Source organism: Adelges cooleyi, unplaced genomic scaffold (genome assembly GCF_023614345.1).
Source record: "Adelges cooleyi isolate 19-005CV unplaced genomic scaffold, UGA_ACOO_1.1 ACOO_flye_CR_arks_rails_tigmint_CR_PRNA_651, whole genome shotgun sequence".
Lineage (NCBI taxonomy): Eukaryota > Metazoa > Arthropoda > Insecta > Hemiptera > Adelgidae > Adelges > Adelges cooleyi.
This window is the reverse complement of record NW_026096352.1, coordinates 84,990-229,168: the sequence shown is the minus strand read 5'-3', so window position 1 is coordinate 229,168 and position 144,179 is coordinate 84,990. Positions and strand designations below refer to the sequence as shown.

Sequence of the window (144,179 nt, the reverse complement as noted above, 5' to 3'; positions counted from 1 at the left end):
ATTTATAAATAATTTTCTGAAAATGTTCACTGATCTACAACCAGTTTTAAATGATTACTTTTAAAGTTAGTATGAAGTTTAAGTCGGTGTACGAGAAGATAAAAATAATACTACATTCCACATTCAGTAACATAATTATTCAGAATTTGGTTATCGACCCGACTGATTTTTTTATTAAATTGTTCTATTCTTAAAAAGTTATTATTGCATTGTATTACATGACCACACATATACACATTACATTACCACTAAAAAAAAGTGCATCAACAGTTGATACAGCTCTAGAAATTACCAAAAAAGATTTTCAAAATTGAATATTGTTTAATATTGTAAAATAAAATACACTTAAATGTCTGCAAAAAGAAGAATTACAAAATTGCAATCATCTTAAGAGTTATTGAGTGCCTTGCGTATAGAACATAAGACAACAAAAAATAGCTAAGCCGTCAGCTACAATTATTTTTAAGTAAAAATATTATTTAAAATAAGCTTTTACTGGTTAAGTATACCTGACTGCGCATTTATAATAAGCTTCTAGAATAAATATAATTATAAAAATAATATTTAATTTTTAACAAAATTCATAGCGTCGAATTTTTTTTAAAATCATTTTCATTTAATTATAATTAATTTTGATTATATGTACTTTGCATAGCATGAGTAAATATTTTGTTTGCGTTACCTTTACCGAACGGCTAAGCTATTTTTATAATCATATTATAATATACGTTACAATATTATACTTTATTGTTTTTACAAATTATGTTCAGTGCCTAAAAGATCATAACTACAAATCACGAAAATGTATAACAGACGAATAATATTAATAAATGCACAACGCCGCGCCATCTATGACTCCACAATAGAACTAATACTTTGTTAAGACCACTCGATGTCATGACACAAACATTATTTTATAAAAAATATATAAAACTCTTTTGAGTTTTAACTTAATAAAAAATGTCCAACTATGCGAAGGGTTGTTTAGCGTTTTGCATTGTAAAAATGAGCTGAAAAGAAGGTTGATTTTGTATTAATTTAAAGGTACCTATATAAAAGAGAGACAATAATACTTTGTCTATAAATAATATAAAATATTGCAAATTCTAGTGAAGGTGGTAATTTATAATTAAGCTGTATTAAGTATCAGAGGAATCGATTTCTTCATACTTGTGATTTAATAACTGCTCTGACCTAACTTTGTTAACTTCTTCTGTACTGGATTAGCTTGTGTTTGGTTTTTTTTTTAATGTCATTTGTGCTGTGTGTACAATTCCACTTTACCCCTTTAAAAATAGCACAATTTATTCGGTTTAAAATTTTTTTTGTTTTTTATTTATCTCACATCACGGCCGTGATTGACTATAGCTAATATGTAGTTTATACCATAGATTTTTTTTATTGTTCAGACTTTATAGGTTACTATTATTATTATAAGTACACTTGGGGTATATCTTCAGTATATACCGAGTTCTGTCACATCGAATTTTTTGGCTGTGATTTAAAAAGAAAAAAAAAATCTATGAATTATAAATTTCGTGTCCTTCCCTTTCCAAAAAATAATACAATCTGTTACTATCAGATTTTGCATAATAATTTTTAAAACTCTACCCACTGAATGTGTTATGGTCATAACTATTGTTGCTGTTGGCATTGGAGTTTCTATACCATTGCTGATTTTATCTATTCTAATTAGTATTCTCCCTATTATGATTAGGTATAAGGCCTATATTTATTTTGTACAGTGTTGTTCATATTACCTCTGTTGTTATTGTTATTTCTATTATCCCAATCATTATTATTATTATTATTGCTACGACTCGCTTTAGTTAGATACCTCGTGCGCTTTTGTATTTTTGATATTGTCTTTGAATATCCACTCCAGCGTTGGATGCTTATCGCCAGAGCTGATTGTCATCAGGGGGGAATTTAGAAGATCATAATATCCAATTTTTTTAAAGAAACGAAAATATAATTTTCATACATTGTCGCTAAAATCAACCAAACCCTTTAGCTAAATAGGCGAAAAGTAGGCAACCGCACGTACACCAATACCATGGCGCCGTATTCGGGAATGACAAGGCAACCAACTATACACACCTACAATTGTGCCGTATGTTGCCATGGTGGGCAACCGAACAGGGCGAAATTACTAATAATTTTTTACTGTAAAATTCATCTATTAAGCCACGAATGACAATAATCTAAGATTCACTACAATTCGTATTCACAAACAACCCAAAATCATTACATCGAGCATGATAAAACGTTCAAGAAAAACCTTAATAATTAGGCAAAAAGCAAAAGTTAACTATTAGGTATAGGGTATTTAATGTGATTAAATTAGCCATAAGGTAATGTATGTATATTATAGGTTATAGATTTTAAAATAAATAATTATTAATACAGCATCATACTTGATTTTGAACGACAATAGATTCGGAAACAGCATATTTTACAGCAGCGTTAGTGTTATCACTTATCACTCACATCATTATTGACATTATCGTTATTGTTAGGTGTAGTACACTTTACAAAGTACCTATTTTGTTATAACATTTTTCGTATCCAAATTTATTTTAATTTTTCTGTCAATATTGGCACAATTCACAATACATAAGTAGTCATGGATCTAATAGTAACATCATCATGGACCACGGTAGAATAGGATTTTTATTTTCTATGTTAAAAGATTATAGTATTTTTTATATTGATAACTAATATGTGATAACAATTAAAACAACTAACGCTAATATAAAATTGATGTATTAAGCTAAAAAATATGTAAGGGGGAGGGGTTAAACTCCACATCGAAGCTAAAATACAAAAACTTAAATTAAAAAAATATAACCCTCACAAATTGTTTTATTTTTTTATTTTCCTTATTTACTTAATATGTATTGTTAATAACAGCTATTTACGGCGTTAATATCTAAAACAAAAACCGGATCCAGAATTTAGGCAAATTAAACAAATAATAGTTCATATAATGAAACAAAATATATAATTTTCATATGTCATGAATAAAATTTATAACTATATTATAATGTTTAGCTCTCCCAGGGTCTTAAAATATCTAAAACTAACACAGAACACCCAAGTTTTTCCCCGTTACTACTGCGAGTAAACGTAATCACCATTTTATATTCTCCGTAAAAAAATTGCTTGGGAAAATTGGTACTCAGCAACTTGGCAAGGTCGATTCCAGATGACACATAAACACCCTAAAATTATGCCAAAAAAAATGTATAAAATATTTTATTATAATAAAATGTAAAAGATACATTAAAAACAAATTACTCAGAATATAAATTAATTAAAAATTCAGAATGAATAACATTTTGGGCGATTTCGATCAAGAGGTAATAATAATTATCAACGATATTATAAAATTTTTTACCGGCTTTATCGGACAGTTGGGGCTAGCAAAATGAAATCCTTCTATATAAGTCTGCCAATCATTTCCAAACAAATATTTGAATTTCGAACAAGCTTTAGTCGAGGTGTAGACATGTGCATTATCTATCCATCCACCGATTGATCCTTTTGTAGCCATATTGATATTAAGCTACAAACAACATAATGTATACTTTTGTGCAAAATATTAATACAATTTTGTGAATTTTATTTTGCAGAACATTACATTTTTTCCCAAAAAATAAATGTAAAAAACTTGTATAACTTATGTAAAACATAAATGTAAAAAAACAATGTGATAAATATATGAAATAGTTTTATTTTTCGGTTAACTGGTAAGACTATTGGAATCAGATCCAAGAGGAGGGAGATTCATGGGGTTAAATGAATTTTTTTTTCGATTTTTTTGGCCATAGTTATATAAAGTATTTTAAAATTTTTCTTTACTCTTCTTTTTTATTGTATCTTTAACCATAATGAAAATAATCTCAGCTTTCTGAAAAAAATTTATTTGTTTTTTTGTTTAACAGAAAGTCATTTAAATTATGTTGCTCAAAGTTTGAGAATTTTTAAAAAAATTGGGATAGTTTTACAGAAAAATTGTAAATTTTAAACTGGGTTTATATAAACGCTAAGAAAAAGGAAAAAAAAAGAGAAATTTCATAGAAAAGTAAAAGAAGCGAAAAATAATCTTAATTTTAGCTTGACATCTTCTCTATAGGGGCTAAGAGAAACCATTTTTTAATTTTATGTTTTTAAAATTGTATTATAACTTACAATTTTGAAGTGTTTATATTTTTACTTCACTATAGTTTTTTTCAAATAAAACTAACTTATTATCTTATAGCTCAATCAAAATCGGCCTTTAAGAGTCCATAGAGAAAGTAGTAGATACACCAAAAATGTACTTCTACGAAAGTAAATTTTACTTATTAATAATATACTATAATTATTTGATTTTTAAAAAAAAAATTATTCTTTTGCTCTGAGCAACTTAACCCCCCCCCCCCCAAAAAAAAATAAAGATTTCTAGTTCCACACCTGCTTGGAATTACTATTATTATATTTTTTATGTATCATATAAAATCACATCTAAATAAACGCTTCAAAGAGCAACTTTAACAATTATAAACAATTAAAATAGATAAATAATAATAAAGACAATTTATTTCATTAGTATTGTATACAAATATTATTGAGGTTTGCATCATAACAAATAGGGTGGCTACATACTTTTGGATTTTACTATGATTTATAAATCCTAAATAAGTATATATGAAAATTATATTGCTGCAGCTACGAGTAAATGCTATTATTATTATGGGAATAAAACAATTACTCACGCTAATTGAATCGTCGAATGGAATAAGAAAGGTCATATTGCCTCTTAATTCAAAATCAGTGGCACTTTTTTTACTTAAATACGTGTTATATTGTAACTTGTGTTTTTCAGTAGATTCACATGGATATACAAGTTTAAGTTTTATTTTATACTCTCCCTGAAATCATAGATTGAAAATTAGGTACTATTAATTCAATCATGTCAATTGTTTTAAAATTTGTGTACTTTACCATTGGTAAATTCGGAAAGAATGTAGGTGGCTTGCCTCCTGTTGTATTTAAAACACAACATGCTATCAGTATAATAGTAAGCAGAAACATTATTACGGCAAATAGCTTCAAGCAAATTAAATTCCAGTACAAGTTCTGCTTTCAATAGCGGCATACGTGAGTTAATAGCTATAGTAGGCCTCTCGATGGTAGATATATTGTTACAATTGTAATATATGTTTAATTTAGTTAGGTATAATCAACGATCAGCATCATTAAATTATTATTTAATGCAACGTTTGTGACATTGAACAATGAAAAAACGTTATAGTGATATTGATGATAAGTATTATGTAAAATAAATTTTATGTTTATTTGGTGTACTCATTAATAAAATAATAATAACAAAAGAAACTTGTAATTTGGCCTACCTAACTAATTTAAAAATGCAGTGCTCATAGATCTATATGAATTTTATACTGTCAAAAATTTTCCCGTTTTTTGGTTTTTCCTTAAAAAAACAAGTTTGATTATTGATTTTTGTGTAAGCTGTATAAATGTAAGAAATGTTAAAATATATTTATTTGTAAAAAAGTTATCGCTATCCATTCCCCTTTAAGTAGTTTTGGGGCTCTTTTTTGAGAATGTGTAAAAATTTCGAACATTGTAAGGGTAGTTTAACGCACATTTAACCACGTAGGAACTCCAAATAAACTTATGGAACTTTTTACCCATTCAATTGAATTTATTTACGGTTGAGTGGCAAACATCACATTAAATAATAACTAGATGACGGTGCCTGCTGATTATAAGTTAATTACACGTTATAATTGGCAAGAGAACTACTATTTACAATTAAATGGTTTTCGTTTTACAGAATCCCAACAAAAAATCTTACTTAACTTAATGGTCGCTAAGAAAAAAAAAAAAAAAGTGTTTCAACATAAGGCTTAAAATACATGATATAATATAGGAACTAAGTAAATATACTAAGTAAAATGTAATTTATGTATTATATGTCGTTGTCAACAAATAAAAATCTGTCTTCATATTAACCAAGTCATAAAATAATCAAAATTTAGTTTACTTGGACGAAAGTCGAAGTTTATTTTTCTGCTATAATTTTCCTACTATAACAAGACGTGCTATGTTTACAAGGTCGGAAATTTGGGCCAAGTAATAGGAATATAGTAGAAAACTATTTGTTATTATTATTTTATTCATGAGTACACCATATAAGCATGATTTTTTTTTCCATAGTACTTATCATTAATACGATGATAAAGTTTGTTCAAGGTTCAATGTCACAAACGTCGCATTAAATAATACATTAATGATGATGATTGTTAATTACACCTACCTAAATTGAACATATTGTACAATATTGTAACAAGATATCTACTGTAGAGAGACCTACCATAGCTATTATTACATGTATGCCGCAATTGAAAGTAGAACTAGTACTGGAATTTAATTTGCTTGAAGCTATTTGCCGTAATAATGTTCCTGCTTACTGGTATACTGATTGCATGCTGTGTTTTAAATACAACAGGAGTAAAGCCACCTACATATTTTCCAAATTTGCCAATGGTAAAGTATACAAATTGAAAATAAAACTAATCGACTTGATTGAATTATTAGTACCTAATTTTTAATTTATGATTTTAGGGAGAGTATAAAATAAAATTTAAAGCTGTATTTCCATGTGAATCTACTGAAAAACACAAGTTACAGTATAACACGTATTTAAGTAAAAAAAGTGCTACTGAATTTGAATTAAAGGGTAATTTAACCTATTTAATTCCATACGACGATTCACTTATCGTGAGTTATTTTTTTATTCCCTTAATAGTTATAGGATTTAGCGGCAGAAATATATTTTTATGTATACTTACGTTTATTTGAATGTGTTTTTATATGATTCTTAATAATAATAATAATAATAATAATTCCAAAATAATTTTCAGTCCACAGAAAACTGCAATTATTTTTATAATTACTTTTTTAGGAATGAGTATTAAAAGTATGATTATTTTACAGTTATTTTTTGGACAGATATGTAATGTTCTACAAAATATTATTTACAAAATTGTATTAATATTTTGCACAATAATATACATTGTTTAGTAAATTACTTATGTATGTTTTATATGGTACCATAAAAAGTTTCAAAATTCCATAAAGCTCTAGCCAATACTAAAAAAGAATATACATTTGAATACTATCTAATTTTTTACCATTTGTACAACATAAATACAAATGTTTTCAAAGAGAAACATTACAGAATCACAATTATTTTTAAAGTAATCTGGTGTAGGACGTTAAGGCCCCTGGATACCGACCATTTTTAAGGAGTTTTGTATAGGCAATATTTAAGAAAAAAGTGGTTTTATTAAATTTCGACCTATGTTAATTAATTTATCGGTTAATTTATATGAGTCAACATTTTGTTTGGCCATTTTGGTCTAAAACGTCAAACAAACACCTCACATTCAACAGACCACATTCAATCTCTTTTTAAAAATAACCTGGTGTAAAAACGATAAGTAAATAGACATATTATTTTCAAACAATTGCAATAATTTGTCATAGTAATTAAATTTATGGTTTACAACATTAATATTTTTTACAACATTAGGTTTAATTGTGTATATTGTGTTCTTTTGTAGCTTAACATCAATATGGCCAAAAGAGGATCAATCGGTGGTTGGGTAGATAACGCCCATGTATATACCACGACTAATGGTTGTTCAAAAATAAAGAGTTTATTTGGAAATTCGTGGCAGTATTATGTCCAAGGATTTCATTTTTCTGATCCCAATTGTCCAATGAAGCCGGTAAAAATTATTATAATATCGTTGACAATTATTATTACCTTTTGATCGAAATCGCCAATAATATAATTCATTCTGAATTTTCAATTAATTTATATTCTGAATAGCTTGTTTTTAATGTATCTCATACAAAATATTTTATACATTTTTTTGTCTTTGTTATAGGGCGTTTATGTGTCATCTGGAATCGACACTAACCAGTTGCTGGATACTAATTTCCCCAAGGTTTTTTTTTACGGGGAGTATAAAATGGTGATAACGTTCACAAGCAGTAGTAACGGGGAAAAGCTTGGCTGTACTGTGTTAGTTTTAGATATTTTACGACCCTGGGAGAATTAAACATAATTATTTGTTTAATTTCTTTAAACTCTGGGTCCGGTTTTATTTTAGATATTAACACTGTCAATAGCTATTATTAACAATACATATTAATTAAATAAAGAAAATGAAAAAAAAAACATTTTGTGTGTGATGAAAATAGATAAATGAAATTATTTCGATAGTATAAATAAATGATTTATATAAATAAAATATGCTATACCTAATCGCACAAGGTGGCGTAGTTATGATTTTGTTCTGGGGGGTGAAGTTCGGTAGAACTATTTTTGAGTATACATAAAGTGGAGGCAACGCCCCCTACACCCCTCATTCAAGTTTACTTTTTTTTTTAATATACTCCTGTACACAGCTATATATTTTATAATATAATATACATTGAAAATTTGAAATAAATTAACTTTATTGACTTAGACAACTCAATAATAGTTTATAAATCAAGATCTATTTTCGAGTTTCTTTCGCTAGTTCATTAATTACTGCCTCAGTGTCAAGTTTTATATTTTTACGAACTGCCAACATACTAGCTAATTCATTTAATTTATCCTGTTTTAAGAGAAATAATAGTTAATTATTATTAAAATGTATTGACAATTATTAAATCACAATACATAAAATGTTAGCATTTTCTGTTCTTACTTCACACATGGTATTTCTTAAATACGTCTTTACTCTTTTTAGAGTGGAAAACATTCGCTTAGGTGTGGTGGTAGATACAGGCAATGTGCACAAAATTTAAAATATATTAGGAAAACATTTTAGAATCACACTCAGTAAGAGCTTGAAGAGCCTATTTTAGAACTGTTTTAGTTTTGCTAATTTTGCGTCTCCACAACTTTAGCTTAACAAGTGAAATATCAACATTTTGTATTCCTGGAGAGTACTTTGTTATTTTAATAAAAGTATCAGTGTTGTCGCTTTACACACGTCACGTGGGTAGTATGGGCATAGAATAAATAAAAATATAATATGAGTGCACATGGTTCATGGCCATAAGTAGTGCGTCAGTAGTTACCACTTATCATCACAATTAAATATTGAAACTGGTGTTCCGCCTGGCTTATTGCGTAAAATAGGTAAAATTTGAAAACTAATATAAGGACTGGGTAGGTTAAAGGTATTATGTTTTTACTTTACACATATGATATGTCATAAATCTAACTTAAAAAAGGCTCAGGGGGGATCTATCCCCATCCCCCCCCCATAACTACACCACTGATCGCACACTTAGATCAAAACTGTAACAACTCTGAAAATTTTTTCTACAAAATGTCGACGGACATATTGCCATGTCGATTATCGCCCTATGAATTTACATATTATTATTTAGTATGAATTGTACAATCTATACTCGATAATATCATAAAAGCATATAGTAGAGATTGTTCGCGTTTGAATGTATATTTTTTTTTAATTTAAAAATTTATGTTGTTGGAAATAACTAGTTTTTTTTCCTGTTGAGTCAAACATGATTTAGAGCGAGGCGCTACAATTTTTTCTATTTCGGTTATGTTAGGTCGACGGCCGCGTACACTTCCCCGACCAAAAGGAATTGGTATATCATCTCAAGGTAAGATCCATTTAACTTAAACATTTAACGAAGATATTATCCCACGCTATATAGATTATTTCAAGTTACAGTGGATTCAACATAAGCAATAAAATTGACCCATTACAGGTTATAAAATAATAATTGTATAGCAAAGTTTTGCTGTTTTAGACAAAATTAAAATATTAAGAAGTACTCTTTTAAAAAAAAGACATATTTTGCCTGATTTTTAAATAAACTAATTTAAAATATTGAGCTTTTTAGGAGAAAGACCAGAAAACTTTAGTGTTTATGGTTTAGTGTTTATTTTCCACAAACTACTAAATTCACAAATGAATGGTCCAAAGCCAGGAATATGGCACTTTACCAGTAAGTGTATTTTACAGTTTATCATCTTTAGCTATGAATATTGAATAATCTTATAATGCGAATTTAATATAAATAAAAATACACAAAATGTATGCTTACAGAAGTCCTTAGGAAGGTTGATAAACTATTTTCGACAAGATATGAACGGCGGCAAGAGCAAATTTATTAATTGAAACTATACAACGTAATATAACCTGAATAATTGTTTAATTCAGAGACAAGACAACAAATCCACATACAGCTCTAAACGCTGATATACCTGTTCTTCTTCCACCTGCAGTTATGAACGGTGCTCTTCGTCCTGCAGTTAGTAAGGAAAACGCCTAAATCAATAATATGCTGTAATTTATATTACTATTTATATTTATTCACTAGAAATGCTTTCATAAATAGATAGCCAATTCCCAGCTCCATATGCTGACATACCTGTAAGAAATTATCAATATGGGGTCTAGTATCTACAGAATTAGTATAGAAGCATTTCATCTATGATAAAAAAAATGCTATAGATTTCACAACAGCTAGGTTGAGGATGTATTATTTTTAGCAGTGGCGTTTCCTTAAAATTTACACAGCCTAGAGATACAGTTCGATAATATAAGAATAAGTCAATAATTCGTTTTTATACTTAATTTCGTACCTCTTTGATTAACTCTGACTTCAAATCTTATATTTTAGGAATGTTTGGTAATAATATTAATTTTATCAATACAAAATTAACAGAACAAATATTCTCAACAAATGTCTTATTTTATTTTAACGAAGTATATAATTATGACATACAGATAGTATATAGATGTAATAGTAATTTTACAATTTATATACATTTAAACTCAATTGCAATATTTGCTAAAGTTATGTAATTAAAGTCAAATGTATCGCGATGACTATTTTCCAATCTACCAATATCATGGATTTATTTCATTGATACACTCTATGAGTAATCTAATGATGTTAAAGTTGAGAGATTTGAACAACCGCCTGAGAAAGTGCATGAATATTCTAGTGTCACAAATTCTTTACCGTTTAGCTTAAATTCTTCGGTAGTCACACATCCGAGAGGCAGACAAAGAGTTACTAACAAAAAAAATAGTTACAAATTTGTTTTTAATTAAACTGCCTGCCATTTTCTGCTTGGTGAGAGGGTAGGGGAGGTACGGTCGTCGGTCCGAAATTCATAAGACATCAAGAACGCGGAGATAATTGCCCAGCCACACGAATCACGGATCCGACAATGAAAAAATATTTCAATGTTCGGATAATATTATTATAGGTACGATTTTTATCGATAGACTAGCATAAAAAAATCAACTGCAAAATGTCAATAATTCAAGCATTGGTTCTACGAGTGATTTTGAAACCGTAATATGAGATACACGTAGTTTAAACTCCAATCGAGTGTGATGTATATATGAAATCACATTAAAAAAACAGCTTTGTCAATAACTCTACGTAGGCGACCAAGTCAAATGTATTTTATTGTTTTACTCGTAATGTACCGTCAAGCCGCATGAAAATCACTTTTAAACAGTATAGCAAGCTGATCGATAGAACATTGTCTTAAAAGTTCTATATAATTTGAAGAAATATTCATACCAAACGTCAGAGATTGTAAGAAAACTTTAAATATATATTTATTTTTGTTTGATATTTATTACCTGTAGATCTGCGATATTTTTTAAACCGTTAAACACAATATTTCAATTAATAGCAAGTAAACAAAATATACTCGTAAGGGCCAAATAAAAAAATTAGGCTCGCAAAAACTTCTTGAAATATGGTCAATTTACTTTCAAACTTGTGTATAATCGTTTCTTTTGACTATTTTTTCAACAGTTTATAATTTAAAAAAATTTTAAATAGAAAAACATGCAAACTCTTATGACGTTTACTCGATTTTTGAAAAGGATAGAATAAATTAGTTTGAATTTGGTCCCATAAGTACTTTTTAGATACTATTCCTGATTTGTAGACTTTTCACTTAAAGATATCGATTTCAGCGGTTCAGAAGATATCGTACTCCAGATACAAAAACAAAATATAAACCATTATAATTGTAAGAACGATACCTTATATCGGAAAAAATAATTAATTGTCGTAGTGTGTCGTTTTGATGTTATTGACTTTTATGTTATTATTATTTGCAGCTAAAAATGAAACTTTACTGTGTTTTATTTTCCTTTGCCTTTGCAAATATATTGGCAGAAACTATAGGTGATTGTTTCTTTTTTACACGTTCCTAAACGAGTAAATTTAAAATCTAATTAAATATTTAACTTTTATTGGTAGATAATTATAAGATGGAAGTTGTCATTACTAGTCAGTAACACATTCCTTTAATACGAAATTACTAACTAAAGCTTTTTAACTAATTACATTTATTTTTGTACATATGTTTTAAATAACAAATTACAGACGAACTTATCAGGCAAGCTAATGAAGCAAATGGTAAAGTATATATAAATAAATATTCTGATAAATATACATATATTTGTTATATTCAAATGTAATTCATAAATTAAAAATTACTGTTCATCAATCTCAATAGTGTGGGCGAGAGGATCGGTGTCGATCCGAGTCGGTCCTCCATAAACTTTTTTGTTAGCTGCAAATTTAAGTTTACAAATACACGTGTATTATACCGGGTGTTCAATCACACCTGGTGTTAGAGGATGTAGCATAAGTCCGTTCTCGAAATTGTTCGTCGTTACCCCACTCCCCGGAGGACTAAGACCGTCCTAGAGTATTCGTCTTGAACCTAGAGACCCTGGACTTGCGGCCACCTCTTAGGGGCACTTAAGCACCTACATACTAAAAGTAAAAGTGACCTTCCCCCCCCCCAATTTTTGTTTTTTTTGTAAACGTCATAACTCTGTGGCAAATGGACTTAGAGACTTGATTAAGACGTTGACAATTTCGGTTACGAGTACCCTAACTGGTACGTCATCATTCTAGGAGTCTACGGTCCCTTCCAAGGGACCCCCCTAAGTTTTGGGCCTAGAGCCCTCAAACTCTATAACCACCTAACCAATCGTAGGCGATTCCTTCGGGGTGAACCACAAAAGCCAGGGCACACATTAAGAGTGCGTGACATGTATATAATACTATACATGTCATGTTTGTAACAGTAATAGGTAATAGTACGAAACTTATGAAGATTAAATTATTTATACATATATAGGTGGATTTTAAGTTATTGAAGTTCAAGGTTTACGGAAAAATGAAAAGTGTTGTAAATTATTCTACTGTACTACACCACACGACCTTAATTTTAAACTTTAATAACTTAAAAAGCAATAATTTAAACTGGTTATAGAATAATTCTATTTTTTGGTGAAGAGATCATAGATTGTGCACAACTGTGATCATATTGCATAAAAACTATACAGAATAAACCTATTAGTAGTTTAACCCTATGAGACGTCTCAAAGTGAAATTTTCTATGCTTTACTTGGAACATACTTTTTATAGGTAGTAACAAATAATAATGTAACCAACAGAGTGATTAAAGTTCAGGTTAATCCTAGCCTAATACTTCATATACTCTTTTCGATTTCTGTTAAGATTTTATTTGAAAATTTTTTTATAGCTCAAACTATTATGTATTCATTCTAGGTCTTCCGAATGTAATAAGAAGAATTTTCGAAGAAAATAGACAATATTCTCTAGGTAAATCATAATTATATAATAAAAAAATAATAGTCAAACTTAGCTAATTATTGTATTTTATTTTACTCGACACATCTGCTTCAGTGCATCTATTTTATTATAAAATCTGCACTCGGCTGGTTTTGCTTATCGAACGAAAGCAGTCTTGAGTGCCTCGAATTTATGTATTGCGTTTAATAAATATTATAGCATGAAACATGTTTTGGCTAATAACAAAAAGTGTTAATTTTTAAACATAAATTAACTAGATCATACTACACAAGCGGCGGCTTGTACGACATTTTGCAATTGATATATTATATATATATATATAAATATTTACTCGGATTTACGAGTGTGATTTGTATTTATCAAGATTTTTTAAATGTTCTAATAAAATGCCTTTGAGCGATAAAAAAAATCTGCACTCTTATTTATACAGTGTAGAAACAAGCACATTTCTTCGGATTTAGATATTTACTTAATTTCCATTTTGACTTAATTTCTCCATTTCTTAATTTATAGTTAAAATATAAAATAATCCAGTTTTAGTTTATAATCTACGTATATTTTAATAATTTCAGAGGATTTAGTTTATTTGTGGACTGTGCCGGGTAATCTTTTTTATTGACAATTAAAGAAGTCTTTCTATTATATTAATTGATATTTATTAAGTTATTTTTTTTTTAATTTCAGATCAAGCAGCCATTAAGGCCGAAAAATTATCTAGTAATATATTATTCCATTATCATATTTATTATAGTTTACGCAAAAGCATATTAAACAAATTTATACATACATATTAAGGTGGCGCAAAAAAAAGCTATCTTCGAAATTTTAATGGGCTAACATTTAAATTTGTTCTATACGTTAAAAAAGAGACTTGGTGAAAATTTGAAGTTAAACATTTTTTTTTTATTCACAATTAAAGAAGTCTTTCTATTATATTAATTGATATTTATTAAGTTTTTTTTTTTTTAATTTCAGATCAAGCAGCCATTAAGGCCGAAAAATTATCTAGTAATATATTATTCCATTATCATATTTATTATAGTTTACGCAAAAGCATATTAAACAAATTTATACATACATATTAAGGTGGCGCAAAAAAAATCTATCTTCGAAATTTTAATGGGCTAACATTTAAATTTGTTCTATACGTTAAAAAAGAGACTTGGTGAAAATTTGAAGTTAAACATTTTTTTTTACTGGTCGAGCTAAGAGAACCCACTAAAGTACCTTTACTGACAAGCAATTCAAAAATATAACTTCTTCTTGTGATTTCGAAGAGGTCTGCGAATTTCTTCTTAATAGTATTTACTTTAAAAACAAATAACAGCTATACGTTACACATCTCTACCAATGTTGCTAAGGGTTTAAGTCATTTTTTTAAAAATAAATATGAAATTTTATTGACTGTATTGTTATTCAAAAATGTATTGCAGGTTCTAGTCAAATTCCAGATTTAAATCTTAAGCCACCCCAAATAGGTAATCATACATTTATTTTAACTATATATATCTTAGGATATAGCGATGTATAAGAATATATAAGGATAAAATATTTTCGTTAGGTTCTTTAGTAACGCTGTCGATTTTTCCGGTTGTGTGCCAGAGTAAATACATAAAATGTCAAAATCAAATACTTGACATAATTATATATAATATAATAAATTTTCGATATTCAATATTAGATTCTACTCTGATTTCTATAAATATTCAATAAAAACGTTTTTCGCTTTGCTAAGAATTACTCTAGTGATACACTAAATTAAAAACTTAATGTAAACATTTTTTTTTTAATTTCAGCGGCCGAAAATATAGAAAGTAATATATAGATCATTATTGTATTAATTAAAGGCATTATATCAATATGATTTATACATATTATGGGGTATTCCACGCAAAGTGTTCCCACCTAAAAAATGTTTGGTCTCCGATTCCGATGAAACTTAGTAAAATTAATATACTATCCTAGGAAATTCTCAATGTGAAATGAGGAGTGGTAAATATGACTGGTTGCTGAGGATTTTCAAATGTTGGACTTTTTTATGTCCGCCCGTTTTCTTTTAATTTTTACACATATAAAAAGTGGCCGCTTGGGGTTAAAAAAATAACGCGTTTTTTAACATTTTTTCCGTAATTTACGATAAAAATATTTGAAATTTCGACAATCCAATTTTTACCACAAAAATATCATTTTTAAAAATATTTTTGCAAATTTCGGCTCTTGCCGAAATATGTTTGCACTTAAAACTTATAGAAATACATACAAATTTACACAACTTCTTAAATGATCTTACTACCAGTAGTCTAATGCAGAACTTAATACTATAATCTTATCGAATATTCAATATTAGATTCGTCTGTGTTTCTTGCTAAGAATTATCCTAATCGTACTCTTAACTAAAAACATGATGTGCAAACACAAAGTCTTATGGGATGTTAAAAAATTTGGAAAAATTAGGAAAATATCTATAAACATATTGATTTCTATCGTAACAATTAATGTAATTAACATGACGTATTTTGTTTTTAATTATAGAATGCATAGAATATGAGCATACTTTGCAAAACGCAATAATCGAGAGCATTGCTTGTAAATATAAAATTAACAATATTTTAACCGGTCAATTCATGAAATTGATAATAATTATAATGTAATTAACACAAAGTTCTAATGTAAATAAAAACATTGTAAAATAAACATTGAATTTAAGTTCGAAGTAATAAAGTTGTATATTTTTTGCTTAAAGTTTTGACGGTCGTTTGTGACATAACTCAAATCGTTAATGCAAACAATACTACTAGATCAGTTTAAAGTTCATGCAACATTTTACAATTATTTATTTTGGTCTAAGTAGTCTTATTTTGAAGTGACTTCTATAGATAAAAAGAAACTTATAAATTATGCATTAACTGTATGATAAATTAACATTTTTATTACAGGTATCGAGTCGAAGCCTGCTGCTGAAAGCCTAGGTACTGAAGCATTTATCGATAGTCGTTAGTAGCCTTAAGATTAAAATTAGGATCGCGTTTTTTACAAACAACCTAAATGGCAATTAATTTTTTTAAATTTGTTAGCTATACCGCGTTTTAATTATTTTTACAGAGAATGAAATCAGCAAAGCTGATTTGCAGATTGATAGTCATAGAAGAAGACTTATGGTTAAAAAACATCTTAAATGTTTAATGGATGCTACAGGTAAATATAATATGTAAAAAGTGGGTTAAAGTATTTTATATATCAGGTGTATCTAAAGTCCCACTGAGAAGAAAATATTATTTATATGTTTTTTGTTTAATTATGCATAGCTACAAACATCCCATGTATTTATTGGCTGAGCTACTTGTCGAAGTTTAAACATAGTTATAATCAATCTTGATGATCTTTGCATAAGCTTCGTTGGTAGTTTCTAACGTCTCAAAAGTTTGCAAATTTATGCGTAATTAAAAAAAAAAACATAGAAAATCTTTTTTGTTGTTTAAATGAAAAATAAAGAATGCCAATAGTACAAATTTGATCGGACAGAAGTACCAAATAGCTAGCACAATCGCATGTTAAAATATTTAGATTTTGTATTTTAATTTACCCTTTGTTCCTTTTAAAACCTATAGAATCATTTTTTACAAGTATTTCTTAATAGGTTTTATTTCACAATAATATTATAAACCAGGCTGTCATTCATACATTTAATAAAGTATGACTATTAGAATACTAATGACATTTTTCACAGTAAGACAAAACAGCTTCCAAAAACAATGTTTTGTTTTTTTGATATTTTTCTTTTATAAGTATGATAAATCAATGAATTTGAATTTAAAAAATGTATTGATTTTGAGTAACATTGCTGTAAAAATTACAATATGGACACCATGTGTATGGTATTTTTTTTTTTATTAAAAATGTAATTGGTATGCCTTGTTTAAAGAAAACTAGTTACTAATAAGCTAAAATAATTAATACGCCCTTTACCACAAAAATAATACTTTATAGCGTATACGTATTTCGGCAGCAATGTTATCGTCATCAGCCCATACAATCGACTGAGTTGCTCAGTAGCTACATTTAATATTTAATGTTTTATTTTTAGATACTCGTCATAAACCCAGTCTTATTGTAAAATGTTATTTAACTGGATTATTCAGAACTTCATTGCTTGAAATCAACGAATCAGATAACTTTATCAAATCTGCAAATATTGACCCTGAAGATAATTGTTGCACACTTACTTCTGCAAAAAATGATTTTAGTTTCTACCCAATGAAAATGACTGACGTACAACAATATTTGCCGGACAGTAATGATATGATAAGATTTGAAATGATAGAACCTTAATTTCTGTAAGCTCAGCATTATACTTGTTATTATAATTAAATTAACTATTTTTATGAATAATAAATACATATAGGTACAGAATGCAGAATGCTATTTTCATTATATTTTATTTTATTTTCATATCACACTAATATACAAGTACTAATATACAAGTATACAACTAATAAACTACGACAGTGTTAATTATTTTAATGTACCTATTTCATAACAAACAGTTTTGATCACCATTTTTTGGGTATTTGGATTTTTTACGACTTTTATATTATTTCAATTTTTTTACTTTTATTACTGTTTTATATGTATTTTAAAAAATCCGAAATTACCTCGATGTTTGACCTTCATTTTTGTTGTGTATAACGAATTGATGATTCATATTTTACAATGGCGACATGACATTTTTTGTATCCATATGGAAAAAAATACTTTAATTAAGTGTTGTAAATCTTCGAAGATAATGACTTGGTCATAGTTAAGTTAACCTTGTAGTATCGATAATACTCATTGTATTATGGATTGGATGGTGGAAAATCTAAAATCGATTGGTTAATGAGATTTTTTGAAAAAAATTAAATTTAAAACATTTTTATCATCGATGTAGTCTTGTTTTGTATCTGTGTACACTGTAATTTTTTTTAATACTAAACTTCATTTACACTGAACCAGATGTGAGAAACGAAAGAGTTACTAGCATTTTCTGTAGACATCATCGTCCACCCGAATGTCGTGTGAAATGAAATCATGTAATACAATGGGTGGTTTGATACAATAATTTACTATGTATTATATCTATTAATCACACGTTCAAAACACTTGTTTTTATTCTGGTTGTATTACAGAGTAAAATCATTGCCTAAACATACTAAATAGCTCTGCGCTATAGAAAATAATATGCTGCGCGATATTCTACGGTCGGTAAAGTGCGATAAGAGAAATTAAATTATGAAAATTGTACATTACTATTACTTTGGTTTCTACTTTGGAGAACGTCGTCGACGAGCGATAACTGAATGCCACGGGAGTTGTGTGAAATAACCAGGTTTTCCGTCAAGTTTAAAAAAAAGCAATATTAAGCTGAATAATAACAAATGATAAATAATTATTATAAGAAATGTGTGCTCTTTATTTTATTGTTTTGATTTATGAAAATATCAACTTTTAATTTCAATTTTCCTCGTACATTTTAATACAACTTTGAAAAACAAATAATGTACTAAAAAAACATACTATTTATAATATTTCAAATGTTTAGTATAATTTTGTATTTTGCATATTTATGAGTTTAATTAAAGTACTTTTTTATCGTTATTATTATAGAGATTACATGCTAAAAAGTAAATTGTATTAATACATTTTAAAGTATTGTAAAATTCTTAATATTTTTATAGGTATTCTGGTAAGTTTTTTTTTTTTGTATTTTATTTGTTGAGGACCATTTATATATTTTTTTTAAATTTTAACAATAAAAAAGCCAAATCAATTTCAAGTAAACGCATCGATGCGAATCAGTAATTCGTATTTTCAAACCATTAAAGTCCAAACCAAGTACAGTATAAACTAGCATAGTAAGAAAGTATTAAAGCGAGGTGGATTGTTGAAAAATGAATATCAAAGCGTTTTCATTTTTAACTGATTTTTCCAGATAAGCCAGTACAGTGGGGTCGAGGCATAATGAGATCAAAGCATAGTGGCATAATATAATATGATTAATTTCTTTTTTAAATAAGAATTTTATTTCTCTGAGCAACTTACCCTCCCACCACCCCCTCAAATTTGATTTCTTGTTCCACACCTGCTTGGAATCATATATTATTATTATTATTAAGAATTATATAAAATCACATCTAAATAAACTCTTTAAAGAGAAACTTTAACATTTATAAAATATTAAAATATATAAATCATAATACAGATAATATATTTTAATAGTATTGTATAAAAATATTTTTGAGGTTTCCGTCATAACAAATAGTGTGGATACATATTTTTGGATTTTACTATGATTTATTGATCCTAAATAAATGTAAGTATATCATATAAAATATATATTTCTGCAGCTAAAGGATTTATTTTTATGGAAACATAAAAACTAACTCACGCTAATTGAATCGTCGAATGGAATAAGAAAGGTCATATTGCCTCTTAATTCAAAATTAGTGGCACTTTTTTTACTTAAATACGTGTTATACTGTAGCTTGTGTTTTTCAGTAGATTCACATGGATATACAGCTTTAAGTTTTATTTTATACTCTCCCTGAAATCGTAGATTTAAAATTAGGTACCAATAATTCAATCCGGTCAATTAGGTTTATTTTTCAATTTGTTTTAATTTCAATTTGTGTACTTTACCATTGGAAAATTCAGAAAGTATGTAGGTGGCTTTATTCCTGTTGTATTTAAAACACAGCATGCAATCAGTTTAACAATAAGCAGAAACATTATTACGGCAAATAGCTTCAAGCAAATTAAATTCCAGTACTAGTTCTGCTTTCAATTCTACTACAGTAGATATCTTGTTACAATATTGTACAATATGTTTAATTTAGTTAGGTATAATCAACGATCAGCATCATTACATTATTATTTAATGCAACGTTTGTGACATTGAACAGTGAAAAAACGTTATTGTAATATTAATAATAAGTATTATGTAAAAAGATTGTATTTTTATTTGGTGTACTTATTAATAAAATAATAATAACAAAAGAAACTTGTAATTTGGCCTAACTAAACTAAAAATGTAGTTCTCATAGATCTATATGAATTACATACCATCAAAATTTTTCCCGTTTTTTGGTTTTTCCTTAAAAAAACAATTTCGATTACTGATTTTTGTGTAAGCTGTATAAATGTAAAAATTGTTATAGATGTATTTATTTGTAAAAAAAATTAACGCTATCCATTCCCCTTTAAGTAGTTTGGGGCTCTTTTTTTAAGTGCGTAAAAATTTCGAACATCTTTATACCGGTTATCAAATTGTTACTATTGGACATCGGTAAGGGTAGTTTAAAGCACATTTAACCACGTAGAACTCCAAATAAACTTATAGAAATTTTTACCCATTCAATTGAATTTATTTACGGTTGAGTGGCAAAACATCGCCTTTAATAATAACTAGATGACGGTGACTGCTGATAATAAATTAATTGCACGTTATAATTGGCGAGAGAACTAATTAAATGCCATAATGTAATTTATGTATTATACGTCGTTGCCAACAAATAAAAATCTGTCTTCATATTATAGAAGTCATGAAATAATGTAAATTGAGTTTACTTGGACGGAAGTCGAAGTTTATTACATGATTTTCTTTAGCTCGCTAACACGTACGTACCTACGTTTGTACGGGTATTTTCAAATCTTGCAAAATCAATTAAACCCACTTCCCGATGTCGTAGAGGGCTGAAATTTAACACAGACACTCATTTTGGATGACAAACAATGTTCTGTCAAAATATTGGGACCCAGACATCTAGGTGGCAAATGCCGGGGGGTCAAATGTGGGGTCATTTCACTTAAACTTCATTTTCATTTTCAAAATGCATTTTTTTTTTTTAATCTTCTAAAATGAACTTGGTTGTCTATTCAACAATTATTAAGTACCTTTGATAGGACTAAAAAGTAAAAAAATAAATAAATAAATTTAAAAAAACTTTTTTAAAAAATAGTAAAAAGTGAGCTAAAAAGTAAAAAATAATTTTATTACAAGAACAATTTACCAATCATTTGTAGAACATTTAATTTAAAATGTCAATTGCTTTGAAAACAACCGAAAATTAACTACAATTTTAAATAATGTTAAAATCTTTAATTTTTGACTAAAGAGAAAAGCGTGAGCCCTATTCAACAACGTCCAAATTCATTGTGTTAAGTATTATAAAACTTATGTATCATACACTAATAATAAACCAATTTTAAATTACAAAAAAACTTACAATATAATATATTATCTGATAAATTTATGAGGAACTTTTTTGAATAGGGCCCACGCTTTTCTCTTTAGTCAAAAATTAAAGATGTTTTAAATTATATAAAATTGTAGTTAATTTTCGGTTGTTTTAAAAGTAATTGACATTTTAAATTAAATGTTCTACAATTGATTAGTAAATTGTTCTTGTAATACAATTTTTTTAAACTTTTCAGTTCACTTTTTACTATTTTTTAGAAAAGCATGTTTTTTCTGCTATAGTTCTCATACTATAACAATTTGGGCCAAGTAATAGGAATATAGTAGAAAAACTATATTTGTTATTATTATTTTATTAATGCGTACACCAAATAAACGTACATTTTTTTTACATCATACTTATCATTAATATCATCATAACGATTGTTCACGGTTCAATGTCACAAACGTAGCATTAAATAGTAGTTTAATGATGCTGATTGCTAAGTAAATTATACAGTTAAGCATTAAGCATTAAGTAATAAAAACAATAAGTGTGGCCAAGTAATAGGAATATAGTAGGAAAACTATACAAGGTGTTCAACTTATCTTGAAACTCTCAATCTCTTACTGGGGGTTTAATAAGAAATTTAATTCTTTAATTAATTAAATTTTTTTAAATTATTTTACATAGTATTTTTATGCACTCAAATAGAGAATAATGTACTAAAAATGTTGACTGGTCGATAACCATTTTTGAAGTTATTGAAGTTTCAAGTTCAGGGCAGGAGGAAAGGTGGATTGTAGTATTATCTTTATCTGTGCGCATTTCCCAACCGCTTTCCCCTCCTATCATAACTTTTAAACTCAAATATAACATTAAAAATAGTAATCCAAAACTGGTTATCGACCAGTCAACATTTTTGGTACCTACATATTATTATCAATTAAAAAAGTTAAAGACATTTTAGAGCAAAGTTAGAAAGTATTAAATTGAGGTGCTGTTTTTACAAATAAGCATCAGCGTTAACTTGAAAGTGATTTCATCCGAGAGGACTAGTACAGTAGAGTATAGGCATAATGAAATCAAAGCAACGAAGGACGGAGAGGTCACAGGTCTACAGGAATTATTATAAATAAAAGTGATAAAATTGAATAAAATCACTTTCAAATAAACGCTTTGATGCTCATTTGTAAATACAGAACCTTAATTTAAAACTTTCTAATTTTGCTGGTTTATACTGTGCTTGGTTTGGACTGTACTGGCTTGAAAATACTAACTACTGACTTGCATCGAAGCGTTTTATCACTTTAAAATTTAAAAATTCCTGTAAATCTGTGACCTCCCCGTCCCCTCTATGCCCCGACCCCACTGTACTGTTTTTTTTTTGCAAAAACATAGTGGCCAAAACAACACATAATCAATGTCTTGTTAAATTTAGTTGGATTGGTCGATGATTCATGTTTCAATCGTTTGTACTCCATCATTTAAATTATAATCGCTTATTCTAAATAAACATAATATTTATTTATTATAAACTTCCATTAAAACATCTCACACTAACTATGTATACTCTTTCATAGATTCTATTTTACTAGATTGACAATGTACAAAACAAAATGCAACTAAAAAAACCTTTTCAAAGATCCTTAAATTGGATCTAAAGAAAAATGTGTTGTGTTCTTTCGAAAAAAATTGTGTTATACGAAATGAATTTTGAGACGCTAGACTGCATAAAAAACCAACACTTAATCTGGACCCAATAGATAACATTCCTCATTATACCTTAATAGTATCATTCAGCACTAATCTATATAAATTTGTTGTAAGGATTTGACACAATTTTTTTAAGATTTAAGGTGTTAAAATATCTGAAATCAGCGAAAAACGCAGTTTTCCGGCCGTTAGAGGTAAACTGTAGTGCCGAATTTTTTCTTTATTAAAAATATTTCAAATACATATGAGTTCTTACTACTGACAAATTTTCAACTTAAACATCTTAAAACCCCAAAAAACGAAATAACTTGTACCCCCCTAGGGGGATGGGAAATGGGTATAATTTAAATTTGATACAAATGACGTATGCGGGCATACCAAATAAAAATTCTTTATAAGTTTAACTCGATCAGACTTTTTTTCTTGAAATTATAGCCAGTAAAAAATCTAACACAAAAACTCGTATATTTTTTCAAATTTTAACTGTGAAAAAGTAAACTTTTTCAACTTTACCCCTCCACCACTCCTAATTACCAACTAGATGAAATTTGTGTTTAATAGAGTTGCTACTTGAAGGAATTGGTCCAATATTAAAAAAGTTACAGTGTATATAGACGCAAAAAAACCCTACATCATAGTAAAACCAATACCTTCTTGTGCTTTGCATCAAAGCTAAAAGTTAAAGAAATATATGCGTTACCATTTAAGTTCCAAAGTTGCTATAAAAAAAAACTAGATTAGGAGGGGGGTAAAAAAGAAAAAAAATTGGTAGAAATTGAGATCACATTGTAAAAAAACATTATGGAAAAAAAAATTCAATTTCTTATTAAACCCAGTGAGATATTGAGTGGTTCAAGATAAGTTGATCACCTTGTATTTATAATTATTATTTTATTAACGAGTACACCATGAAAAAAGTAGATTAAAAAATTAATTTAAAAATAACATTTTTATGCGCTTTAAAAAGTATGAATTGATTGTTTATTGTTAGTTATTTTTAGATTCATTTTTTAATCTTCTTTAGTTATTTTGTTCTTTTTCGTATGTACGTATCTATATATTTAAATGTACAATGTTATTGCTGCATGGTCAGAAGGATTATCATAAGAATTAGTTATCAATTTAAAAGCTTATAATTTTAGATTTATTACTGTATAAATTATCATAAAAGTTGAAATTAAGTTGTAATTACTATATAAATTATCATAAAAGTTGTAAGAAAATACAAAAAAGTTTAATGATGGGAACGGGTTTGAACCTGGTACCGCTCATATCTGAGCACCGTTCACGCCAAAACGCACCACTCATAATTTTTGCTGGCGGGTGAGAAATAAGTCTTTTTGAATTGCAAGATTCCACCCGGAACGACGGACAAGAAATCGACCCCATTTTAACCGCCTTAGGGGTGGAATTTTCTACCTATTGTGGATAAATAATGCATTGTCATCGAATTGTGAGCTACCCTGAAAGTTTCAGCCGGATAGCTAATCGGGAAGTGCTCGAAATTTGAGTTGCAAGATTCCACCCGGAACGACAAACAAGGTTGTGAGTTCATAAAAACGTTATAAAAATGATTTTTTTTTACATAGTACTAGATATATGAGTACTACATTTTTAGTTAGACCAAATTACAAGTTTCTTTTGTTATTATTATTTTATTACACCAAATAAACATAGGTTTTTTAAAAAAAATACTTATCATTAATACCATAATAAAGTTTGGTCAAGGTTCAATGTCACAAATGTCGCATTAAATAATACATTAATGATGATGATTGTTGATTATACCTAACCAAAATTAAACATATTGTACAATATTGTAACAAGATATCTACTGTAGTAGAACTGAAAGCAGAACTAGTACTGGAATTTAATTTGCTTAAAGCTATTTGCCGTAATAATGTTTCTGCTTATTGTTATACTGATTGCATGCTGTGTTTTAAATACAACAGGAGGCAAGCCACCTACATTCTTTCCGAATTTACCAATGGTAAAGTACACAAATTTTAAAACAATGACATGATTGAATTATTAGTACCTAATTTTAAATTAATTATTTCAGGGAGAGTATAAACTAAAATTTAAAGCTGTATTTCCATGCGAATCTACTGAAAAACACAAGTTACAATATAACACGTATTTTAGTAAAAAAAGTGCCACTGATTTTGAATTAAGAGGCAATATGACCTTTCTTATTCCATTCGACGATTCAATTAGCGTGAGTTAGTTTTTATGTTTCCATAAAAATGAATCATTTAGCTGCAGAAATATATATTTTATATGATATATTTACATTTATTTAGGATCAATAAATCATAGCAAAATCCAAAAATATCTAGCCACCCTATGTGTTATGATGGAAACCTCAAAAATATTTTTATACAATACTAATGAAATATTTCATCTGTATTATGATTTATATATTTTAATAGTTTATAAATGTTAAAGTTGCTCTTTGAAGCGTTTATTTGAATGTGATTTTATATGATTCTTAATAATAATAATAATTCCAAAATACTTTATAGTCCAAAGAAAACTACAATTGTTTTTATAATTAGTTTTTTAGAAATGAGTATTAAAAGTATGATTATTTTACAGTTATTTTTTGTGCAGATATGTAATGTTCTACAAAATATTATTTACATAATTTTATTAATATTTTGCTCAATAATATACATTGTTCAGTAAATTACATAAAAAAATTCAAAACTCGATAAAGCTCTACCCAATACTAAAAAAGAGAAACATTGGAATATTATCTAATTTTTAACCATTTGTATAACATAAATACAAACGTTTTTAAAGAGAAACATTACAGAATCACAATTATTTTTAAAGTAAACTAGTGTAGGACATTAAGGAGATTGTGTGCGGTATGTTTTCAGAAGTTTTGTATAGGCAATATTTAAGAAAAAATTGGTTTTAATAAATTTAGACTATGTTAATTGAGTATCCTGTTAATTTGTGTGAGCTTCAATGTATTATTTTTAGTTAAAATAATTTGTTTAATGGGCGAATGCCAGAATGTACTATTTTATGTAGTAAAAGTATTTTATAGTTATTTTTTAGGTAAAAATATAATGTTCTGCAAAATATTATTCACAAAATTGTATTAATATTTTGCACATAAGTATATATTGTGTTCTTTTGTAGCTTAACATTAATATGGCCAAAAGAGGATCAATCGGTGGTTGGATAGATAATGCACATGTCTACACCTCGACTAATGCTTGTTCAAAAATCAAGTATTTATTTGGAAATTCGTGGCAGACTTATATAGAAGGATTTCATTTTGCTAGTCCAAACTGTCCGGTACAGCCGGTAAAAACTATTATAATATCGTTGATAATTATTATTACCTCTTGATCGAAATCTCCCAAAATGTTATTCTTTCTGAATTTTTAAATTAATTTATATTCTGAGTAATTTGATTTTAATGTCTCTTTTGTAAAATATTTTATACATTCTTGTGTCTTTGTTATAGGGCGTTTATGTGTCATCTGGAATTGACCTTGTCAAGTTGCTGAGTACCAATTTCCCTAGGAAATTTTTTTACGGGGAGTATAAAATGGTGTATACGTTCATAGGTAGTAATAACAAGGAAAAACTTGGGTGTTCTGTGTTAGTTTTAGATGTTGCACGACCCTGGGAGAGTTTAGCCTAACAATAATTATCAATTATATTCATGAAATATTAAATTGTATGTATTTTTTTTTATATAAACTATTATTTGGTTCATTTCTTTAAACTCTGGGTCCGGTTTTATTTAAGATATTAACACTGTCAATAGCTATTATTAACAATACATATTATTTAAATAAATAAAATTAAAAAAAAACCTTTTGTGTGTGATGAAAATAGACAAATGGAATTATATCAAAGCAGTTATTCTATAGAAATAAAATGTACTATACCTAATCGCACACTTATATCAAATATGTAACACTCTGAAAATTGTTTTTTTATAAAATGTCGACTTATTGCCATGTCGATTACCGCCCTATGAATTTACATATTATTATTGTGTATAAAATGTACAATCTATACTCAATGATGTTGTGAAAGCATACAGTAGAGAGTGTACGCGTTTAAATATATATTTTGTTTTAATTTAAAAATTTAAGTAGTGGAAAATAACAAGGCTTTTTTTCCTGTTGAGTCAAAGACGATTCAGAGCGAGGCAGTACAATTTTTTCTATTTCAGTTATGTTAGGCGACGGCTACGTACACTTCCCTGACCAAAAGGAATTGGTATATTTTTAAGTCCTCGAACCTCGAGCACAGCACTTGAACATGCAATTTTATATCAACAAAAAAAAACAGCAGTTGTAGGTTTTTACATAGAAATCGAAGCATGATAATAATGATAGTGGAGAGCATCAAAGACCTTTGGTTGTGCTCTCGTGCCATCGCGTTGTAACCACTAATAACTAATAAACAATAATAATTTATTATATTTTATGCTTTTCTTTCTAAAAACATTTAAATAAGAAAAAAATTGTTTATAACTGCAAAAATCACGTGTTAGAATACGAATAAAAACAATCTAAGATGTATGTACATCTTCTATTGACATACGAATTTCCTCCTGTTTCAAGAGGAGGTGGTGACTCTCGAAGATTGCGTTCATTTTGTTTAATGTTGATCACGCTTTTCCTATGCGATATTTTATTTTTATATGATTTGGTAATATTTAATATAATTATTAAATCCATACTTCAAAACTAATTAATGTAGACCACAAAGTTACTTATTAAGAAATAATAATAAGTAGAACTTTTTGATCAAGTATTTTATACTACTCCATACTCAGAGGCGTAGTCAGGAATTTTTTATGGGGAGGGAGTGGAGGGTTCCTGGTTGGAAAAAAACTAATTACATGTATTTCACTTATAACAAAATATCTAGTTTTCTTGGCTTACTTAATAATTCATCCAATACTTTTTCAGGCATTGAAAAAAACACATTAAGTTTATTAAATTTGCAGACCAACTTATATAAATAGCTATAAATAACCTGTATTTATGTATAGAATAGTTGTAAGTTATTTTGTAAATAAAGTTCCTCGAGGCCTAATGTTCTTATTGTTATAGGACCCTCACTCCAGCAGAGGTGTGTTAGATTTTAAGACACCAGGCTGGTCCCTTCCCCCTCCGGGTTTCTATGGATGCATTTGTAAGAAAAAGGGTTGGAAATGAATAACTAATAGGTGAAACACATTCAAATAAATTAGTTTTGAAGTAAAATAATTTGCTTAAACCTTCTTTGCACAGCATTGTACAAAATATTTTATAATATTTTAAATTTGAACTAAATACCTATAGTTCTATCTTACGAACATTTTTCTGTCCATTAATTGAACTACAATTCATATTCACAAACAACCCAACATCATTACATCAAGTATCAAAAACTTTTAAGAAAAAGCTTAATAATCAGGCAAAAAGCAAAAGTTAACTATTAGGTATATAATATTTAATGTGATTAAATAAGCCATAAGGTAATGTATGTATATCATAGGTTATAGGTTTTAAAAAAAATAATTATTAATACAACATCATACTTGATTTTGAACGTCAGTAGATTCGGAAACAGCATTTACAGCTGCGTGAGTGTTATCGCACTTACATAATTATTGACATTATCGTTAGGCGTAGTACATTTTACAAAGTATTTTGTTTTTACATTTTTCGTATTCAAATTTATTTTAATTTTTCTGTAAATATTAACACAATTCACAATACATAAGTGAAGTCATGAATCTAAAAGTTACATCACGGACCACGCAGGGCCGGTGCTAAGAAATATGCAAGGGGGGGGGTTGTCAAAATGAAGATGCCGACTTTAAAATTTTAATTGCCGACTAAAATATTTGGGTACTTTCGTAAATATTTTATGACATTTTGTGACTTGATTTTTTTGATTTTTAAAATGTTTTTGGAGCATAGAAATATTTTAGGCAGCTAACAAATTTATTTACTACTACATTTTCAATTCTCAGTCACCAATACTAAAACAATTTGAGCCCTACTTTAAAAGCATTATTTTAAAAATGTTTGAATTTATTTAACATAATTATAACGTATTGCAGTTGAAACTGCAATTTAACCGAGATATAATTCAAATGGCCTTATTTTAAATAATTTTATAAAAAATAATGAAATTGTATTCAAAATTATTATTAAAATCTTTGAAATAAAAACAAAAGTGTATTTTTTTATGAGTTATTATCTAAATACAATTTATTTTATTTTAGTTAGGTACACTATTTAAAAATAATGCTCATGTCTGCTCCCTGCTCGCTATATATATATATATATATATATATATATATATAGTATAGTAGGATATTATAGTAGGTAATATCCCACCGCAACGATAGTAATAAAGAAGAAACAAGACATAGTGAAGTAGTACCAAGGAACTCTCATAGGCCTTAAAAATCTGGCTTAATGATTTATTCTAAATACGTATCCATCTCATACCTTTTGTTCAAAATTTACTCGGGCAGGCTCAAAAGGATTGTTAGCAGCTCCTTGGTGTTTCATATTCATTCTCTAACCATATATATATATATATATATATATATTAGATTATACACATTTATAACCAATACTTATTATCTTACACGCGCACACGGGACAAGCAAAAATAAACCCGCTAACTCTTTGCCCGCAGACTTAATACTATGGGTTATGTGATGTGTCTAAAACAGAAGAGTAGGTTTTTTTTTATAGTAGGGAATTTTTTAGAATTTTAAAACTAAAATAAAAATATATACTTATAGAGGGATAGAATGTTTGTTTACAATAGACCAATAGGTCCCATGACCGAACATCGTTTGATATAATAATATACACCACAGTTATTATAAGCAAATAATAATACTTCTGCTAAAATCGGGAATAACCGAAAATGCATTGTTTTTTTTTTTACTAAAAACTAAAATTATATTTTCGTATGGTCGTCCGTATGCCGACTATTCACTATTCAGTCGCTAGATTCCAATAAAAATTATGTACCTACCTACTTTTATAAAATAAAAATAATAAATATGTTATTTGTATAATTTTATGGGGGATATAATATTTACCGACTTTTTGTTCGGAATGTGCCGACTAGGTATACTTGAGTTTTCCGAGTGGGGGGGTGTCAACCCCCCCCCCACCCCCTCTAAGTCCGGCCCTGGGACCACGGTAGGTTAGGTTTTTTATTATCTATGTTAAACGATTATATCACAGAAAACTACAATTTTATAATGATAACTAACATGTGATAGCAATTAAAACAAATAACGATATAAAACAATATAAAATTGAAGTATAAAATTAAAAAAAGTGTAAGGGGAGGAGACAATGAAACAAAATACAGGGAGATTTTTTTATCATGAGCCACTCAATATCTCATAGGGTTTAATAAGAAATTACATTTTTTTTTTCATACTATTTTTATGCAATGTTATCTCAATTTTTCGGTTTTTTTTTTGTTTTTCCACTCTTCTATCTTAGTTTTTTTGATAGCAACTTTAGAAACCTAAATAGTAACGTATATATTTTATTAAATTTTTAAATTGAGAATAATGTCCTAAAAATGTTGACTGGTCGATAACCAGTTTTGTATAACTATTTGTAAAGTTATAAGAGTTTAAAAGTAAGGATGGGAGAGGAAGTGCGGTTGGGAGATGCGCGCAGATAAAAATAATACTACACTCCACCTTTCCTCCTGCCCTAAACTTGAAACTTCAATGGCTTCAAAAATAGTTATCCGAAACTGGTTAACGACCAGTCAACAATTTTAGTACATTATACTCATTTTAAATAGTTAATAAAATATATACGTTACCATTTAAGTTTCTAAAGTTGCTATCAAAACCACTAAGATGGAAGGAGGGTAAAACGAAAAAAATTCTGAAAAATTGAGATCACATTGTATAAAAAAAATATGAAAATAAAAATAATAATTACTTATTAAAACCTATGAAATATTAAGTGGCTCATGATAAAAAAAATCACCCTGTATGAAATTTTTATTTTTTATAAATAAAATTGATAACTATATTATAATGTTTAACTCTCCCAGGGTCTTAAAATATCTAAAACTAACACAGAACACCCAAGCTTTTCTCTATTACTACTGCGCGTAAACGTCATCACCATTTTATACTCCCCGTAAAAAAATGTCTTGGGGAAATTGGTACTCAGCAACTTGACAAGGTCAATTCCAGATGACACATAAACGCCCTATAACAAAGACACAAGAATGTATAAAATATTTTATATAAGAGACATTAAAATCAAATTACTCAGAATATAAATTAATTAAAAATTCAGAATGAATTGTATTATGGGCGATTTCGATCAAGAGGTAATAATACTTTTTACCGGCTTTATCGGACAGTTTGGACTAGCAAAATGAAATCCTTCTATATAAGTCTGCCACGAATTTCCAAATAAATATTTGAATTTCGAACAAGCATTAGTCGTGGTGTAGACATGTGCATTATCTATCCAACCACCGATTGATCCTTTTTTCGCCATATTGATATTAAGCTACAAAACAACAAAGTGTATACTTTTTTGCAAAATATTAATAGGTACAATTTTGTAATTAATATTTTGCAGAACATTACATTTTTGCCTAAAAAATAACTGTAAAATACTTTTAATGTGTAAAAAAAAAAAGTGATATTTGTATAAAATAGTTTTATTTTTCTGCTAACTGGAAAGTCTATTGGAATCAGATCCAGGAGGAGGAGGGAGGGTCATGGGGTTTAATGATCTTTTTTCGATTATTTTGGCCATGGTCATATAAAGTGTTTTAAAATTTTTTTTACTCTTCTTCCCATAAAAAGGGAATGATTAAAAAAAAATGTATAATAATCTCAGCTTTTTGAAAAAAAATTAATTTGTATTTTTGTTTAACAAAAAGTCGTTATAATTTATTTTGAGTTTGAGAATTTTACAGAAAAATCGTATACAGGGTGGCCCACGAAGATTTGACATTAACAAAGGATTTATGAAATAGTTTTATCTTCTATTCGCATAAATGTCGATAAAGAATTTCAAAGTTTATTTTTAGTCGAAAAAATATAATTTTTGAAAAATGTATAGACTGTTATAAACATATTTTACCCAGCTACAAAACATTTGAACCAGAATTAAAAGTATGGATAGAAAAATGAAAAAAGTTTCTCAGAATGAGTGTCCAAATTCTGCTATTGATACTTTGAATAAAGTATCCGTTGATTTTTTTTCCAAATATATGGTTTGCCCTGGATTGCAACACTGAAAAACTAATTAATAATTTTGCGAATCTGTCTCGAAAAGTAGATTTTATTCTTTAATTTAAGAAACATACTAAGGCATTAAAATTATCAAAACTATAAATAAATTATTCAAATAAAGTTAATTTATAATATTAAATAAATCTATTTTAATTTTATAATCCTCCCCCCCCCCCGAAAATATATCCTAAATACGCCACTGAGCACATTTACACGCGTAAGTATGACATATTACCCGAAATATGGTAGTTTTCGCTTGTGTGGTATCGACCACGTGGGAACTCCAAAAATACTTATGTAATTTTTCACACATCAATTGAATTTATTGACGGTTGAGTGACAAACATCGCATTAAATAATAACTGGATTTCGGCGACTGCCGATTATAAGGTTATTGCACGTTAAAATTATTGAGAGAACTAATATTTACAATTATTTTTTTTTTCGAAGTACTGAATCCCAACTTGACCATTTTGTTAACTTAGTGTAAATGGTCGCTAAGTAAAAAAAAAAAAGTGTTTCAACAAAAGCCTTAGAATACATGATATAATATAGGAACTAAGTATATACCATAATGTAATATAATATGTATTATACGTCGTTGCCAACAAATAAAAATCTGTCTTCGAATTATACAAGTCATGAAATAATGTAAATTGAGATTACTTGGCTGGCAGTCGAAGTTTGTTTATGTGCTATATTTTTCCTACTATATTCCTACTATTATAACAAGTGCTATGTTTACTGGGTTGGAAATTCCGACCAAGTAATAGGAATATAGTACGAAAACTATGTATTTTGTTACTATTATTTTATTAATGAGTACAACCCACACTAATAAACGTACATTTTTTTTACATAATACTATGATAATAACGATTGTTCACTGTTCAATGTCACAAACGTAGCATTAAATAATAGTTTAATGATGCTGATTGTTGATTATAAGTAAATTTTACATTTACAATTTTGTAACAAAAGAACTACAATATACAATTATTTTATTTTATTTTGTATATTCAAAACAAATGAGGAGAGACCTACTATAGCTATTAATACTCGTATGCCACGTATTGACAGCAGAACTTGTACTGGAATATAATAATTTTCTAGAAGCTATTTGCCGTAATAATGTTTCTGCTTAATATTATACTGATTGCATGTTATGTTTTAAATACATCAGGAAACAGGCCACCTACATTCTTTCCGAATTTGCCAATGGTAAAGTACACAAATTGAAAAAAAACCTAATTGACTTGGTTGAATTATTAGTACCTTATTTTAATCTATGATTTCAGGGAGAGTATAAAATAAAACTTAAACTTGTATATCCATGTGAATCTACTGAAAAACACAAATTACAATATAACACGTATTTAAGTAAAAAAAGTGCCACTGATTTTGAATTAAAGGGGAATATAACCTATTTAATTCCATTCGACGATTCAATTAGCGTGAGTTAATTTTAAATTCCCATAATAATTATACCTTTTAGCTGAAGAAATATACATATTCTATATACTTAATGTAATGTTCTATATTTTTACAAAATTTTATTAATATTTAGTATTTTATACAAAAGTATACATTGTTCAGTAAATTACATATGTATCTTAAATAAATATGGTACCAGAAAAAGTATCGAAGTTCGATATAGCCAATACTAAAAAAGAGAAACATTGAAATATTATCTAATTTTTTACTATTTGTATAACATAAATACAAATATTTTTAAAGAGAAACATTACAGAATCACAATTATTTTTTAAGTAAGCTAGTGTAGTACACTAAGGGGATTGTGTGCGGTATGTTTTCAGAAGTTTTGTATAGGCAATATTTAAAAAAAAAATGGTTTTAATAAATTTCGACTATGTTAATTGAGTATCCCTTTATTTTTATGAGCTTCAATGTATTATTCTTAGTTAAAATAATTGGTTTTATGGGCGAATGCTAGAATGTACTATTTTATGTAGTAAAAGTATTTTGTAGTTATTTTTGAGGAAGAAATGTAATGTTCTGCAAAATATTATTTACAAAAATGTATTAATATTTTACACAAAAGTATACATTGTTTCTTTTGTAGCTTAATATCAATATGGCCATAAAAGGATCAATCGGTGGTTGGATAGATAATGCACATGTCTACACCACGACTAATGCTTGTTCGAAAATCAAGAGTTTATTTGGAAATTCGTGGCAGACTTATATAGAAGGATTTCATTTTGCTAGTCCAAACTGTCCGGTACAGCCGGTAAAAATTATTATAATATCGTTGATAATTATTATTACCTCTTGATCGAAATCGCCCAAAATGTTATTCATTCTGAATTTTTAATTAATTTATATTCTGAGTAATTTGATTTTAATGTCTCTTATATAAAATATTTTATACATTCTTGTGTCTTTGTTATAGGGCGTTTATGTGTCATCTGGAATTGACCTTGTCAAGTTGCTGAGTACCAATTTCCCCAAGACATTTTTTTACGGGGAATATAAAATGGTGCTCACGTTCACAAGCAGTAATAACAAGGAAAAACTTGGGTGTTCTGTAATAATTTTAGATGTTATACGACCCTGGGAGAGTTTGGCCTAACAATAGTTATCAATTATATTCATGAAATATTGAATTGTATGTAATTTTTATGAACTATTATTTGATTCATTTCTGTAAACTCTGGGTCCGATTTTATTATTAGCTATTAACACCGTCAATAGATGTTGTTAAAAATACATATGAATTAAATATAAAAAAAACATTTTGTATTTGATTAAAATTGAAAAATGAAATTATTCGGATGCAGTTATTTTATATAAATAAAACATACTATACCTTATCACACATCTAGATCAAAATTGTAATAACTCTGAACATTTTTTTTTTTTACAAAATGTCGACGTACTTATTGCCATGTCGATTATGAATTTAGATATTTTTATTGAGTTTAAATTGTACAATCTATACTCAATGGTATTATAAAAGAATATGGTAGAGATTGTACGGGTTTGAATAGAATTTTTTTTTAATTTTAAAATTTAAGTCATTGTTTAAAATAACTAGGGTTTTTTACCTATCGAAGTCAAATACTAAACAGGGCGAAGCGCAACAATTTTTTTATTTTGGTTATGTTAGGTCGACGGCCGCGTACACTTCCCCGACCAAGAGGTATTGGTATATCGTCTATACTATATAGGTAAGTTCCATTTAACTTTTACATTTAACGAAGATAGTCCATAAGTCAATAAATTATCTTACTAAAGAAAACTATAGTAGACAAAATAATTCAGTTAGAGACAGTGGCGCCGAAACAGGGGCACTTCTATGATACATGTCATAGATGATTTAGGATTTTTCTCGTGTAGGGCACTGATGAGGTGGGTGGTATGTTTTTGTTTTACCCAGAATGTCATTAATATTTCAGAGAAGATCGGCGCCACTCTAACGGTCATAAGTTGTCTCCTCCTTGGTATAAGTAATCAACAGCTTTTCGAAGGTCATTGTTCAGTCATCTGAATATGTAAATTAAGGACTAAGCAGTTTGAATAGTATAAGTTTATTCACCCAATATACTATTGTTTTTTTATTCAGACATATTATTGTTGCGTAATGCAAAATTATATAAATTAGAATTTTAATAATCAAAATATTTTTCCAAATTTAGTGGTACCGTTGAAATTGTTTTATTGTACTTCTGGTCCAGTTTGGTTGTTTTGTCTTTAATCTATACTGTGTCACCTATTTGAAACTAAACAAATAGGTAGTCAATTATGTTGGTAATAATAATTATTAGTATAATCTTTAGTAACAATTTGAATATAATGCTATTATAATTAAACCTTAACGTTAGTTATCGATATATTAAATTTTAGCTTTAATAGTTTATAAAAAAACTTGTCAATGCAATTTTGTTTATGTTATTTTATACATTTTAGTCATACATTATCTATTGCACTCAAGCAAGTAAGAACGCGGTATAATTATTTTTTTCAAACGTAAACATTCAAATTATTTCTATAAAAAACTAAAAAAATGACGTCATAGTTATTTTAAGTTAAATTTCTCAAGATTGTCGCTCTCAATACTTATTAATTTCCTACAATTCACATATAATTTTATGTAAGACATTTTAGCGACCAAACTGACAATGGACTGGATTTCTATCGGGTGCACGAACCATTATAAAAACGGATAATACTAGGGAAGTTAGATTTAAAGAAAGACATCGTATATATTTGTGCCTGCTGTAATAGCCAATCAATAGTTATTGCAAAAATGTATCAACAGATCTCCGCACGGTCCTCTTAATTTTTTTTCGATTGCTTTTTGTACCCTACATTTTTTTTTGTGTTCGGAGTGTTGAAATGACATTTTTGAGTACAAAGAATTAAAATGATTTAATACAATAAAAAAAAAAGTTTTTTTTTTTACTGAGAATTATAATTGTTCACACTTACTATGTGTACTTATGCACTTTGTGTTGACATTTAGACGAAATAAATGTTCAAAGAATTGACGGAAATGAATCAAGCAATTAATTATCAGAAAATAAAATACGTATAATATGTTTAATAATAGCTAATAATAAAACCGGACCCAGAGTTAACGGAAATTAATCAAATATAGTTCATAAAATAAAATACATAACATTTCATACTTTATGAACATAATTTAAAATTATAATGTTTAAGTCTCCCATGGTCGTATAATATCCAAAACTATCACGAGACAACCAAGTTTTTCTCCCTTACTGCTTGTATACGTAATTACCATTTTATACTCCCCATAAAAAAATGTCTTCGGGAAATTAGTATTCTTCATTTTGTTAGTGTTAATTCCAGATGACACGTAAATGCCCTAAAGCAAAGATAAAAGAAAAATGTATGAAAAAGTGTGTAGGGTAGTTCAGAAAATATATTCAGAATAAAAATGTTGGAAAATGTTGATCAAAATCACTCGCCACCTTGTTCGAAATTACAACAAAACATTTTTTTACCGGCTTCATTGGACATTCTAAGTCAGGAAAATTAAATCCTTGACAATAATCTTTCCATGAATCTCCCAATAAGTACTTCAACTTCGAGCAAGCATTAGTCGTGGTGTAGACATGTGCATTCTCTACCCAGCCACCGATTGATCCTTTATTGGCCAAATTAATGTTAAGCTACAAAAAAAAAAAATATATACACTACTATACATAATGTTGTAAAAATTGTGAATACAATTTGGTAAACCATCGGTTTAATTAATATTGCAAATACTATCACTAGTATAATCTATAATTTAAATATTCAAATAACATATATATAACAAACATACATATTATATAATTTACTGGACATTTTGACTGATCGACAACCAGTTTTAAATAATTTTTTTTTAAATTTAATTTATTTTTAAAATTATGGACGGGAGTAATGTGCGTCTAGATTACAAAGTTTCATGTCTTCAAAACTATTTACTGAAAACTGCTTACCGACCCGTCAACATTTTCAGTAAATTATTCTTAATTTGAAAAGTTAATGAAATATTTACGTGATTGAATAAGTTTTAAAAGTAAGTAACACAACCAAATACCAATTATTTTAAGCAAAAACTGGATTAGGGAGTTAAAAAAATCAGTTGATATATATACAGGCTGATCTATCAGATTGTGACACATTCATTTTCTCTTAAAATAAGAACATTATTTTTAGCTTCGAAGCAATATTGGTTTTATAATAAGGTTTTTCATCTTTGTGTGTCTGTAGACATGATAACTCTTTTTCTTGTAAGCCGATTTACTCGTGAAGCACCACTTTTAGATCCGAAATCGTATGAAGGTTTCTAAATTTCCACGACCCCCCGCCCCTGGGTTTTTTGTTTTATTAATATTTTTTAGGCACAATATCCCTATAATATGTGTAAACAAAAAAATCCAGTCAAAATTTTATAATGAAAAAAAAAAGTAACTTAAACAATATAAATGTAGATTTTAAAGACTATTATGGGCAAAAAAACTTGAAATTCAGTTTAAGACCTGTTATGTATAATCACGAAACAAATTTAACAAATAAAAACAAAATTTTGCGTTTAAAATTGTTTTGAATTATGTCGACTTTAGTGAGAATATTATAATCTGTATGCTAATTGTATTGCTAATTATATGTCAATATGTGTTATTAATGTTGTTGTCTAACTCTTGTATATTTATTTTTTACTTTTATAAATTTTAGTATGGATTGAATAGCATAAAACTGTGAGTTTTGATAAAAAAGAGAATTTTGTATCAAATTTTCAGAAAAAGTATTGCTTTAAAGTCGAAAAGCTTAAATTTCTTTTATGTAGAATATTTTATCAGCTTTATTTTTTGTAAAATACCTTCATATCCTTATAATCAATAGAAATCGAGATATTTACTTTGTCCGTAATCACGCGTACAACATATCAATAGAAACTTGTCAGGATTTGTTTAAGACAATAGAAAATAAAAAAAATGCATTGGGTATTATTCTAAACTTAAATCTCATATGTCCTGGACTTAAGTGCGACATTTAAATGTCCAAGAGATATTTTATTTCTAGGATAATAATTTGACATCTATACCATAAAGAGGTACTGTAAATGGTAAAAAATATTTAGTATAAATAATATGACTGACAACACATTTGTTTATGATCATGTAATTGAAATTTTTTTGGGGTGTCCTTAATAAACAAAAAATATGTGGCTACAGTTGTTTGTAATTTTTTGTATTTTATTAATTTCATTACAGACCCCAAGTTCTCAAATAAGACCCACCCAAGTATCTAAATATTATGAATTTTTAACTTTAAAAATTAACTTACGCTAACAGAATCGTCAAATGGAATTAAATAAGTTACATTGCCCTTTATTTCAAATTCAGTCGCACTTGTCTTACTTAAATACATGTTATACTGTAACTTGTGATTTTTAGTAGGTTCACATGGAAATATAGCTTTAAATTTTAGTTTATACTCTCCCTGAAATCATAAATTTAAAATTAGGTACTAATAAATCTATCAGATCAATTATGTTAATTAGCGATTTGTCTACATTACCAGTGGCAAATTCGGAAAGTATGTAGGTGGCTTGTTTCCTGTTGTACTTAAAACACAACATGCAAGCAGTAAAATAGTAAGCAGTAACATTATTACGACAAATAGGTTCAAACAAACTTAATTCCAGTACTAGTTGTAATTGCAATAGGGGCATACGTGTACACTGTACATACGGTAAACTGTACACATTTATAGTTGGTCTCCCCTCGTTAATTTTGAATTTATAAAATAAAATAAAATAATTATGCATAGTAGTTTTTAGTGAATTGCAAATGTATTGTCATTTTGTGATTATCAGCCATGAACATCATCTAATTATTATTTAATGCAATGTTTGTGACATTCAACCATGAAAATCATCATTACAAGCTAATATGTCAAACCTGCGATACCTCTTTCACGGTCAAGCACGCATTATTAGAATGCAGAATATACGATTACCTTAGAAGAATTAACCAACTGCCTGAAAATCTATGGGAAATCCTAGGGCTATATACCGACATCTCAAAAAATGTTAACTTTATTTCACAATCTGACTTGCCTGAACTTATATAAATATCGATTATTGTAAAATATATCAATGTTTTTCAAAACAAAAAAATAATATTTAAGATTACTTGTAAATATAGCAAATAAGATAACTGTAATTTATAACCATTGGTCTTTGCAACTGAGGCTTTTGATCAACAAAAAACAAATGTCATTATGATATTAGGTTAAAAAAATACTTTTATGTTTATTTAGAGTACTCATTAATAAAATAATAATCACAAAAAAAAATTTTAATTTTGTCTAACTTAATAAAAAATGTAGTGCTATTCAAGTTTAAATACAACATAAAATTGCGATGAACCGATTTTCTTATAATAATTTGGTGAATTTAGTACTATTACAGCCTCTAAAGAGTTGGTTCATTATTTCTTACAAAATATCCTTTTTACACTCTATAAGGATGTGCATGATAAAATTGTAGCGCCTCGCTCTAAATCGTCTTTGACTCCGACAGGAAAAAAACCCTAAATATTTTTAACATTAACTTAAGTTTAAAAAAAAAAAAAAAAAAATCATAATCAAACCCATACAATCTCTAATATATGCTTTTATAATACCATTTAGTATAGATTGTACAATGTATACTCAATAACAATATGTAAATTCATATAGCAATAGGCAATAAGTACGTCGACAATTTGTAAAAAAAAAATTTTCAGAGTTGTTACAGTTTAAATGTAGGTGTTCAATTAGGTATTGTATATTTTATTTATATAAAATAAGTGCATCGGAATAATTTCATTTATCTTTTTTCATCACACACAAATGTTTTTCTCTCTTTTAATTAATATGCCTTTTATAGCTAATAATAAAATCGGACCCAGAGTTTAAAGAAATGAACCAAATAATAGTTTATAAAAAAATACATACAATTCAATATTTCATGAATATAATTGATAACTATTGTTAGGCTAAACTCTCTCAGGGTCGTATAACATCTAAAACTAACACAGAGCACCCGCGTTTTCCCTGTTATTACTGCTTGTGGACGTAAACACCATTTTATACTCCCCGTAAAAAAATGTCTTGGGGAAATTGGTACTCAGCAACTTGACAAGGTCGATTCCAGATGACACATAAACGCCCTATAACAAAGACACAAGAGTGTAAAAAATATTTTATATAAGAGACATTAAAATTAAACACTCAGAATATAAATTAATTAAAAATTCAGAATGAATTATATTATGGGTTATTTCGATCAAGAGGTCATAATAATAATTGTCAACGATATTATAATAATTTTTATCGGCTGTACCGGACAGTTTGGACTAGCAAAATGAAATCTTTCTATAAAAGTCTGCCACGAATTTCCAAATAAACTCTTGATTTTTGAAGAAGCATTAGTCGTAGGTGTAGACATGTGCGTTATCTATCCAACTACTGATTGATCCTTTTATGGCCATATTGATATTAAGTTATAAAAGAACACGGTGTATACTATTGTGCAAAATATTAATACAGTTTTGTCAATAATATTTTGTAGTACATTACATGTCTGCCCAAAAATGACTGTAAAATAATCTTACTTTAAATACTCATTTATAAAAAAGTAATTTTATTTTTCTGTTGACTAAAAAGTATTTTGTAATTATTATTATTATTATTATTAAGAATCGTATAAAGTCACATTTTCCGCTTGGGGTGTCCTTTTTGGATAACGGGTGTGACAATCCTGCGGACCCCATTCAGGATCGTCTTAGGTAAGTAAGTGGACACTAAGATCGTGAGTTCGAAAGTTTTCTTCTTACAGTCAAAATATGAAAAAACAAAAATAAATCATACAAGTTTTTAGGTTAGAACTTTTACTGGCTATAATTTCGAGAAAAAGAGTCGGATGAATTTTAATAATATTTAGAAGTCATGAATGATATTACTTTATTTTATGACTAGATCAAATCTCGTGAACATTAAACATTGTGATACTGCTCCTATAGTATTATTTAAAAACACAATTTTTAAAATCTTCATAAATTATTGTTAAGTATGGAAATGTAATAGGCAACAGCCGACAGCTAGTGGCTATAAACGTTAGTAATATTTAACTAATAAGTAATATATGTAAGTAAAATGTATTGTTTTCTCCATCACAGTACCAGTATAAGATTTAATTTTAATTTAAATGTTAAAAACTCAATTTTCCTTTAGAACACAACAAGAAATTAATATACAGGGTGGGACAGTAAAACAGGTGATTTTCCAATGTATTTAAATGGGAAAATCGCCCGTTTCACTGCCCAACCCTTTACAATTTAAGGATCTATTAAAAGGTTTTTTTAGTTGCATTTTGTTTTGTACATTGTCAATCTAGTAAAATAGAAGTATAATAGAGCTTTAAAAGAATAAAATCTATGAAATATAAATAGTTAGAGTGAGATTGCTCTAATGGTATATAATTCTATATAATACATAAACATTTTATTGAGAATAAGCGATTATAATTTAAACTATGGAGTACAAACGATTGAAACATGAATCGTCGACTATTCCAACTAAATTTAACAAGATATTGTATATGTGTTATTTGGTCCGGGGGTTCGGAATTCGTTTCTATTTGACTCATTTCTCTTTTATGTTCCGGAACAAATACCCGAAACTCGTTCCTTTGATATTTGTTCCGGAACAATTACCTGGAACTCGTTCCTTTGATATTTGTTCCGGAACAAATAAAATGTAATTGTTCTTTGTCATTATTAATAAATTATTAATGGAGCAAAATGTTTTTATACAATGTGATCTCAATTTTTCACAATTTTTTTGTTTTTACCCCCTTCCTCTCCTAGTATGTATAAATGTGTTATAATACCTCTGTTAACTTTCACCACTTTACTATATATATATATATATATACATACATTTATGTATACTGAAAATAACAATAATTGTTATATCAAATGCATTAACTATAATCTTTTGGTGAATTAATTAACATTTGTTTCTAAAATACCTCACACTAAGGCTAAAGTAACAAAAAAAGTGGGCACCTTCAATAAACTTGAACGAAACAACATAATACGAAGAACAAACACATTTTTTAAGGAACAATTACATTTTATTTGTTCCGGAACAAATATCAAAGGAACGAGTTTCAGGTATTTGTTCCGGAACGAATATCTTGAGGAACGAGTTTCGAGTAATTGCACCGGAACGAATATCTCGAGGAACGAGTTCCGGGTATTTGCTCCGGAACAAATATCTTGAGGAATGAGTTCCGGGTATTTGCTCCGGAACGAAATCTCGGGGAACGAGTTCCGGGTATTTGCTCCGGAACGAATATCTTGAAGAACTAGTTCCGGGTATTTATTCCGGAACGATTACAACAGGGAGTCATGAAGGAACATGTTCCGGAACTAGTTCCGAACCCCTGATTTGGTCTACTATGTTCTTGCAAAACAAAAATAGTACAGTGGGGACGGAGCAAAGTCGGGTCAGGGCAAAAGTGAGGACAGGGAGGTCACAGGTTTACAGGAATTTTTAAATCTGAAAGTGATGAAATAACTTTCGAAAAATTGCTACGATGCAATCGGTAGTTAGTATTTTCAAGCCAGTGCAGTCCAAACCAAACACAGCATAAACCAGCAAAGTTAGAAAATATTAAATTGAGGTGCTGTATTTACAAATAAGCATCAAAGCGTTTATTTGAAAGTGATTTTATTCAATTTTATCACTTTTATTTATAATAATTCCTGTAGACCTGTGACCTCTCCGTCCCTTCGTTGCTTTGATTTCATTATGCCTATACTCTATTGTACTAGTCCTCTCGGATAAAATCACTTTCAAGAGGAACTAGACTTAATGGAAAATAACTTAATGTGGTTTTCTCAATGTCTCAAATATTATTGGATGAAATACCAAGTAAGCCACGAAAAAAAGATATTTTGTTATAAGTAAAATAAATTTAATGTGTTTTATTTATGTGTAAAATATTAAGCAGAAACATGATTACGGCAAATAGCTTCAAGAAAATTTAATTCCAGTAAAAGTTCTGCTTTCAATAGCGGCGTACGTATATTAATAGCTACAGTAGGTCTCTCCTCATTTGTTTTGAATGTACAAAATAAAAAAAAAACAATTGTACAGTGTAGTTCTTTTGTTACAAAATTGTAAATATATAATTTACTTTTTATCAGCATCATTAAACTATTATTTAATGCTACGTTTGTGACATTGATTCGTGAACAATCGTTATGATTATATAAATGATAAGTATTATGTAAAAAAAAATGTACGTTTATTTGGTGTACGCATTAATAAAATAATAAGAACAAATATAGTTTTCCTACTATATTCATATTACTTGGTCGAAGTTTCCGACCTAGAAAACATAGCACTTGTTATAGTAGGAAAACTATAGCAGAAAAACAAACTTCGACTTCCAGCCAAGTAAACTAAATTTACATTATTTCATGACTCGTTTAATATGAAGACAGAACTGTAAATAAATTCAATTGAATGTTTAAAAATTCCCATAAGTTAATTTGGAGTTCTCACGTGGTCGATACCACACATGTGATAACTACCTATTTGGGTATTATGTCATACTTAAGCTTTAAATGTGCTCAGTGAAATTATATAGGATATATATAATATAGAAGATAGGTATGACGATAAACAAAGAGTCGGGTATTATAAAAGAACTAGTTTAAATCTAAATGTTCTAAATCTATTTAAATTTAAATGTTTTTGAAAAGTTGTTTTACATTATAAAAATATTTTATTAGAACTTTTTAGTGGTATTTCATTCTACTCCATACTCAGTGGTGTAGACAGGACATTTTTATGGAGGATGGGGTTATGGTTGGAAATAAAACACATTAAATTTATTTCACTTATAACAAAATGACTTTTTTTCTTGGCTTGGCTTACTTAGTATTTCATCAAATACTTTTTCAGGAATTGAGAAAAACACATAAGGTTAATATAAAATTGAAGTATTAAGCTAAAATAAGTGTAAGGGGGGAGGAGTTAAATTGTAAAAGCTATATTTGATAATATTATAAAAGCTTATAGTAGAGATTGTACGCATTTGAGTAAATATATATTTTTTTAATTTTAAAATTTAAGAAGTTGAAAATAACTAGGGTTATTTTTCCTGTTGAGTCAAAGACGATTCAGGGCAAGGCGCTACAATTTTTTCTATTTCGGTTATGTTAGGCCGCGTACGCTTCCCCAACTAAAAGAAATTGGTATATCATCTATAGGTAAGATACGTTTAGCTAATAGCTTAAATACTAATTTTTAATGTCATACTAATTGTTGTAGAAACGAAGGCAAGACGAAAACCTTTCGAGGTCGAATCCTCGAGAAATGATTTTGGGATTCCTTCCGAATAGGCGAAGAGTAGGCAACCGTACGTACACCAATACAATGGCGCCGTATTCGGGAATGACTAGGCAAATTATAGATACCAAACTAATTGGAACGATCAACTTGTGTGCAATGTTGTTAAATTAGTTTAATTAAATTATAAAATAATAGTATCATATATGTCTCGTGTTTGTTTCAAGAGGAGGTTGTAACTCTTGAAGATTGCGTTCATTTTGTTTAATGTTGATATTTTATTTTTATATGATTTGATAATATTTAATATAATTATTAAATCCATACGTCAAAACTTCTTAATGTAGATCATAAAGTCACTTATTAAGAAATAATAATAAGTTTAAAAAAATACTTGAATAATAACCCATAGTACTATGTAACTATAAATTAGTAATTACGTAATAATTTACATTCTACAGTATTTTATTATTTAGTATGTTTTGTTTCCTAATATTAAATAAAATGATGATATTTAAATATTATATCAAATAGTGATAACGAATAATTGATAAGTTTAAAACGTCATAGTTATTTTAACTTAAGTTTCTCAAGATTGTCGCTCTCAATACCTATTTATTTCCTACAATAAATAGGTATTGAGATTGAGGTTATCACAATTAATTTTATGTAAGACATTTTAGCGACCAAATTGACAATGGACTGGATTTCTATCGGGTGCACGAATTGTTTATAAAAACGGAGAATACTAGGGAAGTTAGATTTGAAAAAAAACATCATATATATTTGTGTCTGCTGTAATAGCCAATCAATTGTTATTGCAAAAATGTATCAATAGATCTCGGCACGGTCCACTTAATTTTTTTTCCGTTGCTTTAATGTTTAAGAAAAATATGATATCTTAAGCTAGTTTTGTATATTATATAATACAATAGTAAATATAGTAAAAATATAAGAGTTCAATAACAATGTCATATTGATTTATTTACATTAAAGGTCTAATTTATATGTCATTTTTATAGAAAATTGCATTTCTTATTACTTTTTTTGTCTCAGTGTAAAAGGGGAAAAAATTACCAAATCAAAGCTGAATGAGTCATTAAAAAAATAGTTCGATATTTTTATATATTATAATATTGAAATACAGTGATTCGCGTAACTATGATCAGTTATTGCCTCAGAATATTTAGTGCTTACAACGCTGATTTGTTTTATAAAAATATATAAATCGAATTGATTAGGTAAAAAAATATGATCTTGTCTGTATGATTAATAAGGATTTGTACAATAAAATTGTAAGCTATTTGCACAATAATTTATAAAACTAAATTCGACACGAAAGATTTTTTCCAGAAACGCCATAACCAAAAAATCGTTTATCCGTCTTTTCAATCTTTGCCCATTCGTCATTTGCTTAAATTGAATCCATATGAGTACAATTGCGTACTCACAATACTTCTTCAACACAAAAGTATACTTACAGCTCAAAAAATTAGCCATTTGAATTTTAATGTAAACATTTTTATTGGTAACTGTATTACCCCGGGCATGTGGCTCGAGCAACTCGTACACTTTTTTCTTACCGCCTAGGTGAATTTTAAGTCAAGCGGATATAAATTGGCCCATCTCGGATTTTCCATAAGACGGTTGATCCGCTCTACGCGTCTCACCACTAAAGCATACTTACTTAGAGTTCAGAAACTGTTGTGCTTGACGCATTTTGTACCCTGCATTTTGTTTTGTGTTCGAAGTGTTAAAGTGACATTTTTGAATACAAGGAATTAAAACGATTTAATACAATAAAAAAAAAAGTTTTTTTTTTTACTGAGAATTATAATTGTTCACACTTACTATGTGTACTTATGCACTTTGTGTTGACATTTAGACCAAATCAAAATTCATAGAATTGACGGAAATGAATCAAGCAATTAATTATCAGAAAATAAAATACGTATAATATGTTTAATAATAGCTAATAATAAAACCGGACCCAGAGTTAACGGAAATTAAACAAATATAGTTCATAAAATAAAATACATAACATTTCATACTTTATGAACATAATTTAAAATTATAATGTTTAAGTCTCCCATGGTCGTATAATATCCAAAACTATCACGAGACAACCAAGTTTTTCTCCCTTACTGCTTGTAAACTTAATTACCATTTTATACTCCCCGTAAAAAAATTTCTTGGGGAAATTAGTATTCTTCATTTTGTTAGTGTTAATTCCAGATGACACGTAAATGCCCTAAAGCAAAAATAAAATAAAAATGTATGAATTATTTTGTATGAAAAAGTGTGTAGGGTACTTCAGAAAATAATATATTCAGAATAAATATGTTGGAAAATGTTGATCAAAATTACTCGCCACCTTGTTCGAAATTACAACAAAACATTTTTTTACCGGCTTCATTGGACATTCTAAGTCAGGAAATTTAAATCCTTGACAATAATCTTTCCATGAATCTCCCAATAAGTACTTCAACTTCGAGCAAGCATTAGTCGTGGTGTAGACATGTGCATTCTCTACCCAGCCACCGATTGATCCTTTATTGGCCAAATTAATGTTAAGCTACAAAAAAAAAAATATATACACTACTATACATAATGTTGTAAAAATTGTGAATACAATTTGGTAAACCATCGGTTTAATTAGTATTGCAAATACTATCACTAGTATAACCTATAATTTAAATATTCAAATAACATATATATAACAAACATACATATTATATTTTTTACTGGACATTTTGACTGATTGACAACCAGTTTTAAATAATTTTTTTTAAAATTTAAATTATGTTTAAAATTATGGACGGGAGTAATGTGCGTCTAGATTACAAAGTTTCATGTCTTAAAAACTATTTACTGAAAACTGCTTACCGACCAGTCAACATTTTCAGTAAATTATTCTTTATTTGAAAAGTTAATGAAATTTTTACGTTACTGTTTAAGTTTCAAAAGTAGATCACACAACCAAATACCAATTCTTTTAAGCAAAAACTGGATTAGGGAGATAAAAAAATCAATTGATATATATACAGGCTGATCTATTAGATGTGATACATTCATTTTCTGTTAAAATATGAATATTTTGAACATTATTTTTAGTTTCGATGCAATATTGGTTTTATAATAAGGTTTTTCAGCTTTGTGTGTCTGTAGACATGATAACTCTTTTTCTTGTAAGCCGATTTACTCGTGTAGCACCACTTTTAGATCCAAAATCGTATGAAGGTGTCGACATTTCGACGACCCCCCACCACCCTTGGAATTTTTTAAGTTCTTAATTTTTTAGGCCCAATTTTAGGTTTTAAGATCTGAAAACTAGTCTGAAGGTAAGTCTAACATATACTTATAACATGTGTAAACAAAAAAATCCAGTCAACATTTTATAATGAAAAAAAAAAGTAACTTAAACAATATAAATGTGGATTTTAAAGACTATTATGGGCAAAAAAACTTGAAATTCAGTTTAAGACCTGTTATGTATAATCACGAAACAAATTTACCAAATAAAAACAAAATTTTGCTTTTAAAATTATCTTGTATTAGGTCGACTTTAGTGAGAATATTATAATCTGTATGCTAATTGTATTGCTAATTATACGTCAATATGTGTTATTAATGTTGTTGTCTAACTCCTGTATATTTATTTTTTACTTTTATAAATTTTAGTATAGATTAAATAGCATAAAACTGTGATTTTTGATAAAATAGAAAATTTCGTATCAAATATTTAGAAAAAGTATTGCATCAAGATCTAAATGCTTAAGTTTCTTTTTTGTAGAATATTTTATCAGCTTTATTTTTGTACCTTCATATCCGTATAATCAATAGAAATCGAGATATTTGCAAAAAAAGTATTTTTACGACCTTGGGGATCTGTCCGTCATCACGCGTACAACATATCAATAGAGACTTGTCAGGATTTGTTTAAGACAATAGAAGATAAAAAAATGCAATGGGTATTATTCTAAACTTAAATCTCATATGTCCTGGTCTTAAGTGCGACATTTAAATGTCCAAGAGATATTTTATTTCTAGGATAATAATTTGACATCTATACCATAAAGAGGTACTGTAAATGGTAAAAAATATTAAGTTTAAATAATATGACTGACAACACATTTGTTTATGATCATGTAATTTAAATTTTTTTGGGGTGTCCTTAATAAACAAAAAAATATGTGGCTACGAGTTGTTTGTATTTTTTTTGTATTTTATTAATTTCATTACAGACCCCAAGTTCTCAAATAAGACCCACCCAAGTATCTAAATATTATGAATTTTTAACTTTAAAAATTAACTTACGCTAACAGAATCGTCAAATGGAATTAAATAAGTAATATTGCCCATTATTTCAAATTCAGTCGCACTTGTCTTACTTAAATACATGTTATACTGTAACTTGTGATTTTTAGTAGATTCACATGGTGACACTGCTTTAAATTTTAATTTATACTCTCCCTGAAATCATAAATTTAAAATTAGGTACTAACAATAATTCAATCAGGTCAAATTTGTTAATTTACGATTTTCTACATTACCAGTGGCAAATTCGGAAAGTATGTAGGTGGCTTGTTTCCTGTTGTATTTAAAACACAACATGCAAGCAGTAAAATAGTAAGCAGAAACATTATTACGACAAATAGCTTCAAACAAACTTAATTCCAGTACTAGTTGTAATTTCAATAGTGGCATATGTGTTCACTGTACATACGGTAAATGGTATATTGTAGATACACATTTATAGTTGGTCTCCCCTCGTTAATTTTAAATTTATAAAATAAAATAAAATAATTATGGGTATTAGTTTTTAGTTTTCTAGGGAATTGCAAATGTATTATCATTTTGTTATTATCAGCCATCAACATCATCTAACTATTATTTAATTCAATGTTTATGACATTCCACCATGAACAAATGTAATTACAAGCTTGTATGTAAAATCTGCGGTACCTCTCTCACGGTCAAACACGCTTTAACAAAATGCAGAAAGTACGATGACCCTTAGTAGAATCAACCAACTGCCTGAAAGTCTATGGGAAATCCTAGGACCATATACCGACATCTCGAAAATTGTTAATTTTATTTTACAATCTGATTTGCATGAACTTAGATAATTATCGATTATTGTAAAATATGTCAATGTTTTTCAAAACAAAAAATAATATTTAAGATTACTTGTAAGTATAGCAAATAAGATAACTGTAATTTATAGCCATTGGTCTTTGCTACTGAGGCTTTTGCTCAACAAAAAACAAATGTCATTATGATATTAGGTTAAAAAATATACTTTTATGTTTTTTTAGAGTACCTAATCATTAATAAAATAATAATCACAAACGAAATTTTTAATTTTGCTTAACTAAATTAAAATTGTAGTGCTATTCAAGTTCCAAAGCAACATAAAATAATAATACTAATAATAATATAAAAAGTAATCGTAATAGTAATAGTAACGATAACGATATATAACGATAATATTAAAATTGCGATGAGCCGATATTTCTATGAAAATTTGGTGAATTTAGTACTATTACAGCCTCTAGAGAGTTGGTTCATTCATTCTTACAAAATATCCTTTTTACACTCCATAAGAATGTGCATGATAAAATTGTAGCGCCTCGCTCTAAATCTTTTTTAAATCCGACAGGAAAAAATCCCTACATTTTTTTAACAATAACTTAAATTTTAAAGTTAAAAATAAATTATTTTCAAACTCGTACAATCTCTTCTAAATGCTTCGATAATATCATTGAGTATAGATTGTACAATTTATACGATATGGCAATAAGTACGTCGACATTTTGTGAAGTTTTTCTAGTTGTTAGTATAATTTATTTAAATAAAATAATTGCATCGGAATAATTTAATTTATCTATTTTCATCACACACAAAATGTTTTTTTTTCATTTTCTTTATATTTTAATTAATATGTATTTTTAATAACAGCTATTGACGATGTTAATAGCTAAAAATAAAATCGAATCCAGAGTTTACAAAAATAAATCAAATAATAGTTCTTTTTTATTATTATTATTATTAATATCCGCAGCATCTGAGGCTAATGGATCACAGGTTTAATTACATTTGGATGTCAAGGATAATTAGTTATAGCTATCTACATAAAAAATACATATATAATAATAATAATAATAATAATAATAATAATAATATTTCTTTATTACGGAAATAAATTCCAGTTACAAAATAACTTTTTTTTTCATACATATAAAGATTCATTATCAGTAATTTAAATGTAATAAAATAATAATAATAAAACAAATAGGTATCAATATCATACAATAAATCTAAATGAATAAAGGGAAAAACAAAATAAAACAAATTCTAGTTATTCGTATTTCTTAGGACATTTGCCATAAAAACATCAAGAGATTTACTAAAAAAATCAATATTATTTACAGTTACCTGCAGTAAAATATTGGTTGGAGAATTTTGCATATAATTTGTAGTTGAAAGTTTTGTGTAAAATAAATTAAGAGATCGGTAGTTAGATTTATTTTTAAATTTATATTTTGCAGTAGCTCAGGATAATCAATCATGTTATTAATTAATTTATATAAAAATTTCAATTTAATTAGTGTGAATCGCTGATTTAACGATTGTTTATTAAAAAAGTTGATTGTAACATTGTAATTAGAATGAGGGGCTTTATAAACAAAACGCTGGTAGCATAAAAATCTGATAAAATTATTTTGAATTTTGTTTAACTCTTGGATTTGTTTTATTGAGTATGGATGCCAGATTAGGAGGGCATAATCAAAGTGTGAACGAGTAATATAATATTTTTAAAGCAGATTCATCTCTAAAGTTTCGACAGGTACGTTTTAAAAAACCTAGCTTTGCAAACGCTTTATTCCTAATAAAAAGTATATGATCATTAAAAGATAGTTTGGAGTCAAATTTTACCCCAAGATCGTGTACTGTGTATACTCTTTGGAGATTTATATTACCCAAAGAATAATTAAATTGTATAGGTGATTTTATTAAGGAGAAAGTAATACAGAAACATTTTTCTAAATTTAAGTGCATAGCGTTTTGTTGGCACCATTTATGTATATTTTTAAAATCTAATTGTAATTCAACAGCATCACTTAACAACTAATATTTTTGAAAATTTTTGCATCATCGGCTAATAACAAAATTTTAGAATGAGAAGTAACATCAGATACATCATTTATAAAAAGACAAAATAGTATAGGAGATAAATGATCTCCTTGGGGAACACCAGAGGTAACGAGGATTTTTTTAGATAGGTAACTTCTGTATTTTACAGCTTGAGTACGTCCAGAAACGCAAGAGTAAAGCCAAGAAAGAAATGGTTCAGCGAATCCATACATTTTAAGTTTATTAATTAAAAATTAATAATTTATCCTATCAAAGACCTTTTCCATATCTGTATAGATGACATCGGTTTATGAATGATTTTTTTAATGAATCCAGAATTTCGTGTTTAAATATGCATAAATATGTTATTGTTCATCTATTTTGCCTAAAACCATGTTGGCTGTTTGATAATAATTGATTGCATATATATATATATATATATATATATATACAGTACGAGACGAAAAGCAAGAATACAAGATAGTTTTGAATTAAATTAAGATTAAAATTTCAGTTATTTCCATGAACCGGATAACATTTTGGGTTTCATCATAGAGGGAACCCAGTGATTGTGCCAATTGATTACTGATGCCTAGTCTATCCCGCGTCTCCTCGTATTTTCTGCACTCAGTCAGCATGTGCTTGACTGTCAAGGGACAACCACAGGTGTCGCATGTGGAGGGTATTTTTTTTTCATAATTTAGGTAGCCATGTGTTAATTTAGTATGCCCAATTTTTAATCGGTTTAAAATAGCTTCGTTTTTTCTAGACATTGGGGGATTTATCCAAAGATAAATATTCGGTTTTATCTCTCTTTTACAATTCAAATTTAACCAGCGTCTATTCCACTCCTGGTAGCAAAAAACCTGGACTGCTTTTTCTAAATCGCATTAGGAGATAACGTTGAGGATTTCATAATTTTTTTTAATTGCGGCTTCTCTAGCAGACATTGCCGCTAATTCGTTGTCTAAAGTATTAATATGTCCAGGTATCCATATAAGTTTTCACTGATAACCAGATTTTTGGAGTTTATATATAATATTTTGTGTAAGTCTGGGGATGGCATTAGGATGGAATACATTGTTTAAATTTAAAATAGCACTAAGTGAGTCAGAAAGAATTGTTACATTTTTTATTTGATTAATTTCGATTATTTTAAGAGCTTGGAAGATGGCCATTGCTTCTGCTGTGAAATTTGATAAATTATTATTCATTGTGAACAACCATTTATTTTATTTCCAGATAATACCAATTCCGACTTCGTTTTTACTTTTAGATACGTCTGTGTAGATCAGTTCACTTTCGTCGTTTTCAAGTAATGTGCTAAGGAGATGTTTGTATGAGGAGTTCATTGTATTTGCTTTTTTGTAGTTTGAAAGCTCTGTCAATATGTTAATACTTGATAACCAGGGTGGAGTTTCTGCTTGTTCTGATTTTATAATATTAATTGAGTTAATGATGTCAAAATGTATGTTCTGTGTAAGATAATGAAGTTGATTTTTATATTTGATGCAGTCGGGGTCTTTCTTCGAAGTATATTATCTACTCTAAAAATAAATTACAGGCCAACCCAATTTTTATCTGTCCCTTAATATTATTCATGGTTCAACTTAGGAAAGAGCGCTACGGGAGAAACCTCAATTCACAAAGGGCGCCGCAAGTCAAAAAGGTTTGGGAACCTCTGATTCTACCAGTTTATCTGTAGTTTGTTCTAGGTAAGATTTGCACTGTTTTTATTTTTTTACTTCTACAGAAAAAATTTAAATCATCAGCATATAGAGTTGAGTAAACTGGAGGTGTAGTATTATTAGTGATGTCATTAATTGCTACTAAAAAAAGAGTAACTGAAATAGTAGATCCTTGAGGGACGCCGTTTTCTTGGATAAATTGGTTTGATAAGATGTTTTCTATTTTGACTTGGTAAGTTCTTTTTTTTAGGAAATTGACGATAAAGTTTAGCATGTTACCTACACTTAACAACGGGTTTAATGTATTAATTATAAGTGGTCTCCGTGTAATATCGTAAGCTTTCGATTTATCTAAGCAAGCCATCCCGAGTACTTGATTATTTGAAAGTGCGTTTTAAATTTTTGCATTGATGAAAGATAAGCAATTGTATGTACTCTAATTTTTTTAAAACTGAATTGGTTGGGTGCAAAGAAATTTATTATTTCCAAAAACCACACAAGTCTAAAATTTATAATCATTTCCAGTAGTTTTTTTATAGTATTTGAAAGAGAAATAGAGTGATATCCTTCGAGTTGAAATCTGTCCTTTCCAGGTTTATTGATGAGAACAATAATTATGCTATCCCGTCATTTTTCAGGAAAAACATTTGTGTTCCAAGTCCGATTAAAAATATTTAGAAGGAATTTTGATGCTATAGGAGGTAAGTATTGAAGAAAGATGTAGGGTATGCTGTCTGGGCCTGGAGATTTGCTTTTACAATGTTTTAGAGCGTTGCGATATTCTTCTAGTTTTATACTGCTGTTTAAGTATTTTTGGTCTTCAGTGTGATCGACATTAAGTGATTGTGGGGTAATATTGTTATAATTGTGTTTGTTGGCTATGATAAAAGGTTCTGTTATGAGAGTAGAGTCTTCTAAAATATTAATTTTGTTGTTTAGTTTTTTTCCTTGGAGTGTTCGGATCTTTTTCCACATTAAGGAAGGATCAACTTGTAAGCCTAAGGCAGATGTAAAGTTTGACCAGCTGACATTTTTATTTTTTTTAACTAAGAACCTGGTTCTAGCTCTTAATTTTTTAAGTTGGATAAAGTCTATATTTTTTTTTTACTTTTGGAAAATTTTAAAAGCTGTATTCTTTTTTTGTATGCTATCTTTAATATCTTTGTTCCACCAAGGTACTTTAGGTTGAGTTGAGGTACTGTTGTTTTTCCTATGGTTTGTTCAGTAACTTCTATGATTATTTCAGTAAATTTATTAATCGTATTGTCTATATTATCGGCGTATGTTCTTTCATCCATTTTTTTATTTCAATTTCTATTTTTTTGTTGAAATTTTCCCAATTGGGAATTTTTAGGTTCCGTCTAGTGATGTTGTAGTAAGTGTTAGGGGCCTGCGTTTCAATGTACATTTGAATCGTAAGGTGGTCACTATTATACAACTCAGAGAGAACGCCCCGGGATAATCTATAAGCTAAAGAATGTGATGCAATAGAAAGATCAATAGCGGAAGTAGTACAGTTTGCTGGATTTATCCTTGTTTGTTCATGTGTGTTTAAAAGAATTAATTTATCATTAGTGTCAAGAAATTTTTCAATTTTTTTTCCTCTCTTATCGGTTTTGTGGGAGCCCCAAATAGTGCTGTGGCTATTAAAATCGCCGAGAAATAGAAAGGGAGTGGGAGGTTGTTTAATAATATGATCTAGATCATCTGTTGTAAAGTTGGGTGAGTTAGGGATATATTTGTTGCAGTGTTATTTTAAAATCAAGATTGATGATAGCAGCTACGACTTCCAGGTTAGATTTTATAGTAATTTCTTCATATGGTATAGATTGGTGGATGAGAATGGCAACACCACCGTTTGCTCTAGATTTATCTACACGGGTTTTATAGCAGATATTGTAGTTAATAAAGTTGATACAAAAATTGGCTTTTAAGTTAGTTTCTTGGAGACATATTGCGAAGGGGTTGTGATTTTTAACTATAGTTTTGAGATCATCCAGTTTAGAGTAGAAACCGTATAGGTTCAATTATATTATATTGCTTAAAAAATGATTGCTCATAAAAATATAATAAGAATTAAATCAGATTACATAAATCAAAAGATATTAAAGATGACTTCATTTGACCCTTTAATGTTGACTAAGGATTTTGGGGGATCATTTAAAGTAGCAGGTTAGCTAGTTTTGTGATTTTTGTTTTATTTTACTATCAACTAATGTTGGGCGAATAATGTCGACTGTTTTAGAGAGTTTTTGTAAATCGGTGCCTGTTTTTTTACAAATATCTTGGATATGTATGTTTTTATCTTGTGAATTTTCGATAATATATTTAAGTTGATTGTAGTTGGGATATGTTTCATCTAGGTTGGAAATCATCTCATGTGGGGGGGCTAGTAGTCTATCTATATTATCAGTGATCCTCGTAGACGAATTTGATCGGGACCGGGCTTTATATTTTTTTTATGCGTGTTTTGCATCTTTTTCTGCTGAGATTTCATAGAAAATTGAGTTAGTTGTTTTTATGACTTAAGTGGGTGATGAAAAGGTCGTAGAGGATGATGGACGTCTTTTAAGGTGTTTGGTTTAAAAACGGATGTTTCTGGTTGATGGGAGTTGTCCGTTAGTTCAATCGTATTTTCATTGATATTTGAAATGTTTTGTGTTTTTTCAGTACTTGCAATTTCAGTGTATACAGGTGGTATTGGACATTTGGTGTTATCATAGGATGAGGTTTCCATTGAGATATCTTGTGTGTTTTTACATGAGGAAGAAAAATGACCGATTTGTTTGCAGAGAAAACAGACGACTATATCGTCTGTATTAAATATACGAAAAGTATTGTTTTCAAAATCAACTGTAATGGAATTAAAGAGTTTGTGAACATCGTCTGGGTTTATAAATAGTTGTCTGCGAAAACTTAAAATATGAGCGAACTCGTCTGAAAGAAAGCCGGCTTTTAAATAAGATACAGTTGATGTTCTAATGCCAAGGTTGTGAAATTATTGTAGTATTACGTCGTGAGGTATAATGGGGTATACATTAACGAGTATAATCCTTTTGGATGGATTTGTTAATTTTCTGATTATAATGTCAACACCGTTGATATTAATAAATGAATTATTTTCAACTAAATTGTCGGCTATTTGCTGATTAGCTACGGAAATGCAGAACCTGTTGATAGAGATTCGCGAAGCAGATATGATGTTTTTTGTCGAGGTGATTTTTCTGAGTGATTGGATACAGTCTATATTTTTAATGTTTTCGATAATAGGGAGGACTATGGCTTGGTTCATTTTAGGAAAATGGTCAGAAGCAGTGGTTTCCGAGTAACTTTTTTATTTGGCAGGAAGTGTTCATTGTTGTTGAGTTTTTAGAATTTTCAGGCTGATTTTCAGTGTAATCTAAGTATATCGGTTGGTCGGTGTGATTTTTGTTAATTCTAGATGAAGCTAAAAGTTTTGACATTATGGTCGGAGAGGAGATTTGCGTATTATGAGTGGACATTTTGTCCGATTGGATGTTATATTATGCAGTTTGTTATGTAATAACGCTGATAGTGGTTATTTCCATATTGCTTGTAGTGAAGACCAAGCTATCGATAAGCAATCCAAACGCAATAAAGGGAATAACACGTGATGCACGATAGAGAGGCAAACACGAACTGAAATAATAGTTCATACAATGAAACGCACACAATTTTTATATTTCATCAATAAAATTGATAACTTTTAAAATAATTACCCCTCCCAGGGTCTTAAAATATCTAAAACTAACACAGAGCACCCAAGTTTTTCCCTGTTATTACTACTTGTGAAAGTAAACAACATTTTATACTCCCCGTAAAAAAATGTCTTGGGAAAATTAGTACTCAGCAACTTGGCAAGGTCAATTCCAGATGACACATAAACGCCCTATAACAAAGACAAAATAATTTTTAAAATATTTTGTGTAAGATACATTAAAAACAAATTATTCAGAATATAAATTAATTGAAAATTCAGAATGAATAACATAATGGGCGATTTCGATCAAGAGGTAATAATAATTGTCAACGATATCATAATCATTTTTACCGGCTGCAGCGGACAGTTTGGACTAGCAAAATGAAATCCTTGTATATAAGTCTGCCACGAATTTCCAAATAACTTTTTGATTTTTGAACAAGCATTAGTCGTGGTGTAGACATGTGCGTTATCTATCCAACCACCGATTGATCCTTTTATGGCCATATTGATATTAAGCTACAAAAGAACACAAAGTATACTTTTGTGCAAAATATTAATACAATTTTGTAAATAATATTTTGCAGAACATTACATTTTTGCTTAAAAAATAACTATAAAATACTTATACTATATAAAATAGAACATTCTGGCATTCGCCCATAAAAAAATTACTTAAATTAAAAATTGTACATTAAAGCTTATACAAATTAACGGGATAATCAATTAGTATAGTCGAAATTGATTAAAACCAATTTTTTCTTAAAATTTGCCGATACAAAACTTCTTAAAACATACCGCATACAATCCCTTTGTTGTCCTACACTAGTTTACTTAAAAAATAATTGTGATTTTGTGATGTTTCTCTAAGAAAACATTTGTATTTATGTAATAAAAATAGTAAAACATTAAATAATATTCAAATGTTTATCTTTTTTAATTAACTCACGCCAATTGAATCGTCGAATGGAATAAGAAAGGTCATATTGCCCCTTAATTCAAAATCGGTGGCACTTTTTTTACTAAAATACGTGTTAAACTGTAACTTGTGTTTTTCAGTAGATTCACATGGAAATATAGCTTTCAATTTTGGTTTATACTCTCCCTGAAATCATGGGTTTAAAATTAGGTACTAACAATTTAATCAGGTCAATTGGGTTAATTTACGATTTGTCCACATTACCATTGGCAAGTTCGGTAAGTATGTTGACGGCTTGTTTCCTGTTGTATTTAAAACACAGCATGCAATCAGTATTATAGTAAGCAGAAACATTATTACGACAAATAGCTTCAAACAAACTTAATTCCAGTACTAGTTGTACTTTCAATAGTGGCACACGTGTACACTGTACATACAGTAAATTGTAGATACACATTTATAGTTGGCCTCCCCTCGCAATTTTAATTTCACAAAAAAAAATAAAGTAATCATAGATAGCAGTTCTTTAGTGAATTGCAAATGTATTATCATTTTGTTATTATCAGCCATCAACATCATCTAATTATTATTTAATGCAATGTTTGTGACATTCCACCATGAACAAATGTAATTACAAACCAGTATGTAAAATCTGCGGCACCTCTCTCACGGTCAAACACGCTTTAACAGAATGCAGAAAATACGATGACCTTAAAAGAATCAACCAATTGCCTGAAGATCTATGGGAAATCCCAGGACCATATACCGACATCTCGAAAATTGTTAATTTTATTTTACAATCTGATTTGCATGAACTTAGATAAATATCGATTATTGTAATTGCGATGAGCCGATTAAATAGTATAATCCTCCATTTTTCTATGAGAGTTGGTTTATTTATTCTTACAAAATATCCTTTTGATACTCTACAAGGATGTGCAAGATAAATATAACAGAAAAGGATTACATTTAAAGAGGTCAGAGGTATATAAAAGAAGGTATTTGGAGCAAAGCCTTCCGTGAGTCGGTCACGTATATACTTAAAAGTAGTTTGTGGCACTTTTTATTCAGGGTGTTCAAAAAGTTCGAAAACGTGCATTTTTAGGACTGTTATTGCTTTTTTCTTCAAATTTTGATTTTTAGATATTAAAAGTTGTTTTTTACACATATTTAACGCTCAAGTACACAATTTTATCTAAAGTAAACAGTTTGTAAATGTAATCATCATAATCGTGAAATTTAAATGTTTAAATATTTTTTAGGATAATATGTTGGCAATTAATATTTTTAATACAAAAATAATTAAAAACTCTTATAAATAACAACAGTTATCAAAAATTATAACCAAATATATATATATTATATATTGTTATAAATTATATATTAATAATTATAGTTCAAATTAGTGCACTTTTAAGAAGCATTTTTTTAGGTATATCCAAATAGATGAATTAATTATTAAAATACCCAGTATATTTTCCGGTAACAAAAATGTAGCCTAATCACCTCTAGACAATATTTTTTCTTTTTCTTTTCAATACTGAAGTTTTAAGTAATGTAATACTTTAAATTAATGATTTGTTAACTTCCGTTTTGGTTCAAAATATTGAAATAAATATTTTATTGATTTTATATGCTAACCTCTTTCATACTGCATAGTGCATATAATATATTGTTAATTACTAGCTATTCCTAGGATTTCTTTTTTTAATATGAACTACAAAAAAACGTATACAGTTGATTACCTATTCACTGGAATTAAGTTACGGTTGAGTCGCAAACACGAAATTAACTACTAAATAATAACTATATGATGCTGATTGCTGATTATAATTGCACATTTACAATTGTCGAGACAACTAATATCTACAACTGTACTGTTTTCATTATACAGAATCGATTATGTTGCTTATATAACTTCCCCTGCAACTATAACTACATACTACTATCTACAATTAACCGTATGCACAGTGTACACGTGAGTCACTATTGAAAGAACATCTTCATTGTGAATTCCGTTTCCTAAAAACCATTTGTCGTAATTCGCTGTTAACAATGTATCTGGTAACTATTATGATTGGATGTTGTGTTTTAATCACATCAGGAAACAAGCCGCCAACATACTTACCGAACTTGCCAATGGTAATGTAGACAAATCATAAATTAACCCAATTGACCTGATTGAATTGTTAGTATTCATTTAAACCCATGATTTCAGGGAGAGTACAAAATAAAACTTAAAGCTGTATTTCCATGTGAATCTACTAAAAAACACAAATTACAATATAACACGTATTTAAGTAAAAAAAGTGCCACTGAATTTGAATTAAGGGGCAATATGACCTTTCTTATTCCATTCGACGATTCATCTAGCGTGAGTTAATTTTTATATTCCCATAATAATTATAGCCTTTAGCTGCAGAAATATATATTTTTTATATAATTACATTTCGGATTTATAATCTGACAATGTATTTATATAAAACATAGTAAAATCCAAAAATCTTATGTTTTATCAACCGTAAAAATGTAATTTTACGATTCTAATGAAATTTATTATCTGTATTACAATTTAGATTTAATAGTTTAAAAAATATACACTTGCTCATTTAAGCGTTTATTAGAACGGTACAATTGTTTTTAATAAGATAGTTTTTTTTACATATTAAAAGTATTTTACAGTAATTTTTTAGGCAAAAATGTAATGTTCTGCAAAATATTATTTACAAAATTGTATTAATATTTTTCGCACAATAGTATACATTTCGATCTTTTGTAGCTTAATATCAACATGGCGAAAAAAGGATCAATCGGTGGTTGGATAGATAATGCACATGTCTACACCTCGACTAATGCTTGTTCAAAAATCAAGTCATTATTTGGAAATGCGTGGCAGTCTTATATCCAAGGATTTCATTTTTCTGATTCAAGTTGTCCATTGAAGCCGGTAAAAATTGTTATAAATAATTTCGTTGACAATTATTATGACCTCTTGATCGAAATAACCCATAATGTAATTTATTATGTATTCAAATTTTCAATTAATTTGTAGTATAAATAATTATATTATTAATATGACATTTTATTAAGTATCTTATACAATTTATCATACAAAATATTTTATACATATTTTATCTTTATTATAGGGCGTTTATGTGTCATCTGGAATCGACCTTGCCAAGTTGCTGAATACTAATTTCCCCAAGACATTTTTTTACGGGGAGTATAAAATGGGTTTAACATTCACAAGCAGTAATAACGGGGAAAAACTTGGATGTACTGTGTTAGTTCTAGATATTATACGACCCTGGGAGAATTAAACATAATAATTTTAAATTATTTTCATGAAGTATAAAATGTTATGTATTTTATTTTATGAACTATATTTGTTTAATTTCCATTAACACTGGGTCCGGTTTTATTATTAGCTATTATTAAAAATACATCAAAATTAAATTAAGAAAATTAATAAAAAAAACATTTTATGTGTGTTGAAAATAGATAATTGAATTTTTATTGCTATGCATTTATTTTATATAAATAACATACTATATCGCATATACATTAAAACTGTAACAACTACAAAAAAACTTTTTTTCACAAAATGTCGACAAACTTATTGCTATTGTCGTTTTATCGCTATATGAGTTTACATATTATTATTGAGTATAAATTGTACAATCTATACTTAATGAAATTACCTATGCTTACAGTGGGTAGTACGCATTTGAATATTTGTTTGAATTTGTAAAATTTAGGTTTTTGTATTTTTTTTTGGTCAAATTTTAAAAACTACTGAATGTAGTAAACGAAAATTTAAAAAGGTTTCAGCAAAGATAAAGCTGTTCTTTATTAACTGTGAAAATGTTGTGATCTTACAACAATTCCAAACAAACCATAGTGTGTGATTTGCCCCAAATCTACTACGATGAAGACAAAAATTTAATTTTTTTTAAAATAAAAATTACTATGATGGGCTGACAAAAAAACAACCACTAATAGAAAGAAAAGACTCCTCATTACTGTATTAATGTACAATACACTAAATGTACAAGTTGTCACTCATAATGATAATATTATAAAATAAAATAAAAAGAAAATTTTCTTATTTTCGCAAATCTATATTCTGTAATAAAGAGTGAGTACTCTATGTCATTTCTACTTCTACGCATAAAAAACTACTAATATATATTTGTTGGCAACGATGTATAATACATAATATATTTTCAATATTACCATAATATATTACATTATGGTAATTACTTAGTTCACATATTTTAAGGCTTCTGTTGAAACACTTATTTTTTTTTTTACTTAGTGTCCACTTACATTGAGTTAACGAAGGTTTTTGTTGGGATTGAAAATTTCAAGTAAAGAAATTTAACAAATATTGCATTATTACATAATTTGAAATAGATAAAAGTATTGCTGATATATGTATGCTAAGAATAAATTAGTTTCACTTATATTTAACTGTTTTAAAGTTGGCAGCTATTCGTACGAACAATACAAATTTTGAAAAATAATACTTTGAATAGCGTACAAACCGTAACAAGTATTGAATAATATTAATGTTTACTGGGTAAATTATTATTTATTACATACTTACCTACATATATGTCTATAAAAAAAATCTAATAAAAACCGATTTTTTTTTTTGTGATGAAAAACATTATTGAAATAATTAGACACACAGCAACAAAACGAAAACCGTAGTTCCGCTAGCTTGTAGTATAATGTCTTCTACGAACTTATTAATAATTATAACATTTAATAGTAATAAAAACTGTTAAAAATTGATAGATTCGAAGGTAACAATTGCTTCGAGGTCAGGAGGAACACAGCTGCAAACCGGCTGCCGGCAGAACAACGCTGTGATAACAGTAACTGATAACGTTTATCGCTGGGAAGGCTGTTATCACTTATCAGCAAGAACGCTTCGCCGTTGTCGTTTTGTTTTACAAAAACCGTGAAGTAAACCTTGTAAATGCCGTTTGACTTGAGCGTTTCCCGTTCTCCGCCTTCAACCATGCACAACCCGCTTACACGAGATACCTTTGGAGGCGTTTGAACGACAATGTGTGGCAAGAAATCGGCCCTTGTCCTGTACCCGTGGACCAAACTCACGGGTCTATTGAAAAAACACATTTCGCAAAACGTAAGTTCAGATCGACGATACCCATTTTAAGTAATCGTTAAAGCTACAAGCGATACGTCAGCTTGCCAGAAAATATACACTTCTAGAGGAGTTGTACTCGTTTCTAGTTCTTTTTTTTTATGTTTAACGACCGTCATCGAGAGACACCGACCCACATTCATGACCTAATAAAACATAATTTTGTGGTCGAAATCAATTATTATTAATAATTTTATTCAGCGCATGATTATAGAATTGTACTCTTTTTATCAGTGACTTGATTGTACAAATAGTTTTTCAAAAATGAGTTTTTTTTTCTTTAAGTATAATGTAATGTGGATATTGTTTAAAAAGGCACAAAAAAAAGAAAAGATCAGTAATATCTTCGCCCAAAAGCTAAAATCAGTTGAGTAATTAAAATTATCCAATAACACATAATCAATTAATACAAAGTAAATATTTAAAAAAACACCTGGAGTCAACTATCCCATTAAGATGATACGACATATTAAAAATGTAATATTTAAGATTATAATATTTGACATTATAATATTAAAATAGCTGTTATTGTATTATTTGTTTTAGACTTTAGTTGTGTCGATTTCATTGGGCATTACAGTTAGCACAGCTCTTTTAATAGTCTTAGGAAATTATTGGAAAAGAAGAAAATATCCTAAACATTCAGCTCCCGTGATCAAACACATGAATTACGAACGAAGAAAACCTAACGTCGACATACCCTCAGGTGTGAATTTAATTAAGTTTATTACCATAATTGTCGCTTTTCTAACTCGACTATTATATTAGTATCCAGCTTTAGGATTTTCAGAACTAGTCATAGATCACTCAGTCCAAGCATTAAATCGGCTAATCGACAAACGTCTGTAGTGTCATCAGTCCAAGATTCGCCACAAGCTAAAACTGACATTAAATACACTGCCCCTCAACAGCTTGGCGTCATGGGTACTGAATTCTATGTTAATCAGATTGCTTCCAAAGAAATATTTAATGTTATTTGGTAATTATTGTTTACACAAGGTATGGAGTCTTTAGCTTGCAGTATATCTTTTTGGGAAGATGCGCTACTGTCATTTTCCGGTGCTTCTGGCAATTCATCAAACAGACTTATGTCTACCGAAGACACCCAATTTTATAAAGAACTCCAGCTCTTAGTTGATTCAGCATATTCTCTACAAGATCAGTGTCAATTACTATTCCTCGACCAAGTACATATTTTGTTGAATAAAAAAAAAATTGTAGACATTTGCTTTTAGTGTTAATCAAGATATTTATTTTTAGAGATCAGTATTATTTCGTGTTCATCATAATGGAAATGACGAGGACACTCTTCACCCTGACGATCGTCGTTCTTCTGTTGATAGTTTTGTATCTGCTCGCACGGACGTAAGTGTTTAATTGGATTTGGTTTGAAAGCAATATTAACATGCCAATTTTTGCGAACTCTACTTTTTTACTATATATGTTAGTAATAACCTAATTTTCAAATTATAAAAATACTTGTAATACATATAAGTTTGTGTTTATAATTTTTTTTAATTAATACTGTTTTATTAGTAAAAAATTTAAAAAAACTAATTTTTTTTAACTACCGTTAAAAACACAATTTTATAAACATTCGAAAAGGTAGTTTTTAACATTATTTTAAACAAAAGCACACACATTAAAACAATCATTTTGACCTATTTGTTTTTTATCATTATTTTTTTTTAGTAAGTTCTGATCAATTAAAGTTAATAAAAAAAAGTGTTACCGATATTTTCATCATATTATATGAGACGCAAATCGCATGAAAAGCTTCTTAACCATTAACACACACTAGATGGTTTTAATAAAATAAAACATTTTAAATAAAATAATCAGTGGTATAAGAAGAAATGAGTTAGAACACTGAAGTTCGAAAATAACACTACAATAGAACAATACATTTTGTTTTAATTAAAATAAATAGTAAACATTTCAAAACGGTTAGAAAATTAAATTTTGTTTTATTACATCAAACATTTTAAAATAATAAATTATTTCAAAACCAAACTGACACAACCCAAAAAAAATTATTCACTAAACGTCACAACTTATTTTTTTGCAATTTGTATTTAAAAAATATAATTGACTTTTTAATAAATTTGTGGGTTAATTGCTTTACTTGTAAGTACATCTTTCCTAATGTTTTGTAACAACTAAAAAAAACAATTTTATTTAACCCTTTTATTCCTGGGATTTTTTCGTTTTCCAAAAAAAAATGAACAATTTTTTACGTATTGGACTGATATTGATTATCAATATAGCTGTGTCGATTTTTTTATCATCAATCTATACTAGAACTTGTGTTTAAAGCCATTTTTGATAATGATAGTACTTTGTTAATATTTTATTTTAAAATTTAAATCCTCGTACAAGAATGTCAGTAACGAAAGGGTTAATATTATTAATTTTATATTTTCGCCTACATGTTTTGTAACCAGATTAACATGTTTTACCTTTGGGGTTCCAAATTTTCGATTATTCATTTTTTAATTTTAGAAGTCCTGAAAAAAAAGGTTTTTTCTTGTTTTAATTAATATGTATGTGTTGTTTTTTATTAATCATGAAAACAAAACAATTTTTTTATTTATTCCTCTTATGTACCAGTTACGAGGCCTGTAGTCTGTACTAATCGGTAAAATTTGTTATTTTGTAAGGTTGCAAATCTAAGAGAATTTGAAGAATTAAGTTTCGATAATTACTATCTGTATCAAAACGCCATTAAATACGTTGAGAACGAGGGTGTTTCATGCAGGTAACATATTAAAAAAAATTACTGTTCGCTAACTGATATTTGTTGTTTTTGATTATACTTTAGGAGTTTTCGCACGACGTTAGTGAACTGTGTATCGGACCGAGAATATGTTTGCAAGCTCTACTGTATTCGCTTAGCATTCGAACATTTATTTAAGACTGAAAGTAGTTCAACATGGTTTGCCGACTGTGGACGGCGCATACTAACTGATATATTTTTATTTGCCGAAAAAGTACGTATCTATTTTCTCGACACTGTTACCAATTGGTTGTTATCAATAATTATATTCAATCGTTACACGTTTTAAGGATCCTAAAGATTTCCTTTTGGCCTACGAAGAAATGTTGTGCTGGGCGAAAACTGACGTGCATTGGAAAGAAGCTGAGCTTGAATTGTCTGTGAGAGGCGTAAAAAAAATGACATTTTATGATATTGTAATGGATTATATTTTAATGGATGCGTTTGAAGACCTTGAATCGCCTCCAGCATCCATGGTGGCCGTCATACAAAATCGGTGGTTGTCAAAAGGGTTCAAAGAGACTGTACGTACCTATAAATAAATATATATATATATATATATATATAACTATTATTATTACAGACTTTACCTGTCAACTATGATCAACTATATTAATTTATAATAACTATGTTAGTTATATTGAGTTAGGACACATTCACAGCATACTCTAAGCTCTCTCATTATTCTGATCTTAAGTTAAATAAATGTGATAACAATTTATGGCAAAATACTTTTTTAATTTTATACAATGAAAATTCATTTATTTTCTAATAGAAACGTTTTTGGTGTGCAGAAACTTTTTTTTAAATTATTTATTTTTGCAAATTTGTATAATATGTGTTAAATTTTTTAGGCATTGGCGTCCGCAGTGTGGTCAGTGTTACGGGTCAAAAGAAGTAAATTAAAATTTCCCAATGGATTTATGCATCACTTTTATAATATTTCTGAGCAAATGTCACCGCTGCTGGCGTGGGGTTTTCTGGGACCCGACGAAGAACTGAACAGAGTATGCTTATATTTCAAGGTAAATTGTTTATCAGAGTTAAGTGAAAATTGCATAAAGAACACACCAGACTCGGCCAATAAACACATAATATTTATTTGCGTCAGATTTACAGCCTTGACGGTAAAATCTGTTGTAACAAAATTTTTTTTTACCCTCCGTTAAGAGTTGACTTACTTATTAGTCTTACTTTTATTATTTTCAAAACAGTGTTGTTTGGAATTAATTTTAAACATCAAATTGTACCATTACACATTATACTTTAAAAATTTGAACGTCTTAATGTTCACATGCAATGACAAAACTAACTAGTTAATGTTCTTACCAAAAATAAATACGGTCAATTTTTTTTTGTAGAGTATTTTTCATTAAAATTTTTAACTTATTTTATTTATTGTTTTTTTTTAAATATTTTTGATAAATATGACAATATATTAATATTACTTTATCTAAAAACCTACTAACTCTTAAACGAGTTTACAGAATTGTTGCATGAAACTGAATGCGATAAATATTGGCTGCGTTCTTTCTAAATAATAATTTTGTTTTTCTAGTTTTATTGCTATTAGCTTAAAACATTATTTTGTGGACGAAATAAATTATTATTAAATTTAAATTAGTATTTCAAAGTTTAGAACTGTAAGGAAGTGATATCAACATATTATGTTGATAGAAATCATATTATATAATTTGTTTACACATTTAATGTGTTAATTACTCCCATTTTGTTTAAATTAATAGTTAGAATTTTCAGTTGGTTCATTTATTCTTGATTAATAATAATGGTAAAATGTAAATTTATTACAATAATTTAGCAAAATGGTTTTTATAATAACAATAGAATTGCAATCGGTTAAAGATTAAATGAATGTCATAATCATCTACAAATTTATATACTTCCATCTTGGTATAACATTTTAGTTTTAATTGAAGTAAATTATTTACAACTATTTTAAACAGTTATTGTATTTTAAAATATTGTATTTTTCTTTTCAATTTAGGAACAAGTTATAGAACTGATGCGAGATATTTTCTGTTTTGAAAAATGCCGCTATACGACCACAGAAGATTTGTCTCACGATTTATTCGAACAGTTCAAGTTCCGTGCCGAAAACATCAATAGAATGATCGAAATGAAATGTAATTTGGACATTAAAAAATAACGTCCATTATTGTTGTATTGTGAGGGATCTTACTTAAGTTACCGCTAAACGTAGCATAATTTTTATAATGTTACATTGGTATCTTTACGCCTTAATGGATAACTCTATTAAAATACCAGGGCTAAATCTCCTGAATTAACTTTTGGTTTTTACAATTAAATGTTATAAATACGAGTACAATTTTTCATTTATAAAATAGTTTAGGCCACGAGAACGGTAGAATTTTGACAATCATGTTATGATCTGTCCAAGTCACAAATACCTGGGCGGTCACCCAAAAAGCGGTTTTTACGGGGCCGCTTGGGTATTCTTAACTTGCACATAGTATAGCGTTAGCGTTGGTCGTACGAAATCGACCAAATTTTATGTTTTTAAGTTGTTTAGAAAAATGAAATATATTTCTTTTTACATAGTTTTTTTTTTAGTATGATGTTCGCTCTTATACCTATATTATTTGAAATAATTTTATAAAAAAGGATTTTTGTACAATTATTAAATTGTCACTATCCGTTGTTTTAATTTTCTTATAAAAAATAAAGTATGTATTAATATGTTTAAACCCTAATTGTATGTTTAACAAATATAATTAGGACTCCAGTGAATAGATTTTAATAAAAAGTTGTATGTAATTACAATTCTACTTAATTTGTATAAGAAGTGTAGACTCGAATAAATTATGTGATTTTAAAAATTATTTGTATACTAGTAGATAATAGTATTATAAGTTGTTAACTAAACTTGACCGTTTAAACAATATCAATGCATAATGTGTTCTGTTAAAACATTCTGATTACTGATATAATATAATTAATTTTAATAAGCGATCTGCTATTTTTTTACTTAAAATTCAGAACTCTTGTATGTATTAAATACATTGTTAGTATTATTTTATAAAATAAGATTGGGTATTGTTGTTGTTTTAAATTGTGCAATCGGGTTTAAAAATATATATCTTAAGTAGCTTTATTATTTACTCAAAATGGTGTCGAGAAACAACAAAATTACTGGTTTGTCATTGTTTTATTTATGTTTATTACATATAGCAGCAAAGATATTTCTTATATTATATAATATTATATTGGTTAATTATTACAGATATTAATTAAAAAATTGAATAAAATTGTATTCGTTTAAAACCAGTATTTAACTCTAAGTGATACATTTAATATTTTAAAGCCAAAGATAATTTTAGTCGATAAGTAAAATACGTAATATTAACGAAAATTATAATAAGCGAATAATAAAAATAACGGAAAATGTATGAATTATAATTACCAAGTGTAAAAATACTATCCTAATAGAGAATATTAAATCTAAGAGTATTAAGTTATGACGAATTACCCTAAACAAATAATTTTTCTATACACTAGATATGTTTAAACTGATAAAAAATGGGTAAACTTACAATTAATGTTGATAATTTAGTATTCTATTAAGAGCAATAAACAACTTGTTATTTTTAATTTCTAAAAGTTTATTTTCATAAATTAATTTTACATTAATTAATATATGTTTATTTAATTAATGTATATTTAATCGTTAAATATCTAACTAATCACTTAATAGTAATTAATATCTGTGAGTTTTATTTTTAAAAAAAGTTCTAATATCGGTAATTTTGATCGTACGAAAAGTACTAAGAAGTAAAATTTTATACATTATAAGCAATAAAGCGAAAAATAATTTGAATAAAATATATGTATTTGATTTGATTGCCAAAACGGGTCTAAGAATGTTGACATGATAAATAAATGAATTCATCAATATTTAATGTTTTAAATGAAAAAAAAAATTTAATTAGTGGGTAAACTTTTTTACAATGCTATGACTAAAAGACAACGGTGCTATCAATCCTTTAAATTTTGTATTTAATATTAATTACACATATTACCTATATCACACAAATTTCTGTATGGAATTCAATAAAATATAGCTGTTATATTTAAAATTATACAGCATTTTGGGTGAAAAAATAAAGCGTTTTGACTAGATCTTGATTCTAAGAAATAATTATTGCCTTAATAAACTTAAATAATTATGTAAATTAGGTTAATTTGTTTAAAAAAACAAATACCTAGTTGAATACCTGCTTTATTAAAAACATAATATTGCAATTATTTTTTTAAAGAAACTCTTGTAGCTTTCGTTAAACGGATTAGCTATTATTTTATTAAAATGTACAATGATCGAAATCTTTGAAAAACCATTTAAAATGTATACACAATCATCATCGGAATTTCTTCCCATTTGTAAAATCACATAGGTATGAATTACAACATTGAAATGTTTGATTACATTAGTTGATTAAACACGTTTTGACTTGACTTATTTACAACGAAATCAAAACAGTTGTAAACAGCTCTAATATTTATGAAGTAACATTCAAATTATATTTATCAATTGGCAACCCTAACAAAATAAACAAATAGGTGTGCCGGCAGCTCGTGTTTATCGATTTACACGAAATGGCCGCCGTAGTTGTTCACTAAGAAAGTGTACTGCCGCAGGAAAACTTGGGCGGCCATTTTGTGGGGCCTGCAAGTTGCCGGCATACCTGTAATTTTTTTGCCCCATGAAAACCACAACGATCCGTTCGTGACCATTTTGAGAAAGCCGGATACACATACAGCGCTGTTCGTGGCCATTTTGAGAAAGCCTACACTTACAGCGCTCCCTGTGTTATTTTGCTTTTTCAATAATATAATGATAAAAAAAAAAAGGGCGTCCCAACTCCCAAGCCCTTTGACGCCGTCGGGGTCTGTCAAGCATTTGACGCTGTCAGTTGCTAATTGCTACAATTGTTGTTGTTGTTGTTGTTGTTGTTTGGCTGGAGGTGAGGTTTGGACTGTTGAAAATTAATAATAGTTTTGTTTCCGAATGAAGTTTTATTTATAACCGAATTTAATGTATAATATTTTTCTACGGTTTGTTTTCAGTTGAAATAACATATTATTTTGGACGACATCGAATAAGTACCGATATCTCTCGAGTTTTGGTCACTGCGATCCACGGCACTTTGTTCATAATGGTAATTGATTTTTTTACAAATGATCATATCCGGTAAGGCATATTTTGTTTTGATTCATTTAAATGATATGTGTACACGATAATTTCAGGACGTTTACTTGATGATTCAGCGCCAAAAGAAGACCATATTACTCGATACCAAAGACACCATGACCATTTACGATTTAAAAGACATGATTTCGTGTATGCGACTTTCTATTATTAAGCCAGTGACATTAAATAATTTTCTTTTTTAATTTAAATTTAATTTATATTTCTAGATATAATAAATGTTCCTGCGGTAGATCAAGAACTCTATTTTAAAGATCAATTATTGGATGACGAACTAACTTTATCAGATTACGGTATCATACCCAACGCTGCTAAAGCACAAAATCCGGCAAATATCGGTTTGGCAGTAAGGTAAAACACAATTTTTTAATTTACTTAAAAGTTGTAGGCGGTAAAGATAACGTAACTTTCCCCATTATCTGTCATCTAGGTATTTTTTTTTTTTTTTAGAATATCCTACTTTGATTAGTCTACTATATTATGATATTGTTTAATTACCTGTCGAGTACTTGTTAAGCGATTTAGAAATAGATCACAATACAAGCATGTAAATAACTGTTCGAGTTTTTTTTATAAATGCATACAACTTTAAATTAACATTTACCAGAAAATTAATGTCTTGCGTAGCGTTTGATTCATCACACAGTAGATTTAGTTATACTAATCTCTCGACAACATTACAACTATTACATAAATCAAGTTTATTTAGCAAGTCTATAGCTCTAAAATAAGTTTTGAAAATTAAACTGATGTTAGATCAAAATGAGTTCTTAAGAAAAATTATAAAAACCTTTTGGCGTTTATAAAACTATTTATGTTTATATATTTTAATCATTATAAACAGATACAATTAGGTTCACGTCAGAGTGTTATTAGATAATTTTTTCTTTTATAACAATAAACTATTATACATCTACTATAGTGAGTTACTTAAATTACCATGTTAATAATATTATAGTATAGCTGTAGTATTCAACAAATTGAAATGTATAGCACAAGAAATAATTTTTTTTCAAATTAAATTTGATGTACTGCTATATTTAATCGGTTTTTATAAAATTAAATTTCCACTTATCGATAATAAATATTATTCCAAACGATAAAAAATAATATTCAGATAAGGAAAAACGTCCTTTACACTTATTTATATAAATATTTTTTTACAGAATGCCTGATGGTAATTTTGAAGAATTAAAAATTGATGAATACTCAACAACACCTGATGTGCCTACGTTTTTGAAGCCCCAAGATTCTCCAGATGCCTCCGATCAAGCCTCTTATTCAAATTAAGCAATATGGAACATGTTTTTGTTTACTACTATTTCTACTATTTGTGTGTGTGTGTGTAATGATGTGTAAACAGTATCTCATTTTAAAGACTTTATTAACTTTCTAATCAATTTGTCTAGACAAATTGTCATAAGCGTAAGTATATCTTATGCACTGAACTGAATAGGTGTATAATATTATATTCAGTACAGTGGTTTTGTGTGTTAAGATTATTGATATCTTATTCAAATTCCCTTTTACCACTACTATTTTAAACATGATCTTTAAACTTATAATTCAGTAACTTTTAATTAAAAACAATTGTACGAATCTTACCTTTAGTTCAAATTAATACATCATTTTATTTGAAATATTTTTTTTTTGTTATATACTATTCAAGAGTTATAAAAATTTATATTTAATATTACAGTATAAGAATAATATGTATAAGTCATGCAATTAAGATATTTGTATTAATAAGCTAATTTATTTTTCATTTATTATACTTCTCTTCGTTTGTTTAAAAGTGGTATTTATATCCAACTTGTAGTTGTATATTAACTTTTTTGAGTTACGTATTTTGGGTTGAATAGCTTACAGCTTTGTACTGTGTACACAACATTTATACGACATACGTATACAATTTAATGGTTTACTTCACCACTATAATTGGAGTCCAGAATAACTTAGGTACAACAAAATTTAATGGAAAATAAATTTATTTTTTATTAAGTGATTTGGTCAAAAATTAAATTAGAATGATGATTAAATGGTTTTTTCAACTGACTATTAATAATTTTTTATTCGCAAATAAATTTAGATAACTTTTAACATTCTAAATAACTTGATTAACATGAACAAATTAAATTTTTTTTTTCATCGTTTAAATTTGTATTTATTATTTATAAATGTGATTAATATTGCTAAAAAGTATGTTGACGGCTCGATGACATTTTCGTAGGTAGCTTTTCTGTCAATATCTTAACGGGTAAAAAAATTATTTTATCAGACCAAATCACTTAAAGCAGGGGTAGGACTCAAAAAGACTAGAATCAGTATCATTGTTTTCGATTGCCGTTACCTCTGAACTGGTCTAGTATCGGAAACAGAATGTTGAGAGAATACAATTCTAATTGCCTTCAATTATGATTGCTTTAGACCTTAAATCAGTCGTATAGCGGTTTATTTAAATGATGCATCTTGTCAACATTTTTATTTTATACTAAAAACCCTGCAAAAAACATTAGCTACAAACTATAAAATAAAATAACAGTAAATCGAATTAGTCATTCTCGAGCACACTGACAGCCAGAGAGACGTTGAGTTTTATAAGATTATAATATATACACTAAAATAAAGCATAAAATATAACAAAAATCTTTTAACCCATCGTCTATGAATTACTGGTCTACGTACTAAGCTTGTAAATGGCAAATGACATTATAGTCGGACACCCTTTTTTTTTTATCACTACAATATTCAGTACTCACAAATGGACTTTATTTTATCTAATATATCTCCTGTCGGAAATTTAAAAAAATAATATTAAACAATACGTTAAACAAATTCACCTTTGCCCTGACTTGTACCATAGGTTCATTTTGTAACTAAATTTGAAAATCTATGTATGGTCCAGAGTACGTGTCCTTTGAAAGCACACACACACAAGTATATAATTTAAAATCTTAACAAAGCTATAGATGGTAGTTAAAAAAATAGAAGATTTTAATTTGACTGTTATGTGTGAACTGCTTCAAGTGATAATGGAAACAACTTATTAAATATTATGGTTTGGCCAAGGTGACCCATATACAAACGGTTGTCTTTAAACAACATCTTTAGACAGTGTTTTTCTTATTCACAATCCTTTAAGTTCGAACCAGTTAGTATATCTCCAATAAATATTTTTACTGTGTAATGAATATTATGCTTTTGTCAATTTAGCGTTTTATCATATCAAATTAAATAATTTTATGTTAAAATAATTTGTGAAAACCAATCTTCATTCTTCAAAGTTTCAGTCAAAAAGTCAGTACAATTCGCTGAATTTATTGGAATAACGATATCAAAAATGAATTGTTTTAGTCTAAAAATGTTTACAAAATTAAAAAAAAATTGCTGTTAAATAAAAATCTCTTATTTTTGAACTGAGAATTTTTTAATTGTTAATAAAGGTCTCCTTAAAAATACTTTTAGAGCTTTAAATTATTTTTTACATGGGTACAAATCCCAATCAACAAATAAACTTTAAGATGTAACTTCAGTCTAATATAATTTCTTATCAATATCAAAAAGCTGATTTTTTTTATAAGTTGTGGAACAAATTATATTTTTAGTTGATGAATTCTTGTAAAAATTAATTTTTTTCTTATAGATAAAAATTAGCATTTAGACCGCAGTATTTTTAAACTTTTTTGAATTATTTTTTTATTTAAAGTTATTTATAAAAAATACTTTATTTTGGACAGAATGTACTGTGAAACTGACTAATGCAGTTCAGTCTAGTGACTATATGCATTGTTAACTCAATGAAGGTTAATAAATATAGTAAAATATAGTCCAAACTTGGACAATTCGTTTTTGAATAACAGTAATAATTTGAAAATAATTATTTATTTAAAATATCCTTACCTAACAGTTTTTTTTCTGTACCATATAATTTTTTAATAGAAATTAATTGTTGTTTACTCTGTTTCAAATAATATTTGATTCAATTTTATTTTTTTTTTTCAATTTTATTACAATAAACAGTTGTTGAATTCTGTTTTAATGGACCATACAACGGTTTTATTTTTGACAGGAATTGCTACACACTGTTACAAAATATTTACATTCGTCCACATACGAATCCATAACAAATGACAGCTATAGGTACTTACTTACTCTAAATCAATTAACTCTGATCAGCTAGGTATGTTCAAATATTTATTATATTATTTTAATTTTATATTACAATTGTTAGGTATTATTAACATAAGTCGTCTAAAGTCACACATTAGCCACGCTTCGGACCCGAATAAATCTTATTGTTAAGTGTTAAATGAAAAAAAAAAAATGTACTTAAGACTATGTTTATTCCAGGACATTTTTCATTCGAAAATTTTAACATCTGGTGATTAAAAATGAGAAATAGGTACACACTGATTATAAAAGTCGTACATTGATACAAGAAAAAAAAGTTCAATCTAAGCATAACAACGGGCAATTTAAAAAAACAGAGATAAACAAACATTTAGTCATTTACTAGCATGTATGCGATAGTGAAGTAAATAGAAAGACTAAAACAAAAGACCACACAAAAGAAAAAAAATTCTTCATTGTTGATCGGTTGGTACTGTGTTATTATTAAAATCATTCGTTTATTCTCATAACTAAATAATATATTTATTAACTCGTTGATAAACAGAAATAAGTCACCAGCACACGCAGACATGGTCTGCGCTATCTTATTATATTGTTTTTCAAGATACTATTATCATAAATCATTGATATCTTATCACCACGATGTATTGAACGGTATTTTTTTCTCTTATAATGTTAGTACCCCATTTGTATGCATCTTATATTATGAGCCTTTCAAATGCAAAGTGGCGTGCGCCAAGTCTTAACATATTTTACCGAGCTATATTGTTTAAATACTGATGTACATAAAAATCACAACTTTCAAAAAAATTCTCGTACACCAGTTTACTTTTAAAGAGCTCCTAATATACATACCAATGGGATACTAACATCACAGTAATTTACTGTACGTAGAGTATAAGTTAGTAAAGTTAGTCTGATCGGTTAGAAGAAAAAAAATACTGTTCAAAATATATCATGCTGATAAGATATGAATGGTAATAATATCTTGAAAAAAAAACAATAACATTTTAAGATAAGGAGTAAAAACTCACTTTCTCATGAAGAGTACCAATCGCATAACAATGAGAACATTTTTTTTTTTTTGTGGTCATATACTGGTTTTAGTCCTGTTTACTTCACTATCACATACACACAGGCTTCTGGGATTGAGCACGGACTGCTGCCGTGTTTAATTGACTTCCAGTGTCGTTAATATTGTTAAGCTAGCTGATTGAAGATTTGGCTTCCGTGATCAGTGAACTCTAGAACACCACCATTGTCGTATTCTCTTTTTAGACTGTCGAATTCACCAACTTCTCCGCCCGTTCCTTCGCTTTTGATAACGGGACTGTCTCCGGTTTGGCCGGACCCGCCTGGTAGAGGTCCGGGAGGTGGGCAATTCATAATTGCATCTGGCATTACTTTCGGTTCGGCAACAGCAGCGTATCCGGTTTGGCCGGACCCGCCTGGTAGAGGTCCGGGAATTGGCCAATTCATAATTGCATCTGGCATTACTTTCGGTTCGGCAACAGCAGCGTATCCGGTTTGGCCGGACCCGCCTGGTAGAGGTCCGGGAATTGGGCAATTCATAATTGCATCTGGCATTACTTTCGGTTCGGCAACAGCAGCGTATCCGGTTTGGCCGGACCCGCCTGGTAGAGGTCCGGGAATTGGCCAATTCATAATTGCATCTGGCATTACTTTCGGTTCGGCAACAGCAGCGTATCCGGTTTGGCCGGACCCGCCTGGTAGAGGTCCGGGAATTGGCCAATTCATAATTGCATCTGGCATTACTTTCGGTTCGGCAACAGCAGCGTATCCGGTTTGGCCGGACCCGCCTGGTAGAGGTCCGGGAATTGGCCAATTCATAATTGCATCTGGCATTACTTTCGGTTCGGCAACAGCAGCGTATCCGGTTTGGCCGGACCCGCCTGGTAGAGGTCCGGGAATTGGCCAATTCATAATTGCATCTGGCATTACTTTCGGTTCGGCAACAGCAGCGTATCCGGTTTGGCCGGACCCGCCTGGTAGAGGTCCGGGAATTGGCCAATTCATATTTGCACCTGGCATTATTTTCGGTCTGGCAACAGCAGCGTCACTTCCATAACCACCGTAAAACATGAAGTGATTTTCCACGTAGTTGTTAGGATGGTACGGGTATTCCTGTCCAAATTTCGGTTGGTTTCTCAATTGTTCCCATATTTTTCGAAAGCACATACTATTTTTGTTGGGTTTTCCAATGACTTGCACAATTCGGTCATTGCTCATGGGACAGCATGATGTGTAAACCTTGATCGTGCATCCTGTTTGCCGGAGTAGTTTCAGCATATCACCTCGTTTTCCAATAATGCATCCAGCTTGACTCCTGTGCACTAATAGTCTGACGTCGACCTCTCGAGGAATACGAGGCTTGTCATATATTCGTATTTTGTCCAATACTTTGCCGAACACCCGAAAAAATGTTTTGCCCTTTGCTTTGATAGTGAGAATTCGTTCGGGACTCGTACTATCCAGTATAGTGACTGAGGCATTGTAGTCCGACCTAAGTTTACTTATATTCGATCCACCTTTACCAATAACTGCACCAGCGACCGCGTTTGGAATGAGAAATCTCATTTCAATATCCTCGGATGCCGCGAACATGGGCCTTTTGAATCGGTACTTTGAATGGTCATCGCGAAATCTATTCATGTCTTAAATGCGTTTCCAAAGTCCTACAGAATTAAGTAAAGTGTCAAAAATGTAATATAACCACAAATGCCACCGGTAATAATAATTTATCGGTATAGAAATTACAATACTTCATGCCAATCATTTTGCATTTGTTATTTGCATTAATTAAAGTAGAAATTAAATATCAGTTAAGCTATCAGACAAGGGCACCCAAAGAAAGGGATAGAGGAGGGAAACCCCCCTAGTTTTTCTGCAAATTAAAAAATTGTATAAATCTAATATCCCAAATTTATAAAATCATAGATGCCCCCCTCTCAGAATTTTTACATGTAGGCGCCCTTATTAATATACTGTACCAGTGATTTGTACACATTTTTTTGGTAGTTATAACAAATAGTGTACCTACATTTTTGCTTGGTAACCTTTTCGATCCTTGTTAATATATTTCCTAATGCTATCTAAAAGTTTTGTTTTACAATTCAAAATTTTTTGTCCGGTAATTTATAACGTCCCACAAACGAGAGAATAAAACGTAGTAGGGGAATGGTGGGTATAATGATGTAGTATGGTAAACCATGGTATTGGTGGTAATGGTCACACAGGAATCGATTCCAGTGTGACCAATACTACCAATGCTCTGTTTTACCATAATACCCCATTATACCCCATTACCTTTCCACTATAAATAATCTAGTAGTTTTAACATTATAAATAACAATTACTATGTGTACATACATTGCATGCAAGATGGAGGGTCAAGATAAATACAATTTATTAAAAAAAAAAAAATTATACCGTTCTTATATTATTATATTGTAATAATTGCAAACGTACCGTTATGTATGAGACAAGCGTGGGGGATGCTGCGACAATTGACACTACCGTTATTTGTAGGTGTTCAAAGAGAGTTGAAATATTTTTAAGTTTCCATAAAACCGAGGCAATGGCCCGGCGTGACTTGCTAGCACCGAATGCTGGCCGTTTTGCAGCGGATTTTCTCGGCATGACAAGGGTGTGTAGTCAATAAACGAGGAGATGTATATATATATATATATAAACATAAACGGTACAGACTCACCCGGTTGTCATGCCAACCGGACCGCAATGGTTGTCCTGACAACACGACGGTTGTCAGACATGTTTGTTAAATCCGCCGGAAGGAAATGGGAAATTTAATTTAAAAAAGAGAGAGAGTCAGAGAGAGAGAGAGAGAGAGAGAGATGCATGCTATAGCCGACCGAAATCATCGCCCTCGGGCAAATCTCACCCCGAAAAGCAGCTCCAGCAGCCATTTTGGTCTTATATGGAACGTGACGATAATACTCGGCCTGGGTTTATTTTGCACAAACCCACTTACCCGCGTTCCTATAATGAAAGTGTGGCGTAGACGAGAAGGGCAAGAGAAACAGAACAGATCAATACATCACCCTTATAAAATAGAATTTCCACCCAAGTCCAATTACCGTTTGACGGTACGGCTGCTGTGTAACGTGACAGCAAAATAAATTGAATTTTCATTGGTAGTTTAGCTCCGATGCTCATTATTGTTTTTACAATAATCAGTGTGTCTTTTTGTACTGAAAATTAGACGATAGGTAGACCTAAAATGGGTCTATAACATATACAATTTTCTTAAAAATCGTTTTTTGTTTTTACAAAAACACCATCTTATTTGTTGCCCAGACTTGAGGTTTTTTCTTAACGCCATCATAAAAATATTATATAAAATAGTGTCGATAAACTGATAAGCCTTTTCTGGATATACCTTCTAGGGAAAAGTTTCCACCCCTGCTAGGCAAAAGAGTTTATGATATTTATTTGGTTTGTCAACGTTTATTGATAGCACCATGTCCAAATACTATTCCATACAAATTTGAAATTGATTCGGCCATTTTTTAAAAAGTAATGATGGGTCCAGTAACAAAATCAAAAAGGGAAAAAATCATTGTAAAAACAATGCCTTCTACCACTAGTAGTAATTGTTGGTTATGTATTTCTGTGCTTAAGTAGGTCATAAAATAACTAGGCGAATGGCTCAAATATTGCAAATTTATGGGATTTCAATAAATTCTTTATTAGGTATTTAAAAGTTTCTCGTTGATAGTAAGAGTATTTTTTAAATAATTGATGCATAAAATCTATCTATCTATAAAATAAATCTATGCATTGTACCCACGAGGTGGGTACAGGTCTAAAGCAAAAATTACTTTTATTATTTGATCTCTTTTAAGTAATGTAAATAATATCATTTTTTCTTATTTTAAGTTGTTGTGCCATGTGTAAATATTGTGTTTAGTCAACAGTTAAGATACAAAAACGATAGGTAAGTGCTGTTGTGGACCCACGGTTTGGTTTAAAACAAATAATGCACATATTGTTGTTTGTTTTTAAGTATAAAAAATATTTTAGTGAAGATTTCTCTTCATAAATATTTATTTCACACAGATTTATGATATTTATTTTTTATACACCAGCCGTACTTGGTCAATTACTATATCATAACATCAGTATTATACAGATGTCTTCCAAAAGAATTATCCGAAAGAAAATAGTATGATTCTGATAAAATCTTTTAAAGACATGGCAGTATCAATGTAATAAATTAGAACTTAAGTTGCATATTAAAACTCGAATGTTGCCATAACATATTTTACAAGTCGAGTAAGTACGACTGGTGAATGAATAAGAAATACCATATTCTGTGTAAAATATAATATTCATGATGAAATCCTTAAAATACAAAAATAACTAGTGTTGTTATCGACCAATCTTCCCAAATGTACTTAATAAAAAAACAGTTTGTCTACAGATGTATGAGAAAATTGTTTATGTTATAATAAAAGTTTACTCTACTCGAGTCCGTAGATACAGCTGGTTACTAGTTAGTCTGTGTAGTGTGTTTCCGATGAGGTGGCTAGTGGTGATCTAATTGTTAATATATACTATTCTACAATAATTTGAAATATTGTGTAGTCTATGTATATAATATACAGGTGTCGTCCCACAATGATTCGACAAATGAAATAATTTTTGTGCTAGTGTCGCCAAATGGACATTAGTTCTCTGTTCAGTAAATATATGCTTTATTTTTATGACTTTTATTTTAGTTAATTAACTAGGGGAACACAGGGCAAGATAAGTACACGAGGTAAGATCGGACAATGAAATCAACTGGCTTGCCGACCGGCGACCGAAGAGTTGGTGACAGGTGTGATACCTAATTTTCGGTTTTGGTTGTTATCATATGTCTTATCAACTAATATCACAGAATAAACCAAATGGATCTTTTGGGGATCTTAGAGTTTATCAAATATCTTTTATAAGTGAAAATCTTTAGTAAAAAAGTTTTTCAGCCGAGTCTGCAACCACGAAAGAGCATTTTCATGTCTCGTTGAAGTACCGAATAAATATAGATTAGTTGTGGAATTATAATTTAAAAAAATTACATGGAGCTTCCAGTTACAGCATAAGCCAAGAAGATTAAAACATTTTGTACAATCATGTTTCTGGCTAAAATTGTAGTGTTTATTATCTGGCCAAAAGTAACTTAACATAGTTTAATATATAGAGAATTAAACTATTTTGAATTTATTATTTAGTACTAACTTGAACGTTGAACGTACAACATATCTCTTATCTATATCTTACCCCTATCCCCTACCCACTATCTCCCGTCCCTATCACTCACCCTATCCACTACCCCTATCTCATATCTCATATCAGATAACAGCGTAACACTTTTTCGTTACGCTTTTTTCGGTTATGTGCCAGAGCTAAGACATGAAAATGTCAAAAACGGTCAGACATGTAGCGAATTCAGGCAAAAGGTTGCCCGCCAGGTGTCCGAAGACATTGGTCGATAGTTGTCGTGTGCGTATTTATATGTGCGCTCTGGGTGACTTTGATCACATGCGAGAAGTTCGCTACGGTTCGTCCCAACTACCGAGATCTGGCGATCTGACCATGTGTTGAGGCGGTATCGATGCCGACAGTTAGGTTGTGCTAGCTGTGGCGCCTCGTAGCCATACATCCGCCACAGTGGTGTATGTGGGGCCGCCACAGACATATTGATAAATAGGCAGTGACGCCAGAATTTAGATATTTCCTTGTTGTTATTTTTTCTGTGACTTATGGCTAAACTGTTCGTTCATTAAATGTCCTACGCCGCGTCGACTACGATGTGGTCGCAATTTCCCGCGTTTGTTCAGTGAACAATTTAGCCAGAATGAACGAAAAATGAGAATTTCCCTATGGGCACTGCCCATTTCTCGATCATACTCAAGATGTCGGACATAATTTTATCTCATCTCATAAGAGCCCATGTAAAAATTGAATAGATTTTCTTGGCATCGGTCATAAGCTCCCGTGGTCATAGCCTCCCAGATGGTCAGAAGCTCCCAAGCACAGATATATATTAGCATAGATAATAAATGAATGGATAGGTCATGCCCATAGATAATCTCATGTGAGGCCAGGTTCCCGGAATGGTGGCCAACTGAGGCGAATTATCAATATTTATGTTATCAATTATTTACATTATACAAAAAAAAATGTATGAACATTTTAGTAATCAAAGTTAAAACAAATTTTCAATTTTTGAAAACATGCAATGTGTCAACAATGAATCAAATGTGTTTTTTGACCAAACAATTCAATTTTTAAAGAATGAAAAAAAATATTTGTGTCATGGAAAGGAAAAAAAATCGCCTCAGTTTCTTATCATTTGAGAACCAACTATTTGGGTTTATGTCCTATCCATTCATTTATTATCTATGTATATAATAAACTAGATTGCTAACTAGCGATAAGAATTGAAGCCGACGGTCCGCCATTCTGGTGAGATTTATGTGTGTTATCAATGCATATGCTTATATCTGTATACATTATTAAATCAATATTCTATTTATGTGATTGTTATAAACATATAATTCTCGCGTGATAAGGTTCTAATTCCCACCAAGTGGCTCCTTCAATCTTCTCTATTGGTGGCATGTACAGTTAGCAATCTAGTTTATTATATATATCGGGATAACACAGTTACCACGAATGCTGCGTGCTACGATGTTATGTTACTCCGACATTTTTGTTACGAATGACAATTGCTTCGACGACAATTGACACGAATACATTTACAACGAAAATATGTTTTCGTTAATTTTTTTTATGCCACGATTTACAGTTACATCGAAGTTCCATTTTTAATTATTGCTTCGAATTACATTTACCTCGAATTCCAGTTACATCGACATGACTTATCAAAAAATCTTAATGTTATGATTTCGCTATTTTAAAGGACATTTACATTGATAAACATTTTATGGACCTTAAATTCCATTTACACTGACATGACCCAACAACTAATTTATATAAAACTATAAATAATAAATTGATAAACTGTAAAATTGTAATACTTATTCACTCTGTTACTTTATCGATACAAATATAGTATACTTAAGGTCATTTTATCAACTGCTTGTTAAAATAATTTAAACTTTATTTAATGTTAATCTTTGTTAAACTAAAAAATTGACTTTATCTATTTGACTCTTTCGGTTAAATTTTAGCTGAATATTAATCACAGTTAGTTAGCATATTATGGTTAGTTAAAAACTTTAAACTGAGAATTGAGATTAGTATCAATATTATCAAGTAATATTTAATTTTACTGAAATATCTACTATCTATTGTTTTATAATATAATATTCCTATATTATTATTAGTTATTTGCTTGCTTTTACACACTTAAAACTTTTTATCGAATTATAGTGATGAGGTATACTTTATGATTGCATGTAACAAAACATAGAATTAACAGTTACATTGTAGGTAGTTATTTCAATGTAACTACCAATTCAATTCAAAACGGATGCTTAAATTATAAATATTGTATTACCTACACGTTTGATATAAATTGTATGCATATTTAATTCTAGATGACTGAAATAATTAGATTAGTAGCAGTAGTAGCGACCATAATAGTGACGCAGAAGTTTATTTTTTAGGTTATATTATAAACCAATATTTCAACGAAATTCGAAGACCTTGTTTATTGTCGACAAAAATTGACCACATAACCATATGGGATGACCAAGATTTTTTCGCATGTATTCATCTGAGTAAAAACAAGTTTAAAATTGTTCAGCAAGAAGTAACTCAAAGTTAAAATAACATTAAGGGGACCGCAGCGTGTTTTTTATAAAAAAATATTAAGTATAAATATCAAAGAAATAAAAACGCCACCCCATTGATAAAGTGTTTCCCTATACATTGTGAGAGTTTAGTAAATCTACCCCTTAAAGGGGTCGGAGCACAACTAGTTTTCATGCATTTTAGCGGTGCTTAATTAGACATACTTCTCGATGTTGGATTTTAATTTTTAAAGTATGTGTGGATTTGTTGTCAAATTGTCTGGGTTTCTTAGGAAGCCCATTTTTGATTTAAAATTTTATGCCTAAAATAAATTCAAATGTAATTCGGGAATAAATTATCATTGAATTTTCAAAAAAATAATTTTGGAGATCTTCAAAAGAGAAAATTGCAAATTGCCTTCCTAAAAAACCTAGACAATTTGTCGAAAAATGCATACATATATTAAAAATTAAAATCCAACATTGGGAAGTATGTCTAATTAAGCACCGCTAGCAGATGATATTTACCAATATAAAGTTAACAACATTTTTATTTTAACGTTGTAACTTACTTTAATTAATAATTATTAATAAATAAACCTTCGTTTGTAAAACCCACTTTACTTAAGCTAGGATTAAATTTGATTGATAAATTCAGAATTTTTTTAATCTCCGATTAATCTTAAACCGAGATTAGATAAACGACATTTTAACCGCCGAATGATAAAATTGTCCTTAACACTATATTTAAAATTTTTTCTTTTTAATAATAATAACAATAATGTATTTATAATAGTAATAAATTTACGCTAATGAGGCAATTTACAATTTGTTTACAACAAGTTTTACAATAATTTATTTAAATATGTACAACAATATGAAATAAACTTGACAAATGATTTACCAATTACAACTAAAATTGTAGAGAAAAATAAAATAAGTATAAAAAACTTGTAGAGTTAATAGAAGACTATAAATAAAAAATGTAAATAATAAATAAGCTAAGTTAAAAGTGCTTATTGAGAGCACTCAAAAAGCCAACATTTTGAATTGAATTACACGAGTTATAATTCGGTTTACTGGACCGAGATAAATTTGTCGTTGTGTAGAAACGTAAAATTGCGTATAAAATCGTAAACTAATATTTAGTACAATAAATGAATCCAATCATCATTTTTCAGAACAGTCTTATATTTATATAATTTATGATATAGTTATTTATTTATATGATATATTTAAAAATATATCATTTAAATTCTGTCAACATAGTATTTTACAGACGATTCAACAATTGGCTTTATTTTCTTAAAACTTTAAAAAGTAAAAAATATAGGAATCGTTTCTGGATCGATTTTACAGAATTGATAAGGAGACTATGTTATAATTCAAAATAAAAGCATATTCAAGGACTGACCTAACCAAATTTTAGTAGGTTTAATGTGATTTATGCATTTTGTACTGTTAACATTTTAACACAGGGCCGGATTTATGGAGGAGTGGGGCTCCCGTTAGGTTGTTAGGGGGAGGGGGGGGCTCACCATTAAAATTGGTATGAGCGTTAAAAAAAACAATACCAAGTAACATTTTGTAAGTTTTACAAAAGACAACATAATATAAAATTAAAATGCATCTCCATGGACACGCATATTCTTTATAATAATTTGTTATTTACAAAATAAATGATTGTAGAAATGATAACATTTTACTGATACTTATTATTTTCAATAATGAAAATTATAATAATAAATTTAAAAATATTAACAATTTAATAATATTTTAATTGTACGTCCGTGATTCAGTTTTGTTTACAACAATTTTTGTTTTAGAAATTAGATTATATGTAGATATAATAACCTATAAAAATTCTCTATAATCTATATATTTTAGATTCTGTAAGATTTCTCATTTTAATTTTGATAGAATTATTATTATAAATAGTAAATACATAATCATATACAACGTGATTGCCACCGCCACGTACATTGTAACACGCAAACGACTAATAAAATCATTTTATTTTCAGAAATTAATAATATTATTAAAATTATCTGTTTTGACAAAAAAAAATAATAAACCAAATATTTATATTCTCAACCAGTATTAAAATTATAGGCTAAACTGTACTTAAATTTTACCCAAACTACTATAAACGGCCGTTAATGATATTTCCTAAGTACTAAAAATGTAATAATTATTTATGAATGATTTTAAAAATCTCAAATATATATATTATGCTTAAAATTTGTTTGCTCTAACCTCGACAAAATATTTAAAAAATAATTACACTATCTAATCACTAAATGGGATAAAGCTACATTTTAATGTTGTTAATTATGTTAATTGTCTTTTTTCGATCTTGAAAGATCCCATGATGTTGTGAGCCCTGAGTGAGCGGGCTATGGTCCTTTCTGGTATCCCTTAATCCATTATGTTGCGATATAGTGCCTAGTTAATATTTACTTATTTGTACAAACACTGAAGCCAAAAGTCAATACAAATACAAAATACAAATTGAATTATATCAGAGACGATTCTACAAAAAATGTTTAGAGGGGTGTTGAACAAATGTTTGATACACAACATTGATGTAGAAGATGAAAAGTAACAAGAAATAATTTCATGGTTTGTATCACTTTTGATAAACAAAAGCAGATATCCAAAAGTCAAGAAATTTAACAGCATAATATAAATGTTTTTAATTTACCACTTAATAATGTCATTAAAAAAAGGTATAATCTATACTCTTTACCGTTGATTTAAAATTTAAACACTGGTTTAGGAACCAAACTATTCAATATTATCACTTTTTTATAATACCAATTTGAGTGTTTTCACATATTAATCGTAATTAAAAACCAACTTTTATATTGTAAGTTATTGTCCATTTTATGTGACTCTCGTCTCTCAGTGTCATACAAAACCTCAAAATTGTTTATAATACCAGTCACAACGAATTAACAACAATATATATTCAAAAATCTATCTGAAACCTTTGGGACTTAATTTGAATCAATCACCTACATTCTAAATTATATATTACAATCAGATTTTTATTTATTATTCATAAAAAAAATTGTTTATAAAATTCTTCTATCTTTTTTGTTTAACTTTTCTATTTCAAATGTATAGCCTACTGTATTCAATTATGTATGTCAACTAATTAAACATAACCCTTACAATGCCCTTGCCAAAGGTTTTTAACCAATAATTAAAAGAAAGATGTACTGTAAATTAAAATGTGCAATTAATAATAAAGAATACACTATAAAACGTAATTAATGAATTTAATATATTAAATTCATTATGTACAACAACCCGATTCTGTCTTTAAATTTATCAGTAGTTAGTCAAAAACTTTTGTATAGAGTTGGATTTAGTTGCGGAATGGACAGTGTTCGGCCCATTACAGAAATTAACTCATTCGGCCCACAATACAGTTCTAGCGACAACTATATTTAAATAGTTATTTGTAATTTCCCTGTTTGTACACCAAACGATTTCCAAATCTAAGACATACAAATACTGACAATAATATATAATATATTTTCATTATACAATCATAGAATTCACGGAATAGTCGGTGCCCGGTGGTCAAGTATTCTTATCATGTATAGTCGAAGTAAAATACTTTCGTGGTATCACAATATCGAGTTAACTGTTGTATGATTCATTTAATTACTTTACGATGTCGGAGTATGTTAAATTCGGACTAACCGTCTAATCGTAGCAATTGTATATTCGAAGTAGATTATATTCGTGGCAAATGACTGATAAAGCAATGTCGGAGTAACTACAAGTTGTGGCATGCAACATTCGTGGTAACTGTAGCAACCCATATATATCTATGCTCCCAAGTTACCACAGTGGTTACTGTTATACCAAAATGTTATCATAACCGTTATCACAAAATATAAATGTTTGAACTTTCAATTATTTAATAATTTCAATTATTTAATAATTGAAAGTACAGTATTACTAAAATTATATGTTAGTCTACTGTCTAGCATTTCAGCCTAACTTCTGGGACAGATATACAGATTTCAGTATTAGGAGTCTGGACTGGATTAGATCACCATTAGACACTCACATGATAATTTTAAGTATGCTATATTTTTAATGCGACCACGAATTCTTAAGTGTGGCTTATACGCTTTATACATACATAAAAACGTCGTTTACCCATCGTGCACTGTTACGAACGAAAGCCCAATAAGCCATAAAGACACAGTTGTAATTGTTATAATTCAATTAAGTCTTCAGAAATGCACAATTTTAGTGCCTACCTAATAATTTATTTAAAACATAAAATACAAAAAGACGCAGAAATTAGCAAGTGGAATATTGGATAATAAAGAGAAAGCTATACAAAGTATAATTGACTAGGAATAACAGAAAATGTTTAGACTTGCAAAGTTTAAAGAATAAAACTACTATAACTATTTATTTCTATAAGTACTTTTTTATAAGATAAATTATATTTTTATAGCTTAACCAATAGATTGTTATTATTATAACATGAAAGTTTATAATATAAGAACATACTGATACATTTGAATTAAAAATTAATAAATTTATATCGTGCTATTGACATAAGATATATAGTTTTGTTAACAAATATTTTTAATGGAATTGGAAGAGGCGAGAATGGGGCAGCTGACGTTTTGTTTGATTAACCCATTCATCTAACAAAACACCTTGTCGTTTGAAATTAAAAAAGAAATGGAAATTGGAGTATAATTCCTTTGACTTTGATGCGATGAATTTTGTAATATTGACCACTAGCTTACCAACTTTGTATACTCTTCAAAAAATCTTACTCAAAATAAATAATGAATGAACGCTAAAGTAGTGGTGCCAAGTAATTAAAATAAAAGCTAGAAAATAATGGTAGAATTTGTTTTGAAATACCACACTTGATCACACCCCTTCCACCACACTAATTAGTGTACATTGTTTTCAAAACAAACAAAGCTATAGTGTTTGACAAGAAATCATTGAAAATGACTGATTGATATGACATATCAGTGTTTACTGTTTTTCAATATTAGTTTCCCAATGACTAATTTATTATGTCGAAACTTCTACATTTTTTAAGGCGAGAATAATTAATGAATAGCGTCCCAACATATTTGTACACTTCTGTATTTTAGCTTTGTGTAATATTATTAGTAATTCAATAATATAATATTCAATTGTATTGGCTTAATTAAAAAAATTATTAATCTATGAGGTGCGTACCTAACGGGACTGTCCCACATTGCCCCTTATAAATTGTATCTATTAAAATATTCTTAAGCGTAGCCTATAAATAGTAATTAAATTAACATAATACAAGGAGTTAAACATTAGGTATCGATTTGGAATTTTAGAATGAATAAAAAATTGACATCGGTAATAATAATTGTAGTAGTAATAGGTAATATTTTATTCATTTGATAATAATGCATAGTTTAATAATCAGTAATACAAATATTGTACATAGGTCGTTGTGATTGATGACATTAAGATAGGTATATAAATTTAATACTTTGAAACTTGATTATTTATTAAAATTGATAGATAATAGAGAATAACATCGTATTGTAATGTCATAACTTACATATGAATTATTATTAATATTGAAATATTTAAATAAGATATTTTGCTAATTTTTACACGCTACGTCTAAATATAATATGTATAATATAATGTGTAATAATTACTACATTGTTTTAAAACTACTGTTTTACTACTAAGTACCTATAAATCCAACAAAATTGGCTAAACTACATATAAATATTTTTTAAGTTGACTAAAGTGCTTGATGCTTCTACGTTTTTACAATCGTTTGTAATTTACCAAACGGTACACTTTTTTGCAGGATTCATAGGTGTTCCCAGCTTGCAGTTAAACACTTCGGAAAACTCATCAAAGTTGCTCAGCGGACCGTTCACTCTAAACTCAAACGGCGAATGCATATCCTTTTCGATTTGTAACTTTAAGCCATCGTCTGTACTCGACGAGCACCACACCTAGTCAAGTCCAAATAACAATATATATTGTTTCATTTAATTAAATTGAAAAAATAATAACACCAATGTTGTTATACCTGGGCGAAGCTGAGGAAAAACATTTGACGGTTATCGAGATTAACGCCTGGCAAACGGAACACTTGTGCTCTTCCATCGTCGAGATATTTTGAGTATGCACGATAAGCCGCTTTCAATCCACCGTTATCAGCAATATTTTCTCCTACAGTGACATTTTGACACATGAAAGCAATTTTTATTCAAATTTAGCGTTATGATATTATGTCAAACGAAGAATACCCACCTAATGTTTGACTGCCGTTTACATGCATGCCTTTAATTTTGTAACTAGAATATTGATTGATCATGCATTCCGTAGCGGCATTAAATTTTTCCACTGTAGCATTGTTCCACCACTGATGCTTATTTCCAAATCGATCATATTGACGACCTAAAACCGTACATAAAAGTACATTTGTAGCCGATAAATTAACTGCACTCGTAAAATCAACCCAAAAAGTGTCTGTACTTGAATGTTCAGTAAACACGAATCAAGTACCTGTATTATCAAAAGCGTGTGTCAGTTCGTGGCCCATAACGACTCCCAATGCTCCGTAGTTCATAACGGGCAGTTGCATTTGGCTGAAAAATGGTGGCTGTAAGATTCCGGCAGGAAAGACTATTTGATTTTTGGTCGGTGTGTAGTAGGCATTTGCCGTTGTAGGAACCATGCTCCACCTGAAACGAATGACCTAGTAAACAATACAACCACAATCAACGCTTTCGCTGCACTTTACGTACCAGGTCCTGTTGACGGGTTGTCCCAGTATATTCAAATTTTGTCGGAAATTAAATTGTATGGCACGTATCATGTTCATAAAGTATTCGTCTGGGTTCACTATTAAATCCTTGTACTTATCTTCCATTTGTTGGGCGTCCATTATGTAATCTGGGTAACCTATCATGTCGGAAATTGCATCCGCCTTTTTTTCTGCTTCGATCAGCGTTTCTTCGTCCATCCATTGTAAATTGTAAAAATTTTCTTTAAATGACGCTTTTATTTCCTCAATCATTTCTTTGGCCTGTAATCAAAAGTAATTTACAAAAACAAATTAAGTAAAGATAGCGGCGATATATATATATATGGTAGAACATCTGAATAAAATAATGTTTATATTACCAATGTTTTTGAATGTCCGTTAAAAACTTTACGGATGTACAACGATGAAGTTGCAAAACCTAAAATACTATTTGTGTCAGTAATGCAATAACGCCAAGCATCGTCCATTCCTTCTTCTCCTAGAATCACTTTACGTAGATCGTTATAAGCGTTACGAAAATCTTTCGATAAATATGGTGACAATGCCCAAACAGTTTGCCAAGCCAGATAGTTGTTGATAATCCTTAAATTACATGTAAATTATGATTTATGATATATTTCATTTATTAATTTAGTCAGAGATGGACAGTATTTGAAATATAATTATTTAAAATAATTTTAGTATTATGCATTTTCTGCCTGGTTACTGAAAAAAAAGTTATGAACACCCAATATTTTCCCTAGTCATAAATATATCAACTAACTGTTAAATTATTTATATTTTTTGAAGTTATTGTATTTTTCACGATTTTTAAGAGTTGCACATAATTTTGTTTTATACCCACATTTATTTAGAATTGATTGTTTTTATTTACCGACTATTATTTAGTACCCCGAAAACTTATCGTAATCTTTTATTTGAAATAAAATACTATTATTGAAATAATAAAAAAAAAAAATTTTTTTTACTCCACTATACAATAATGTTGATTTAATACGATTAAAAATTGTATATTGACATAATTTATTATTAAAAAAAGATTTGTTATTTATTAATAAATATGAGTAAAAGTATTTAGTATTTTATACCATCAAAATACTTGTACTAGACAAAAAAATACTGTATTTTGCCAATCTCTGAATATAGTCAATGTACTCTTACGTTTTTTTTTCTGGACTTCTGAAGTATTCGTCGATTAGTTTAGACATACCAGCTATGTATGACGGTGAAGAAACGACTACTTTTTCTTGATTTGTTATTTTCTTGTTTACCAAACGAAATGCTGAGTTAAAATAATGATTCCAATGGAGCTAATTACGATAAGAAATAAGTTTTTAGTACCAAACAATATAATATATAGGTAATATAACAATATATTAAATCTACACTTACGAATGGTGCCAAGTCTTGGAGTTCTTTTAAGGACAATAAGTGATAAGTCTTATCCAAATCGTTTTTGTTTTCTTCGGGCTCTTTAATCTCAGCCAAACGAGTTTCAAATTCTAAGACATTTTTCATTTGTTTCCTCGTAATGGTTGGCTCACCGCCTAACAAGGTTCCGATCTAGAATGATATACAAAAAACATGTTTAATAGGTTTTTCACAGTCGAGTTTTACATATAGGTCACATTTCTTTCTAAAATGTTCTGATTTCTTAAGAGATTCTCACTGTTGCCGTAGCTTACCTTTGTCATGTAATCTAAGAACACATCCAACATTTTCTGATTTTCCTTGTCGAGGTAAAAATTTCTATTCGGCAAAGATAATGAACCCTCCACTACCTGTAATTGAAAACACACTTAAGTAACAAAGTACAAACTTGGTAACCCACTGATGTTTACCTCAATCACGTATCTACTAGAATTTTTGTAGTCTTCCATTACACTCCAATCGAATAAGCCATCCATGTTGTAACGATTATGGGCCGTTTCCAGGGTTAGTTGTAAACTCCAAGTTGACACATCCCACGCTCCCGAAATGTTCCATCCGCCAATATCGTCAAGTATGTCTTTCAACGGTTTAGGACCCAAGGCTTCTAAAGTATCGTTAGGGTCCATGCAAGTAGCGAAGTATGTTTTAGCTTTAAGTTCAGCTTTATTGGCATGGTCAATTGGTAATGCTTCTGTATAACATATACAATTATAACTAGTTTTAACACATTCAAATTACAACTAATTGGTGAAAACATTGCCATATTAAATACAAAATATGTATGAATTTCGGTTCGATTATTTAATTCTTCAAGTAAAGATAATGTATGTACGTCATACATTATCTTTATCCTGGACGTGTAAACAAGTTTAAAGTCTTACCGAGAGAGTTTTTAATAATCAACATGTTGTTCTTTTCCAGTGCATGAAATATGTTCCAAATAGATCTACCTTCTGGTATAGGATTTGATTTTATCCATTTACTACAAGCGTAATTATAAAAGTTGTCGCAGGGGTTCAACTTTGAATTCATATTTTTGATGGCGCCTGCTGCCGTGGTAACACACGTTTCATTCAAACAATAACCTACAAGATAGACGTTAAGTTAAGTTACAATACAATGTTAATAAGTATTATTTATTTATTATTATATGTTTTACCTTGTCCAGAAGAATGAAATTCAATATCATAATGGCTGCTTGATTTACAATACAACGTTCTGATCTGCAGTAAAAGAGAAAAAGCTATCACGGCAAAAAAAACCATTAAACAAATGAAGCATTTTTCCAAAAAAGTTTTTTTTTTCCATTTCTTCATAAGGTAGTATGACCGCTCCTATGACAAGTTATAAATACATTATTAATATTATTCAATAATATATACCTAAGCACAAGTAAATAATAATTTACTCGAATGAAATGGAAGCAACTCGGCAGTGACAAGGAAATTACTTGTCTAACACGTACATTCCCTGAATTGTATAAATCCTCACTCAATACCTCATGTGTGCTAGGACCGTAAGTATTCATCTGGAAAATAATATTTACAATTTTGTTGAACTAATATTGTGTGACATTTAATAATACCTATAGGCTATAACAGATGAATGATTACTTAAATGAATGATGAACTTAATTTTCTAAGAATACAGTGTCAAACTTCTTAACTACATAGGTGTATTGGACTGGATTGCCATAAACTTGACAATATATGTATGCCGAATGTTCCCACATTATTAAAATATCAGCTATGAATAATTTTTAGTTTCCAAGAACCTCAATCATATTGTAATAAATAAAAAACATAGTTAAGGCCATAATATACAATAAAGTAACAGTAAATTTCACAGGTATGCAAAAATCTTAACTGCCCTTCACTTTAGTTGCTGTTTGTTTGGTACTTCGGAAATTTAGTAATTGAAAATACATAGTATGTTCGATAATAATTCCTCGTTATTTTAAAATAGTTTGTTCGAATACCTACTCACAATGTGTCTACGGTGGTTTCAAAGATAGACATGGCAATGGCTCTCTCCATTGTAAGAAAAAATACATTTGACGAGTGTCCATAACTGTGACTTAATATAGCCATAACATGCTAAACGGTAGGTAAAATAATAATTTATTATTATTATTTACTACTACTAGTAGTAGATGCTAAATAGTTTAAATATTCTTTCACAAAGAAACACAGACAACGTGTACTAGGTACCAAAAAAATTAACTGTTAAATTCTGTTATCAAACTAGGGACGGTTATCAGTGCAAGTTGAAATAAAAATGATAAGCAATGTAAGTTAATATTTATTACAGTAACAGGAAGGAGCGGGAAATATAATATAATACTAAATATAATATAAAATAAAACAACTAACTTTTTTGCAATCTATCGATTGTAATAATTATCAAATATGATGTGTATCTAAAAATATACATTGCTAGAAGACCTTGTTTCTGTCAATATTAATAAAATAAACAATTGGGCAATACCGCTGTATCATTTTATGTAATTTTAAATGATATCATTCATACTTATACATTTCAAAAGTATTCTACGTTATTTGGTACTGAAATACTTTTTTATTTTGTTAATAAGCAGTGAGGAAATAGCTGTGTTGATTTTGTGAAAATAATACTTTTAAATGATCTTGTTTTTCGATAAAGGATTATAGTGACAGCCAATCAGGTTATAGAAAATAGTATATCAATGTTTAATATGATGACCAACTATTTTTCTTATTTGTAACTCATTTAAATCTTTTTTGGCTTATAAGAACTTCATAAAAATTAAAGTGGTATATTTTTCATTGTATATCAATATTTCGGGGATTAAAAAAAAAAAAAATATATAATCTACATCTTTAATACATTATGGCATAGCAGCTGTAGATCATATTGGGGTGGAGGAGATCTGATCACAAAGCTTCAAGGATTAACTAAAAGTGATAAAATCTTCGATGCAAATCTATAGATAGTGAAAATACAAATATCAACAAAATCATTGTGCCTAATGACAATAATGTACTACAAATTGTATATTTATTAATAAAAAAAAAATATGACTACAGATGTTTGAAAAAATTGTATGTGTTATAGTGACAAGTTAAACTAGATCTACCTGTATATAATTTAATGCCTACCTATAGACTACACCCTAATTTTTAGATCTAAGGGTCTTAAAAGTTTGCAGGAAAAAATCAAATACAGAAAAAGTTTCCATCGACCCTTCTAGGTCAACTTTTGTAATTTTCGCTCCAGACAGAATAATGAAAACACATTATTGTAAAAAAAAAAATATCTCAGCTACGCATAAAAGCTAAACAAACCAAAGAAAATTCAATTTATTTTGCTGTCACATTATACAGCAGCAACGACGTCAAACGGTAATTGGATTTGGGATAAAATTCCATTATAAGAACGGATTTAAGTAAGTGCAAAATAAGTTCAGACCTAGTATTATCTTGTCACATTTAATTTGAATGCGTTGACATAATTTGACATATATAAAAAGGACCCAGCCCGTATACAATAAATAAATAAATAAATAAATAAATAAACCACTAAAAGCTGACGCTGCTTTTCGGGGTGAGATTCGCCAGAGGGATTTTCATAGTATTTTACTTAAAGAACATTTTACAAAGTAATGGAAAATGTTTGAATGTTCAAAAAAAAATTTGTACCACGCATTAATGCTAAGTTGAAAAATAAATCAATTAATATTTATAAAATACATTTTTAAAAATGTTTGGGTTATTTCTTGTGCAGTGCAAAGATAATAACTGTATCGAGCTATCGAGTATCGAGTGCTATTAATTTGTGTTATTATTAACCCAATACAAACATTGCCTATTTACAAGTTATATAATTTACCAAGCCGTTTTCAAGTATTGAGAATTTCGAGTTCTTATCTCGACATTTAAATCGCGATCATACTTGAAAAGTCACCAATGTGTTGTAGCTTTTGTCCACTTCTTTTACCTATAGTACCTATATATTATATTATTGTATATAGTATATTTATACAGTTAACTGTTATATATTATATTTATTTATAAAAAAATATGTACATTTTTTGGATGTCTTTCTCAATTTTGAAGGGGGAAGGTGTGACTTTTAACTCAATACCTGTCAGGTTTAATTTCTGATCTAAAAACTTGCTACAATGATAAATCGTTTTTTAATTTATTTTATTGTTATTTCAATCCGCTTCTGATTCTGAAGAATATTCATCAACAAGATGGTTTTGAAGGGTTGAGTTTTCTCAATTCTTAACTCACTGATAATCATATTACCCGTGTGGCCAAGTGCAGTAAATGCTATAAAACATACCAAAGAAAATAAGTGCCTAATAAGTATACACGGTACACTGGCGGTAGTTCAACACGTACTAAAAACAATACCTATTTCATATCGTTCCAAATGGTATAATTTGAAAATATTTTTTAATGACTTTTTTTGTTGCAATTTTTAACTAATAACATAACTAAGCTAATAGATTATTAAAGTATTAACCATTTTAATCAATATTTTATGTTGTACCGCAAATATGTAATCTATAATAAATATGTAATTTACAATGCTCTATAACTTTTTTAAAAATAGTAGAATTAGTTGCAAATTTGTATGAAATATTCTTTAATCATGTACTACCGATAAACATTCACAAACCGAAAAAAATTGCATAGACCCTTTCCCCTAGAAGGATTAGAAATATTTTCTTTATTTCACTTTTTAGTGAAGTTCTAAGGATTTAGTCCTGAAAATTTGACTGAAGGTAAATCTAGAATGGTTCTATGGCATATTATACAATTTTTTTAAAAATAATTTTTTTTCGTTAAGGAAAATTACAATTTCACCGAGTCAATTTTCAGGTTGCTGTGTGTAGATGAATCAACAGCCAACAGGCAATGGAAATATTTTCATTAATTTGTTTACATTTTAATGACAAAAAAATGTAACTAATGTATACATTTTTATAGACAGACGATCATCCCCAATTGTATGAACCCCAACACTAAAAACAAATTTTTAAGCACATTATTGTCAATAGTGAATAGGTAAAATGTTTTTTCGATATTTTTATTTTTTATCTATGAACAATGGACCTCCCTTACTTACTATTACTATAATCCTATAATATTAGATACTAATAAATAGTGTTATTTTTGAAAGCATATATGTATCTATAATAGGATCTGTAAGGATTGTACATTGTTTGGTTATGACGTAGTCATGTTTAAAACCAATGTGAACTACACTCCTTAAAGTGGCATTAATTTTGAGAAAAATTCAACTTTAAGATTTTTTCCTTTAGTTACACTATAAGACCTACCTTTGTGCCAAATTTCACGTTTCTACCTATACGGGAAGTGTTTTATAATTTTGATAATCAGTAAGTGAGTCAGTAACAAAAATAAAAACTTTGAAATTCTCCCTTTTTGAAAAGGCTTATTATTAAGGGCTCAATTTTTTACAGTATCCTAAGCTACTTGAGCTTAATCTGTGTTTCAAATATCATAAGCTTATCTTAAGAGGAAACCGAGATACGTGGGTTAGAAAAACTGGGTGAATTGGTTCGTGTAAAGATACACTGGCATTGCTGGAACTTGGCTTGGCGCACTGCCTTGCGCTCAGATAGAAACAATAAAATATATAAATTAGTGGTCACGCCTTCTATGTTTTTTTTCTAAAAAAGTAGTTGGTTTTTTTTTTTTTTTTTTAATGAGAAACGATTTGTGTTTTACCATCCTAATATTTCATACTAGTTTCGCGCCACCATAGAAACAATCAAAGCGTAAAACCCCAAGTGTTGATTAACGCTGGTTTGAAAAATGCACACTACAATTATAGTGACAGTTTTAAAACGTCTACACAACATGTATTAACCGTTTGCGTTAATAAATATGTGTGAACGCAAACTAGATTATCATTAAATAGTTAATCTGAGATCTATATTGACACACAGGTGTGAACCAAACGGTTGACCACGAAAGGGCGCGATAAAAATCGTATAATATATTATGAAAGCTTTTTCAAGAGTAGCGCGAAAAGAGAGGACAACTTTATATAGGTCAAGGAGGAGGAGAAAGGAACTGATATTGATTTGTAGGGTCGCCCGCCGCGCCAACGCGCAGGTTATAAGTACTGCGCCAAACCACCTCCAAGCGTAGCTGCAAAACCTTTTTTTTTTTTATTACTTTACTTCTGGACCAGCGCCGCACGATCCCCGTGGGAAATCTCGATTAATAATTCTTGGAATATCCAAAGCGTACAATCGGCAGCACAATCGCGCCCTACGTTCGGTCGGAGAACAGCGAGTGCGCCATAAGAGGTCGCCAGAGTCGACAATTCCCCCAAGGCCATACTAAACTTGTACGCCCTGTTCGGGCGTTTATAATAAAGCGGCTATAAAAACAACAAAAACACCGTGTAGATAAACCATCGGATCATGAATAATATGTCTTATGGTACAACTATTATCCACGTAGGAAATAATTTTAATACAGCCGTAATCCGCACACGGTCACTATAAATGTATGTTCATGTTCATGGTCGTTTTTCTCCCCTCTCCTCATCTTCTACACCTCTCTCCACACTGCTCCTGCCCTCACGTTTCCTTGCCCTTCTCTCTCTTATCCTTCCTTGCCCTTCCTCTCTTCTCATTCTCCTTCTCTGTCTACTTTACTCCTCCGCTCACGTTCCCTTTGTCTTGCCCCCGCTTTCCATTTTCCTCCCCTCCCTTATTTGCTCCTACCCTACCCACTCTTCTCCTGACCTCGCACGTTCGTTTCCCCTTCAGGTTAGGCATCTACCCCCAAATCTAACTTATCCCCAGCCATAAGACATATTCATGCATCGACCGTAGGAGTGAACAAACGGAAAAAATATATATTTTGCGTTTTGCAAAATTATGTAACACACGTCGATCCTGCCTGTACCCTAATAGCGGTTAAGAACTAGAAAAAGTTGCGACTTATAGAGACCAAATGTGATAATTTTGACAAACACCACCTATTCCGGGATTTTTCGCAGTTTCCCGGGAATGAATTAAACAATGGGGCAATGAGGGGGGGGGGATTATCTCGTCGCGGAAAACAGCGCTATTAGGGTACACAGTTAGGTTTCGATGGAAAAATCTAGATACATTAAAAGTTTACGCTTTAATTGTTCCAAAAACATTACCTCGAACACGTTTGGGCGGCGGCGATCAATTTTGGCTGCTTTGTAAAACCCTTTGTATGACGGCCGGATCGACGGATTGGCAAACGTGCAGCTCGTCGGTACGGGACAACGATTTCACTGCGATTTAAGCGGATGTTACTTTGGAAAACCCGTGGGTCGACTGGGAGAACGACGTTCGTGCTGGGCGGACAGTCCTTCAAACGATATTGATCATCAAGCGCCGGGATTTGAGCTCCTGTGGGTCTTGCACGGGATTTCGGTCACCCGTTCCAAGACTTGCGCGCAACAAGCTACGGCCGCCGACGCTGCTGCTGCTGCTGCTGCTTTCTTGGTATAATAAAATATGTTGCCGACTTGATCAATCCGCCCGCGATACCGGGTGTCGTGTGGCTCATACCGAACCGATCACCCTGTATATGCATATTATTTTTATTGCTATCTCGAACAAGAACCATGCCTTATGAGCTCTGATGCAGAGCAAAGACGGTGTATTGTTTTAGGTCCAGATTTGTATGTAATATTTTTTTGATATAGTACTGCCGACCAACGTCGACTAACCAGAAAAAAATCATAAACCCTTTCTCCTAGAAGGGATGGAAAATTAATCTTTACTTTGATTTTTTTAGTAGTTACTTTATAGTTTATGGTCTTTCTAGTCAACATTTTTTTATTCAAGGAAAATATCTAAAAAAAAAGAGGAAAATTACATATTGACCATAGTCAATTTCTAAGCTACTATGTGTGAGTGAATCAACGTGAAAAGATATTTGAAAATATTCTCATTATATTGTTAATTACGATATATGTCGAAAAATGGCAGTCAATTATTACAGACGACCAACTCTAATCATATACACTCTTATACTGAAAATACATTTTTAAGCACACTGTTGTCATTGGGTTCCTACGAGTACAATGCTTTATCAATATTTGTATTTCTACCATTATAAATTGTGATTATTACACCGAACAAATTAATTATCATTTATTTAAATAATTGAGTTGTTAGTGTTAGGTCTACCTGCTGAAAATTTACACAAACCAAAAAAGGTGTCTATTGTTTGTAGTTTTAAGCTGTTGAACCCTATTAAGCACAAAAATCCTATTACAATGAAACGTTGCAAATTCTAATTTAATCTAAATTTATTTGCCTTGGAAAAAAACACCAAAAATGGATGTATCCGAGCTCGTGTACAACAGTATTAAGATTGATGTAAATTTAAATTGACTCCGTGCTCTTTTTAGGTCAATCGACAAAACGCTATTATAAAATATATAACAATAACGGCTTCCTCTTTAAAAGTAATTGAATTAGTATTGCGGTCCGTCTAATTTGTCTTTTAAACGAACAATACACGTATATAGAGGCGGCAGTCAATCTATAAGATTAAAAATAAAAGGTCCTAAATTCAGCCAAGCTCACAACTATTTATTAATGTAATCATAAATAAAAATGTTTGATTAACTCGACCACTCGACGGAGGACTTAAGCAGGAAGTCGTTTTTTCTATTGAGTGTCGCATTGGTCATATTGTACTATACATGAATAATAAATAAATAAATATTGAAATAATATATACAAAAGCTACAACACATTGGTGACTTTTTAAATATGATTGCAACTTAAAGGTCGAGAAAAAAACTAGAATAATAATTTGATACTTAAAAATGGCACGGTACATAATATAACTTGTAACTAGGCAATGTTTGTATTAGGTAAATACTAACACAAAGTAATAGTACTCGATACTATACTATCTTAGCACTACACTGTGGGTGGATTCAGATTTCAGTCTAAGAATACATTATTAAAAATGTATTATATTAAATGTATAATATAATACAATATAATATTATATTCTACACAGAGTATAATATTTCTTATTTATTGGCCAGTCGTACTTACTGGACACATAAAATAGTTTTTCAAAATAATATTTGAGTTGTAATTTATTAGTTATTACATCGGTAAAAAGATGTTTTCAGAGTGACACAATTAAAAATTACTTTTTATTTTTGAAAATGTAAATAACTTGTCCTAATAATATAATAATAATTGTTTTTTTAATTGGACACCATAATAGTTCAATTCATAAATACATATTACATAACTACATTTAAAATATTATTATTATCATTATGGTTATTGAATATTGTCCAATTAATAGTGTTTAAGATTGTGAGTCTTGTTTATATGTTTATCGTGAATCAAATATTCTTTTCATGAAATCCAAAAAGTTTACTTTTGTTTTACCTAAAAAAGAAAATTATTTTTTTTAATAGGAGATGACCAAAAACCGTCGTTATATAAATCATATATACAAACTGTTTAAATTAACTTTACCGTGGAACTCTTTCATTGTAGATTTATCGCCAAAATCAAGGGATATAAAACCGTTAGCGCAGACCTACAATATATGAAAAAAGTATTAATACATGCTTTAGAATAGGCTGTGTTTAAGAAAAATTTAAATGTTTATTTATTTTTCAAACAATAAATTTCTCCCTAATTAGTGTAACATTCTTACAATTTAAAATAAAAATCTTACAGCTTAAAGTAGGTATATGAACACTGCAAAATGAATAGTATAAGATTTTCAAGTGTCATATTTTACTGTATGAATTAGATTAGCTGGTGAGCTTGGTGAGCTGTAAGTTTCGCTTGTGAGTACTATTTTCAAAATCCGATTCCTCAAAACTACATTGAATTCTTCATCTTATAAATAATAATAAAATATTGGCCTTTTATTCAATTAAACGTCAAAAGTTAGTGTGATGAAAAAATGTGTAACTTTTTGTTATTATACAAATTACTGTGATATTCTGACAATAAAATACAACCAATAATGAATCATTATTAACTATTGTATTAACCAGTATACAACAAATTTAATTAGCTCTTAATTAGGATTTTGCGAAAAATTGACTGTTTAATAAACAGGTGGTTGGCGTCCTCTTAATGAAAAATTAAGACATGCAGAATATGTGTTAAAAAAAGAAAAAAAAAAGAATATTATTATATACTTCCAAAACAGGAAAACCTTTGTGATCTGAACATAATGTACCACCATAACAGTAAAATACATTTTCGAGTTCCAATCCATTAGAATTAAAAAAGTACACTGTTAAAAAGTTTCTTTCTACAACAAATAACTATTTAAAACAAGTAGGGAATCTACATTATTTGTATTTTTACTTTTGAACACTGGATCTCCCATACATTCTTACTTATTTATTTTATTAATTATAAATTGTTAACCAATTGTATTTATAAATAATGATATGCCCTACATTTTTTTTGAAAGTCCTTATTTCAATTTTTTTCTTTTAGAAGTTTTCTATTTAATGTATCAAGAGGCTTTTTTCCCCCTCCTCCTTTTTTTTTGCACTTACGGCTTTTTTGATTTCCAACATGAACCACAAGCATTCCACAGCGTTAACTACATAGTTGGCTAAAATTGAATTAAAAATTAAAAACTGTCTACATAAGTGAACCGCTTCCAAGGCTTATGTGCATTACTGCCTCTATCGGATTCAAGTTCTCCTAATTTTCCGCTCAATGCTCTATTCATTCCTCTCCAAAAGTAAAATACTTGAAATAGCTGCTGAAGAGTAAGAAATCCCTGTTGCTTATGAAATTCGGTGAGTGTAGTAAACTTGTCCAGAAGAAAATTTACTTCTTGAGACTCGAGTATTGTAACCTGAAAACAATATAAACATACAGAATTTGTATTACAAAGTGTTTACTTCTAACAGCAATGACCCAGCGATTGTCATAAAAAATACGTTGACATTTTTAAAATAGTAGTTTTTAGAACGGAATTCTTTATGGTGCGCCCTGCTGGGATATTATTTTCTGTGCTGGCGTGAGAACTGACTTCTGTCTGTCAATTACTTTAAAAACAACCGAAAATCAACTACAATTTAAAATAATGTTAATGTTTAATTTTTTACTAAAAAGAAAACCGTGGGCTCTATTCAACAAAGTTCAAATACATTGAGTTAAGTATTATGAAATGTACGTGTCACACCCTAAAATTGAATCAAATTTAAATTATAAAAAAATGTATAATGTAGAACATTTCCCCACACTTTTCTTTTCAGTAAAAAATTAAAGATGTTTAAAATTGTAGTTGATTTTCAAAGTAATTGTCAATTTTTAAAAAAATGTGCTACAATTGATTGGTAAATTGTTCTTGTAGTAAAATTGAGATCACATATTATATAAAAACACTATGAATAAAAAAAATTCAATTTTTAATTAAACCCAGTATTATATTGGTTGGCCCACGATAAAAAATCACCCTGTATACATAGGATAAAAATCTTTTTATATCAATTCTTTTTTTTTTTTTTAATGATCTTATTTAATTAAAATTAAATAAATCAACATAATCGAAAGCAGCTTTATGTAAACCTACCTAACCTACGCGGACTCATTCCTAACGAGTGTCTCGTGACCCAAACAGTTTTTTTTATAGTTAACAGTTCGCCCAATTTTTATTACCTACGTTTTTAATAAAAAAAATTTAAAAACCATCCCTCTTGAGTAAAGTATTATCAATTAAGGCCGATTAAAATTTTAAATTTATTGTCTTGTAACATACACATAAAGATAAGACACTAGTTTTCTCTAAAGAAAAAAAAATTGCGATTATTTCTAGAGAAAATGAGTGTCTAATTCTTAATGAATCACTTTGTATTGTGAAACAAATAAAAAATGTAGCATTTGTAGGGTTACAGCACATAATAATTAAGTTGTTTTGTTGGAACTTGGAAAATATGTCAAACTTATAACTATTATCTATATATTATCTATAAATGAATGTATGTTTGTGTGTCCTTTATGCTAGTTGATTTGAGACTTAGAATACCTCGGGTTTGTCGGAGCTTTTGTCAATATCCGCCAACGTCTTCAATAAACAATGCAAATCGGGCTCATCTGTATACAAATTGATCAATTGTTAATTAAGTTATTCCTTTTCAATAAATAAGTACTGTAACAATATAATTTTTAATAATAACATTATGTATAGTTAGTAGCTTTCGTTACTGCTAAACTAAACTAAATTTAACTCGGCGTTGAGCAATTACAAGTATAAATAATATTGTACGTTGCAATTTAAAATTTAAAATTTAATAAGAGTCTCTAGGTATATTTTAGAGTAGCTTCCTGTTCGGCTAGAGTATACCTAAGTATCAAAATTAAAAAAAAAAACCACTAACAAATACTAAATAGATAAAAATCGCAATATTTTCTAGTATTGTGCTACAAAATTGCAGTTATATTCGAGAGTTAGTTCAACATATAATTTTTTATCAGTACATTACCTGAATTGTTTTTAAAAGTTATTTCATTATTCCCAAAGGTTTTTCCCACGTCTCGTGCGAATGCCAAATCGTTAATTCGTTTGGCATTTTTGTAGTTTTCAAACAGTTTTTCCAACTCTATCAATTGATCACTATTTAGTCCGACGCTCTGAAACAAAGTATGACGTGGCAGTTTACACACATACATAATCGGAATGTATTTCAATTTTTTAGTTTATACTATCCGATGCGAATAATTAATAAACAGTAGGTATTATTACACTCTTACCCATGCTGACGTCAGGAAATACAACGCGCAGACAATAAGAGCGCTCTTGAAATGCATCATTTTATTCGAAATTTATAATAATAATAGAATTCAATCGAGTACTACTAATGATATTATAGCTGTAAAACAATTGTGCATCGAAGTCGAACGACGAATAAACAGTAAAGTAAGTATGTTCTTTGCGGCTTCAGGGTTGTGTTGACTCAATTGCAAAAACAAACAATGTTTGCCAAAACAAAAAATTTTGGTTTAATAAATAAATTTTTTTTTTCCTCGCAATTTTGCAGAATTTTGCAGTATGGTAGTTTTTTCCTAAAACTATATGAATATGTTTGTTCAGTTGTCTAATTCAGTTAAATAAAGTGTAGTATTAGACCTCGATAGCTGAAATTTGTATATTTTATGTGGCTAGCTGAACGACCCTTAACTCGACTTTTACGACAAAAGGTCTGCTACCACAATGGTTAGGTTTAACCCCCTCAATAAGTAATTCAATTAAAAACTAAGCCCGTAAAGGAAGTTCGGGGTATAGTGGGGACAGAGCATAGTGGAAATCTTTTGCCCCTAAACAGATAGCTCTTTCAGTTTCCCTTAAGTTTTTGAATACATAGATTATAAACGTTTTGAACTGTTTGTTATAGACTTCTAATTGATAATAATTTTCAGAGTTCGAATATCCAATACTTTTTTTAGTTGGTAACATGATTTCAAAACGATGTGTGGGTAATTGGTATCACGTTTTTTATTTTCAGCGCAATGTCCTTTGAAATGAGTAGTTATATTTTTATCTCCTATACCATTTTTTTAAACATATTTCGTTTGGTTGATTGTGTTATTATATGTTTGACCTATTTACTTGCAAGGTAAATACTTATTTTAAATATTCGTACAATATTATCTTTACCAAATGTTTTATAAACAAATAATAACGAACAAAAAACAACTTGATGTTTTATTTCAAAACTTTTGCGCCCACTAAAACAAGCAATAGGATTTTTTATTATTCACACCTACAGTATAAAAACGCATCGTTTAAGCATCGTTTATTTTTAAGTGATTTTATCACTTTTATATGTATCAATGCTTGAATAACCTTGACTTCTCCGTTTCCACTATGCTCTGTCCCCCCTATACCCCGAATTTATTTTACTGGCTTAGTTTTTATTTGAATTACTTATTGAAGGGGTTAAACCTAACCATTGTGGTATGAGACCTTTTTTCGTAAAAGTTGAGTTAAGTATCGTTCAGCTAGCCACATAAAATAATATGCAAATTTCAGCTATCTAGGTCGAATACTACAACTAATTTAGCTCAACTAGACAACTGAACAAACATATTCATTTAGTTTTAGGGAAAAACCGCTATACTGCAAAAATAACTATGAAACAATTTTTTGCAAGCACACTAGACGTTAGGTTATAATATTCGAGAATAACAGCCATATATTATGTAAATTAATATAGGCGTACACGGGTACTAGTCTGAAACCTAATTGGTTGGAACCAACATTAATGGGAGTAATTTAAAAAAAAAAAAAGGTAATTATTTATAAAACCTCATGAGTGCTTGAGTGATTCACCATAAAATGTTCACCCTGTACATTTAATGTAAATTGTTATTACTATTATTATTTATTATAACAGTGTATTCTGTGGATACACCAGCGCTTATAACATTTTACAATAATAGAAACAAAACGTTGCATATGTATCACGGTGCTATCAAATATAATGTCCAAGAACAAAACAAAATATGTTTTGGCAAACATTGTTTGTTTTTGCAATTGGGGTAACGCAACACCGAAGCCGCATAGAAAATACTTAGATACTTTACTGTTTATTCGTCGTTCGACTTCGATGCACAATTGTTTTACAGCTATAATATTATTAAAAGTACTCGATTGGATTCTTATTATTATTTTAAAAATCTAATAAAACTATGCATTTCAAGAGCGCTCTTATTATCTACGCGTTATATTTCGTGACGTCAGCATGGGTAAGAGTGTAATAATACCTACTGTTTATTAATTGTTCGCATCGGATAGTATAAACTTAAAAACTGAAATACATTCCGATTATGTATGTGTGTAAACTGCCACGTCATACTTTATTTCAGAGCGTCGGACTAAACAGTGATCAATTGATAGAGTTGAAAACACTGGTTAGAAATTACAAAAAATCTAATCGAGTTGACAAGATTGGATTCGCAAAAGACGTGGAAAAAACCCTTGGAATGAAATGGGAAAATGCTGAATCTATGTTTGAATACAATTCAAGTAATGTACTGATAAAGAATTTTATTACCTATCTTTCGGACAGTATTTGTTGAACTGACTCGCCAAAATAACTGCAATTTTGTAGCACAATACTAAAAAATATTACAACTTTTATCTCACTTCATCCGCGCGTACTCGTAACACGCACTGTTTTTTTTTGTACTTGTTAGTGGTTTATAAATCCATTTTTTTTTTTTTCACATGCACCCATAGAATAGCGGGGGGGGGACGCGCCCTGTGAGGAATTACTTCCCCCCAGTCTCTGATGCCATTTATTGGGTACACTAAACAATAAATACAACCATAAACTTAAAAACTAACACACCCACTTCGGGTGGTGGCCTAATAACAATATTCACATTAGGCCACAACGAAATTTAGTTACAAGTTTATTAGTCTATACAGGTTTATATACAGTCGGTGGAATGTTTCCGGACCAGTGACGCGCGCACACGCCACCCTTGCACGCCGGGGTTCTCAATTGGCCGGCCGCTGTCTAGCCCTCTCTGCTTCCTCCTTCTCTTTGAGGACCGACTCGGCAAAGCGGGTGACCGCGTTCCACGCATCAGGGCTTGCAATCATGTTGGCGACCAGTGTCTCCGGGACAACTTCGCCGACGACGTCCTGGAGGTCCCGCCTTTGGGACTCCCAGGCCGAACACTCCACTAGCGTGTGATAGGCACTGTCCACCATGCCTTCACAGTGTGAGCATGCTGGACTGGATGCTTTGCCGATCCTGTGGATGAATTCGTTGAAGCACCCATGCCCAGACAGCAACTGGGTTAGGCGGTAGCCCATCATCCCGTGCTTCCGTCCAACCCATTTCCGGAGGTCAGTGACGAGCGTTCTCGTCCACTCACCTCCTGTTGCTGTCCGAAGTCTGTCCTCTCACTTGCCGAGGGTAGCAGTCCTGAGGGGGGCCCGTTGTCCGGATCCTTCTTCTGCTTGCCGGCGGAGGCGGAACGCCTCTTCTCGCTCCCTCGCCAGCAGGTCGATCGGCGGTATCGCAGCCAGCACGTTGGCTGCGTCGTACGACACGGTGCGGTACGCGCAGACACTGCGGAGTACAGCTCTGCGCTGCACCTTCCTCAATTCCCCTACTCTGGCTTGGTTTAGCCCGCTGGCCCGAACCGGTGCTCCGTAGAGGAGAATGGAGTGGACGACACTAACGAGTAGTCTCCGCCTTGGCTCACGGAGGCCGCCGATGTTAGGCATAAGCCTAGTCAACGACGTGAGCGCACCCTGCGCTTTGACCGCCGCGGCTTTGGCGTGCTGCTTGAAGTTAAGCTTGCGGTCGACTAGCATTCCTAGATAGTTGATCGTCTCTCCCAGCTTAACTTCTACCCCGTTCAGGAAGATACGCGGATCGCTAACCTTGTACCTGCGCCTGATCATCGCCGCTTCCGTCTTCTCAACGGCGAGTTGGAGATCCAGCTCCCGGAACTTTGCTGCCACCGCACACAGAGCTCGGTTTGTCCTATCTTCCACCTCCTCGACCGTCTTGCCGGAGGCGATGATCAACGTGTCGTCCGCGAAACCGATGACCGTCGCCTGGTCCGGTAGATCGGCTCGCAGCACCGCGTCATACGTAAGGTTCCACAAGGTCGGACCGACCACCGAACCCTGTGGAACGCCGCAGGATACCTCGATGGTGACTTCTCCACCGTCAGCTGTTGGGCACGCGACCCTGGCTGCTCGCTCCGAGAAATAGGACCGGAAGATGCGCTGCAGGTACAGCGGCACTTCCCATTCCTGTAGGGCCCGCATGATGTGGCGCCAGCCGATCGAGGTTTATAAATCCCTAGCCGGACAGGAAGCTACTCTAAAATATCCCTAAGGACTTTCTATAAATTTTAAATTGCAACGTACAATATTATTTATATTTGTAATTGCTGAAACGCCGAGTAAACATTAAGGTATTAATTAAAATATTAATATGAATGACAAGCTTTAAGTATATTTTTATATGCATATATAAATAAAGCGTTTACATCTGTTACGTGGTGCCGTCATAATCAGGAGATAAAGCAGCCGGAGTGACACACACATAAAATATAAAAAAAAGCCAGTGCAGTGGAGTCGGGGCATAGTGGGGACGGAGAGGTCACAGGTCAACAGATTTTATTATAACTGAAAGTGATAAAATCACTTTTAAATAAACGCTTCGATGCGAATCTGTGGATAGTATGTTCACACCAGTTATAGCGTTTTAGAAGATATCGTGGGACCAGCAATAATGTACTTAAAATTTAATATTTAGTCTTGTGCAGGGTGGATACGATAAGGGTTGATCGTCTGCCTATAAAAATGTACTGTCATAGTTACCCATATATCGTAATTAACAATTAATAAAAATATTTTCATTACCTGTTGACAGTTGATTCACTCACACATAGCAACCTAGAAACTGACTACGACCAAAGTGTATATTTACCCTATTTTTGTTGTTTTTCCTCAGTAAAAAAAAAAATTGCCTACAGATTTTTGAGAAAATTGTATATGTTATAGTTCCATTTTAGATCTACCTTCGGTCTAATTTTCAGATCTAAATTTCTAAATCTTTGCTTGAAAAAGGAAAAAAAAAAAAAAATTCTATCCCTTCTAGGGGAAAGGGTTTATGATATTTTTTTGGTTTGTTAATGTTTATCGATAGTGCTATGTTTGAAGAACAATTCATATAAATTTGGAATTTTTTCGACTATTTTTAAAAAAGTAATAGAGCATCGTAATTTTAAGTTGAAATTTTTTTTTTGTGTTTTTCTCGATTTTGATGAGGAAGGGGTAACTTTTTTAAATTTTTGGCCTTATAAAGTACCATCCAGATATGATTACAGAGCTATAGAGTTGCTACACGAAGAAATCGGTTCAGCTGTTTACGAGGGTCCAGACACAAACAAAAAATGAATACATAAAAACACATCATTGTAAAAACAATACCTTTTCAGCTCCGCACCGAAGCTAAAATGATATTGTTACAATACTTATTTATTGAAAAGATATAACTTAATTAACAATCGATCAATTTGTATACAGATGACCCCGATTTGCATTGTTTATTGAAGACGTTGGCGAATATGGACAAAAGCTCCGACAAAACCGAGGTATTTAACGTCTCAAAAAAACTAGCATAAAAGACATACAAACATACATTTATTTATAGATAATAGTTATAAGTTTGACATATTTTCCAACAAAACGACTCAATTCTTAAGTGTTGTAACCCTACAAATGCCAAATTTTCAATTTGTTTTACAATACAAAGTGATTCGTTAAGAATAAGACACTCGTTTTCTCATTTTCTCTAGAAATAATCGCAATTTTGTAGTTATTAATTTTTTTTTAGAGAAAACTAGTGTCTTATTTTTATGTGTATGTTACAAGACAATAAATTCAAAATTTAAACATGGCCTTAGTTGATAAGATTTATCACTTTAGGGATTGTGTTTTAATTTTTTTTATTGAAAACGTATGTAATAAAAATTGGGCAAACTGTTAAAAAAAACTATTTAGCGTATCATAAAGCTGCTTTCGATTATGTTGATTTATTTAATTTTAATTAAATAACATAATTTTTTTTTTTTTATTAAAAGAGGAATTGATATAAAAAGCTTTTTATCATATGTATACAATGAGATTTTTTTATCATAGGCCAACCAATATCTCACTGGGTTTAATAAAAAATTGAATTTTTTTTTTCATAGTGTTTTTATATAATATGTGATCTCAATTTTACTACAAGAACAATTTGCAATCAATTGTTACACATTTTTTTTAAAATGTCAATTACTTTGAAAATCAACTTTATTTAAACATCTTTATTTTTTTAAAAAGAATGAAAGTGCGGGGAAATGTTTTACATTGTAAGTTTTTTTTGTAATTTAAATTTGGTTCAACTTTAGGGTGTCACACATACATTTCATAATACTTAACTCAATGTACTTGGACTTTATTGAATAGGGCCCACAGTATTCTTTTTAGTAAAAAATTAAAGATGTTTAACATTGTTTTAAACTGTAATTGATTTTCGGTTGTTATCAAAGTAATTGACATTTAAAAAAAAATGTACTACAATTGATTGGTAACTTGTTCTTGTAGTAAATGTATTGTTTGATTTTTAGTTTGCTTTTTAGTTTACTTTTTTACTATTTTGTTTTTTCAATCATACAGTATGAGTAGTAAGTTAAGTAAGACAAAAATCCGCATGCAGTTTAGGGTTATCACTTATTTTGTACTATTAACAGTAAAAATGAATTCTGTGGTACTAAAATATAATTATTTTTTAAGTAAGTACAAGTTCTGTATGTTTATATTGTTTTCAGGTTAAAATACTCGATTTTCAAGAAGTAAATTTTCTCCTGGACAACTTTAATGCAGTCTCCAGATCTCGAAGACAACAGAGATTTCGTACTCGTCAGCAGCTATTTCAAGTATTTTACTTTTGGAGAGGAATGAATAGAGCATTGAGCGGAAAATTAAGAGAACTGGAATCCGGTAGACGCGGTAATGTACATAAGCCTTGGAAGCGGTTCACTTATGTAGACAGTTTTTAATTTTTAATTCAATTTTAGCCAACTATGTAGTTAACGCTGTGGAATGCTTGTGGTTTATGTTGGAAATCAAAAAAGCCGTAAGTGCAAAAAAAAAAGGAGGAGGGGGAAAAAGCCTCTTGATACATTAAATAGAAAACTTCTAAAAGAAAAAAATTGAAATAAGGACTTTCAAAAAAAATGTAGGGCATATCATTATTTATAAATACAATTGGTTAACAATTTATAATTAATAAAATAAATAAGTAAGAATGTATGGGAGATCCAGTGTCAACAAAAGTTATTTGTTGTAGAAAGAACCTTTTAACAGTGTACTTTTTTAATTCTAATGGATTGGAACTCGAAAATGTAGTTTACTGTTATGGTGGTACATAATGTTCAGATCACAAAGGTTTTACTGTAATGGAAACATATAATAATATTCTTTTTTTAACACATATTCTTCATGTCTTAATTTTTCATTAAGAGGACGCCAACCACCTGTTTATTAAACAGTCAATTTTTCGCAAAATCCTAATTAAGAGCTAATTAAATTTGTAATATACTGGTTAATACAATAGTTAATAATGATTCATTATTGGTTGTATTTTATTGTCAGAATATCACAGTAATTTGTATAATAACATAAAGTTACACATTTTTTCATCACACTAACTTTTGACGGTTTAATTGAACAAAAGGCCAATATTTTTTTTATTATTTATAAGATTAAGAATTCAATGTAGTTTTGAGGAATCGGATTTTGAAAATAGTACTCACAAGCGAAACTTACAGCGCACCAAGCTCACCAGCTAATCTAATTCATACAGTAAAATATGACACTTGAAAATGTTATGCTATTCATATTGCAGTGTTCATATACCTACTTTAAGCTTTAAGATTTTTATTTTAAATTGTAAAAATGTTGCACTAATGAGAGAGAAATTTATTGTTTGAAAAATAAATAAACATTTAAATTTTTCTTAAACACAGCCTATTCTAAAGCATGTATTAATACTTTTTTCATATATTGTAGGTCTGCGCTAACGGTTTCATGTCCCTTGATTCTGGCGATAAATCTACAATGAAAGAGTTCCACGGTAAAGTTAATTTAAACAGTTTGCTTATATGATTTAAGTAACGACGGATTTTGGTCATCACCTAATAAAAAAATGTAATTTTCCTTTTTTTAGGTAAAACAAAAGTAAACTTTTTGGATTTCGTGAAAAGAACATTGGTTCACGATAAACATAAACAAGACCCACAATCTCCAAAACTATAATATTAATTTTCAATAATACAATTTTTACAATTTTGAATTTTTTTTAAAGGTGTATAATGTCCTTTATTTATAATAATAAAGGACATAATATATTGTAATTGTTAATATTTTACCATGTATACCACAGTATACATTGAATGTTTTTTTTTAATAAATATAAATGTTTGTAATTAAAAATAAAATGTTTTATCGTTTAACATTATTTGATTTATAACAAAAAATAAGTAGATAAATTAAATTATTTACATAGAGAATAATACAGAATATTTTTATTAAAAAATGAAATAACTATAATTAACTTAATAAAAATGTACTTATTGAAAAAAAATCCAGTTAAAACAACAGTATCAGCAGAAAACGTTTCTTTCAACCTAATATTATGTTATTAATTCTAGAGTGAAGAACAAAATATGTATATTGTTTGTAATGTTACTAAGTTTACAATAACACAAATAATAATGGCTGGAACGCAGAATTTTTGTTAACTGCTAGAAAGCTTCTCTTTTTAATTTAACCATAAAATATATTAGACAACATAAAAAAATTATATAAATCACAAGTAAATAAATATAACATTGCTTAGGAACACTAAATGTATTATAATAATTCTATCTTACGATAAACTAACAAGTATAAGGAACTTGATTTAACTAGGAAATATAAGCTTTTTTAATGTTCGAAACATTAAGTTCTGTTGATCTAGTTTTTATAGGAAGCTAAGCATATTATGCTTGTATTTAGTATACACAATGCGACTTTAGAAAGGGGTATTGATTATTTTCTTAAAACTTGCAAAAAAATAAACTGTTAAAAAAAAACAGCCGTGTGATACAAAGACCTAAGTCCTAACTATGTTCTATAATTTTTTTTTCAATTAGATAAATGACAAATCAGCATAGCCTAGTTTTGATTTATAATTTTAATAATAAATCAAATGACATTATTTTAATTTAAATTAATAAGTATTCAGGGACAATAAAGTAGTTTAATTGAATTTCAATGAAGATTTTATATTAAATCGGATAGTGTACAATAAGAAACACAATTTGAAACAGTTTCATATAAAATTACACAAGAAAGTTCATATAAAAAGAGTGCAACTTAAATGATAATTACCTTAAGTAAGTGTGCTTATTTAGGAGGAAAACTCTAATTTATTTTATTAACTCCCAACTTAATAAATACATATTTTTGTTCATAAAAATGTTTGGAATATGATTGTGTACACTCGGTATAGTTGAAGGAGATGATTAGATTGATAGGTTTTAATTACCGGAGAAAATGAAGAAAGAATAATAAGAATTTCTTTTTCTCGTGAAAATGTTTCAGCTATTATCTTTTTTTTCTCAAAACTGCTTTTTATTGAATAGAAATGGCACTTGAAAGAAAATGAATAGCTCTTTATATTATCGTGAGACTAGACCAGCTTACTCAACGGAGTAAAACGCCAAAATTATTATGTCACGGTAAAGTTAAAAAAAAAAAAAATAATAATGTCATGTCCTATTAAATTACAGAAGAAACAGAAGCATCAGCCGGTTTATCCGAAGGAGGCGCGTTATCGTCAAGACATTCGGAAGATGTCCCTTCGTCGTCGTTTTCACTGTCATCAGACGGCTCGAACGTTCGTGACTTTTCAACAGCAAATTCGATGGACAACGTTAAATGTTTATTATTTGCAAAATAAACCTTTCTCATACCTTCGACCGCAGCAACCGCGTCTTCCACGCGTTCGAATTGAACGTAAGCATACGTGTCGCCTAAGAGATGTTCTATTTGCTTGATTTTCCCGAACCGTTTGAATTCCTTTTCCAACCACACGTCCGTGGTCCGTGAACAAAATTTGCCAACCCACACCCGGTTGGTCGGCTGCGATTTCCCGAAACTGCTTTGCAGATTTTTCGTAAAACAGTCATCGGGTATTCGGGCTTTTCTCATATGCGGTGGCTTGTATCCCGTTAGACTGCACGGAGAAACGAAATTGGGCAACGTCGAACGATAAGTAGGGAATTTGCCGAACTCGCGATTGTCACAATGTCCGAAATTGCATATGCGGAAAGTGTTTATTTCGAATTGGCCGCCACAAAAGGTTTTCTTATAGCGGATGGCAGCGTTGCGTGTCAATCGTCTGATTTTATCTCCCCTAAGAAGACTGAGCTTTTTCCTTTTTGATATACCAAAACTAGGCTTCGGAATATCGACACCACGGTTCATATTTCTTTTTTCACAGTGACTTTTGTACAGTTAAATTATCTTGGCCTCTATCCCGATTGCGTTAACCACCGTACGACGACCTAGAAATCATTCGTTTCATCAATTAATTAATATCAACACATTTTAAGCTAAGTTACTTGGCACATACGTCTTACCTCTAGGGGTCATTGAAAGATAAGTTATAAGAATTGATAGATTAGATATCTAGAGAGGAGGAAGGTTAGGAGTGAATACAGAAGAAGGCTAGATGGAAAAGAGGTTATAGGGTCTCATCCTTATAGGCTGATTCCCCTCACCCTATTCCTTCCTCTCCCTCCCAACATGATTGAAGCGACACCAAAGTTATGTTTTAAATTTAATTAACAGGTTAATAGATTTTTTGTCATGAATGTGTCTCATTTTGGTCTTCTAGCCATCAAGTACCATGAGACATATTCATGATCCAATGTCTTTCCTTCGAGGGAAAACTAACGATTTTATAGTATATTATAAGGTTTTTTTAAAAAAATATGTTTGTATCTCAAGATACACTTGGATAGGAATTACCTAGGACAACAATAATAAATGGTTACAATTTTCAAGCTAGACTCATAAGTGATAAAAGGTAACTTGAGATTTTGGAGGTCTCCAAAAAAAAAAACCTTAAAAAACTTTAAAAAAAATACCTTTTGAGCTTCACGTCGAAGTTGATAAATGAGATTTCCTTATGTAAAAACACTGCATGGATCTGAAAAAATACACAATATGGTTTTAAATTTTTTTTCATCCCAAGCCACTGAAGAAATATATACATTTTTGAAAAGTTGAATACTATTTTTTTTCAATTATTTATAACAGCTATAAATACTTAAAAACAAGAAATTTTTGATCAGCGGATCTTAAGATTTTCCAAAAATAATTTGATAGATATACTATTTAAAAAACGGTTATCTAATTAAGTTTCGTTTATATTATAAAAATTTAGCATGGGAATAAAATCAGAGAAAAACTACTAAGTATTGAATTATTATCCTGGTTTCAATAAAACGTTGATTTTTTTTTATGCATAGTAATTAACTGTTCACACGTTGCATACAATTTTAGATCTACCAAATTAACATTGTTTTTTTTAAATAGGTATACTTAAAAAAAAATATTTAGTAATTCTACCTAATTGCCTATCTAAGGGTAATTTCAATTGGGTGATGGAATTAATGAATACAATTTTAACCTGGTTATTAATTCAAGGATTTTTAATTGCAGGTGAAAATTACCTAAATCTTAGATGGGCATTATTTAAACAATTTGTTTTAAATATGAGAATAAATTGTTTTAAATATTTAATAAAAATTAAAATATAATTAAAACAAAATTAAAATAGTAATATAAGGTTTTATTTAAATGTTTACACAAGAGCCACCAAACAATAATTTCAAGGTACATATTATTTCAAGTAAAAAATTATTTAATGCACTAAATAAACACGAATTTTAATAACTCATTTTTTTAAAATTATTTTTTGTTATATAAATAAAAAATGCTTAGGTTTAACTTATGTAATCCTTACCCAACCGAGGTTCGGTCTTCTGGTATAATTATTTATTATAGCTATATGTAGGTACATATTATTTATTAAGATATCATACAGCTAATATCTGAAACGACAATAAAAAATACCTGACTAGTATTTAATCAGTCAATAGAAATTAATCCTATGCAATCTATATAAGCGTTAATATGTCTTGATAGGTAGGTAATATTCAAAAACGGATCAAAATATAATTTGTATACTTAAGTAACAGCCAAGTGTCTAGACACAATGAACCGCCATCATAACAAAGTCGGAATTCAGAACCCTTCGTCGTAACAACCGCCATCAATGTAGAAAACAGCTGCAAACAGTCTCATACAATAATTTATATGAAATCGATGTCCCTTCTAACAATAAAAACAACCTTTTGTAGCCCAAGCAACAGCTGTTACCCACGTTATCTGATTTTCGTAGAGAAAAATAAATTTAAGGTCCTATTGCATTCCAACCTAATCGGACATTGAAATCTGAAGCGGTGCCTTTAAATTTTACAGTAAATTTCGGCATTGAACTGTTATGTTTAAATGCCATCTGATTGTTAAAAGTTTTTTAAAACTGATTATCTCTATCAGCTGACTTATGTTTGAATTATATTTGTATTTGTATTTCTTTTTATGACTAAATATTTTGTAACACTAATCTGTATTATGATTACTTATTAATACATATATACTTATCACTAGTCTACAATTGAAATAATAATTGACAGTGCAACTACAGAGTTAGGGGCTAGGTTAGGTTTTAGGGGGAAAAAAGTGAATGCCTTTTTTTAAATTAATGTATGCACAATTAATCATTTATGGGCGTAATAAATAAGCACGATATACAATTTTAAGAGTTTAAATTAAAAAATTAATAATGCAGTCATATATTTCATATTTTACCGAGTAAAAAAAGTGTATGTATAGATATAAATATAATAATAAAAAAAAAAGTTAGGAATTAAAAACAATTGCAAACCCACGACGCGACACCGATAGGCTGAAAAGTATTGTTTTATTGTATTCGATTTCTTAACTTTTTAAAACTTTAAGAACTTGAATACTTGAATAGTTTGCAATTCTTTAAAAGAAAAAATGAGTGTCTTATTTTAAATGAATCACAAGGCTTATGTTAAAGTAAATAATTAAAACATTTTTTTTTTTTTAAACACGCTTTTCTAAAAATAGTAAAAAATAATTTTACTACATGAATAATTTACCAATCAATTGTAGCACATTTTTTAAAAAATGTCAATTACTTTAAAATAACCGAAAATTAACTACAATTTTAAATAATGTTAAACATCTATCATTTTTGACTAAAAGAAAAGCGTTGGCCCTATTCAACAGTCTCTAATACATTTATCAGATAACATTTCAGATAATGTTTTATACCTATTATAAGTTTTTTAGTAATTTAAATTTGGTTAAATATTATTGTGTGACACGTACATTTCATAACACTTTAGTCAATGTATTTGAACTTTGTTGAATAGGGCCCACGCTTTTCCTTTAAGTCAAAAATTAAAGATGTTTAACATTATTTAAAATTTCAGTTAATTTTCGGTCATTTTCAATGTAATCGACTTTTAAAAAAAATGTGCTACAATTGATTGGTAACTTGTTCTTGTAGTAAAATTATTTTTTACTTTTTAGTCCTATTAAAGGTATTTAATAATTAATGAATAGATTACTAAATTCGTTTTGGATGGTTTGAAAAAAAACATAAAAATTATAGTGAAATGACCTCTACATATGACCCCGTGTAGGGAGACCTGGATGTCCGAATCCCAATATTACTACAGGACAATGTATTATCATCCAAGATGAGTGTTTGAGCCAAGTTTCAGCCCTCTACGACATCAGGAAGTGAGTTAAATTAATTTTACAAGATTTGAAAAATATCCGTACAAACGTACGCGTTATCGAGTTAAAGAAAAGCATGTAAAAAAACGCAAACGGGTAGTAGGGCAGGCTGACATTATTAAACGCATCAATATTAGACATGACAAGTAAACGAGGTACATTACAATAATATGTTGGTAAGAAATAAGTAATTTGATATCATGAAGCTATACATGTTCGAAATGTTTAACTACAAATTAAACCTAAATATCTAATTGTCAATAGAACTCTTCAATTAAACGCATAATTTTACAGACAATATTATAGGTAAATCAGTACGCACCTTTTTGTATAATGTTCGGTAATAAATCGTAGATAGTAGATGGATACCTGTTCAGTATTCCTTAAAATAAAAATATTGGGCTTGGCTTTGCCTTATCACTTATTCAGAACCGATTGGACGTCGCCGCGCCACGTCAGCACTCCACTCATGGAAAAATCAAAGTAGGTATCTGCATGAATTAATTTTCAAAACATTAGCGGTAACGACATAGTATAACAAGTGGATAATTAACAGTATCGTTTAAAATGGTTTTAAACAACGGATATTGTTGTTTTTATTTACATTTGGTCAGGAAATATTTCTTAAAACTCGTCGTTGAATAATATTGTTTGTAGTTGTTCAGTTGTTACCGTAACCGTGGTATAACATTGGTATATACACTAAAAAACAAAAATCAATATTTAGTTGGCGTCTCTGTACGAGTTGTTGTTGGAGGTAGAAGTTGATACGGCGTTTCTGCGAAGTACACAGTTGTTAGCTGTATAATGTTAGTATTGCTTTGACATTTATTACTTAAAATGTTTGGAAATGGTTATACTATGAAGTAAGATTATTAGACAATTTGAAAAAATCAAAACACGAAGTCATTCACTATTGTCATAGAATACTGGGCTTGAGGCACTAAAAAGTCGACGAGCTATTGGTAAGACGTATGTATAGTAATAGTATGTAATAGTATAGTATAGTACATTAGTATTGGGTAGGAATATGGTTTTCTATATCCTCTAGCTTTAAAGTTATTAAAAAAAGTGCTGCTTTTTCAATCGCAAGCTGACCGTCGCTGCTTGCTATACTGGGATGGTGATACAAATCTCGTTGTAAATTCCCTTATTACCCATATCATTCGGATCGCTAATAATGTCTTCGCTTTTACTCTCTATTAATCCGTCGTTGGTATCGGTGTTAGTGTTTTGCCAACATTAAACTTATATTAGGAATAAGTTGTTCAGTTGTTGTTTTGAAACTACATTTACCTTTTTCCAATATAATATTTTACTAAAATAGCAAAAATATAAAAATTTAAACATCTATCTGTTGGTACGATGATCAGTCGAAGTCTGCCGTACCCCATTATGTTAGCGTCGCGCTTGTATGAGACTACCCGTGATATATATATATTTAACATTCATCATTTTTTTTATAAAAAGTACTGGAGTCTTTCTATTCTAGACTAGTCTTTTTCCTCGACTGTCTGTCCGCTTGGACGAGCATGGTTCAGCCCCGACGGTTCTTTATTATTGTTGTTGTTATTAATATTATTATTATTATTATACATTTTATAAAAATAAATTATCAACTATGTTTAACACAAAGCATAATAGACAAAAAAGAAAACATAAAATACAGAGAACCCCTGACTGCGTTTTCGCACCGCTGCAGCTATGCCAAGTTATCTGGCAACGTTAGTATGACGCTAACACAATACGAACCATGTTACAAATCATGGAGATACCTATGATAGGTTAAACACGTTTTTACAAAATTTCCTGATTTTCTTGTATCAGTACACTCATCTTTTTGAATTTGAATTTGGGCTTGTCCCATTTTAAGTATAAAATATAAGTTTATTTGACTAAAAACTCAAAATATAAAAGCAATTTTATTTATACTTAAATTAAAACTCAAGTATGTTTCATGGTACAAAAAATATTGTTTGTTTCCTTCCACTCTAGTTGCGGTTTCAAAATCTCAATCTTACCCGATAAAAAGTAATTTTTTTTTGTCATATTTGTTTAATTGATACTTAACTGTCTGCACATTCATTTAAAGTTTAAAGGATTGTAATCTTAAGCGCTAACGTAGGCAGCATTTACACAGCCTTTTTTGAAAGAAATTGGCTACTAAATTCTATATTATGCGTAAAGACTGTCTGTTTGGACTGTCGGATATGCTCTTTTCACAAAAATGTGAAACTTTCAAACATGCTAGCGCTTGAAAGTTAAACGATTCTTTGCGCGTTACACATCGATTCAGCTATCTGTGTAAAATCGACTGTGTATTCTTTAACTGTCCTTCATTATTTATTTCAAGTCCTACGTTCTCTAAATTTTTCCCTCAACATTCAAATGAAAGAATTTGTTAAGATTTAAAAACAACACTTTTCATAGATATCGTTAAGTCTGAACTTACATACTTATGTTATGTATTTGTTAAAAAATTAATGATTTAAAAAACAAATAAATTTGAAAATAGTAAATAATAAAAAATATTACAGTTTATGAAACTTTTAAAAAACTACATATAAATTATTATTTGTTACTCAAGTGAAAATTGCCCGTGTCTGGTGGTTTCATTATCTATGACTAGGTATATTAATAAAATCTTGGTTGTCTGTGCGGTGCTCTTTATCGTCAAAAGTACTTCATTGAATTATATCTAATTATTTGTATTCCTAGGTTCCCCAGGCGTGTTACTGTCTATTCAGATGTTAAAACAATTCTCTTCATTTTTTAAAATTGGCTAAAATTATTATAAATTATTGATTGGAAACATTTCTGAATGGCTAAAGCAGTACTATTTAAGGCTGCCATGTAATATTAACTAAACAAATTTAAAAATATTAAATTCAATATATGAAATAAAGTGTAAGAAAATATTTAAATAAAGATTTTTGTATTTTCATTATAATGTACAATTAGTGTTTGTTAACTTGTAACAATTTACGTTATCAAAATATTATTCTTAAATTGTTATCGCACTCGAGAAGATTCTGTTATCATCAATTTGAAATTGGCACCAAGTGGATAATTTTGGCGCAAGACACTAAATTTCTCTAATAATTTTGTCTTAATGTATCATTTCATTATATTGGATATTTTTTATCTTTTAGTAAAATAATCACTGCTTTTCAACATGTATGTGAGAGCACAGTGCGAACAACCATGTGAATAAAATAAAAATAGTTTGATGAGTATCTTTTCTTCTATATTACTTTCATAGGCGCAATTTCAATTTTTAACTTGGGGGGGGGGCTGGAAATGTTTTTAAAATATATATATAAGTAAATATGTTTTTGTATTTCAAAATTGTATGCATAACCTAATTTTTTTGGGGGGGGGGGGGGGCTAAGCCCACCCTAGCCCCCCCGTATATGCGCCTATGATTACCTTGTTGTTTACAGATTAATAAAAAAACACAATTATAATTTATATGTACATATTAAAAATTATAACTAATGTGACATAATAAACGCTTAAGGTATGGAAAGAATAAGTAAAAATTGGAGCAGATATTTTAAGCGCATATTTTGCTTTATTAAAAATATTTGCTAAGTTTTTAATTTAAATTATTGATATCTTTTGTTGTATTTTGACATGTTCCAGCTCAGTTGTGCAACACAGCCCTAGAAATACCCTTACAGTGTAATCATCTGCTCACGACGTCTTCATCTCTCAACAATCTTGCCTGCCGATAGCCGCTAATTTTAAAAAAGAAGTTTGGAAAAAAGCGAGCACTTAACTTATACTTATTATTTTATAAACTTGTATGTATGTCTATAAATCTGAAAGTTTGTTGGTTTGTTAACTATAGAATTCCACATCCTTTGACCTCAAGTTGCCAAATTTTGAATTAGTCTGTAACGTGATCCCAGGAAGGTTTCCGACGCATCTCCAACCGTCCCAAGACCAAAGAAGGTAGGTGCTCAAAACTTAACATTTTTCTTAAATTATTATTTTTGTCTTTTATAATAAAAATGTGTTACAAGCGAGCTGAGTAAAACCTGCTAATTTAATGTAAAAATGTCCAACCCATGTGCATAACCATCCAATCCATTTGACAATAATAAAAAAACGTTATTAAAAAACAAGATCTAGCTTGCAATAATTCTGGAAAACTATTTTTACTTGTCTAGTTAAGTCAAGTCAGGTTAAATTTTCTTATTTCTTAAGATTTAAGCTTTTCTAACCGACATTTAATGTAGGTATACAAAATGAATGTAAAGAACTGCACTATCGAGGCAATTTAAAATATTGTAATTGTTATTTAAGAAGGTGAACATATTTTGCAACTAATTAACATTAAAACTACCTACAGAAGCCTAACAATTGAATATAAACAGTAAAATATTATGAAGAAAGAAAAAATAGGTTTTTTTCTGAGCTTATGTATAGAAACTAATTACTTTTTTTATTTTATTACAAAACATTTTAATAGTTAATTTTTTTTTTGGTTTTATTCTGTTGCTTAATTTAACGTTATCAATATATAAGGTAACTCATAGTTAGAACACTCGGTTTGTAAGTAAGTTGTAGTGTTCAGTACCTTTTTCCATTTTTATAGAAATTGAATTACAGTAAAAACAATGTATTTAAAATGAGGCAACAGGTGCAACAGTGGGCTCTCGCAAAAAAAAAAAAAACAATATACAAGTTTTTTATTTAAACTAGTAGGTGCAATTAACATGTTTTGTGCGGCCATCTAGTGGAAATTAAAAAAAGATAAATATGCCTGTGATGCATTTAAATATTTTCTAATTATAAATAAAATTGTTGTGTGTTTGTCCATTGTTGCGCTCATCACCTTATTAGTATTAACTGTTTATCTGGAAATTAATTTTATAATTTTTTTTTTCAGAGCGTACGCTATCTAGTCAACTTGCGAGATGGCGAAATTTCCGAATCCTCGATACCATTACGAAATGAGTCCTAAAGCGAACTATAAAGTTGACATTGTTACATATAAGTGTGACCTATGTGAAGAAAAGTTTATCACACTAACCGATTTAAACAAACATAATGAAATCCATACCAAGGCAAACCCGAAAAACAGTCAGGCCAAACAATCTTATGAAACTCAAACCGTTCGTAAATCATCGAGAGTTCCGATTCCAAACAAAAAATTTTTGGGGTATGATTGTGATCTGTGCTCAAAATCGTATAATCGAGCGGATATGTTAGACTATCACAAAAAAAAATATCATCAAGAATTGTTATCTAAATGCGATGTTTGTAAAATTGTATTCTTTAACAAGCCAGAATTCGACACCCACAACTACGCAAAAAAACCAATACTTTGTAAAATTTGTCTCAAAAGTGAAGACAGAGACAAAAAAAGTAAATTACCAACTTGCCCAAAAAAACCCAAACCTAACGTGCCATTACCAAAATGCGCTTGTACCTGTTGTGCGCAATCAAATAACAAATTCAATAGAATGCATAAGTGCCCGGTATGTAATAAAAAATTTTTTAAACGAATAAATCTAATCAGACATAAACAATTAAAACATAACAAGGCGAACGAAAGTAAGACTGATGCAATGATGACTATGACTGATTCATCGTCGACGAAAACTGATGCAACATTGACTATGACTGATTCATCGTCGACGAAAACTGATGCAATGATGACTATGACTGATTCATCGTCGACGAAAACTGATGCAACATTGACTATGACTGATTCATCGTCGACGAAAACTGATGCAACATTGACTATGACTGATTCATCGTCGACGAAAACTGATGCAACATTGACTATGACTGATTCATCGTCGACGAAGACTGATTCAACGTCGACTGAAAGAGCTACAGCCGATCCGGAAGAGCTAAAAGTGTTACGAAGCTTATATACGAGCGGACAGTCATTTGATTGTGATATCTGTAACGAAATTTGTTCTAGACCCGATCACTTAGATTTGTATCTATGGAGAAATAGTGGTAACAGTGAAGAACGTGAACCCCCTCCCAAAACATATCCATGTTACGTGTGCCGTGAGCCACTTGCAACCTTGGAACTTAAGAAGGCGCATGAATACAACCATATTATAACAATGATTTTTTAATGCGTTTTGATTTAACGGGTAGATTTTTTTTTAAATACATTTTTATTAGCCACTTATTATATAAGACAAATTTGTAGACATTCTTTTTTCTTGCTTTCTCTTTTAATCCCTTTTATTTGGTTTGTATAACATTCCATCAATCTGTATCTTCTTTAGTTTTTTACGTTTCATCATAACTTAAGAAGGTGCATGAATTCGACCATATAGAAACAATGATTTTTTAATGCGTTTTGTTTATTTAACGAGAAGATTTTTTTTAAAAACATTTTCACTAGCCACTTATTATGTAAGATAAATTTGTAGACTTTCTTTTTTCTTGCTTTCTCTTTTAACCCCTTTTATTTGTTTTGTATAACATTCCATCAATCTGTATCTTTCTTAATTTATGTGTAACCTTAAACTAGTCATAAATCAACAGTGATTTTTTTTTTTTTTTAATGTAATTTAATCACTAAATACCAGATTTGAAAATAATTATAAGTACTACGTATGTATACTTAAAGAATATTACTTGTTTTTAAACCATTTTTTAAATTTATTTTAGTTTTATTGTGTGTTGTTCATTTTTTAAACAATTAGACGTGCAAGCATATTTAACATTTTTAGCTAATAAGCTTATGAATACTTAAGTTTACTATTAAACTTATTTAAAATTTAATTTCAATAATATGTAAAAAAAAAAAAAAAATGAATGACAAGTTTGATAATTTGTATTATGTACTTTACTATCCATATATTAAGTATATTATACAAATTCTTTATCAGAATAAAAATGAACTTTGTAGCATTAAGTATAAGTAAGTATTCTAGTCGTAGATAATTATTTTAAATTTGTATTTAACTATAAACTAGTCATAAATCAACAGTGATTTTTTTTTTAAATTAATTTATAAGTATGTATACATGACTAAAAATGTTCTTAGTACATCTAATCTAGTTACCTATTAATGGTCACACATCTTTTCTCAACATGGTCATATAAGCAACTTATTTTTGTTTAATATTTTAATTATAAACTTACTAAAACCTATCTATTATAGTTGATATTAGTATTGTAGTTTCATAGTGTGTTGTTCATTTTTGAAACAATTAGATGTGAAAGAATATTTAACATTTTTAGCAAATAGGCTACTTGAGTTTACTATTAAACTTTTTTTAAATTTAATTTCAAAAATATGTAAAAAAAAAAAAAATGATAAGTTTGATAATTTGTATTATGTACTTTACTATCTATAAATTAAGTACAAATTTTTCGTCAGAATGAATATAAACTTTGTAACGTTAAGTAAAGTAAACTCATTCTAGTCATAGTTAATTATTTTAAATTTGTGTGTAACCATAAACTAGTCATAAACAGTGATTTTTTTTTTAATGTAATTTAATCACTAGATTTGAAATTAATTTATAAGTATGTATGTAAGTACTTTAAGAATATTACTGTGGTTTTTAAGCCATTTTTAAATTGATTTTTGTATTTCTGTATTTTATACTTGCGTGCTACTTCAACGTACGTTATGCTATAACATTCCATCAATCTGTATCTTCCTTAGTTTATACGATTCATCATGACTTCCAAAAAACCTCTGCAGTATATAATTAAAAGTTCCTAATTACAATAAATATAATCACTTTTTAATGGTCACACATCGATCCTCAACATGACTCTATAAACTACTTTTCTTAGTATAATGTTTTACTTATAAACTTATAAAACCTATTTATTTTATATTATATTAGTATTGTAGTTTTCTAGTGTGTATTTTTTAAACTATTAGACGTGCAAGAATATTTAATATTTTTAGCAAATAAGCTACTTGAGTTTACTATTAAACTTTTTTTAAATTTAATTTAAAAAATATGTAAAAAAAAAAAAATGATAAGTTTGATAACTTGTATTATGTACTTAACTATCTATAAATTAAGTATATATTCTTTCAAATTCTTTGTCAGAATGAATATAAACTTTGTAACGTTAAGTATAAGTAAACTCATTCTAGTCATAGTTAATTATTTTAAATTTGTGTGTAACCATAAACTAGTCATAAATCAACAGTAATTTTTTTTTAAATGTAATTTAATCACTACATTTTAAATTAAATTAACGTATGTAAGTACTTTAAGAATATTACTGTGGGTTTTAAACCATTTTTATAATTTATTTTTTTGTATTTCTGTATTTTATACTTAAGGATACTTCAACGTACGGTATGCTATAACATTCCATCAATCTGTATCTTCCTTAGTTTTTTACAAGTCATCATGACTTCCAAAAAACCTGCAGTATATAATTATATGTTTCTAACTAAAATTAATCTAATCACTTTTTAATGGTCACACATCGATCCTCAACATGACTCTATAAACTACTTTTTTTAGTATAATGTTTTACTTATAAACTTATAAAACCTATTTATTTTATATTATATTAGTATTGTAGTTTTCTAGTGTGTATTTTTTAAACTATTAGACGTGCAAGAATATTTAATATTTTTAGCAAATAAGCTACTTGAGTTTACTATTAAACTTTTTTTTAATTTAATTTAAAAAATATGTAAAAAAAAAAAAAATGATAAGTTTGATAACTTGTATTATGTACTTAACTATCTATAAATTAAGTATATATTCTTTCAAATTCTTTGTCAGAATGAATATAAACTTTGTAACGTTAAGTATAAGTAAACTCATTCTAGTCATAGTTAATTATTTTAAATTTGTGTGTAACCATAAACTAGTCATAAATCAACAGTAATTTTTTTTTAAATGTAATTTAATCACTACATTTTAAATTAAATTAACGTATGTAAGTACTTTAAGAATATTACTGTGGGTTTTAAACCATTTTTATAATTTATTTTTTTGTATTTCTGTATTTTATACTTAAGGATACTTCAACGTACGGTATGCTATAACATTCCATCAATCTGTATCTTCCTTAGTTTTTTACAATTCATCATGACTTCCAAAAAACCTGCAGTATATAATTATATGTTTCTAACTAAAATTAATCTAATCACTTTTTAATGGTCACACATCGATCCTCAACATGACTCTATAAACTACTTTTTTTAGTATAATGTTTTACTTATAAACTTATAAAACCTATTTATTTTATATTATATTAGTATTGTAGTTTTCTAGTGTGTATTTTTTAAACTATTAGACGTGCAAGAATATTTAATATTTTTAGCAAATAGGCTACTTGAGTTTACTATTAAACTTTTTTTAAATTTAATTTCAAAAATATGTAAAAAAAAAAAAATGATAAGTTTGATAATTTGTATTATGTACTTTACTATCTATAAATTAAGTACAAATTCTTCGTCAGAATGAATATAAACTTTGTAACGTTAAGTAAAGTAAACTCATTCTAGTCATAGTTAATTATTTTAAATTTGTGTGTAACCATAAACTAGTCATAAACAGTGATTTTTTTTTTAATGTAATTTAATCACTACATTTTAAATTAAATTAAATTAACGTATGTAAGTACTTTAAGAATATTACTGTGGGTTTTAAACCATTTTTTAAATTTATTTTTTTGTATTTCTGTATTTTATACTTGCGTATACTTCAACGTACGGTATGCTATAACATTCCATCAATCTGTATCTTCCTTAGTTTATACGATTCATCATGACTTCCAAAAAACCTCTGCAGTATATAATTATAAGTTCCTAATTACAATAAATATAATCACTTTTTAATGGTCACACATCGATCCTCAACATGACTATAAACTACATTTCTTAGTATAATGTTTTACTTATAAACTTATGAAACCTATCTATTATAATTTATATTAGTATTGTAGTTTTATTGTGTGTTGTTTATTTTTTAAACAATTAGACGTGCATAAATACTTAACATTTTTAGCAAATAAGCTACTTCCGTTAACTAATAAAATTACTTAAAATTTAATTTTAAAAATCTGTAAAAAAATAAAATTTATATTGATAATTTTTATTATGTATCTTACTATACATATAGTAAGTATATTATACACATTCTTTGTCAATATAATAATGAACTTTATAACGCTAAGATGTAGACAATTATTTTAAATTTGTGTGTTACTTTCAACTAGTCAAAAATCAATAGTGATGTTTTTTTAATGCAATTAAATTAATTAATTTCGAAGTACGTATACAATAAGAATATTGCTGTGTTTTTATAAACTTATTTATTTGTATTTTCCTCTCGTATACTAGCGTTCTACTCAACGTATCTTAATAATTATATCTCATTAAATAAAAACCTACTTTTGTGTTTCTCGTGTTAACTAGTTGTTTTTTTCTTTCTCAGTAAAGTGTATCTAGTACTAACCAATTCCTGAAGTATTTTAAAATAATCATAATAATTACTCCAACTTTTATTTTTTAAAAATTCACTAAATTATGTAAAAACAATGGAGGATTAGAATTCAAATGCATTTTTTCTATAGATTTAATTGTATACCAAGTTGTACATTATACAAATAGCTTTTATTAATCATTTATTATTCGAATAGTTATGACATAATTGTATACAAACATGATTCGTTTATTACTTAGAATAATGTTTTACTTAAAAATATTAATTAAATTTATTCATAAATAAAAGAATACTCCATTTGCTTTAGTAAAAAAAAAGTTAATATCTTAGAATTATTAAAATTACCATTCTTAATAGGTACCTATTAGCATTGACGAGCTACACAATTATAATAAATTCTAGATTAACACCTGTAACAAAATCTAAATATTTAAAAAAAAAACATATTATTCACTAATTTATTGTAATTAATTGGTACCTACATTTTTAAATAAAGAGAAACATTCAGTTTTTATCACCAATCTCTTGTGTTTTTCATACATTTTATTAATACCTAAAACTTTGCTTGAAAATGTGAAATAAAGAAATAATGTGTATACCTTTTAGGGGAAAGGGTTTATGATATTTTTTTGGTTTGTCAATGTTAATCGGCACTATTATGTTTAACTAATTTGGCTATTTATAAAAAAAGTTATAGAGCATCATAATTTTAAGTTGAAAAATGTGTACATTTTTTGGGTGTTTCTTAATTAATGAAGGGGAAGGGATGAAGTTTTAAAATTATTGTCGGATCAAGTACCTTACAGGTAGGTCTCTTAGATATAGAGTTGCCACACGAAGAAATCGGTTCAGTGGCTTAGAAGGTGCAGATACAATAAATATATTTAAAAAATAAAAACACATCATTGTAAGTACAATATCTTCTTAGCTCGAAACTAAAATGTACATACATTGATTTCAAAATAAATAATATTAACACACGAGATCATTTAAATAAAATTGGTTACGTATTATTCAATATTTCTAATTAAAAATGCCCAACTCTGGCTCAGAAGGTAGGTATTGTTTTTACAATAATGTGTTTTTAATTTTGTATTTTTGTGTTTCGACCAACAATTTCTACTGGAATAATTACTTGATGTAGATACCAAGTCTATTGATCAGAAATCGTTCCTGAACGGTACTTGATTGGGTAAAAAATTTAAAGCGTTCATTTAAATCGAGATAAAAATTAAAATAATTGTTCTTCTTAAAATTACGGTACGCTTATGTTTTTTTTTTAATCCATTTAATTACTTTATAACTTGTACGAAATATTCTTTAGATATAATACTACCCATTTACAGTAAAATCCTAAAAAAATATTATTAACCTTTTTAACTAAAAGGGCCGAAAACTATTTTTTTTTTACTTCGCTTATTTAGGTGTTAAGGTGACCTAAAACTAGGTCTTAAGATCTGCAAATTAGACTGACAGCGTGATTACATGGCAGTTTTTCAAATATCTGCAATCTATTTTCTATTGTAAAGACTAGTATTATATAGTTATATATATAAATACATTTTAACATTTCTAAGGCATTTAAAAAAATGATTTACCTTTTATTTAGCATGATTCCCTACAAAAAATAATTTCACTTGACACATTTAAATATCTTATGTATACATTATAAAATTGTATTTACACTCAAAGATTTTTAATGAACTTCCACTAATCCAACGTTTTTGTTAGTCCTCTGGTCTGATATCTGCTGGATTACCGAGATACTAGGTATTGTATTACATTTATGAAGTTTGTCGCAAATATACAATTAGTATTTAATTTCTTTAAAAATAAGAAATTATTATTGATATTCAATAATGATTTCTTGAGGGGAAAAAAAATAATAAAACGAACCATTGTCTTGGTAAAATTTGATTCGATTAATTGGACGGTACTTTAAAGGGAGAAGCTGTTTCTTTTAAAAACAAAATCACTATACCCATCCAATTTTTGAACTTTGATGAAAACATTTATTTTAAGTTTTCAGTTCTATGATAATGTCCATTTCTATTTCAAAATATTTATGATGGCGGTGGAGTATAAAAATTAGTGGAAAATGAACCAATAAGTCCACTGGTTTGCATTAAATAGGGTCACTATCAATTTCATGGTAGACGGTTAAAGGGCAGAGGCCCTTTAACCTTTTAATTTTAAAATATCCCGTTTGTCAGAACATTTTTCACCAACTCTGCGCCATTCAGGTACACTACAAGCACACCGTGAATTGTGCGTTTATAAATAGGTAAATAACCCATAATATTATAATGCACACACATGGGACGGGTATCAATACACAATATGTAAATCATTTTTCGAAACACTCCGCGGGGACTCATAATGGGCAACATTGCCATTGGATGTTCATATTATTTTATAAACGCTACAAAAGGCATTGTATAGGTATTATAACGATACCGGGGTCGTTTGGTCCGCGGCCTTTGGCGCATGCGCCACGCACGCCGGACTGGCGCGTTTAACCGGGCATATTCGTGCGGACGCCGGCTCCATCGATTAGTACAGCATCCGACCCAGGTACAGGTCGTCATAGCATCGCGGCTTGGTCGCACGAGTCTGCCGATGATCTTCTACTCGCTGCTGTTTCTGCTGGGCGGATGCCTTTGCAACCCGGACGCGAAACGGCTGTACGATGACCTGCTCAGCAACTACAACCGTCTGGTCCGACCCGTCAGCAACAACACCGACACGGTGCTCGTCAAGTTGGGGCTCAGACTGTCTCAACTCATCGAATTGGTACAAACAGTCTCAAGTGATTCGTTTTTTTACATAAGATAATTATATTATAGTTTCGATTTCCCCCCCCCCCCACCCCTCCCACCATTTTGCTCATACAAATGGGAAATCCCTAAAATTTCAGATACCCAGCGCAACTCGATATTTTGTTTTTCACTTGCATTTGATTTACACGGGAAAATTAAATCAGGTCAAGTGCTTACGCGTCGTTTGGGCGGAGGCGCTCCTAGTTTTGAAATCAGTGTCCCCAAAATTCGGGGAATCGACCACGTTGTCGGTGTTTTAGCATCTCTGCATCTTTTTTTAGTCAAATAACCCCTTTAGTTATGTGACCGAAAAATGTAGGTATTTGGCACTGTATTAAGAGGAAGTCTATGCTCTTGGGTGTACCTGCTCTTGAGCCGTTTGAGAAATTTACGGCATTAGCTTATACAATGCCAATACTGAACATGGTCTATACAATGTCATCTCAAATTCTCCCATTCGTCTTCGGTGAGTTGCGATAGAAATCCACGATTCTGAGCCATATGAACCACGTAGTTCTTTTAGTATGACGGCACCCTCTTAGTGTATTCACGTGTAAATTAGCCATATGTCATTTTAAACTCGCCAAGAGTGTCATCGACACAGTGTAGGTTGGATATTCTTTTTCCATCAATTGTACTCACAAAAAAATATATGCGATTTCATTCATTTTTTAATTTTCTATTAGTTGTATAGTATTTATCTGTCTTCGGGACAGAGCACAGGGTCTCCTGTATTGCGAATAGATTTATTTTACAGATATTTGGTACTAAGGCTATAGTTTAAAAGTTATTAGGATTGTTACCTTTTTTTTTTTTATAAATTTAAAGATAAACATACTCCCACTATTCTTTGGACCATTCGCCAGTGTTCCAAATTGTAAGATCATAAATTATATTCTATAACGTATTGATTCCCGTTTCTGTGTTAGCCTTGAACGTTTCAGCTAAGATATCATCTACACCGGCCACATTTTAGCTTTATATCCTGAAGCTTTTTAATTTTTTACAGATTTTTTAAAAATATTTTATATGTGCAAAATATAATTTTATGTTTTCATAATGTGTCATCATTCCTTACTCTAATTTGTTTTTCAACTGCAATATATTTTGTATCGATACCTATGACCTCTCCGTATCTGCCATGTGTTGATCCCATTATGCCTCGAGCCCTCTGTACTGGATTATTCGGATAAATTTACTTTCAAATAAACGCTTTAATGTTATAGCCAGTAAAAGTTAAAGCTTTAAAACTCGTACGGTTTTTTTTTATTTCCAAAATTTAATGGTGAAGAAATGGCCTTTTTCAACTTATACCCCAAAGTACCAACTAGATAACATTTGTGATTTATGGAGTTGCCACGTGAAAGAATTGGTCTAGTGTCAAAAAAGTTACAGAGTATAGGGTGAAGGAAGGTATTTTCGTGGCATAAGCAATTTCGTGATATAGTTTGTTGGTCGTATCGCGTAATTCCCTATAAGAAAGTTGTCTTGAAAATCACACTGATTGTTAAAATAACTGTGTTTTAAGATTCAGTGTGATTTTCAAGACAATTTTCTAATAGGGAATTACGCGATACGATCAACAAACTATATCACGAAATTGCTTATGCCACGAAAATACCTTCCTTCACCCTACAGACACAAAAAAAGCTTGCATCATTTTAAAACCAATAGCATCGTTGATCCGCATCGAAGCTAAAATTAATTGTAAGCGATAGTAAATAATATAATGATGAATTTTTCAAAATATGTTTATTCCAGAACCTCAAGGACCAAATTTTAACGACAAACGTATGGCTAGAACATGTAAGTGATACAAATTGATGTTAATAAAAAAACAATAGAAGCAAAAATTAAAATTAAATAATATTGTGTTCTATTTAGGAATGGGTAGATCACAAATTCCGATGGAATCCCTTACAATATGGCGGTGTCCAAGAGTTGTACGTACCGTCGGAACACATATGGCTACCGGATATTGTTCTCTACAACAAGTAAAGTTTTATATTTTAGTTCTATAAATTGACGAATATTTGTCGTACTAACTTGAGTGCGCGTTTCATGCAGCGGTGATGGCGAATACGTGGTTACTACCATGACCAAAGCTGTGCTTCATTATTCCGGCAAAGTCTTGTGGACACCACCGGCAATCTTTAAGTCTTCGTGCGAAATCGACGTTCGTTACTTTCCGTTCGATCAACAGACGTGCTTCATGAAGTTTGGCTCGTGGACTTACGATGGAAATCAGGTAATACATACAAACGAGAACGTAGTACTTCCCTGTCATTTAGAGGGAAACAAGCAAAACAAGAGTCAAACAACTTTCGCAGGCAATACGTTGAGAGTAGAATAATATCTATTATCATGTGAAAACTTGACTTAAACCACTTTTGCTCTCGACTGCTCAACCCTAGGACCGGAAGGGTTGAAAATATGTATTGACTTTAAAATAATTATTGCAGATAGATTTGCAGCACATGAGCCAAACGCCGGACAGCGCTAAAGTCAACTTGGGAATCGATTTGAGGGCTTATTATCCAAGTGTCGAATGGGACATTCTGGCCGTTCCGGCCGAGAGACACGAGAAATACTACTCTTGTTGCAAAGAACCTTACGTGGATATATTTTTCAATATAACTCTAAGGCGACGCACCCTGTTCTACACTGTCAATCTGATTGTTCCTTGCGTGGGAATTTCCTATCTGTCGGTGTTGGTGTTCTATTTGCCCGCCGACTCCAAAGAGAAGATATCGTTGTGCATCACCATTCTGTTGTCGCAGACCATGTTCTTCTTGTTAATATCTGAAATCATACCATCCACGTCTGTGTCGTTGCCTCTGCTAGGAAAATATCTCCTGTTTACCATGTTGTTGGTTGCCTTATGCGTCGTCGTCACCATTGTCATTATAAACATACATTACAGGTACAGGTCGTTCATTTGTAAGATTCACACTAAAGTGAAATTGATACATTAATATGTTTCTGACAGACAACCGAGCACGCACAAAATGACATCAAGGACGCGAACTATATTTATAAAAATACTTCCAAAACTACTCCTGATACAAGTGCCTGTACAATTACTGGCCGATTCAGATCTGAAACAGAAACAAATGAAGAGCTGCAAGAAGTCAAATCTTAACTTAACCAAGTATTGTTATCGCATAAACGTTTTAACTACTTTAGCTACGCCAATTTGAATCAAAGATACTTTTGGTGTCAGAGTTAGGCATTACTCGAATAAAATATAATCCGAATAGTTATACATTTATACAACATATACATGGTGATGGTCATGGTGTAAAACCACTTTACAGCAATTGTTCTATGCTAAAGCCATTCATAAGTTTACATAATGAAAAACATACAAACTCGTGTTTTAAATTTTGTGCTGTGAAGTGGTTTTACCCCTGGACGCTTCAAATGAAAATAGCAAATCAAATTAAAGTATACGAAATTTCTAGATTTTTAAAACGATATTGTTCTACAGATATAATTCGAATTATATTATGATTAATGTTATTTTTTATTTGAAGAATTTTTTTCTCAATATTGTTTTTGGTGATGTTATCAAAAATGAATATCCAACTCGCTCTATTGGAACTATAATAAAAATATTGAAATAGGACCGCTCTACAAGACGTGAGACCTATTCCCATAGTAATTTTTCACCACTAAAATAACTATGAGAACTCTTAGAAAAAAGTTGTTAAATTGCTGTGTCAGAACGATACAAAAAAAACTAGATTGAACTAAAAATAAGGCTAGTTATGAAGGTGTTCTCTAACCAACATATAAAATACCCCATGCCTACCCTCTCTTCTAAATATTAAGGCGGGTTAAACACCCATAAAACATGAACTCTTGATTATCTCTGTACTTCAGACAAAACTTTTCCTATAAAAGGTTTTTATCGTACCTATGAGTTTAATTCTAGTACAATTCTTCTAACTGCTTAAGTACTAATTGCTAAAGTTAGGTCAGGGAGGTAGCCCGAAATTCACCAACTTTGATAGTAAAATTACCTTTTCGCTCTTTGTTCATATTCTCGTGGCGGAAACATACTTCGAAACTTTGTTTAATGACTTTCAATTAGCAATAATGTTGTATTAGTTTCGATGCAGAGCTGAAAAGGCATTGCTCTTACAACGATGTGTTTTTATATGTGTTTGAACCCACGATATTTTCTGGGCTGCTGAACCGATTTCTTCATGTAACAACTCTGTAAAACACCTGAAAGGTACTTTATTAGGTCAAACATTTTCAAAGTGCACCCCCTCTCCTTCAAAATCGAGAAGAACGACCAAAATATGTTCATACTTTTCAACTTAAAATTACAGCGCTTTATAACTTTTTTAATAACAGTCGAATTGGTTCGAAATTTTCGAGGAATATTATTATTACTGGTACTACATAGTACTACCGAAGAACGTTGATAAACTAAACAAATTGCATAAATCTTTTCCTTAAGTAGGGGTTATATCTCTTTTCTTATCTCGCCTTTTTTGATGATGGTTTAAGATCAATTTTTAGATCTTAAATCTTTAGACCGAAGATTGATCTAGAATGGGGCTAGAATTTTTCTCAAAATTCTGCAGTCAAACTTTTGTTTTTATTAAGGAAAAACCATAAAAAAAAGGGGAAGATTACACTTTGACTATACAGGGGATTAAATCTCAAAGGTTTTAGGTGAGTTTTTGTAAAATTTACTTTTTTCTTCTTTGAGTCTTATGAATTTTATCGCGCTTTTTTTAGCTAGCTCAATCCAAGCAAAAATAACCAATTTACTTTTAAAACAAAAAGGTTCTATCCAAGTCAAAAACTATTTAATTAGGACTAAAAATTTCTATGTGTATAAAAAAAAAAAATACAATTAGGTGGTGTTATCGAATAAAAGGTTTGAGTGTTTTTAAGAGGTTTAGGGTTAATTGATTTATACTATTATTTTGTTTGTTAGATTTTTATAAAAAGTTCTTTGTCGTAAAATATTTTAAATTTAAAGATTTTTTTTTTTGTTGCAAAAAGGTTCTATCTTCAGAACTCTTTGATTCCAAGTTTGGGTTTTATTTATATTATATAATTACTAAGCTTTTAATTAACTATTGTCGTATAAGAAAGTTTAAACATTGTCTTCTAGCTAAATCCTGATTGTCATATAACCTTAATTTCAAAATTATCATGCGTGAGTGAATCAACATTCAACAAGTATTTGAAAATAGTTAAATTTTATTATTAAATACGAATTTCGATACACCAATCCTAATCGTATCCACTCTAATATTAAAACTACATTTTTAAACACATTATTGACATTAGGAACAATGCCTTTTTCAATATTGGTAAATATTGGTCTATTTCTACCATTACAGATTCGCTTCGAAGGATTTATTTGAATCACTTTCAGTTGTAATAATTAATTTAGACTTATAACATCCGCCACTCTTAATATATTATGCTCCATTCCCAATGATTTCTGTGCAATGTTTTTTTTATTTACCTTAAATATATAACATAAACACCCAAAAGTGTTCAGTAGGACGTTAGTTAATGGACCCCAATTAAGTGAGATACCTAATGGTTTGATAATTATTTCACAAATTAGTAGTTATATTTGAACTTTGAAAGTAACTCTCAAGAGACTTACTAGTTGTACTAATATTTTCGCTTTGTAGGTTAAACGCAGCCAGTGTGGGAACTCCTATAAACGTACAACCAACCACACCGGTGTCACCGATCATTAGACCGGCGTCGCCGATCATTAGACCAGCGTCGCCGATCATTAGACCAGAGTCGCCGATCATTAGGCGTCAGTGTACGGGATGTACAGATTGTCAAGGGTCTGCGAAAATGGCTGAAGATGCGGCCAGTCGCCTGGCGGATACCGCGGATACCGCGGTACCGTCGATCGAAGACACCCTTAACCAGACACCGGATTACGTTAAGAAAAAATATCCTCTCGAGTTGATCAAGGCCATACACCATATGACGTTCATCCAGAAACACGTGCAGCGCCAAGACGAGTTTAACACGGTAGGTACTTAACAGAGGTGGTCAAATACTACCCCTGCAAACTAGCTTCTCCCCCGCAACTTAACGCTTCAGTCCCTTCATTCCTACATGTCTATGTTTATTGTACTTTGATATAATAATTTTTCTTGAAATTTCCACCTAGACTCGTTTGTCGTTGGACGATCATTCCGAGTTCATACAAAAATCCACTTAAATGCTCGTTTGTGTTGGTTTATAGGAAGACAAAGATTGGGGATTCGTGGCCATGGTGTTGGATCGATTGTTTTTGTGGCTATTTATACTTGCTTCGATCTTGGGCACGGTGATGATTCTATTTGAGGCGCCGGCACTTTACGACGACACCAAGCCGATCGACAGAGAAATATCGTTCATCGCTAAAAAGCAATTCGCCCCGACAGTAAATTAATTAAAAAATATACAAACGCATAGTATTAATATGAAATTCAATGGCTCGAAGGCAAAACGATTGAAAGTGACACAAACAACCATTTATACCTACAATGTCGTAAACACCAAATACGTATATCATTTAAGTGATTGTTTTTTTTTTTTGTAAGCATTTGTACGATTCTATAAAACAAATCATCTACCGAGTGATCATAATATCAGGTACCAGAAAACCGATATTATACATACTATATTCCATTAAACAAATAATATGTAATTGAATTAATACAATTGTTTTTTGCCTTATCTGAAAATGTGTAAATTGTCGCTGGCAACGTTTGCCTGCTGGCCATTGATTTCTTAGTAGTTGAAGTAATAAAAATAATCATTGCTTTTCGTAGTATATTATAGGCATTAAAAGAAATACGAGTTATATTATTCCAATCTAATTATTATAATAATGTAGGTAACGTTAGTTTAACTAGGTACACTGTGTTCAGTGTACATTGCTTCTAATTATTTTCACTAGAATAATTCACGTTTATATTAATTTCAAAGTCTAGATAGTTTCAAATATCAAAAAAAAAATTTAATATTATTTTTATTCTTATAATTTCGAATTTGTTGAAAAACTAAACTATTATGTTCCATGGTTATTTTCATTAGATCATTATGTACAATTTGTTGAGTTGAAAAAGAAAGAGAATAATTGGCAATTATTATGTTATTTTTTTTACGGTTCTTAATTTGTTTATATTCATATTTTTAATTGTTTTATAAAAATTGTTATTGGTTGTTATTTTATGTATAAACGGTGTATTATATGTCAATTTTAATCGTTATATTTTACTTTCTATCTAGACATTTGTTATTAAACAACGTTATTATGTTTTAAACAATATTATATTCCACCTAATAAAGGGAACCATCTAATATTAGTGTTGTCAATTAATATTCTTAAATACATTTAAGCTGAGTGAAAATAAAATTGGACATTATTAATGTTGATAAAACTTTTTTATAGAATCAGGCATAAAGTTATTTTATGTTATATTTTTTATTTAAAAACAAATAAGTATTTTCTAAACCAACCCGGTAGAAAAATTCTTTTTTCAGACTGATGTACACAATTTGGATGGATTAATTACAGTGCAATATGTCAATTTTTTAATTTTAGTAAATCGAAGATTAGCCCATCCTTAAAACAAGACCCTGGCTTAACCAATTGCTTTAATTTAGTTGAGTGACACCGAACTTCTATTATACCAATAGATTGTTCTACAGATATAAATAGATAGGTTATAGATAGATAAATAGATTGTTCGAGTATTGACATTAGAAGTAGAGTTATCTACAGACTACGTTTAAATGTATTGGTTCTAACTTCTAAGTTTGTCTAATTTTATATTATCACAAAGTAATCATTTTTAAAAATTTTAATGCACTCTTGTAAGCTAAGTATCAACTATATTCATCATAAAATATGTTTAATAAAACGTAACGCACAAAAAAATATAAATGCGCAGATTGTATATACAATTGAATAAAACATAAATGTAATAAAATTAATTATCCACACTGAGACGATGTACAAAAAGTACATAATATTTGATAATAATATGCTATGATAATCATTCGCTATGACTCATTTTTCATGTTCCAAAAAGACATTTGAATATTTCCACTATGGTTAAATCTTCTGTTTACAAAAATCTAACGATACATTTATGATAGTAAAAATGATAGACTTAGGTGAAAAAACAATTGTTTAAGTATTACTATTGGTTATTTTTACAAAATTTGTATTCGCTATAATATTGTAATAATTTGGTACTATCATGCCAGCAAATTCAAACGTTCAAAAAACACAAATAATAATTGAATTTCTTAAAAATATTTTATAAAAAATTGTAATCTAGTTAGACTATTTTTAAAAAAAGTTGTGTAGTGCCGTTATTTTAAGTTGAAAAATATGCAAATTTGTTGGGTGTTTTTGGATTTATAGAGTTGCTACATGAAGAAATCGGTTCAGTGGCTTAAAAGGTATCGTGGGACAGATACAAAAAATATATATTTAAAATATAAAAACACATTATTGTAAAAACAATACATTCTCAGCTACTTATCGAAGCTAAAATAAGAAATATTAACAAAATACACAAAAGGTCATTATCATTACTATCATATTTTATAACAATATCTATCTATATTTGCTTTATTTGCAAATATGTGAACGAGAATCAAAGGAAGGAATATAGAATGGAAATTTACTCAGAAATTCTAGACTATCGATAACATTGTTAAGCAACTTGTCAATAAAAGTTGTGTCGTTTAGTTTACGTCAGTATGCGAGCGTATCGAGATTTAATAAGGACGAAATTGAATGCCTATGCTCAGTTTGCATATAAAATTTAGGGCTTACTATATAAAAAAAAAACAAACTCGATTTTTGAAAAACAAAAATCAGACATTAGATCTTAAAAAATATTAGTAGACAAGTGACGAGCCGGCGTCCAAGCGACTCTTCCTCAGGTAACACCAAATGTCTGTACTTGTGATAATATGGTTGTATTAATTAATAATGATCTTCATCTTTTTAGAACCGACCGACTCAATACTGACAATGTGAACAAGTCCTCTAGCCAGCCGCCACACAAAGCTGACGATAAAGACCGTGATTCTAATTCTCAAGCATACTACCATTTCGTCTTATACTCGCAGTATTTCTGTTACATAATATATGAAGAATTCAATTTAATCGTGCATGGTATGCACGGTATATCTGGCAAGACATCTCAATAGGTCCAAGTTGCGTTTTTGTAAGTTTGTCTTAAGAGGGGAGTGGGCATACATGTATATGTATTAGCCTGTTTCTATGAGACACTTTAGTAAGTTTGCCATCGAGTTGAAGCATATATTTTAGTTTTTTTCTATGAATAACTACTTCAATTTTCAAGCAATCAACTTTGTACAATTGTCATTAGAAAGCTTAAAAAACTTCTCCACTTAACCCCCCTTAATTGTTAATTGTGGTGCTAATAAATAAACCTTCTAAACAAAAAATATCTAAAAATTAATATAGTTTTTAGGGGGTTCGCTTTACCCTAACCTCTCTAAATGAAAAAAAATTAAACAAGCTTTTATTAATTATTATTATCGTATGCTAAATAACAATTATACCGAATAATTAAAAGTATAATGTTTTGTAGAGTGGCTGAGGCAAAGAGTACTGCCCAAAAATCTAACCTAACCTAAACGTAACTGACTAACATCTAGACATTTCTTTCTGCTTTAAAATATTTCGTGCTCTAACTGTTAAGTAAGCAGCACTGGACACTCGATTTTTAAGCAGATTCGTTTCTTTTCTATATTAACACTACACTTATTAATACTTATCAGTACTTAAGACATATAAGAAAATGATCTACTGAACATTTCAAATGAATTATTAGGACATTTTTAATATTTTAAAAATCTGAAGGATTACTTTTATTTACGTAAAACAAAATATCTTACCAACGTTAACTGAATTACCCTGTATTCATGTTTTATGTATAAAATTATAAAAAAATCTACAAGTTTTTAATAAGTGAATACCAACAGCCTACAGTTAACAATATGTACACAATTTTATAAACACTATTGTGTTTGAAATAAAGATTTTTTTTCGGTTTACTTAAAAACGAAAAAAATTTCAGACAAACTTTGAAAACAGGTTTTTGAAAAAAATATACCTGTTATACTAATTTTCAGATCTAAATTTTTAAAACTACAGCTAAAAAAAATCGAGTAAGAAAAATATTTAGGAAGGGCTAATGATACTTTCTTGTTTTTCATTCTTTCTGTACTTTTGGATTGTTGTATTTCTAATCGTGCATTTTGAAGTTAACATTAATTGTATTATTGCAAGTACCTACCTACTCTAAGTACAACTTTCTGCCCCTATCATGGTTGACCTTGCAATTAAGATATTTTTTTATTTAAAATATAAATAAACAGTATCGATTTTACACGTTTTGTATATATTGTTGTCACTAATGTATTCTTATATGGTTAATTTGTTAGGCAACCGAGTAAATATTGATTATATTCGGAAATAAGTCTTTTGTAAATTAGTTTGGTTTCGACTTTTATTACTGAAAAATATTTTATATGTGAAGTATTATGTACACGACGAAAATTCTTACTTTATTTACTTTAAATACCACATTTTAAACACTTTCGATACGACCAGATTCAAGAATAATCGAGTTCTCAAATATATGAACTGACACTGGACCGAGTATGTATGTAGTAAGTCTACATATTTGAAATGTCGAATACATTAGTTACTATAACGAATATTAATTAAATACAAATAATAATAATTGTTTATAAATAAAAT

The 144,179-nt window shown here is 29.4% G+C and overlaps 11 protein-coding genes across 24 annotated transcripts; 6 read left to right on the top strand and 5 right to left on the bottom strand.

Annotated features, from left to right (window-relative positions):
• Window positions 1-11,524: 11,524 nt before the first annotated feature.
• LOC126844466 (uncharacterized) lies at window positions 11,525-18,178 on the top strand. Of its 7 annotated transcripts, none has more exons than XM_050582681.1 (16): window positions 11,528-11,667; window positions 12,057-12,112; window positions 12,204-12,270; window positions 12,346-12,375; window positions 12,472-12,504; window positions 13,672-13,725; window positions 14,289-14,318; window positions 14,401-14,433; window positions 14,692-14,724; window positions 15,150-15,194; window positions 15,278-15,319; window positions 15,513-15,530; window positions 16,249-16,302; window positions 16,653-16,685; window positions 16,819-16,911; window positions 17,801-18,178. In XM_050582681.1, exons 3-16 carry the CDS (start codon window positions 12,210-12,212, stop codon window positions 18,043-18,045), a joined length of 804 nt encoding a protein of 267 aa, XP_050438638.1. In that variant the 5' UTR covers window positions 11,528-11,667; window positions 12,057-12,112; window positions 12,204-12,209; the 3' UTR covers window positions 18,046-18,178. The 7 variants fall into 7 exon arrangements, with proteins under 7 accessions (XP_050438637.1, XP_050438640.1, XP_050438641.1 ...); XM_050582682.1 differs by having other exon boundaries at window positions 12,029-12,112; XM_050582680.1 differs by lacking the exon at window positions 12,057-12,112 and having other exon boundaries at window positions 11,525-11,667.
• A 19,431-nt stretch (window positions 18,179-37,609) lies between these two features.
• LOC126844702 (uncharacterized) lies at window positions 37,610-39,991 on the bottom strand. The gene is made up of 4 exons (XM_050583082.1): window positions 39,985-39,991; window positions 39,751-39,906; window positions 37,920-38,087; window positions 37,610-37,780 (listed from the first exon to the last, which is right to left on the bottom strand). The coding sequence occupies exons 2-4, from the start codon at window positions 39,832-39,834 to the stop codon at window positions 37,610-37,612; spliced, it is 423 nt and encodes a 140-aa protein (XP_050439039.1). The 5' UTR covers window positions 39,835-39,906; window positions 39,985-39,991.
• Window positions 39,992-47,748: 7,757 nt separating this feature from the next.
• On the bottom strand, window positions 47,749-64,115 carry LOC126844317 (uncharacterized). The gene is made up of 4 exons (XM_050582429.1): window positions 63,891-64,115; window positions 50,134-50,289; window positions 48,224-48,391; window positions 47,749-48,067 (listed from the first exon to the last, which is right to left on the bottom strand). Exons 2-4 carry the CDS (start codon window positions 50,215-50,217, stop codon window positions 47,897-47,899), a joined length of 423 nt encoding a protein of 140 aa, XP_050438386.1. The 5' UTR covers window positions 50,218-50,289; window positions 63,891-64,115; the 3' UTR covers window positions 47,749-47,896.
• A 98-nt stretch (window positions 64,116-64,213) lies between these two features.
• LOC126844316 (mitoguardin) lies at window positions 64,214-69,495 on the top strand. The gene is made up of 10 exons (XM_050582428.1): window positions 64,214-64,439; window positions 65,004-65,163; window positions 65,226-65,381; window positions 65,457-65,644; window positions 65,718-65,822; window positions 67,118-67,215; window positions 67,279-67,447; window positions 67,524-67,757; window positions 68,088-68,258; window positions 69,239-69,495. Exons 1-10 carry the CDS (start codon window positions 64,359-64,361, stop codon window positions 69,398-69,400), a joined length of 1,524 nt encoding a protein of 507 aa, XP_050438385.1. The 5' UTR covers window positions 64,214-64,358; the 3' UTR covers window positions 69,401-69,495.
• Window positions 69,496-72,129: 2,634 nt separating this feature from the next.
• LOC126844641 (elongin-B-like) lies at window positions 72,130-74,077 on the top strand. The gene is made up of 5 exons (XM_050582968.1): window positions 72,130-72,233; window positions 72,337-72,428; window positions 72,517-72,610; window positions 72,688-72,829; window positions 73,645-74,077. Exons 2-5 carry the CDS (start codon window positions 72,426-72,428, stop codon window positions 73,766-73,768), a joined length of 363 nt encoding a protein of 120 aa, XP_050438925.1. The 5' UTR covers window positions 72,130-72,233; window positions 72,337-72,425; the 3' UTR covers window positions 73,769-74,077.
• A 3,732-nt stretch (window positions 74,078-77,809) lies between these two features.
• LOC126844701 (heterogeneous nuclear ribonucleoprotein K-like) lies at window positions 77,810-79,282 on the bottom strand. The gene has a single exon (XM_050583081.1). It carries the CDS (start codon window positions 79,280-79,282, stop codon window positions 77,810-77,812), a length of 1,473 nt encoding a protein of 490 aa, XP_050439038.1.
• An 11,690-nt stretch (window positions 79,283-90,972) lies between these two features.
• On the bottom strand, window positions 90,973-106,543 carry LOC126844640 (endothelin-converting enzyme homolog). 7 transcript variants are annotated; one of them, XM_050582960.1, is made up of 18 exons: window positions 106,431-106,543; window positions 106,163-106,310; window positions 105,706-105,773; window positions 104,352-104,532; window positions 104,225-104,283; window positions 95,061-95,180; window positions 94,812-94,986; window positions 94,534-94,737; window positions 94,063-94,343; window positions 93,907-94,002; window positions 93,614-93,784; window positions 93,383-93,531; window positions 92,581-92,803; window positions 92,202-92,482; window positions 91,960-92,138; window positions 91,705-91,851; window positions 91,481-91,623; window positions 90,973-91,403 (listed from the first exon to the last, which is right to left on the bottom strand). In XM_050582960.1, exons 1-18 carry the CDS (start codon window positions 106,488-106,490, stop codon window positions 91,227-91,229), a joined length of 2,862 nt encoding a protein of 953 aa, XP_050438917.1. In that variant the 5' UTR covers window positions 106,491-106,543; the 3' UTR covers window positions 90,973-91,226. The 7 variants fall into 7 exon arrangements, with proteins under 7 accessions (XP_050438917.1, XP_050438919.1, XP_050438924.1 ...); XM_050582962.1 differs by lacking the exons at window positions 105,706-105,773; window positions 106,431-106,543 and having other exon boundaries at window positions 106,163-106,273; XM_050582967.1 differs by lacking the exons at window positions 104,225-104,283; window positions 104,352-104,532; window positions 105,706-105,773; window positions 106,163-106,310; window positions 106,431-106,543 and adding an exon at window positions 100,832-100,908.
• A 1,819-nt stretch (window positions 106,544-108,362) lies between these two features.
• Window positions 108,363-114,541, top strand: LOC126844686 (uncharacterized). The gene is made up of 7 exons (XM_050583060.1): window positions 108,363-108,425; window positions 108,546-108,705; window positions 111,739-111,806; window positions 113,025-113,205; window positions 113,274-113,332; window positions 114,268-114,331; window positions 114,425-114,541. Exons 1-7 carry the CDS (start codon window positions 108,369-108,371, stop codon window positions 114,511-114,513), a joined length of 678 nt encoding a protein of 225 aa, XP_050439017.1. The 5' UTR covers window positions 108,363-108,368; the 3' UTR covers window positions 114,514-114,541.
• A 1,096-nt stretch (window positions 114,542-115,637) lies between these two features.
• On the bottom strand, window positions 115,638-120,550 carry LOC126844648 (uncharacterized). Of its 2 annotated transcripts, none has more exons than XM_050582984.1 (3): window positions 120,467-120,550; window positions 117,393-117,454; window positions 115,638-116,807 (listed from the first exon to the last, which is right to left on the bottom strand). In XM_050582984.1, the coding sequence occupies exon 3, from the start codon at window positions 116,725-116,727 to the stop codon at window positions 116,020-116,022; it is 708 nt and encodes a 235-aa protein (XP_050438941.1). In that variant the 5' UTR covers window positions 116,728-116,807; window positions 117,393-117,454; window positions 120,467-120,550; the 3' UTR covers window positions 115,638-116,019. The 2 variants fall into 2 exon arrangements, with proteins under 2 accessions (XP_050438941.1, XP_050438942.1); XM_050582985.1 differs by lacking the exon at window positions 120,467-120,550 and adding an exon at window positions 118,274-118,337.
• Window positions 120,551-123,995: 3,445 nt separating this feature from the next.
• LOC126844571 (zinc finger protein 91-like) lies at window positions 123,996-126,611 on the top strand. The gene is made up of 2 exons (XM_050582858.1): window positions 123,996-124,101; window positions 125,042-126,611. Exon 2 carries the CDS (start codon window positions 125,070-125,072, stop codon window positions 126,246-126,248), a length of 1,179 nt encoding a protein of 392 aa, XP_050438815.1. The 5' UTR covers window positions 123,996-124,101; window positions 125,042-125,069; the 3' UTR covers window positions 126,249-126,611.
• A 6,525-nt stretch (window positions 126,612-133,136) lies between these two features.
• LOC126844972 (acetylcholine receptor subunit alpha-L1-like) lies at window positions 133,137-140,347 on the top strand. The gene is made up of 8 exons (XM_050583509.1): window positions 133,137-133,352; window positions 135,140-135,184; window positions 135,263-135,372; window positions 135,446-135,626; window positions 135,841-136,301; window positions 136,368-136,529; window positions 139,051-139,408; window positions 139,626-140,347. The coding sequence occupies exons 1-8, from the start codon at window positions 133,179-133,181 to the stop codon at window positions 139,812-139,814; spliced, it is 1,680 nt and encodes a 559-aa protein (XP_050439466.1). The 5' UTR covers window positions 133,137-133,178; the 3' UTR covers window positions 139,815-140,347.
• Window positions 140,348-144,179: the final 3,832 nt, after the last annotated feature.

Bases quoted from the DNA above. Each gene is read 5' to 3' on its own strand.
- LOC126844466 (XM_050582680.1), top strand. From the start codon at position 12,210: ATGAAACTTTACTGTGTTTTATTTTCCTTTGCCTTTGCAAATATATTG. The intron at 15,195-15,277 runs GTAATCATACAT...TATTTTCGTTAG, and splicing joins TCTTAAGCCACCCCAAATAG to GTTCTTTAGTAACGCTGTCG. The intron at 16,686-16,818 runs GTACTGAAGCAT...TTATTTTTACAG, and splicing joins GCCTGCTGCTGAAAGCCTAG to AGAATGAAATCAGCAAAGCT.
- LOC126844702 (XM_050583082.1), bottom strand. From the start codon at position 39,834: ATGTATTTAAGTAAGACAAGTGCGACTGAATTTGAAATAAAGGGCAAT. The intron at 38,088-39,750 runs GTAAGTTAATTT...TTTTTTTTGTAG, and splicing joins CATTTGACGATTCTGTTAGC to CTTAACATTAATTTGGCCAA. The intron at 37,781-37,919 runs GTAAAAAAATGT...TCTTTGCTTTAG, and splicing joins TAGAATGTCCAATGAAGCCG to GGCATTTACGTGTCATCTGG.
- LOC126844317 (XM_050582429.1), bottom strand. From the start codon at position 50,217: ATGTATTTAAGTAAGACAAGTGCGACTGAATTTGAAATAATGGGCAAT. The intron at 48,392-50,133 runs GTAAGTTAATTT...TTTTTTTTGTAG, and splicing joins CATTTGACGATTCTGTTAGC to CTTAACATTAATTTGGCCAA. The intron at 48,068-48,223 runs GTAAAAAAATGT...TTTTTGCTTTAG, and splicing joins TAGAATGTCCAATGAAGCCG to GGCATTTACGTGTCATCTGG.
- LOC126844316 (XM_050582428.1), top strand. From the start codon at position 64,359: ATGTGTGGCAAGAAATCGGCCCTTGTCCTGTACCCGTGGACCAAACTC. The intron at 65,823-67,117 runs GTAAGTGTTTAA...TTATTTTGTAAG, and splicing joins TTGTATCTGCTCGCACGGAC to GTTGCAAATCTAAGAGAATT. The intron at 67,448-67,523 runs GTACGTATCTAT...ACACGTTTTAAG, and splicing joins TATTTTTATTTGCCGAAAAA to GATCCTAAAGATTTCCTTTT.
- LOC126844641 (XM_050582968.1), top strand. The intron at 72,611-72,687 runs GTATGCGACTTT...TTATATTTCTAG, and splicing joins TTTAAAAGACATGATTTCGT to ATATAATAAATGTTCCTGCG. The intron at 72,830-73,644 runs GTAAAACACAAT...ATTTTTTTACAG, and splicing joins AATATCGGTTTGGCAGTAAG to AATGCCTGATGGTAATTTTG.
- LOC126844701 (XM_050583081.1), bottom strand. From the start codon at position 79,282: ATGAATAGATTTCGCGATGACCATTCAAAGTACCGATTCAAAAGGCCC.
- LOC126844640 (XM_050582960.1), bottom strand. From the start codon at position 106,490: ATGATGCATTTCAAGAGCGCTCTTATTGTCTGCGCGTTGTATTTCCTG. The intron at 105,774-106,162 runs GTAATGTACTGA...ATTTGTATACAG, and splicing joins AACTTTTAAAAACAATTCAG to ATGAGCCCGATTTGCATTGT. The intron at 92,804-93,382 runs GTAAGAGTACAT...ATGTAATTTAAG, and splicing joins AGAAGTCCAGAAAAAAAAAC to GATTATCAACAACTATCTGG.
- LOC126844686 (XM_050583060.1), top strand. From the start codon at position 108,369: ATGCATTTCAAGAGCGCTCTTATTATCTACGCGTTATATTTCGTGACG. The intron at 108,706-111,738 runs GTAATGTACTGA...ATTTGTATACAG, and splicing joins TATGTTTGAATACAATTCAA to ATGACCCCGATTTGCATTGT. The intron at 111,807-113,024 runs GTATTTAACGTC...TATTGTTTTCAG, and splicing joins AAAGCTCCGACAAAACCGAG to GTTAAAATACTCGATTTTCA.
- LOC126844648 (XM_050582984.1), bottom strand. From the start codon at position 116,727: ATGAACCGTGGTGTCGATATTCCGAAGCCTAGTTTTGGTATATCAAAA.
- LOC126844571 (XM_050582858.1), top strand. From the start codon at position 125,070: ATGGCGAAATTTCCGAATCCTCGATACCATTACGAAATGAGTCCTAAA.
- LOC126844972 (XM_050583509.1), top strand. From the start codon at position 133,179: ATGATCTTCTACTCGCTGCTGTTTCTGCTGGGCGGATGCCTTTGCAAC. The intron at 135,185-135,262 runs GTAAGTGATACA...TGTTCTATTTAG, and splicing joins CAAACGTATGGCTAGAACAT to GAATGGGTAGATCACAAATT. The intron at 136,302-136,367 runs GTACAGGTCGTT...TGTTTCTGACAG, and splicing joins ATTATAAACATACATTACAG to ACAACCGAGCACGCACAAAA.